Source organism: Oncorhynchus gorbuscha, linkage group LG13, assembly GCF_021184085.1.
Source record: "Oncorhynchus gorbuscha isolate QuinsamMale2020 ecotype Even-year linkage group LG13, OgorEven_v1.0, whole genome shotgun sequence".
Classification (NCBI taxonomy): Eukaryota; Metazoa; Chordata; class Actinopteri; order Salmoniformes; family Salmonidae; genus Oncorhynchus; species Oncorhynchus gorbuscha.
Window position 1 is genome coordinate 47,877,378 of NC_060185.1, and position 144,179 is coordinate 48,021,556.

The 144,179-nt window shown below is 43.3% G+C and overlaps 1 protein-coding gene across 5 annotated transcripts; it reads left to right on the forward strand.

Annotated features, from left to right (window-relative positions):
• The first annotated feature begins 2,068 nt into the window (after positions 1–2,068).
• LOC123993040 (leucine-rich repeat and fibronectin type III domain-containing protein 1-like protein) lies at positions 2,069–111,917 on the forward strand. 5 transcript variants are annotated; one of them, XM_046294781.1, is made up of 7 exons: positions 2,069–2,974; positions 52,990–53,199; positions 62,587–63,991; positions 96,788–97,464; positions 98,531–98,653; positions 99,218–99,628; positions 111,464–111,917. In XM_046294781.1, exons 3-5 carry the CDS (start codon positions 62,610–62,612, stop codon positions 98,599–98,601), a joined length of 2,130 nt encoding a protein of 709 aa, XP_046150737.1. In that variant the 5' UTR covers positions 2,069–2,974; positions 52,990–53,199; positions 62,587–62,609; the 3' UTR covers positions 98,602–98,653; positions 99,218–99,628; positions 111,464–111,917. The 5 variants fall into 5 exon arrangements, with proteins under 5 accessions (XP_046150737.1, XP_046150736.1, XP_046150735.1 ...); XM_046294780.1 differs by having other exon boundaries at positions 98,531–98,647; XM_046294779.1 differs by having other exon boundaries at positions 98,531–98,620.
• Positions 111,918–144,179: the final 32,262 nt, after the last annotated feature.

Sequence of the window (144,179 nt, forward strand, 5' to 3'; positions counted from 1 at the left end):
GTACAGAAACAATAGTGCCGTTTCTTTTTACCACTGTCTTGAGTCGGTCTGGTTATTCACCAGGAAACCTTAAAACCTTGTTCCCACGTCCTGATCCCAAGTCCAGTATTGACTTTTCCACACCTTTTTTTATCTTCAATCAATCACTCTTTCATTGCCCTCTCTGAGATAGACATCCGCTGGCGGAATATCTCTTCCATCTCTTCGTTCTTCCATTTGTGGACCTCAATCTTTCCCTCTGTCTCTTTTTCTCTCCAACGGACACCTTCCCAGTTCCCCAGTGGTAGAATGAATGACCTGCCTGGTGAGTTATCTAAAGGTCTGCTGAGTTCAACCTCTGTGTCACTGAAGGACACCTTTTTAAAACAACTATTGGCTTTTCAAAGTTGTCGGATATTCTCAACATTCCCAAAGAACAAAGTTGAACATGGTGGACTTGTGATGTATGCATGTACACTTGCTAAACAAATAGGTGTGATAACAGGTGTGATAACAAATCACAATACAATGAATGAGCCAAAATTATAGACAAGATATTTTATTCACTACAGACAATTCCTTAAAATGTGTTTGTATAAACAAAAAACCTAGTAATTCAGGAAATTTGCATCCATAAGGATGTCTGCCTCAACAACTATGTTTACACTACAATGTTTTGTTGGAATCTCCTTGAGTGTGCTGCTTTCATTCCATCCCATCCACTGACTATGCAGAAACTCCCAAAACTCATGCAGACTACTGTGTAAATCAATATGGTCAAACCTAACCTAGGCTAATTCTTTCTATATTGAGTGATTAAGAAGGGATTGATTGATTGATTGGCATAGAACCTGATTGAGTATGCTAGAGACAGTATGCCTGCTACGAGAGACAGATGGTTAAGAGTAAAGTATTTTTTCTTCCATAAATCCAACTGGGACTTGAACCCATGTCCCTCTGGTTTCTCCCAAGCAGACATGTTCTCCACAAGAGTTAACTCCCTTGGGGGAGCTTATCTAGGATGGCTACACTACTAATCCCTCTTTCTGGAGCTCATTAATATCTGCCCGCAAGTCAGATGTCCTGGCAGCCTCATCCCACTTTTAACACCAATGTAGCAAATCTAAGGAAAGGACACAAATCAAAACCTCAAGAAAGTCAATTCCATTGGAGGATTTTTGAACACACCTATGATGTAGTGCCTGTATGCTTCAACTACACTATACATTAACAAATGTATGTCTCCTGACCAACAATTTGGTCAAATTCCCTAAACCAAATAATCTGATTCATTCTACTGCCCTTGCTCGGACTCAGTGAGTGAAGTTAACCGACTTAACTCGCTACTGACTGTGGTTCCATTTCTGAATCATCATTGTATCATCGTCTGTCGATCAGTCCCTAAAAGCAGTCATCCCTAAAATGACATCAACATTGTCAGGATCCGCTCTGCCACAGAGGTAGCAAAGAGAAACGTCTCTGAGGGAGTGAGAGCTGTGATCTGATCAGACAGGATTTTCAGACCGCAAGCTGAAGCTGTCCATGTTACTACGTGAGGAAATGGTGCTGAATTTCTATGCGTCCTCGGCCAGTCCGTGATGATGAACTGGCTAGCGATATGGCGAGTTCGGGCCCTGAAATCACAGTTTTCACTGGTGCGATTGAGTCATTGTGGTATCTAGTCTTGATCAATATTAATTTAAATATAATAGCCTATATTACATTTTCAATCTGCATGTGTCCGAAAGGATACACACAGCCCCTCTCTGCACGATCCCCATCATATGGCCCTGAAAAAATAGTGGTTTGCGTGTACAACATTTCTTCAAATTAATCCTATAATTGCGCACGTTAAAATAATCCTATAAAATCTCAAACATGTAAATTGAGCACAGTAATCCACTCCATGCTGTGGGTTGGTTAATGTAGACGCTTCATCAACGCGCACGCATCATCATCCTAAATGGTGATCTTTTTTTTTCTTCTATTTGATAAGGAGTCCTCCGTTTTGTGATGAAGGCTTTAATGTCAATACGACGTATTCTTTGCTAGCAGTCAATACACTGTATCCTAAAGCAGAACACTGCGCTCGATGGCATGATTTGACAGTCATCGTTACCCTTATTTCCAATTTGTAATCCCATAAAGGCAGTACCATTTTGACAATAGAAATCGGAGGTGGAAAGAGCTTGTTGGCCGGCTGCGGATTGTAGCTGTGGAGATGTTAATACTCAGTGCACAGAGGGGCGCGATGCATGCGTAAACTGTCTCAAACCTCTCCTCAAAACGCCCCTCACTTTGCACCGGGGACCGCTGCCGGCCGCTCACTGCCTGTCAGTGCTGCACCGGACTTGCCTGGCTACCCAGACTCCTTGCTCCGGCGAAACGGTACGCCACGCCCACGGACGTTAGTTTCTTCTCCGCGAACTACAGAGCAGCGGAATAATGTAGTGTGAGCCGTCAGGTTAGCACTGGACACCACCGACTGAAACTTCTAGGTCTTCGCTCCAAGGATGTATATCTGATACGGATATTCCTGCCTCAACAAGGCTACTAACGATCGAAATTTGACCGCGGATATGCTGGACTCAGCAGATTAATTTACAATCACTGCCACTATATGGAAGGACGATTGTGTTCTGCAGAAAACATTTGGAAACAAGTATTTTCTGTCTGGGTCGAGTCATTTGACGCTAAATCGGAAGAAATGTCATACTTGGATATCCCACGCATAGATGCTACTCATTTGTGTGATAATATACGTGGGAACTAATTGCAACGCAACTGCCCTCCGCTGTGCAAGTGAGTGTTCTTTGAGCACCACGTCCAGAAATATTGGCTGGTTGTGGTGCTTCTTCACTCTGCTACTGGGGAAGCAGACCGGCGGCAAATCGATGCATTTCTTGCTCAAATCTACTCGGGCTATTTACCTCGTTGCATAGCCTACTGGAGATTGACAGACAACGGAGAGGTAACATCGGGCTCAGGAATAGAGGTAACCATCTATCATCCTGATTTCATTGTTTTCTCATATGAAAGATTTAGAAATTCGGACAAAACCGAGGAGGAGAAATGTGTTAATTGTTTCTACAGATGTGCAAGTATTGTCACATTGAGCTGTTATGTGACAGTGGAGTTCCATGCGTAAATGCATTTCATGGAAGGCTAATACGAGGTGTGGATCAGGTGTGGTTTGTTTGACGTTGTGGGGGTCTACAACAGAATGCTGTGTAATAGTCTATGGATAGGCTATTGCACCATTCAAAAGTAAAACCTCATGTCATGACTCGTTCACAGATAGATGACTACTCTAGTCTCGTCTGTCTCACCACAAACAACCACAGGAAATGTAGATATGGTTATTAGCAAGTTTGTTCCCCGATCCAGATATTTACTCGTAACATTATTTTACCCGGTCAGTCTTGATTTGTGACAAATACTGCATTCACTCTGACAGCACATCAAACTGCTTTGAGACTTTCTGAAATATGCTTCTTAAGTCCATGTCCTTTTCTAAATCGATTCGATCGTGTGTCAAGTGCACCATGGCCTATCGGAGATGGTAACCAAAAATGTGACGAGAGTATTGATGTTGAAGAATACATTTGGAAATGATGTTCAACCATGTTGGCCGAACAGGTCCTAGCCTCCGTGTTTATTTATGTTGATCCCTTTCGAAACGAAAAAAAGGGCGAGACCGTGTCTGTGAAATCGATCTTCAATCACGTTGCAATTCCACAAGACTATACAGGGTTTATGTTGGGACACTTATGTGCCTCACACAATCAATAGACACCCTGGGAGGAGGAAGTTCAGGAAATGCCTGTGCATATGAGTAATGTGATAAGTAGTGGAAGAATTTAACGTCTGGTCCAACCTTTTTTATTTTATTTTGTATTGCACACTGGTGGGCCTGTGTTTCTTTAATAATTCTAAATTACGTTTAATCATTCGCTTCCATTGGCATTGCATAACGCACGACCACTTTTAATGAATCCGTTCCACCTGAGCCAGTCGGCTGTTCGGCTAATGAATGTAGGTGAGCCTGTGCATTCGGCTTTTGGCCACGGCCGAGGTCTCTCCTCCTCATTGCCCAATCATGGCAGTGTATTTTTCCACTGATGCAGCACCTAGCTCTGTATCCCTTGTACCGTAAATCCAGCAAGGGGAATTCTGAATGTCAAGCTGCAGTGCCTGAGAATGTCTTATTTTGTACCGCAGGTAGGGGGCCACGGAGCACCAGCCACAGCTTGCAGGTCCCTCCTCACATGAGCTATAGTCCGTTATGCTTCACATAACTTTGTTCCCACAGATATAAGAACATTGTCAACGTGCTACTAAACAACCCAGGTCAGCTATTACAGGCATGTTTGTCTAGCTAGCTACAGGTAACTGCCCAAAACATGGAAACACTTGAGTAAATGAAGGATACAAAGTATGTGGAAAGCAGATGGTTCCACGGAGGTGTGGTTTCTGAGTTAATGAATCAATTAGCAGCCCATCAGGCTTTATGGTCCTGCTACACTACAGCCATTGAGAGAATGCTTCCTTTGAACGTAATGAAAGCTGCGCTACTGACCGTGTTGTGCTCGCGTTGCGTCGCGCCCAACGGCAGCGTCCAGGCTCAAGACTTGCAAGATGGTCCTTTCTCCACGGCTGACGCAGCAGTTCATTCTGCCTCGTGAATTGAAATAAGAATAAATAACGTTGATTTTGGTTGCGTTATGGCCTCGACTATAAACCACTGGTTATTTTACTAGTATTCAGTCAAGAAGCTACTAGCTAGCAGAAACTCTAGCTACCTAGCTACATTGACTATGTTCACAATGTAAACAAAATCAACTTGTATAATTAGAAGATAATTTAGTACAACCACTAGCAACCCTTTAATGAGTACTTGCGAAAAGTTGAACCAAAGCTATTGTACTTACACATAATGGATTAATATTGTACAGAACAGTAGGGTAAAATAGAATAGTCACTCTTGGCTTCTGCCCCTCTCAGCTCTCAAAACACACTCTGTGTAGCAGGTAGATCGTCGCATTGACGCGCCCGCTGATGTTAAAGCAACGGAATGCATGTAGTGTTGCTGAAGTGTTATGGTCATGTATAAAAATGCTGGGCAGGCCATTCATTTAGCTACCATGGATGACAATGCCCCCATCCACAGGGCATGAGTGGTCACTGAATGGTGTGATGACCAATTAAAGCGATGTAAACCATACCATGGCCTTCTCGGTCACCAGATCTCAACCCGATTTAACACTTATTGGAGTTATCATGTTTTATTAGTCCTATGGTATAAACGTACTTGCAGGTTACTTCTTGACAATGCAACAACAATAAGAAATAATGAAAGTTAAGACGACATTTTGGCATACGTATAATACAGGAAGGCACAATTTACACCTGTTTTGGGGAAGGGGGGATTGGGGTGAAAGTGTTTAAATTATGCAATTATAAAAGAGTCTGGTAGCAGCAGTTGTGATGTGTGTGTTTTGGACGATATATCGTATTGTTTGGACAATTTTGCAGTATTTTTGCGCTAGTTGGCTGTACCTTCACCAAAACATGGAGCACAATCTATCTTCGTTTTTAAAATAAGGAGCCAATTTGTTTTCCGCACTTTTATTTCCAGCACTGATCCTAACTTGTTTTCTCGTGGCTCTCTCTTGTCTCTCTGCAGCAGACATATGGTGAGGTGTTTTTAACATGGAATCACAATAAAAGTACAATATATCGAATCGTGAGAATCGCAATGCATATTGCATCGGCACCTAAGTATCGTGATAATATCGTATTGTGAGGTCCCTGGCAATTCCCAGCCCTATGTAGCATGTATGTATGTATGTGTGTGTGTGTGTGTGTACTATGGTATGGAGAATCAGTGCAGGTGGTCAGTTCAAGTGTTCAGCAGGCTGATGGATTGTAGTTACCAACAGTCTCAGACAGTTTCTATCAGACCTCATGCTCTGATACCGTCTGACCGATGGTAAGGGAATTAATAGCTCATGGCTGTGGTATGTGGGGCCCTTCGTGTAAATGGGTGGGAGCACGGTCCCAGTGATGATTCTGGAGCGGCGCCTGAGACCGGGTTTTCCACCAACATCAACAAAACCCCAAATTATGGAATTGTTCATGGAAGAAGGGTGTCTCATCCCTCCAATAGAGTTCCAGACACTTGTAGAATATATACCAAGTTGCATTGAAGCTTTGCTGGCTCATGGTGGCTCAACACCCTTTTAAGACACTTTATGTTGGTGTTTCCTCTATTTTGGAAGTTACATGTTGCCCTCTGCATTCTTGTATTGATCCCCTCCCTGTGTGTGTTAATGGGTAGGCTGATATTGGCTCTGGGTTGTTTAACAGCTGCCAAGGATCTGTGTGCATGTGTGGACTGTTATCTCCCTCCTTTTATCATTCTGCTGTGCCCTTGAGGTGACAAATAAGACTTGACATCGGAATATTGAGATACACTGACCTCAAATTGACAGAGTGTATGCGCTCCCGAGGCATCTCTCGAGATCTATTAGTGCTGTCTGGCGTTCTTTGTCCCGCGATGATGGATGGATATCTGACTTTCTGCAAGATTCTCTCTCTCTCCCACCGTCTAACCCTCTGTCTCTAAGACAGGTGACAGGCAGGGACAAATAAAATGACAGTGCCCTCCGCCCATGTAGGACATCATGCCGCCAGTCTGTGGCTGTCAGTGCCAGCATGGCTCTATAATAAGGCACATGGCTGCACCATCTGCTCCTGGTTTCGCTATTTAAATGTGAGAATAGGCCTGGTGGAGCATCCTGGCCTTGGAAGGGTTTGTAAGGATTGTCCTGAAATCAGTTGGATTTTCCAGAAATAAGATTTACAGCTATAATTGTTTTACTTGAAGACCTTAACATGTGTGCTTTCATGGAATACAAAATCATGTCAAGACAAAAAGGAACGGTTGAGTTTTTTTCCTGAAATGTCACAAAATGTATCTCTCTAAAATTAAGACAGTTTAACATTATTTAACTATAATCTCAGACCTACATCCAGATGAAAGGTGCGTGCATATTTCATGATGCATTTTGAAATTCATGTGTCGTGTTCTATCGCTTCTGTGTGGAAAATTTGCTCAATTGTCATTTGTGATTGCCTGCCAGAGGGTCTCATTAACGTTTTGGGGGAAAAAATGGTTAGTTCTATGTTGAGCAGAGCCTATAGGCTACAGTTACCATGTCCACCGAGGTGCTAGATTTCAGCAGTTTTGGACAAATCACCTGATCTGTTCATAATGCAGGTGTTGGTTCCTGCTAGGCAAGCGCTTCTTAAACGTGTGTTCTTCCATCCAGTCCGAATCATTTAAAGTCATGGGCTTATCAGTCTGGGTGGCATGTTTAGGGAGCCCTTCAGAGGGGTAATTAAGTTTCGACTGGTGGGAAACCCCACCTGTCTTCGCCCTAAGGACCCCCCCCCGGTGCCGGGGGAAAACCAAATCATGCCCCAAGATAGAGGCAAAAAGACAGAACTTCAGGAGTAGCTGTGTGCTAATGTAAAGTGATGTTATCCTAAAAATGTGCAAGGGGTTTTCATCACACGTTCAAGTATGTTGAGATGGATGTGTCAGACACTTATTAATACTTTTCCTGTTTTTGTGAAGAGAGCTAGGGAAGTGCTAGAGTCTCCCGTGTCTCAGCAGCAGACTGAATTAAGTCTTATCATATACAGTACCTTGATGTAGCTGGCATCTTTGACAATGCTTTAAGCCAGCTACACCATGAAACCTGGGCTTCATTATCTGCTCCCGTGCTGATTGTTTCACAATGGCTATGCTCTTACTAGCATGTGTTATTGATTCGATCCGTGCATCAGTTAAAATTAATCTAATACATTCCTTTCGGACAAGGCTTTTCCAAATGTGTGTTATGGTTGGGTCTTCCCCAAAAGAAGGCATCGCACCAAATGGGTTTCTTTGAGGACATTTATTATGCATTTCTCCCTGGGATTGAGACTGAAATGTCTACACTACAGTAGGCTGGTAATCAGCATGGTGCTTTATGATAACGACAGAAAGTCTTCCTCCCCGATGAGCACAGGGAGCGTGATTTACAGGAAGTGTGTTTTATGCGTTTATAATTATGTTCTACAAAGACTAACATCCCAGCCAGCAACCAGATCCCTTACTTAATGACACTGCTTTCCCTGTTTGTCACATATGTCAGCGCCCCAGTGCTCATAGCACCCCTCCCATGACCAGTACCACCCCTTAACCCCTCAACCCCCCTCCACTCCATCCAGTACTTAACACCACTAAGGGTATCTCTCCACAAGCACACTAAACATTTCCACTATACTGCATCACAATGGACCTTTTCCGCTGTGGATCCACAATCAGCCCAGCATGTAATTTACCAATTGATCCTTATCAAGCCCAAATAGACCACTGTGGAAGTATATTTGACTAAGCTCCCCCATCTCTCTATTACCCCCCACTGTGATGGAACAGATGTGAAGACCAGGCTTATGACTGAAGTGGGGGGGGGGGGTCTGTCACTCCTCTATCTCACTTGAGAAATCAGCCTTTTACGATGGAAGCAGATTGATACTGTGCTTGAAACCTTTTTACACCTCTGAGTCTGAAAAGGCGGGCAGCAATTGCAGTGTCAATTTCTTGGGCTCTGGTTATTGTTGGACCTGGAGCTGGGGACTGTAGCCTTCTGCATCTCATGTTGGCTGGTACCGTGGCTATGCAATAAAGGAAAGAGATTGTGGCATCTCATAGTGTATAATTTTCTAATTTCCCCCAAACTTTCCCATTCGCAAATTCTTATTCCATATATTGTACAACTATTATTATCTCGCTAAGACACATTCTTTTTAATTATGCCACTTGTCTATTTGACCTTTCTTATTCGTTTGGATGACATCAAAGCGAGAGGATTACGCGTCTATGGCACCTCACCGTTAAAATGTAACATTGTAATTGCAATCATTTGCGAGCAACCTTTAGGAAGGCTCTCGTTTGATTCCTAATTACTAGCTAAGCAAACGAGGGTCTTTCAGCTCCATTGGGTTTGCCATTTTACACTGAGGTAGAGGTTAAGTATGGGAGTAATGACTTTGTGCTACTTATAAATAGATGCTTACCTTATCTCATTAGGTTGGCTATAGAATATTAAATATCATTCACTGATGGAATATTGGGATTCAGAAAGTCCCATCCCCTGTTATTAAACAAGTCAACGTTAATTTCCTGCACCTCATTTATTTTATCTCAACAGTTCCTTCCTTTGACTTTATATCCTGGCCTGTATTCTGTCCTCTATTCTTGCCCGACCACCTCGCTCGCTTTCTCTCTTGCTCTCCCGCTCTGCTGTAACCACTGGCACAGACAGAACTAATCACTTGCCGAATCCCCTCTGGGGAACAGATCTGGCTCTGTGGGGCTACTCCTCCTCCCGGCTGCCGCATTCCGAGGTGACTCAATCCTGCTGCATCCTGCCTATCGAGCGGCCAGAATCTCAATCAGCCTGCTTCTGACCTCTGCTGTCAGGCATCTGGACTGGTGCCACTCACTGCCTAGTGAGATGGGGTATTAATGAATTGCTACTGTGCTGTGCTGGGCTGGGACAGACCTCACGGCCAGGTCTGCTTCTGTGCCGTGCACGTCCAAAGTTACATATCTCTGCCTGGACCTTTTTATATTAGTCCTAGTGGGCACAGCACTTGGCCAGCAAATCAACCATGACACACAGCAAAACCTGTGAATATCAGTGTCCTCCCATTCCCCCCCTTCCCCTCCCCCTCCCGCAGCCTAGTGCAGCCTGTCGGGTGGATTATATACAGTAAATAACAATGTTCTCTATAACCATCCACGTCCTTTCCAATCAGACGGAGAGAACAGACGGTGGGATCTATACAGACCTATCCGGGTCAGTGTCACCAGGCAATGCTGTCACATCTGGGCCCGTGTACATCCAACCAGCCGCATTAGCATTAGTGCTGCCAAGGTTAGTGTGCCAGTCGAGAGGATTCCTGAGCTAAGACTTTAGTGACACACATCAGGTTGGGATAAGGGCCGGAAAAGGAGGCAGATGGAGGCCGACGTGGTTGTGCCAGGTTCATGATCAGGATTATACAGGCAGGATCACATGCCCCAACTGACTCGCGACAAAGAGCCTTGAGCAGATTGGTCCTGATCTAAATATAAAACAAAAAACAGAGGATCTATTCATGAGCAGAGGATGAGCTGCTGCTGTGGAAATGTCCCAACAAAGAGCAGTACTTGAGGCTGCGTTCCGTACAGTACTGTCTGTATCCCGCTTAACCCCTTCCCCCACAGTGCAACGCTCCAGGACGCTCGCCTCTCTCTTTGTTCTCCCTCCGGCTTTGCATCCAAACAGCTGCAAACATAAACAAAGCACCTATGATTGACAGAGCCTTTATGGAATAAGATCTGGTTACTGAGAGGTTCTTATCGTGACAGTATTTTGACCCTGGCCCCGGTGAGAAATTACACATGCTGTGTTAGCACACACGCTGTACACTTTAGCAGCAGGCTAAACAACTACACAACCCGTTCCTCAAGCAGTGGCGGAATGCATCAGAGTTGTGGAGCGGCATTGTCCAAGTTTCCTGTTTACGTCTGTTTATGCAGATCTATGTGAGGAGGTGGATGCTGCGCTGGCACATTTCCCTGAGTCAGGGGGTCAATGTTCTCCATAGTATCTCTGCCACATCCTCACATTGCTTCAGCGCCCTGCATATGATCCCTGTAACAGCTGTGTGGCTTGGCATGTGTGTGTGGGCACAGGTTGGGTAGACCCTAGACATGCTTGAACCTGAGTGCTGTGCGGCACGTATTGAGAACAACTGTGGTGAATTATTCCATGCTAAACTACTGTACACTAGTTTACGTGGAGTGTGGTGATTCTACTGGGTGATGTAAATTGCATGTCTGTAATTAGGTCCCTCATGGGCCTTGGCTATCAGGCAGCAGATTACTTGTCTAGCTGGTTTGAGAAATACTTTGTCAGCATCTTTTTGTAGTTCAAGTCAGCTGAAATCAATAGCACTTTCTTGTTTTTTTCTTACAATTCGGTAATTGGAGAGAAGATCCAGTCCAGAGCCCTGAACTGAGTTAGGTTAGGTCAAGTTAGACCAGGGCAACAGAGGTTAGGAGGTCAGTAATGTTGTTGGAGGCCTCAGGAAGTCATGAGAGCCATCAGGCTGATCCAGAGTATTAGCCTAAGTTTTACTATATAGTTGTGTGTGTGTGTGTGTGTGTGTGTGTGTGTGTGTGTGTGTGTGTGTGTGTGTGTGTGTGTGTGTGTGTGTGTGTATATGTATGTGTGTGTGTGTGTGTATATATGTATGTATATGTGTGTGTGTGTGTATATATGTATGTATATGTGTGTATGTGTATATATAAGGATGTGTATATATATGTGTATGTATATATATATGTATATATGTATATATATGTATATATATGTTTGACTTTAATGTATTCTGTATGCAGTAAATCACAGATAGTGTCTGCTAACCAAGCACAACTCCAGGTTTCCCCCTGCGAGCTAAGGTTTGAAGAGACTCCAGGACACATTACAGGCATGGGTATATACAGCTCGGCAGTGAGTTAGGGTACTGTCAAAGTGACAAAGATCTGTTGGCAGATATCGCTCCACACATCGATATGGGTAATGGGGGTGCATGCTTCAACAGGCTCATTTTCACGTGACTTTCATGGCCAGCCTGAATGGAGAAGCCACATTCCGTCTCCTCTTGATGTGTGACAGTATGTAATATTTTATACTAGTTATGAATCCCCACTAGTTTATTTATGTGCCCCATGAAAGCTAGTGTTATTGTTATTGCAGTGTGAGATGCATTTAAAATAACATAGCATTTAACAAACTGAAAGCAAATAAATATTTTCACTCGGACTTATAAGCCATATTTGTGAAAGGCAAAATGGAATGTTCCTATCACATAAGGACCGCATTTCACACGTTTCACTTTTCAGTTTTGTTCCCTCGGCTCAAATTAGCTATGATAATGTTGATGGTTAATTTAAATAGGTACACCAAGTGCACTCTATCAGAAGAATACCATTTGAATCTCAAACCTTCACATCTCAACTGTAAAAGGTTCCCGCTGCCTCTGGGTGGCTGTCTGCCAAGGGTAATATATGTTAATGGGGACATTGTTACATATTTAATAAGGGCCTTGTTTTATTCATAGGGCCCTTAGATATGCGTTGTTCCTGAGCAATAGGAGTACTCTTTTCTACTCGTTCTTCCTAACCCATACGTACACTCTTAGGAAAAAAGTCGCAATTTCTTTCTGTTGGTTTGTGTTTCTTTGTTTGTCTTGACAACAAAAAAATATATAAAAACTCGATCACATTTAAAAAAAATAAAAAAATGTGCTATCTAGAACCTAAATGGTTCTTCAGCTGTCCCCATAGGATAACCTTTTGAAGAACCCTTTATGGTTCCAGGTATAACCCTTTTGGGTTATACAGTTATACATGGAACCCAAAAGGGTTCTACCTGGACCAAAAAGGGTTCTCCTATGGGGAGAGCCGAAGAACCCCTATAGAACCTTTTTTTAAAGAGTGTATAGTTTGTTTATTAGACCTAAAGTAGTTGAACCAACGACATCCGCTCTACTCTCGCTGGCTTAACTCGACTTAGATATAGGTCTCATGCTGTTAACCCTCATACTTGTTTTGACCTCTCTTCTTACTTCTCGTGTTTCATGGCCATAAGTGGCTGAGTTAGAGCTGAATCTGTCTGCCATTTTCACCACTTGAACTCTACTCTAAGTGCATGGTAACATATGGTCTATAGTATGCCTTCCTGAGTGTGATCAGTGTGTCCTAACTGCTGTTATGTAAGAGTATGTGTGTGTGTACATGACAGGCTCTCCCCTTGATGTATTCTGTTGCCTGGCCTCAAGTCCCTTCTCTCAGATGGGCTTGGCACTAACTCAACTGACCTGAGTGTGTGTAGCGGTCACATGACAGTCCTAGTTGTGCTGCTAGACTTGCAGAGATGTGATTCGTTCAGAGAGTGACATCTGTCTACTCTGCTCCCCAGTGAGAGAGCGGGAGAGGCCGTGGTGAGAGAGGGGAAATTACACTGTGATTTATTTCTATTTGGGGATATCTCACAGATTTTATTATTCTGTTTAGTGCCCTGCCCTTTTCACAGACATGAGAAGAAGCTTGAGAAATGGATGTTGGAAAATACACTGAGTGTACAAAACATGAAGAGCACGTTCATAATATTGAGTTGTAGGCGCCCTTTTGCCCTTAGAGCAGCCTCAATTCGTCAGGGCATGGACAAGTGTTCCACACACAGGGATGCTGGTCCATGTTGATTCCAATGTGTCCCACAGTTGTCAAATTGGCTGTATGGCCTTTGGGTGGTGGGCCATTCTTGATACACACAGGAAACTGTTGAATGTGAAAAACCCGGCAGCGTTGCAGTTTTTGACACAAACCGGGGCGCCTGGCACCTAATACCATTCCCTGTTCAAATATTTTGTCGTGCCCATTAACCCACTGAATGGCACAGATACATGATCCATGTCTCAATGCTTAAATCCTTCTTTAACTTGTCTCCTCCCCTTCATCTACACTGATGCACAAGGTCCTCTACGCCGACAATTAATCCACACATAAAATGGTCAACTGAATCGTTTCTACTCATCTCTCCTCTTTCCAGGCTTTTCATCTTTGAACTTATATAGTGATTGTTATCTACACCTTCATAGTATTACCACGACGACCGGCAAAACAGTTCGTCTTTCAATCACCCATGTGGGTATAACCAATGAGGAGATGGGAGAGGCAGGACTTGCAGCACGATCGGCACACCTATATTTGGGGAGTTTCTCCCACTCTTCTCTGTAAATCCTCTCAAGCTCTGTCAAGTTGGATGGGGAGCGTCGCTGCACAGCTATTTTCAGGTCTCTCCAGAGATGTTCAATCGGGTTCAAGTCCGTGCTCTAGCTGGGCCACTCAATGATATTCAGAGACTTGTCCAGAAGCCACTCCTGTGACGTCTTGGTTGTGTCCTGTTGGAAGGTGAACCTTTGCCCCAGTTATAAGACCAGAGAATATTATTTCTCATGGTCTGAGAGTCCTTTAGGTGCCTTTTTGCAAAATCTAAGTGGGTTAGGTTTTTAATGAGGAGTGGCTTCCATCTGGCCACTCTACCAAAAAGGCCTGATTGGTGGTGTGCTGCAGAGATGGTTGTCCTTCTGGAATGTTCTCCCATCTCAACAGAGGAACTCTGGAGCTCTGTCAGAGTGACCATCAGGTTCTTGGTCACCTCCCTGACCAAGGCCCTTCTCTACCGATTGCTCAGTTTGGCCAGACGGCCAGCTATAGGAAGAGTCTTAGTGGTTCCAAACTTCTTCCATTTAAGAATGATGGAGGCCAGTGTGTTCTTGGTGACCTTCAATGCTGAAGATATTTTTTGGTACCCTTCCCCAGATCTGTGCCTCGACACAATCCTGTCTCGGAGCTCTATGGACAATTGGTTTCACCTCATGTCTTGGTTTTTGCTCTGACATACACTGTCAACTGTGGGAACTTTTTATATAGACAGGTGTGTGCCTTTCCAAATCATGACCAATCAGTTGAATTTACCATAGGTAGACTCCAATCAAGTTGCATAAACATCTCAAGGATGATCAATGGAAACAGGATGCACCGGAGCTCAATTTTGAGTCTCGTAGCAAAAGGTCTGAATACTGATGTAAATAAGGTATTTTATTTTTAAGAAATTCGCAAAACAATCTAAAAACCTGTATTTGGCTTTGTCATTATGTGGTATTGTGTGTAGAATGATTTCAAAAAATGACATTTAATTTTAGAATAAGGCTGTAATGTAGCAAAATGTGAAAAAAGGGAAGGAAGACAAAGGTCAATATACTGAAATTGTATTTGAATTATAATTCCTGTATTTTCTTTACAAAAAAACTGTATTTATGTGTTTCAAATTTCCTTTTACAAATACACTTCCACCTTGATTGACGAGGATCTTCTCAGCCAATGTTAACATGTTATTTACAAAGCAGCTGTAGATGGTTCAGCAACTTATACGGAGCACTCCTAAGAACTGTGTACTATTAGTATTTCATGCTTCAGGTGTTCACATTATGGTAATACATTAACGTATCAATAAAATGTGTAAATTGTAATTGAACATCAAAACATTTGAATAAGGTAAATATGAGGAAGAATATAATATTATAAATCAAAACTAAAGCTGCAGAAAAGGATGCTGGGTAACATACAAATGTTTGTGCACATGCGCGTAGCTTTTAAATATATTTTGTGGACATTTTAAGTTAAATATTTTTTGGGGAAAGTATATTTTCTTGGGATATGAAAAAGTATACTCTCAGGAAGCATGTTTTTTTAGCTGTGCAGTATTACTTTAGTTCCTTGTTTCATACAAGATGTACTGTATGTTTTGGAAAGCATTTTATTCTGCATATTTGTTTTTTTTCTTTTCACTCTGTCATTTAAGTCATTATTGTGGAGTCACTACAATGTTATTGAACTCTTAACTGTTTTACGTTCACAATGGCCTCATGGTACAAAACCTGAGCAGTTTCAGTCCCGTCCTGCAGCTCAGTTCAGAAGGACGACTGGGTCTTTGATATGTTTAATACATAATCCATAGCATAATTATTAACTCGACCATGCTTGAGATATTCAATGTCTGATTTCATATTGTTACCGATCTATCAACCACTTCCCTTTTATGAGGCTTTCAAAAGGCTCCCTAGTCTTTGTAGTTTTAATCTGTTCTTGAAATTAAATACTTGACTGACGGACCTTACAGATGTTATATGGGGGACAGAGGACATGTTAGTCATTTAAAAAAAACATGTCACATATTCTGTGATTTGCTTAGCAAAATTTGACTCCTGAAGTAATTTAGGCTTGCCTAAACAAAGAAGCTGAATGCTTATGCAATGACTATACAGTGCCTTGCGAAAGTATTCGGCCCCCTTGAACTTTGCGAACTTTTGCCACATTTCAGGCTTCAAACATAAAGATATAAAACTGTTTTTTTTTGTGAAGAATCAACAACAAGTGGGACACAATCATGAAGTGGAACAACATTTATTGGATATTTCAAACTTTTTTAACAAATCCAAAACTGAAAAATTGGGCGTGCAAAATTATTCAGCCCCCTTAAGTTAATACTTTGTAGCGCCACCTTTTGCTGCGATTACAGCTGAAAGTCGCTTGGGGTATGTCTCTATCAGTTTTGCACATCGAGAAACTGATTTTTTTCCCCATTCCTCCTTGCAAAACAGCTCGAGCTCAGTGAGGTTGGATGGAGAGCATTTGAACAGCAGTTTTCAGTTCTTTCCACAGATTCTCGACTGGATTCAGGTCGGACTTTGACTTGGCCATTCTAACACCTGGATATGTTTATTTCTGAACCATTCCATTGTAGATTTAGCTTTATGTTTTGGATCATTGTCTTGTTGGAAGACAAATCTCCGTCCCAGTCTCAGGTCTTTTGCAGACTCCATCAGGTTTTCTTCCAGAATGGTCCTGTATTTGGCTCCATCCATCTTCCCATCAATTTTAACCATCTTCCCTGTCCCTGCTGAAGAAAAGCAGGCCCAAACCATGATGCTGCCAACACCATGTTTGACAGTGGGGATGGTGTGTTCAGGGTGATGAGCTGTGTTGCTTTTACGCCAAACATAACGTTTTGCATTGTTGCCATAAAGTTCAATTTTGGTTTCATCTGACCAGAGCACCTTCTTCCACATGTTTGGTGTGTCTCCCAGGTGGCTTGTGGCAAACTTTAAACAACACTTTTTATGGATATCTTTAAGAAATGGCTTTCTTCTTGCCACTCTTCCATAAAGGCCAGATTTGTGCAATATACAACTGATTGTTGTTCTATGGACAGAGTCTCCCACCTCAGCTGTAGATCTCTGCAGTTCATCATGGGCCTCTTGGCTGCATCTCTGATCAGTCTTCTCCTTGTATGAGCTGAAAGTTTAGAGGGACGGCCAGGTCTTGGTAGATTTGCAGTGGTCTGATACTCCTTCCATTTCAATATTATCGCTTGCACAGTGCTCCTTGGGATGTTGAAAGCTTGGGAAATCTTTTTTTTGCATCCAAATCCGGCTTTAAACTTCTTTACAACAGTATCTCGGACCTGCCTGGTGTGTTCCTTGTTCTTCATGATGCTCTCTGCGCTTTTAACGGACCTCTGAGACTATCACAGTACAGGTGCATTTATACGGAGACTTGATTACACACAGGTGGATTGTATTTATCATCATTAGTCATTTAGGTCAACATTGGATCAATCAGAGATCCTTACTGAACTTCTGCAGAGATTTTGCTGCACTGAAAGTAAAGGGGTTGAATAATTTTGCACGCCCAATTTTTGTTTGGATTTGTTAAAAAAGTTTGAAATATCCAATAAATGTCGTTCCACTTCATGATTGTGTCCCACTTGTTGTTGATTCTTCACAAAAAATACAGTTTTATATCTTTATGTTTGAAGCCTGAAATGTGGCAAAAGGTCGCAAAGTTCAAGGGGGCCGAATACTTTTGCAAGGCACTGTATCTAATATGTATTAGAATTTTTTTTTTTTACTTTGACATTAAAGTAAATTACAATACAATTTTAATCCCACTTGTTAACCCAATTTAAATGGGTATGAATGATTTTGCAAGGCATTGTATAGAGTTTCATGGAGAAGAAAAAGTGATCCTTCAACGTAAAAACAACTCCAAGTGTATTTTGAATGAATATTCTAAATTTAAGTACAGTTTTAAGTGGTGTTTTTAAGTTTAATGATAATGAGCATATAGTATACTTAATAAAGACTGAAAACAATTAATTTAAAGTATTTTAATAAGTGTATTGAAGTTGGATAGTTTATTTTTAGTATACTAAAAGACTGAAAAAAATCAAATCTAAAGTAAGCTTTTAACACGTGTGATGTTTTAAAAAATATATTTTAATATGCTATGACTATAAAGTTCACTTTTAATACTTATGTTAAAGTGTAATACTATTACATTTATAGTATATCAATGGGGTGGCATAGCCTAGTGGTTAGAGTGTTGGGCCAGTAACCAAAAGGTTGCTAGATCGAATCCCCGAGCTGACAAAGGTAAAATCCAGGTGGTTCTGCCCCTGAACGAGGCAGTTAACCCACTGTACCTAGGCCGTCATTGTCAATAAGAATTTGTTCTTAACTGCCTTGTTAAATACCCAGGCCTCCTTTAAGACTTGCATAATGTTTCATCTGTAGGTGCTACAAAGAAACAATTGGTTTCATATAGAGCTATACCACTTGCTCTGTAATATGTTTTTTTTAATATCAATAAAACATTAATGCATTAACTTATGAATATTGAAAAATGTAAACATTAATCTGTTTTACTTATTTAGATTTGGTCATTTTATTATATATTGTTGAACGTAATACTCTATGGGCATATGAACGTTTCAGAGTGGGATCTCTGCTAGTTTAGAGTTACGATTCAATTTGTAAGTGTCTATGCCATTTTGTAAACACTATGCCATTTTGTAAGCACCATGCCAATTTCTCTCCTATAAAACTAGCAGAGATCCCATTCTGGAACTTTGATATGCCCATAGAGTATATTATGTTTTGGCTATTTTTTTCAATATATTATTCCAAGATGGTGTTTTTCAATATTAATGTTTATATTTTTCAATAGTCTTAAATGAAAGTGCTTTTTAAAAATCAAAATACTACTTGTGTTACAGAGCAAGCAGCACAGCTTCACAGCACCTACAGATGAAACTCTTATTTCTTATTTCTTACTTGTGCTTTTAGATGCAAATGTCAAACATATGGCAATAATTCTTCCTCCAAAGAACTATTCTATGGATTATATTTAGTGAAAATCCCCCAAATCCTGGTCTTTTTTTGTCCTGGTTTCGTGATGAATCACTGGCATATAAAGGTTAATCTGTCTGATTCAACCATTTTATATGGAGACTCTGTAAAAGGGGCACTCTAACTTCTGTAACCTCTACTAATTAACACCGCATGCGTATCTACTAATGGACGCTGACATTAAAGTTTGATGTGCCAATCTACGTGGCCTTTTTTTTATTGATGCACTTGATGTGATTTTAGGGTTTAGGCTGTACTTATGATTCTGAGAACTAGAATAAGCTCTGGCTGTATCTAGTTCTGTGATGGTATGACACATTCACACGAAAAGGAAAACTCCGCTATCGTCTAGATGCTGAGATTGACAGGCGCAGGTCCAATGTTCCCGTGATATGGTGTAAGATGTTTTTTTTTTTACTGTGTGTGTATTCTTGTTTTCTTCCCTGTTTGGGTTATATTTCAGTCACACAGATCCACACCAAATATGAACGTTCATGACACAAGACACATGAGCACAGCTCCACTACATACACTTGAAGTCAGAAGTTTACATACACCTTAGCCAAATACATTTCAACTCTGTTTTTCACCATTTCTGACATTTTAATCCTAGTAAAAAATCCCTGTTTTAGGTCAATTAGATCACAACTTTAAGAATGTGAAATGTCAGAATAATAGAAGAGTGATTTATTTCAGTTTTTATATCTTTCATCACATTCCCAGTGGGTCAGACGTTTTGGTGACTTTTGGCCCCTTCCTCCTGACAGAGCTGGTGTAACTGAGTAAGGTTAGTAGGCTTGCTCGCACACGCTTTTTCAGTTCTGTCCACAACTTTACTATGGGATTTAGGTCAGGGCTTTGTAATGGCCACTCCAATACCTTGACTTTGTTGTCCTTTGGAAGTAGGCTTGGGATCAATGTCCATTTGGAAGACCCATTTGTGACCAAGCTTTAACTTCCTGACTGATGTCTTGAGATGTTGCTTCAACATATCTACATAATTTCACCCCCTCATGATGCCATCTATTTTGTGAAGTGCACCAATCCCTCCTGCAGCAAAGCACCCCCACAACATGATGCTGCCACCCCCGTGCTTCACGGTTGGGATGGTGTTCTTCAGCTTGCAAGCCTCCCCCTTTTTACTCCAAACATAACAATGGCAATTATGGCCAAACAGTTCTATTTCTGTTTCATGAGACCAGAGGACATTTCTCCAAAAAGTACAATCTTTGTCCCCATGTGCATTTGCAAACCGTAGTCTAGCTTTTTTTATGGTAGTTTTGGAGCAGTGGCTTCTTCCTTGCTAAGCGGCCTTTCATGCTATGGCGATATAGGACTCGTTTTACTGTGGATATAGATACCTTTGTACCTGTTTCCACCAGCATCTTCACAAGGTCCTTTGCTGTTGTTCGGGGATTGATTTGCACATTTTGCATCAAAGTGCGTTCATCTCTAGGAGACAGAACATGTCTCCTTCCTGAGCGGTATGATGGCCGTGTTTCTATTTGCGTACTATTGTTTGTACAAATGAACGTGGTACCTTCAGGTGTTTGTAAATTGTTCCCACAGATGAACAAGACTTCTTCAATGGTTTTTTCTGAGGTCTTGGCTGATTTCTTTTGATTTTCCCATGATGTGAAGCAAAGATGCACTGAGTTTGAAGCTAGGCCTTGAAATACATCCACAGGTACACCTCCATTAGAAGTTTCTAAAGCCATGACATTTTCTAGAATTTTCGAAGCTGTTTAAAGGCACAGTCAACTTAGTGTATGTAAACTTTCTTGTGTCATGCACAAAGTAGATGTCCTAACTGACTTGCAAAAACTATAGTTTGTTAGCAAGAAATTTGTGGAGTGGTTGAAAAATGAGTTTTAATGACTCCATCCTAAGTGTATGTAAACTTCCGACCTCGACACTCTCCTCAATGCATCCTCTTTATTGATCTGTTGATCACGACAGTGTTCTTTCTTATTGTAAGCAGGCACGAGCAGAGATCGGGCTCAACCAGTGCCTGAGCACCTGCCCTTTTGCCCAGACAGCTTGGTGGAGTTTTTAAAAATAAATAAATAACTTTAGATTTCATTTTTGTGTATTTTCATTTATGAGTCAAATTAGCTAATTTCATAATCTCTTGAATCTCAGTTATGGATCTGCGAGACCAGTAAGAGGCTAACCTAATGTAGCAGGGGAAAATAAACACTTTTTTTGGTCTTGATGAGAAAAATAAATTGTTGGATGGTTTCTTCTGCACTGTTCAACCAATCCAGTAATAGAGGCCTTGTTAATATTCCTGATGGAAACAACTCCAGAGAGAAAGCTAGCAAACGTAACGTGGAAGTCGAGTCAAACTCAAATCAAATAAAAACTTGTCAAGGGAAAATTAGGCTTTGTCACGCCCTGATCGGTTTCACCTGTCCTTGTGCTCGTCTCCACCCTGTGTCACCCATCTCCTTATTATCCCCTGTGTATTTATACCTGTGTTCTCTATCAGTTTGTTGCCAGTTTGTCTTGTTCGTTCAAGCTTACCAACGTTGTTTCTTTCAGCTCCAATTGTTTCCCAGCCTCTCTTTCCTCATCTTCCTGGTTTTGACCCTTGCCTGTCCTGACCCTGTTCCTGCCCGCCTGACCACTCTGCCTGACCCTTAGCCTGACTGTCGCCCTGTACCTTTGCTCCACCTCTGGATTACTGAACTCTGCCTGTCCCTGACCCCAAGTCCGCCTGCCATCCTGTACCTTTGCCTTACCCTAGATTTTCGACCCCTTTCTGCCTTGACCTGTATTTGCCTGTCCCTGTTGCCACAATAAACATTACAGTCTGCATCTGAGTCTTACCTTGATCTCTGATAGTACTGTCACGCCCTGATCCGTTTCATCTGTCCTTATGCTTGTCTCTACCCTCCTCCAGGTGTCACCCATCTCCCCTATTATCCCCTGTGTATTTATACCTGTGTTCTCTGTGTGTTTGTGGCCAGTTCGTACTATCAGAGATCAACAGTTGGTTCTGTGATGCGGACTACCATTCAGCCTGGGCCCCTGCTGAGACAAGCAGTCTCTTTCTATTAGTGACAGGAGCCTAGCTCTGCACATTGACACTTCTTCTCTGGTGACTTCATCATGCTTATGTACTGTAGTGAAACAACTTAACTTATCCCGAAACTGCTCTTTTCTTTTTTTTTCTGTTAATGGGCATCACCGAGTGACAGTTGAAAGAGGCTAAGAAAAACTTCAAATGAGATTTGTTGCTCTACAAAGTCTACACACTGCAAACAAAGTGTTTGACATATCTTTTCTAGGTCCTTTTGACACAGCAAACTTTGCAGAGTTCTTACATTTCTCGCTGTCACAGCGTGCCAACTGTCGTAGTCACCGTGTGATTTAAAAGGGTCCCGGGTGTTGGTGGTTGGGTGGGGGACGGGGGGGAATACTTCCATTGGCTGATCAAAGGGGAGGTGTGCGGTGACAGGGCCTCTATTAGGAACCTGATCTGTTCCTGGATCACAGGGCTAGGAATGGGCTCTGCTTCCCCAGGAGCCACATATGTGATTTGGGGCTAGCAGCTTCCATTGCAGTGAGGCTCCCAGGGAAGAGCTTCTGTGTAGGCACACTGCTGTGTGTGTTTTTTTTCTTCTCATACCCCCTCGGCAGGCTGACAATCTCTCCATTTTACTCGTACGCTGCCTGGGAGAAAGTGGATAAGTTTCACTCACTTTCATGCTGCTTTGCAAAACATCGTGGGCACACACGCCTTGGTGCAGGTAACGTGTTAACAGAGCAATGTGTTAATATTGTATGTGGCAGTACCTTTTTTATTAACCTATCTAATCCATTTATCTTGCCCTACCAAGAAAAAAAAATGGACTGTCCCCTTCCTTCCCTCTCCCCGTGTCCAGCCAAGTCAAATTCGATTTTGCGATTCAGATGCTTTTTATCTGTCCAGTTCCTCTATTACTACTTGCAGCCTAAACCACTCAAGGTCATTGGCCCCTTTTTAAAGTAGCACGGTTGGAGGAGAGCCAACAATCGCAGTAGATAGAAAACCTGTTTTCCGGTAATATTACCATTATGAGGCTTTAAAAGATGCTTTATTGCTAAAGCTTGTATCAAGACGGCCCAGCTATGTGAAAACGTTGAGGAGACTAGATGCCCGGTTAGATTTTTCACCAATAGAGGTGAGACGGAACACAACTTCACTGCGATAACAAATGAGTGGCCTTGGAAATGTGTGACCTGAGCATCACGGCGCAAATATAATAATAATATATAATAATAATAATATATGCCATTTAGCAGACGCTTTTATCCAAAGCGACTTACAGTCATGTATGCATACATTCTACGTATGGGTGGTCCCGGGGATCGAACCCACTACCCTGGCATTACAAGCGCCATGCTCTACCAACTGAGCTACAGAAGGACCACATACAGAATCCCCTGTCTAGCGTCTCACAATGAAGGCAATAAGTAGTAGATGTTCACTGTGGCGGGCGACTGTTGATGTAAGGGATAAAAAGTGTGTTCTGGGGACAGGTATCTCTGACTGCCGATCTGATGGGACAGCAGGGAAGGAAAGGCCCTCATCCCTTTCAAAGGAGAGATACTGGGATGTATTGCATACCTAAACTCACTCATTACCCCGGCAGCCCTTTGAGGCATGGCAGAGAGAGGTTGCAATACTGTACGAGTGCAACAGGAGTGTGTGATATGATATTCTAATGAATGGAGCAACAATAACATGACATGATTTCATCCCCTAGGTCAAGGAGGGCAAAGTAGGGCTCGCCGGGCACTTCAATCCGGCCCACGAGACATTTACAAACAAATACACATATATATGTATATATATGTATGTATGTATGTATGTATGTATGTATGTGTATGTATGTATGTATGTATGTATGTGTATGTATGTATGTATGTATGTATGTATGTGTGTATGTGTATATATGTGTGTGTGTGTGTGTGTGTGTGTATATGTATGTTTTTATACCCTTTTTCCAATTGGTAGTTATAGTCTTTTCCCATCGCTGTAACTCCGGTACAGACTCGGGAGAGGCAAAGTTCAAGAACCATGCATCCTCCGAAACACGACCCAGTCAAGCTGCACTGCTTCTTGACACAATGCCCACTTAACTCAGAAGCCAGCCGCACCAATGTTGTCGGAAGAAACACTGTACACCTGGCGACCGTGTCAGCGTGCATGCGCCTGGCCCGCCCGGAGACACTAGAGCGCGATGGGAGAAGGAAATCTCGGCCTGCCAAACCCTCTCCTAACCCGGACGACGCTGGGCCAATTGTGCGCTGCCTCATGGGTCTCCCAGTCACTGCCAGCTGTGACAGAGCCTGGGATCGAATCCGGGTCTGTAGTGACGCCTCAAGCACTGCGATGCAGTACCTTAGATCGCTGCACCTCTCAGGAGGCCCCTGCGAATTGATTGTAACAAACAATTGGCCCTCCGTTTAATTTGTGAATCCCGATGTGGCCCTCGAGCCAAGAAGTTTGCCCACCCCTGCCCTATGAAGCAGAAAGTGGAGGAAGTGCATTCTGGTGTCCTCTTTGACACCACACTCCCACAAGAAAGTCTTGCAGGTTCTAGTTTTGTCTTATCTTGATTATTGTCCAGTTGTGTGGTCGAGTGCTGGAAGGAAAGACCTAGTTAAGCTGCAGCTGGCCCAGAACAGAGTGGCACAGCTTGCTGTTAATTGTTATCAGAGGGCTGAAGTATGCCAGTCTCTCTTGGCTAAGACTTGAGGGGAGACTGACTACATCAGTTCTTCTTTTTGTAAGAAACATGAATGTGTTGAAAATCCCAAATTGTTTGCATAGTCAACTTACACACAGCTCTGACACACACACTTATGCCACCAGGGGTCTTTTCACAGTCCCCAAATCCAGAACAAATTCAAGAAAGCCTACAGTATTATATAGAGCCATTATTGCATGGAACTCTGTTCCGTCTCATATTGCTCAAATGAAAAGCAGACCTGGTTTCAAAAAACAGATAAAGCAACATCTCACGGTACTCCCCTATTTGACCTAGATAGTTTGTGTATGTATTGATATGTAGGCTACGTGTGCCTTTTTAAAATGACTGTAGTTCTGTTCTTGTCTATTAATGTTCAATATTATGTCATGTTTCATGTGGACCCCAGGAGGAGTAGCTGCATGTTTAGCAACAGCTAATGGAATTCATAATAAAATAGCAAAAAACAAATCATTATCGCCATGAGGAGAACCTATAAGAGCTTGAACATGAATGCAATGAAAAAACAATGTTTTAGTTTCCCATATGCTTGTTGAACCACTGGTAGGGTAGTAGCACTCAGTGGGTGGAAAAGTTTGCTCAGAGTGGCTGAGATGGTATGCCAGGCACATTCTCCAATTCAAAGGAACTCAAAGGCTGTATCTAACAGTTCTGACTCTTTGTGCTGTCATGTTGTGTGGTCTGATGGAGGTGTGGTCTGATGTCTGTGTGGTCTGATGGAGGCTGTGCATACGTAGTCTGATGTGATGTGTGGACTAGAGGTTGACATGGGAACAGGGTTTTTCGGGATTCCATCAGGAATGGGAGTGACGCTCTAGAGTCAAGTTTGGGACAGGATCGATGGTTCACAGGAATGGGCAGTACGGGTAAAGTTTTTTTTTGGGGGGGGGGTAGAAATATGAAATGCATGGAGCATTTCTGCCACACCCTGATCTGTTTCACCTGTCTTTGTGCTTGTCTCTACCCCACTACAGATGTCGCCTGTCTTCCTCATTACCCCCAGTGTATTTATACCTGTATTCTCTGCGTCTGTTACCAGTTCGTCTTGTCAGGTCTAATCTGCGTGTTTTCCCGTCTCCCTGCAATCTAAAGTTTTGTTTCCTAGTTTCCCCCGATTCTGACCATTCTGCATACCCTGAGCCTGCCTGCCATTCTGTACCTTCCTCACTCTGACCTGTTTACAAACATCTGCATGTCCTGACCACGAGCCTGCCTGCTGTTCTGTACTTTATTGACTCTGCCCTGGATTACGGACCTCTAGCCTGCCTTTGACCTGTCTTTTGCCTGCCCCCTGTTTGGGTCAATAATAATCTGTGACTCTAGCTGTCTGTATCTGGGTCTTATGCTGAGTTCTGATAGTACAAACTGGCCATGACTGAACCAGCAGACACAGACCAGCTCCACAATGCTGTCTCCCTGCAATGAGCCACCTCTTGGAAGACACGAGGAGTTACTGCAATGTCTTATGGAGGGACTCCATACCCTGGCAGAACGTCATAACCAGGCAGTGTATATTGTGGAGCTACAGACCATTTCCTAGCTTCCTGCCCATTAAAAACCCAGGCTCATCAAGAAGAGGCGAGTACTCCGGTGGGCCATACGGAGAACTTTTCCTCTCCCCTCAGTCACACCCCTTTCCATGCCATCCTGCTGTGGGGGAACCAGTCAATCTCTCCGGGTACTCATCGACTCTGGGGGCGAGTTTTTTGGACGCTACCCTGGCGTCCGAGCTGGGCATTCCCACTAAGCCCCTCTGAATTCCCATGGACTTTAGTGTGCTGGATGGGCACTCTATAGGCCGGGTCACTCACAATACCACTCCCATCAACCTACAAGTGTCAGGGAACCACAGCGAGGAAATCTAATTTATGCTGATTAAGTCTGCCTGGGAGAAGGTTGTGGTATTGGGATTCTCTTGGCTCCAGTGACACAATCCCATCATAGACGACTGCTAGAGTCACTATGGGCTGTAGCCCGTTCTGCCACCCATTGTTTGAAGTCAGTGCAGCCTGTCCCGGGATGTCTTCCTGTGGGCTCGGAAGTTGCCCCAGACCTTTCTGCCATTCCCGTGGATTACCAGGATCTCTGGGAGGTTTTTAGTAGGGCCCGGGTCACTTCACTTCCTCCGGACCGACCCTATGACTGTGGGATCCACTTTCTCCCAGGCACCACACTGTCCTGGGGACGACTGTACCCTCTGTCATGTCCGGAGACCAAGGCTATGGAGACCTACATCGAGGACTCCCTAGCGGCAGGATGTATCCATCCGTCTGCCTCCCCTGCCCGTGCATCAACTACCGGGGCATCAATGACATCACGGTGAAGAACCGCTACCCGCTACCACTCATTGCCTCGGCCTTCAAGCCACTCCAGGGGGCCACTGTTTTCTCCAAGTTGGACCTGGGCACGCCTACCATCTGGTGCGGATACAGGAAGGGGACGATTGGAAGACTGCCTTCAACACAGCCAGTGGCCACTACGAACACATGTTCATGCCATTTGGACTTAACAACGCCCCTGCTGTGTTCCAGGCCCTGGTTAACGACATTATCAGCAACATGTTCAACCGTTTCGTTTTTGTCTACCTGATGACATCTCTGCTTTCTCCCACTCAGCTCAAGAACACATGATCCACGTCTGACAGGCCCTCCAGAGCCTCCTGGAGTACCAGCTTTTTGTGAAAGCAGAGAAATGTGAATTCCATTGCTCCACCATCCACATCCTTGGTTACATCATCGCTGCAAGGAATGTACAAATGGATCCCGGGGAGGTAAGAGTGGTGGTGGATTGGCCCCAGCCTACGTCCAGAGTGCAGTTGCAATGCTTCCTGGGATTTGCCAACTTCTATCGCCGGTTTTATAAAGGGTTACAGCACCCTGGCTTCCCCCCTGTCTGCACTCACCTCTCTCAAGGTTCCGTTCACATGGTCCCAAGTTGCTGACTGGGCTTTCGGGACCTCAACCACCTCTTTACCACTGCTTCCATATTGGTTCATACTGGCCCATCCCGTCAGTCTCCCTCTTGTACTGACCAGGATCCAAGAGCATCAAGCCAGATGTGCTGTCACGCCACTATAGTCCCGCGGCTACACCCTCAGACCCCGAGACCAACCTTCCCACCTCATGTTTGGCAATGTCAATGGCAATCAGCTGGGGAATGTGGAAGCAGGTCAGTGAGGTGGAGCATTCCCAGATAACCAGATGTCCGTGCCTGACGCTGTCCACTCCTCGGCTCCCAACGGATCCTGGCCTTTGTGCGACAACACTTTAGGTGACCTACCATGGTCTCGGATGTTTCCAAGCTCGTCGCCGCCTGCACAGTCTGTGTGCAGAACAAGACTCCTCGGCAAGCTCCGGCTGGTCTTCTTTAAACACTGCCTGTCCCTCACCATCCCTGGTCTAACATATCACTGGACTTTGTCACGGGTCTTACCCGGTTTTCCAGAGCCGCCTACTTCATTCTTCTCCCCAAGCTAACCTCTGCCAAAGAGATGGACCAGCTCATGGTGCAGCACATCTTTCGGATCCATGGGCTCCCGATGGACATGGTCTCCGACCGGGAACCTCACTTCTCGTCCTGGTTCTGGAATGCGTTCTGCATGCTCATTGGGTCATCGGCCAGCCTGTCCTCCGGCATCCACCGGCAGTCCAACGGTCAGTCGGAGCAAGCCAATCAAGACCTGGAAACAACTCTTCGATGCCTTGTCTCCGACAACCCCACCACCTGGAGCCAGCAACTCAGGTGGGTTGAAAACTCCCACAACACCCTCCCATGCTCTGCCACTAGGCTCTCTCCTTCTGAGTGTTCCATGGGGTGTCAGCCCACGCTCTTCCTGGAGGAAGAGGTTGGCATATCCCCTCGGCCCAGATGTTTGTCCGTCACTGTCGCCATACCTGGAAGAGAGCCTGGTCGGCTCTTCTCAAGACCACCTCTGGGTATCGACGACAAGTGGACCGCCACCGAACCCTGGTTCCCCGGTATTGTCTCGGGCAGAGGGTATGGTTGTCCACTCGTGACCTGCACCTCCAGGTGGAGTCCCGCAAACTTTCCCCTTGCTTTATCAGCCCTTTATTTCCAAAATCATTTGTCTTTTGTTGCCCCGTACCCTCCGTATTCATCCCACTTTTCATGTGTCTAGGATTAAACCTATGTCTCACAGCCCTTTGTCTCCGGTTTACAGTAGAAGGACTGCCTTCATTGCCAAACTCACCTAATTTGTTATCAGCTGTGTGTACAGGCAACCGTCTCATGATCGCTGAGCAGCAGACAAACAGAGCAGTTACTATGGCTGCTCACACATAGAGCAGACAGACAGATGAACGGCTAACGAAGGAAGTTTTTATGATATGTGTGTAATAATTTGAACAGGGTGGGACTGCAGGCAGCCTAGCATTCAAGAGCATTGGGCCAGTAACAGAAAGGTTGCTGGTTCTAATCCCCAAGTGAACTAGGTGAACAATCATCTGTTAATTTAGGCATTTAATCTGTTAGCTAGGCATTTAACCATAAATGCTCCTGTAATTCACTCTGGATAAGAGTGTCTGCTAAATGAAACAAAAATATAACTGTTTGGCCATAATGACCATCGTTATGTTTGAATAAAAATGAGGGAGGCTTGCACCATCCCATTTGTGAAGCACAGGGGTGGCAGCATCATGCTGTGGGGTGCTTTGCTGCAGGAGGGACTGGTACACTTCACAAAGTAGATGGCATCATGGGGAGGAAAATATATGTGTATTTATTGAAGCGACATCTCACAACATCAGTCAGGAAGTTAAAGCTTGGTTGCAAATGGGTCTTCCAAATGGACAATGACCCCAAGCATACTTCCAAAGTTGTGGCAAAATGGCATAAGGAAAGCAAAGTCCAGGTATTGGAGTGGCCATCACAATGCCCTGACCTCAATCCTATTGAAATTTGTGGGCAGAACTGAAAAAGGTTTTGCGAGCAAGGAGGCTAACAAACCTGACTCAGTTATACCAGCTCTGTCAGCAGGAATGGGCCAAAATTCACCCAACTTATTGTGGGAAGCTTGTGGAAGGCTACCGGAAACATTTGACCCAAGTTAAATAATTTAAAGGCAAAAGCTACCAAATACTAATTGAGTATACGTAAACGTCTGACCCATTAGAAATGTTATGAAAGAAATAAAAGCTGAAATAAATCTCTCTACTATTATTCTGACATTTCACATTCTTAAAATAATGTTGTGACCCTAACTGACCTAAAACAGGTAATTTTTACTACGATTAAATGTCAGGAATTGTGAAACTGTGTAAAACTGAGTTTAAATGTATTTGGCTAAGGTGTATGGAAAACTCCGACTTCAACTGTAGCTGTCCCTTCATGGCAATACATTAATCCATGTCAACATCATCTATGTACATGCTGCCAACACTAAACACACATGCCTGCATACATTTACACACAGTACACAAGCTATTATACACACACATGTATGCACACTGACACGCATACACTGAGTGTGTCCAGGTGAAATCTATTATCCCTTATTGATGTCACCTGTTAAATCCACTTCAGTCTCTGTAAATGAAGGGATGGAGACAGGTTAATGAAGGATTTTTAAGCCTTGAGACAATTGAGGATTGCTTATGTGTGCCATTCAGAGGGTGAATGGGAAAGACAAACCCTGCTGGGGTTTTTACACTCAACAGTTTCCCGTGTGTCTAAAGAATGGTCCATCACCCAAAGGTCACCCAGCTAGCTAGACACAAATGTGGGATTGGAGTCGACATGACTCCAATCCCACAGCTTCCCCGTTGAACTATTTCGACACCTTGTAGAGTCCATGCCCCGACGAACTGAGGCTGTTCTGAGGGCAAAAGGGGGTGCAACTTAATATTAGGAAGATGTGCTTCTACACCTGCATTGCTTGCTGTTTGGGGCTTTAGGCTGCGTTTCTGTACTTTGACATTAGCTGATGTAAGAAGGGCTTTATAAATACATTTGATTGATTGATGTTCTTAATGTTTTGTACACTGTGTATTTATGCAAACAGACTTGTAGAGAGGACCTGCCATCAACACAACACGTGAATTGTTAACAGCTCATGGTAACACCCCAGTCGCATCAAGCTGGTTGTTACTCCCTCAGTACCACAGAGACAAGCCAAAATAGCTACCTACAGGCTACAACCTGTTGTCGAAGGCTTGAAGTATGTTAGGTTTCACATGCTTGAATGTTGAAGTGTTCCTGTTGGATACAACATCCAACCCAACAGGTAGAATACATAGCCCAGTATGGTCTTCTTTTCGCTATCTACCCTATCTTTCTATTACCCTTTTCTCTCTCTTCCAACCATTCACACCCCTACATCAGAGCAGCACTTGGACGGGAGGGGAGATGTGTTAGGAGGTAAGGGGGGACGAGGAGGGACAGAGATGGAGCAGGAACACTGCTATTGTCTCGGGAACATTGTATAATGTTCAAGGCCCTTGTCGCCATCCGGCACTTTGTGTACATCTGTCTGTCATACGTTCCTTTCATCCTTTGCATCTCCTCCTCCCCTCTTTATCCCCCCTCTTTTCGCACTGTGTCTCAGAACCAGAATACCATTAACCTTTCACTAATAGTGCTCCTCCAGAACCTGGAACACATTGTCAATCCACAGTTATTGTGTCTGAAATACATTTCCACAACACTCTGTAGTTGCTTAACTATATTCAGTGCATCGCACAAGCCTCTGTTGAAGTTGTAGCACACTGTTTCTCCAATGCTTCTGCCATGACAAATTTGGCGTGTGGAACATGCATGTGTGGACACAGAGCATTTACGTAATGAAAAAGTAACTCATTGATTCCTTTCAGGTAAGTCAATAATTTTGGATTGAAAAGGTCAAGGTAGCTTAGCCAACCCAATTAAATATAAACCAAATTTGATCACATTTACATTTTCAGAAGTTGATTGATGTATTTATAGCCTATTTATTTGTGTTCCTAACCAGGTATGAATATATGTATATAACATTACCACCTTAGCCTGGTGGTAAAGGGGACAAGGCACATTGGCTGTAGCATAGCAGCTGCGGTGGTAATCGGTATTCTACAGTTGATCGGACTGAAAAAAAATCCTCATGTTTTCATCCCATACAGCATGTCAGATCGATAATGTTTAGGTGTAGGCTGCTGCAACATTTATTTTCTGTGAGTTGCTGTGCCCTACCTTTCCAGCTTTTTCTGAGTCAGACACAAAGAAACAAAAGCCATGGATCCAATTAATAAATCATAGAGGAACAAGGACAAGGACAGCTCAGGGAGATTGCTAGTATTGTTGTTTTGCCGTGGTCTTGCCGTGGTTGCTGTCTGCATCACCACACCTTTGGTAGCAATCAAACACTTCAAATGTGATTGATCGCACCTTTTCCCACAAGCCCAGAGCTGGAGCCAGAAATATCAAAGAGAAAGAGCTCTCTACTTCGCACAACGTGGTCTCCCTTCTTTGATCAAGGGCATCTGTTGGACATGTAGTTTTAGTCAGAACTAGAAGCACAAGCATTTCGCTACACTCGCAATAACATCTGCTAAACATGTGTATGTGACCAATAACATTTATTTGAATAGATGTGAACGTATCTGGTGTAATTTCCGAGCAAAAACAAAGGTGATTAATATGCAACACTTATTTTGGGAGAATTAAAAGGTCTTTCCGTTAGAAAGTAAATGTTAGGAAATTAAATTTCTAAGGGAGATATTTATTTTGGCTTAACCAGCACTCAGTCAACATTATAAAGGGAAAACTATCAGCTTATTATACCCACCTAGGGACATGCGAGAGTTGTAATTCCACCATGGTCGGTTTTTAATGCTTAAATGAAAGGTTCACCCATTTTGAATGTTATATTGTTTTTGTGCATCTCTGTGTGACGTTTTATCGATTCCCTAGGTCATTCCTAGTGGCGATTTTAGCATGTAAATCGTGGTGGGGCAAACAAACACCCCAAAAATGGGGAGGCGTGCTAGCAAAGCCACTACAGATTGCAGACTCCTAAATTGATAGCTGTAGCATCGCCTAAACAAACTGAACTAACTAGCTACTTTACATGCTGATATTGTCTTTGGTATTATTGAGTGTAGCTACGTTTGCTAGCTAGACAGCCAGCTAGCCAGCCCATAGACAGAGAGCATTGCATTGTGGGTTTTTGACTTGAGCTGCAACATATTTCCAAAATGATTTTCCATGTTGCTACCAACCTTTTATTATAACACCAAAATGGAACATTTGTTCACAGGAAATATTGCTATCACATATTGGTGTTATTTAACATGGTCAATTAAACGATTGAGTGGTTGTTTGTGGATTTCTCCTTTAAAAGGTACAGTACATTAATAGGTTTGGAGTGAAGCCGCTAGATTTAAATACGAAGACTTATCTACCAGAGCTGTAAAAGATGGCTGCGGTTATCACGTTGCAGTTCCTCCTAGATTGCCTGTCACCTCACTGGAGGAAGATCAGGTGAGAGCTCTCATTTCCATGAGGCTCCTGTGGCTGATGGATGAGAGGGGGTGAGTAGGTAAGAGCTCCCTAGCACGGGTATCCACAGGAAAATGTTATTTACCCAACTTTTTTGTCGTGTCGGTAGGTTCCGTCGCTTTTACTTTCAATCTGTGAAGCATTGCACGTGATGCGTAATATGTCAACTATAACCAACTGAAGCACGTTTCCTCGCAATCAGCTGGAAGTGTTTGCCGTCGGGTTAGGCTCGGCCATAATGTGCAAGTGTTTGTCACGTGCGCATTGCATCAGTGTTAAAGCTGAAAAACGGAAATACATGTCTCACATTCCTACCTGTGAAAGAACCAACAATATGGACAACCAGTAAAGTATAATTCTTGTTCATCATTCTGCCTTGTAGAGCTTGTGAGAGCAAACGTTCCTGATCCAAATGCTCATTTCTGCCCGACGTAGAATTCTGTGCAATTCAACGTCAGGTCTTCAAGCTCGGGGATCAAGATGTGTATTGTAACTGTTATGGAGGGGATGCTTGGTAGGGGGTGAGTAGTGTAGGGTGCAATGGTGAGAGAGAAGAGGTTATCGCAGTGTGAGTTCAAGGCTCAGCAGTGCATGGTGTGTGAAGGTGAGACTGAACAGGAGGCTGCTACTCCTTTGCTGCTGCTACTCTTCCCCGCACATTGACACATTGACTCTGTACCGGTACCCTCTGTATATAGCCCCCTATTGTTATTTACTGCTGCTCTTTAATTATTTGTTATTCTTATCTCTTACTTTTTTTGGTGATTTTTCTTAAAACGGCATTGTTGTTTAAGGGCTTGTGAGTGAGCATTTCACTGTAAGGTTGTTGTATTCTGTTGTATTCGGCACTTGTGACAAATGCATTTTGACTTGAAGGGAGGCAAACACACACACACGCAGGCAGAGGAGAGGCTCACTCTGACTAATGATTCTCAGATCACATGTGAATCCAGCCCCTTTTGAAAAGAGCTCCAATCTCCTCTCCCATCCCCCCCATCCCTCACTCACTCTCACGTTCTGCTCCTCTATCATTGTGCCATAGAGGCATGCTGTGCAAACCGGTCTCGATGAGCATTTATGAAATCTCCCAAAAGAGATTGCCACTTTAGTCATTTTGAATAATTGATTACCATAATCACATATCGGTGATATTGCTCGGTATCAATAGATGGGTCCAGAGTACAAGAGGATAAGATCAGACTAACTATTAACAGATCCACTAACAGATTACCGATCAATAATTTACTCTGCAGCCCTCATGGTACTGAAAGGGCCAAATGACAATATACAAATGAAAGTGCTTGGAAGACATGTGAAGCAATGGATTAGGTAAGCGTATTGAAAGTTCCAGTTGGACTTCAGTCAGTAGATGGACCCAAATCTTTCTCGCCTGCCACAGATGTCATGTCTGACAAACTGTTGACAAGTGGTCCAAGAATTAGCTCAACAAGCTCAAGTCCCGGAGCAGAAAATCGATTAGAGGAGAAAACGGAAACAAAACCAATGTGTTTTCTTTTGACCCATTTATCCTCTTTTCAGGGGGAAGACAAACTGTAGGCCATTGCTACAATTGATCACAGAGAGTCGAAATAAAGTGTACCACATCTATTTTTACTTCATATCAGTCAAAATAATCAAACTCAACTTTTTTTCATCACAAAGGCACAGTTGGCCCTTGGCTGTACATCTAATACACGCAGGTGTGAGCCATGCCATAGATCCACAACATTACTGCAGGTGTCACTGTGTAAGTTGCCACAGGCTGTGTGTCAGATACATGTGCCTTAGTGATTGATTGCGTCATTACATGGCGTGGATTGATTGGCCCAGGCAGACCCATTGTGCATGTTTTCTTATTGAACATATTGCAGTAAAGGAGTTGCTGGATCATAGCAGGCACCTGATGCTAGCTAGTGAGTCAGGCAGGGGAGAATGTCTAATTAATGACCGATGTTAAAACATCTGTGCCTGCAGCCACCTGTATCTGTAAAGGGAAAACGGTAAACCTAGTAGCTCAGGAGGATCACACAGCAACTCTTTCAAAATGGTGGACAGGGTGAAACTGCAGTGCAAAACAAATGATGTACAGTACATTCACATATGGATGGTATGGGAATGGGGTGGTGAGTCAGATGGGGCAAAAGGTGAATGGAGGGATGCGGCGTGCAATATGAACTCCTGTATTCCCATTGGAATTGCTCCGTCATGGATGTCTATTGATTTCTGTAGTCTAATGCTGTATCCAGGTTGTGCAGCGATGGAGGGACTCCCAGCAGGGTGTATTTCTGTGGTGCAGCAAGGCCCCGAGGATCTGCATTAAAGGAAGCTGGTGTGAAGGAAAAGAAGACTGATGTTATTATTTAAAAAAATATATATTTTTTAAATTTGATGGATGAAACAGTCCATTGAGGATGATGTGCTGCCGCCCTGGTTTCAGGCTTGAATAAGCGAACACGGAGTCATTATACAGTAACTTGAAGAGTACTTGTCTGCTCGTTGTCTGTTTTTTTTCTTCCAATAACCTCCTATGAGGTGGACATATGGTCATGAGTAAAATATGTCTTCAACATGCAGTGTTGTGAGCTTGAGTGCACGACACATGAACTGTAATTATTTTGTTAATGATGTTAATTATTGTGCTAATCATCTATCACAGTAGACCAGTGTTTACTTGGCACCATTTATAATGTTGTGTGAATTTCAGTACTGTATCTGTTGCATGTGCACAGTGGGGTCTGAAATTATTGACACCCTTGATAAAGATGAGCAGCAATTAATGTAGAAAATAAATCATTCAAATACTGAGCTATGTTGTGTGCTCCCCCCAAAATTGGGAAATTGTATTAATATACACTAATATAATTGCTGAAAAATGTAGGGGTCAAAATTCACACCCCTGTTTACAATGCATATCAATATCTCACGTTGCGAGGAAAACTGCACGGAACCTTTTTCTTTTATGTTTTATGAGTTGAGGAACCCATTTTAGGAGGGATCTTAGCCTTTCCTCCATACAAAATCCTTACAGATCCTTGATATCCTTTGTCTCTAATTCAAACCACAGGTTTTTAAAGGGGTTGAAGTCCGGACACAATTTAGTTTTTTGCCAATTAACCTTCGTGGATTTTGATGTGTGTTTGTGATTGTCTTACTTTACTTTACTGACTTTATTGTACCCATGGGGAAATTTTGTTGCAGTGTCATGTCATTGCCAGCAGCATACCACCCTGCATCCCATTGCTGGCTTGCAGTCGGATACCAGATGCTGCTGGCAGTGGTGTTGGAGGGTCAGTAGGAGGCACTCTTTCCTCTCGTCTAAAAAATATTACAATGCCCCAGGGCAGTGATTGGGGACACTGCTCTGTGTTGGGTGCTGTATTTCAGATGAGATGTTAAACGGGTGTCCTGACTCTCTGAGGTCATATAAGATCCTATGGCACTTATTGTAAGAGTAGGGGTGTTAACCCTGGTGTCCTGGCTAAAGTCCCAATCTGGCCCTCAAACCATCATGGCCACCTAATCATCCCCTGCTTACAATTGACTCATTCATCCCTCTTCTCTCCCCTGTAACTATTCCCCAGGTTGTTGCTGTAAATGAGAATGTGTTCTCAGTCAACTTACCCGATTAAAAAAAAAAAAAACATGTTTTAAATACAAAAGTTGTATTGTCAATTTGTTTTGTAACAGTTACATGCCAATAAAAAGAGACTACCCTGCTGGCCTTACTGGGTTTATAGGAACATTAGCCCAAGCTATTTAGGAGGATTATCACACCTGGCACAAATGATTGTCTAGTTCTGTTTTTTCCTGCCAAGGGGTGCCCTATACCTGCGCCCAGAGGGGAGTAGTTCAAAGTCCGGGTACAGGGGGTGGCTTGGCTCTAAAATTATTTTGTGAGCCTTGCAGAGGACCCTGACCATAAAGATCTCATCCAGGCACCTTGCTTGCTGTGGTGATAATCCTTCTTGGCATATTTCTCTGGCTGACAGTGGAATTGACAAACCAACAATCAATACAAAAAGTTAAAATACTCTCAATGAATGATTTGTAAAACAGAGTGAGTATAGTACAATTAACATTAAAAGATCCCAGCTTTTTAAGAAGTATAGTCTCTGTTGACCCCTTTGTAGATCAAGTCTGTACATTTACTCCACTGAGGCTTATTGTCGAAGAGGTCACCCAGATATTTGTATTCGTCTACAATCTCCATGTTCTGACCTCTGATAGATGTTGCAGAGGTAGGTGGTTTATCCTTCCTGAAGTCTATGCAAATCTCTTTGGTCTTATTGGTATTGAGGACCAAGTGTGATTAATCACACCACTCTAAAATGTCATTTAGGCCGGGCCATGGTGTTCTTCATCATCCTGCAACAGGCTGATCAAGGCAGTGTCATCAGTGAACTTGTCTTGCTGGAAATGTCAGCCTCCTGGCAGAGGCAACAAGGGTTTTTTGGCTAAATACTGGGTAAAGTTCACAATGCTGTTGACCTTAACAAAGGCCCCAGGGAATTATCAGGAAAAAGCAAAAGAGACCCATAACACCAAAGATCCATCACCATATTTTACAGTAGGTACGGGGTTATTTTCTTTTCATTGGTGTGTGTGTGTGGCCAAAGAGCTCTATTTTCATCTAACCAAAAGCACCGGTGCCAATCCAAGGTCCAATGCCTTTTTTTTATAGCAAACTCCAGATGTTTACATTTGTTGGATGACATGGAAGTAGAGCTCTTTGGCTATGCACACCAGTGGTGGGATTGGCATCTCAATAAGGATGCATGAGCAGAAAAGAACCCCATACCTACTGTAAAATATGAAGGTAGATCCTTGATGTTATGGGGCTATTTTTATGTTATGGGACTACATCTAGAAAAATGTATAAGCAATGCAGATGTCATCTCTCAATATGTCATTTAGAGGAAATTCATGCCAACGTATCTTTCCTCGCTGAAAATATCTACTATCATGCAAATGAAGTGGTAAAAAAGGTGGATAAATATTATATCAGCAGAGGCCGGTCCCATAGAGGCACCACTCATCCTGGAAGCATGTGTTCCTTTGCCAAAGCATTCCCTCTCCGCTCTCACTGTAGCTTGTTTGGAAGTGAGTAGCGGAGTTGCAGACTGTCACAGGGATGGGGATCCTCCATTGAGAGCGATCACTTGACTGGAACACTCCCCCCCCATGCCCTCTCCTCATACTTCTTCACCTCCAAGAAGAAAAGTGGAGTAAAAAAAAACATTATTAGTCTTGTGCCAGGAAGGTAACGGGACAGATACATAATGCAGGAAGCCTCGAGTTTGCCGGGGAGTCTAACGATGCGGGGCTGCAGTCAGACTAGTGATATTTAAAACTAGCTGGCTGCTGAGAGAGTGAGAGCCTGGCTGCTGACAGATGAAACCTTAACGCCGGCCCATCAGATGTTCTGCATGAGCCTCAGATCACCTACTGTTAGAGATGGGGCAGCACTGTGGCTTTTATTGGGGTGGGGTCAAGAGATAAGCTTTTGATCATTTATAATTTATAAAAGGTGCAAGGAATATGTATCTCTTCACAGTGAAAGGTTTGAGAAACAAAATGCGGATCATGTCTATGCTCAGAGGTTTTTAGCGTTGCCACATCTGATATGTCTCTCGAGCAAGCTTGACCATGGGTTGAAGGTTGAACACACCAGCTAAGAACTAGCATAAGACTCACACAGCCTCAACCCCCCCCCCCCCCCTCCAGCCATTCTAGCTGATATGTGAATACATCCCTCCACAATAGCAGAATGGTTCAGTCCTTTCAAAGTAAATGCAGCCTGCAGTCATAATCGAACTCCAGGGGGTGGGGAGGGGGATTTCTGGTTGTGGATTGTTTCCTTCCCCGTCGGGGTCCCTTGGAGAAACAGGTGGTTTTCTCTCTGTCTGCGTCACTAATCCCGCTGAGAGAAATAGTCTGTCACCCCAGTCATTTTCACAAACATTCTAGAATCTTCTGCCCCTTTTGCCACTGACAGCAAGCAATTCTGTGATATTAGCTAACCTTGTTGTTTTCTAGACATCACTCTAATATTGCCACTGTCACTTGTTGTCTGCTCTTGTTGCTCACATGTTCTTATTACATACACCCATGCACATGTTTGTGTCTGTAAAAATTGCTAAATGTTCCATCTCTTAAACATATCATTGGGTAGTCAGTAACATTTTGCTGGGCTCAAAATTGCCATTGAGCATATTGTTGTGATTGAAGCCGTGGTTATATGTGGGGGTCGTAAGAAAATCATTTATTTTTGTTGTTTATTGCAGGTAGATAGGGGGGTGAAGACCCCTGTAACTGCTTCCCATTACTCTGCTGTTGGATGAGATTTTGCGAGTTATTGACAGCTTGTGGGTATAAATATTGTCTAAATTGTGTGTGGTCCCGCCTGCTCATGTCATTCCTTTTCCTGAACTGGTTAACAATTATGGCCTCAGGCAAGGTAGCAGAACTACACAGCAAAGCTGCTGAGGCATCACTACAAGTTATGTTTGTTTGTTGAATGGCATGTGCTTTAAGAAAATAAGTACAGTCCACCGTATGTGTTCAATGGGCCTATGATTCAAATTCAAGTGCCGAAATAGACTTTGACATCTACTCTCAGTCCTTTCCCGCCTCCCTCTTTTATGTAACAATGTCATCCCCAAGGAGATGGACTATAGCTATGTGTGTGCAAGGTAATTGGCCATCTCACAGGGATACTGGAGGTAGACACTTTTAGCGGAATGTATGTTGATTTAGAGCTTTTAAGATGTGACAAGGTTGGAGGGTTTTGAAAGACTGTGCAATTTCAAACGGCATATTCTGTAATAGAGGTTTAGTGAATGTACATTGTATGTGGCTCTAATGGCTGTTTTATGTATGTTCCAACACCGCAGCCCATTATCGTGTCTGCTCACGTTGTCGGTCTGTAATGATGGGGTGCCTCACCAGGGTGCCCACTCTTCTGCCCGTCAAAGTCCCTATTAGTGGAGCTGATTCTGCTGTACGTGCGGCAGTGGGCACAGAGGCAGGGAGACACAGGGGTGTTCATTAAGAAACCACCTCCGTTACACTGTCTAGAGCATACCGGACTGTTAGCTGAAGAGGTCCATCAGTCAATTTCTTTGGCTACTATACCCATTTTGCCAATTGGCCTGGACCCTTTTACTACACGGCCCCCTGCTGATCCACCACGACTGGTCTGCCGACGTAACCACACGAAGGGGCTACAACCGACTTCTTCCATTGCAACGTCCCTCTAAGGCCCTTCTGCTAGCCTGCTAGCCCCGGCCCGCTAGCTGTCTTAATCGCCGTGTCTCCAGCCCGTCCAGCTACTCATTGGACCCTATGATCACTCGGCTACGCATGCTCTCCCTAATGTCAATATGCCTTGTACATTGCTGTTTTGGTTAGTGATTATTGTCTTATTTCACTGTAGACTCCAGCCCTGCTCAATATGCCTCAGCTAACCCTCTTCTCCCACCTCCCACACATGCAGTGACCTCACCTGGTTTAATTTATGTCTCTAGAGACAACACCTCTCTCATCGTCACTCAATGCCTAGGTTTACCTCCACTGTATTCACATCCTATCATACCTTTGTCTGTGCATTATGCATTGAATCTATTCTACCGCGCCCAGAAACCTGCTCCTTTTACTCTCTGTACCGAACATACTAGACGACCAGTTCTTATAGCCCTTAGCTGTACCCTTATCCTACTCCTCCTCTGGTGATGTAAAGGTTAATCCAGGCCCTGCAGCGCCTAGCTCCACTCCCATTCCCCAGGCGATCTCATTTGTTGACTTCTGTAACTGTAAAAGTCTTGGTTTCATGCATGTTAACATTAGAAGCCTCCTCCCGAAGTTTGTTTTATTCACTAATTTAGCACACTCTGCCAACCCAGATGTCCTAGCCATGTTTGAATCCTGGCTTAGGAAGGCCACCAAAAACCCTGTAATTTCCATGCCTAACTATAACATTATCTGACAAGATAGAACTGCTAAAGGGGGCGGAGTTGCAATCTACTGCAGAGTTCTGTCTTACTATCCAGGTCTGTGCCCAAACAATTTGAGCTTCTACTTTTAAAAATCCACCTTTCCAGGAACAAGTCTCTCACCATTGCCGCTTGCTATAGGCCACCTTCTGCCCCCAGCTGTGCCCTGGACACCATATGGGAATTGATTGCCCCCCATCTATCTTCAGAGCTCGTGCTGTTAGGTGACCTAAACTGGGACATGCTTAACACCCTGGCCATCCTACAATCTAAGCTTGATGCCCTCAATCTCACACAAATAATCAATGAACCTACCAGGTACAATCCCAAATCCGTAAACTTAGGCACCCTCATTAGGTATAATCCTAACCAACCTGCCCTCCAAATACACCTCTGCTGTCTTCAACCAGGATTTCAGTGATCACAGCCTCATTGCTTGCACCTCCGGATGAAAAGCGTGTCCAAAGTAAACTGCCTGCTACTCAGGCCCAGAAGCTAGGATATGCATAGAATTTTATTTGTATAGAAAACACTAAAGTTCCCAAAACTGTTAAAATAATGTCTATGAGTTTATCAGAACTGATTTGGCAGGCTTGTATTCTGAAAAATGAGAGAGTAAAACCACTCTGAATGAGTGGACCCTACAGTGTCCCAGAGGTTCTTCATGCGCTCGTCCGAGAGCGCGCCTATCTTGTTTACCTTTTATATTGACGACGTTATTGTCCGGTTGAAATATTAGCGATTGTTTAGGCTAAAAACAACCTGAGGATTGATTATAAACATTGTTTGACATGTTTCTATGAACTATATGGATAATATTTGGATTTTTCGTCTGCCTGTTGTAACTGCATTTGAGCCTGTGGATTACCGAACAAAACGGAGGTTTTTGGATATAAACAGGAACTTTATTGAGTAAATGGGAAGATCATCAAAGGTAAGTAATTATCGCTATTTATGACTTTTGTAATTCCTTTACTTGGTTGTAAAATGTTTGTATGCTTTTGTAAGCGGGGCGCTGTCCTCAGATAATCGCTTGGTATTCTTTCGCCGTAAAGCCTTTTTGAAATCTGACAAAGCGGCTGTATTAACAAGAAGTTAATCTTTAAGCCGATGTATAACACTTGTATTTTTTATGAATGTTTATTATGACTATTTCTATCCAAATTATATGCATATCCTACCTTCTGGGCCTGAGGACCAGGCAGTTTACTTTGGGCACGCTTCTCATCCAGACATCGAAATACTACCCCCAAGCCATAAGACGTTTGAAGCATCTCCAATCCAAAATTAAATCTAGAATCGGCTTCCTATTTCACAACAAAGCATCCTTCACTCATGCTGCCAAACATACCCTCTTAAAACTGACTATCCTGGTGATCCTTGACTTTGGCGATGTCATTTACAAAATAGCCTCCAACACTCTACTCAACAAATTGGATGCAGTCTATCACAGTGCCATCCATTTTGTCACCAAAGCCCCATATATTACCCACCACTGCGACCTGTATGCTCTCGTTGGTTGGCCCTCGCTTCATAAGTCTTTGCTAGGTAAAGCCCCGCCTATCTCAGCTTACTGGTCACCATAGCAGCACCCACCCGTAGCTCGCTTTCCAGCATGTATATTTCACTGGACACCCCCAAAGACAAGTCTTCCTTTAGCCACCTTTATTTCCAGTTCTCTGCTGCCAATGACTGGAACGAATTGCCAAAGTCACTGAAGCTGGAGACTCATATCTCCCTTACTAACTTTAAGCAACAGCTGTCAGAGCAGCTCACAGAGCTCACACTGCACCTGTACATAGCCCATCTGTAAATAGCCCATCCAACTACCTCATCCCCATACTGTTATTTTTTATTATTTGCTCCATGGCACCCCAGTATCTCTACTTGCACATCTATCACTCCAGTGTTTAAATTGTAATTATTTCACCACTATGGCCTATTCATTGGCTTACCTCCCTTATCTTAAAAATGTATATTCAGTTATTAACTGTATGTTTGTTTATTCCATGTGTAAATCTGTCGTTGTTTGTGTCGCACTGCTTTGCTTTATCTTGTCCAGGTCACAGTTGTAAATGAGAACTTGTTCTCAACTAGCCTACCTGGTTAAATAAAGGTGAAATAAAAATAAACACCACGATGCCCTACCAGGTGGAGAGGATAGCTGCTCGTCACAAAATAAATAAATGGATAAATGAGGACAGGTGCAGCCGAAAGGGAGGCTGATGCGAGGGATGGAGCGGGTGAGGGAGGGCCAGGATGTCTCAAGGTCGAGCTGTTTCCTGGAATGAGAGACTTGGGGGGGGGGGGCTTTCTAAAAGAGGAACGTTGTTTTGTTGTTCCAACATTGAGATGAAGGGGGTTCAGTCCTAATCAGCCTGAGGATGCAGGCTAGCTTAAGTCTTCCACCCTGGTGCACTCGGGCTGTCTCGGAGTGGAGAGAGTGAGGCCAAGTTTCTGGCATCCAGCGGCCACAGAGCTCCCGAAAGGTCAGGAGGATTTGCTATTAAATATAGTCCAGGCTGGAGGACCTTATGCCCCGTCTGATCGAATTAAGTTAATTTAGTGAACAAAATATCACAAGATGGCAAAGCACCTCCCCAACAATTTCATGGCAGAGAAAGTCAATGAAGAAATATAGTCCTACTTCCAAGTGCCTGAAAAGATAAATGGTTTCAAGAAGTTAAAGAAAGCTAGAATTGTTCCCAATCTCTGGTCTGTATTGTACAGATCGACTGAGTTCTCTGGTAAAAGTATAACCTTAATTGATTTTGAAATTGCATCTAGTTCATTCTGCTATTACAACTTAGGATTGTCTCAACAGTAAGTTGAAAGACCGACTGAGTTCCCCAAAAACAAAAACAAAACGGCCTATTGATTATGGCACATAATCATCTGGTTAAAGAGCGACTGCCTTTTAAAAAGCAACAAATCCCTTTTAAACTGCCTATGTGGCATCAATATGAGTCAAGCAGTTATTCTATCGTCACAATTGACCACAAAGTGTAAATATGATAATTTTTGCCATAATCTCAGTCTTGTCTAAAACAGAGTTTTGAACATCCGTGAATTGATGATGTCCATTTGCCCACTGACATGGAGTGAAAAGCTGCAGAGATTGCTCTCTATACAATATCATTAACAGTGAGACAGACCTGCCAGGCAGCTCTGACTCTTTACATAAGACAACACTTCACACATTTCTTTAATTGAGAACTTTTGCACCAAACACCTTAGTTAGATGTAAAATTGTGCAACTAAAACTGAATGAAAGACAGATTTCTTGAGTTATCTTATCATTTGAGGAAATTAATAAATAGGCTTCCGCAACTACAGTGTCTCATGGAGGACAAACATCATTAACCAAATGCAGAATCGGTCAGGAAACACACCTCTACGACAAATCTTTTTTTTTCTTCTAATGAGCAACAGAAAAACACGTGCCAATAGCGGTACTCAGTGGCTCTTTTTAAGGCTGGTTTATACATGGTCTAACAACATGTCTGTAGACCATTAGAATGCGACAAGTGTCGCTGGTCAATACAAAATGTCATTTATAATCCGGTGGAATGACTGTAGACTGTCCTGCGACTGATGGTTTTCCTGTAGACTGTCCTGCGACTGATGGTTTTCCATGTCTCGGATGCATAAAAAAAAAATCAAGTTTGACCGTGTCTCAGCGTCTGTTGTCATGTTTACCAGCAACGAGTCAGTGCACACCCATAAAGAATGATTGAGGCCTCTAATGACCAGAAGGTTGTTTTAGTATGGGCAGCGCCATTGAGGGCTTCCACCATGCTTTCTCCATTTTAAAGTAGTCAAAGTTGTCAACTTAGTGGGGATATCTAAGCATTGATGCTGCCCATGCTGTCACAGTGAGCAACAGGTGCAGTAAAATACTTGTGTTTCTAACTCCAACAGTGCAGGAATACCTACCAATAATAATATACCCATAACTCAGATAAAATAAAATAAAAACAAGTTAAATAGGATGAGCCATGACTAGAAAACACTATATACTGTACATATAAAGTTGGTGAAACAGTATGCAAACATTATTAAAGTGACCAGTGTCCAATGACTCTATGAACATAGGGCAGTAGTCTCTAAGGTGCAGGGTATTGTCCCAGGTGGTAGCTGCCTGGAACAGTGACTAAGGTTCAGAGGCAGGGTACTGGGCGGAAGGCTGGCTAGTGGTGACTGTTTAACAGTCTGATTGATGGCCTGGAGATAGCTGTTTCTCTGTCTCTTGCTCCCAGCTTTGATGCACCTCTACTGTCTCCATATGCTCGACAGTAGCGAGGGGAACAGGCCCTGGCTCAGTGGTCGAGGTCCTTGATGATATGTGACAACGGGTCCTGTAGATGTTCTGGAGGGCAGGTGGTGTGCCACTGGTGTTGTGTTGGTCTGCACCACCCTTTGGAGAGCCCTGCGGTTGTGGACGGTGCAATTGCTGTACGAGGCGGTGATACAGTCTGGCAGGATGCTTTCAATGCTTGCAACACTATACGTTTGTCAAGGCCTTAGGGGCCAAGCCAAATTTCTTCAGCCTCCTGAGGTTGAAGAGGTGCTGTTGCCCCTTCTTCACCACGTTGTCTGTGTGAAGAGACCATTTCCGTTCATTATCTATCATTACCATTCGGCTAAATATGTGTATACGACCAACAACATTTGTTTTTTATTATCTTATCATTATCAGGTAATTATCATTACCTTGTAAATGATGACCTTGTTGTGATTTTATCTTCCTGTAATAATGAAGACAAATTAGCTGAAGTTAAGATGTCAGCTATGCTCTGGTCATTATTTGAACTAGCTAATGTTAGGAGATTCCCTAAAAAAACGGCACTTTGCTACAGCTGTGACTGGAAGTGACTTTTTTGTAACAGGTTAGGATAATTAGGTTAAGGTTAGGAAAGGAGATAGCGAAAAGTCACTTTCGGTCGTAGCTGTATCAAAGTGGCGTGTGTTTTTAGGGAGTGCTAGCTAGCTAGCTAACAAGCTAGAAATGAACCACAACATTGTTTAGAACGTTGCTTTTAGTTGCCTGGCATGCTACATTGACATATACTGAAGTAAAATCCAGCAAATATGTCATTTGGAGCACCATGCTGTTGATGTCATACAGCCGGTCATATTTGTGTATATACTTTTTACATAACGACAATGACAAGTTTGATGTTGGGTGGCAATAGAATGTTCATGATGTCACTGCGACAACTGTATACAGCAAAGATGGGAACTGTGTAACAGGAACAGAACTGTCTCAGCCAGACGTTCTGGATTGACTGCAGTAAGACCCAGAGACCTCTGTACTATCTAGCAGAAGAACAGAGAAACAGGCAAACGTCTCTTTCTTTTTCAACTCTCTTTTATTTTCTCTTTTACTGCACCTCCTGTGCTCACATTTTCTGTTTCTCCTTTGATCTTTGACACAATCGTCAAACTAGCAACCAGCAAAGACTGAGCCTTTCACTCAAACAGCATCATTCTTTATCCACGCCAAAATGTCTTATTATTCTGCCTGCTGTGGAGTTTTAATGAAATGGGGTTTAGATACATGGGTCTGGTGTGGGGCTAGAGCAGGAGATGAGAAAAGCAGGCAGGCAGTCCAGGCAGGCAGACAGAGAGAGGGGTTATATATAGACTAAATCATTAGTGGTGCAGTCAGAGTGAGAGGAGAGGCGATCTGGGCCTTGCTCCAGCCACTGCCGAGACAGACCGGGAATAAGCTGAGGAGAGAGACGGTCCACTGCATTGTCTGAAAAACAGTCCTGTACCTCCATAGAGGTGTCAGAAACCATCGCACACACACACATCTGGCAAATGACAGCCACAAGGAGGGAGGACATTAACTTGAAATAATCAGACCTAAAATAGACGCCAATCAGCCTAAAGTTATGCCGCTGGACGCTTGGGTTTGAAGGTGTGTCAAGACCATTTTGCATACTTGTAATGAGGAGCAAATGTGATGCCTTTGCTAAAACATTGCTAAATTGTCCCCCTGCTAGCACAGTAGATTATTATCTGTTGGCAGTAATGCCGGGAAGTGTTCCCTTGGGATTTAGCTCGGCCCACATCTGCCGGTCAGTTATCAGCTGTCTTGCATCTGTCGCCTTGGTATCAAAGCTGGGAAAAAACGTAGAGAAAAGATAAGAGTGGACCATTTGCATCGCATGTGTTCACAGGCTTTTTAGCGTGACTTATTTGAGGGTATTATAGGGAGCATTAAACCCATCAGTTTCACACCGAGTGCCTCACTCCTCAGGTTGGTCAGGGTTGTGTGACTTGGAACGCTGCTGTAATACGAGTGACTGGATTCGTATCACGCTGAGGCCATTGCTCTCCATCCCACCGATCAGCCTTCGTTTTGCTCAACACAAAGCAACATCTCTGCATCTATCTCCCTGCAGTGCTTCACAATGCTTCACCCACTGTTCTGGAATAAACCATAAGACTGGCTAGAGCCCTCTCCAATCTGCAGACCTGTATAGGGAGCCTTGATGCACTCAGAATCACAATTGTCTCACTGACTGCCATATTAGAACGAACATGGTTTATCTTTGATGTATTTAAGTGTGTACTATGCATGGACTCCAGAATAAGCTTTTCAGTAGTATTTATGTGACTGACTGATTCCTTTGTATGTTAAAATCTAGATCTATAATCCTCTCCTCATGATCAGCTGCGTGAGGTCAACTATTCAGAGTTAATATCAGCAGTCTGAGGGTTCGATTCTCGCACAGCATTGCATGTTCCTATGGATAGATTAACCTTTGAGAGTGCTGATATATTAACCTTGATTAACCAGGATCGGTGTACCCCCCGCGGGAAGGTTGAGCTAACACAGGCTAATGTGATTAGCATGAGATTGTAAGTAACAAGAACATTTCCCAAGACATAGACATATCTGATATGGGCAGAAAGCTTAAATTATTGTGAATCTAACTACACTTCAATTTACAGTAGCTATTACAGTGTAAGAATACCCTGATATTGTTTGAGGAGAGTGCACAGTTATCAACTTGAAAATGTATCAATAAACGAATTAGGCACATTTGGGCAGACTTGGTACAACATTTGAACAGAAATGCAATGGTTCTTTGGATCAGTCTAAAACTTTGCACCTACACTGTTACCATCTAGTGGCCATAATCTAAATTGCACCTAACTGGAATAATACATTATGGCCATTCTCTTGCATTTCAAAGATGATGAATGCCAAGAGAGTGCAAACGTAGAATGTATGCACACATGACTGTAAGTCGCTTTGGATAAAAGCGTCTGCTAAATGGCATTTATTATTATTATTATATTAAAGCTGTCATCATGGCAAAGGGTGGCTACTTTGAAGATTTTCAAGTATAAACGATATTTGTTTAACACTTTTTTTGGTTACTACATGATTCCATATGTGTTTTTACGTAGTTGTGATGTCTTCACTATTATTCTACAATGTAGAAAATAGTAAAATAAAGAAAAACCTCTGAATGAGTGTGTCCAAATTTTTGACTGCTACTGTATGTGCTTTATACACATACCCAGTCATGCGCTCACACACACATTTAAAATACTTTATTTGAATACACCAATCAAATTGACAAAAATAAGGATCCAATAATGCATGGCACTCAAGAGTACAGAAAGCACCTCCTTCACCAAAGAGCTAGGCTGCCCACCACAGCTAAAACAGAGCAGTACCTAGCCAGTTGCTTTGCCCTAGTTTTTGTCAGGCCTGCAATGTGGAGGCCACACACTGCAAGCCTGTGTACGTGGCCGGGACTGCCGAATATCAGCGCCACCAGCTTGCACCTACACCAGAGGCTGTCCAAGAAAACAGAAAGCAGCTTATTGGCAAAGGCCTGCTCCATATAGCCGTCAAATGAACAGCCCACTTCCAAAATGAGCACCTCCCCCTGGCCTCCTCCTCAACAACAATATCTGACGTATTTGGCACACAGGAAAACACATCATCATCAACATCGAACCAGCTTCCCCTTATGCATATGTGTGGTTGGTCAGACCACTTTTCCCACCTTGCTGGCTATCAGGTCAACAAGACGGTCATGTGTAGCAATGTAAAAATCCTTGTATGAACAGCATCCTTGTATGAACAACTTTCACAACATGGGCAATGGACTCGATTACTCTTCACTCATGTAGAATACACAATGGGTCATGGTTTGCAGGGTACCAGAGTGCTAGATTATATTTTGTTGGTAGAACTTGCAGCCTCGCTTTAACAGTAAAGGTGAGAATGTCCTTGCCAATGGCAGCATTCTAGTACATGGAATGAGAGACAGAGTGGTCAGCACAGTCCACACACACACACACACACACACACAGTCTCCCTTCCCTACTGTGCAGTATCGACCCATGCTGAAAGGCTGCAAGTTCGTAATGGAGAATTTGGAGAAAAGAGATGGTCTCGATTGGCTTAGGAAAACCAGCCCAAACCCAGAGGTGCTTCTAGAAGCTTACGCTTAGGCATGGGTGGCCAGAAATCCATCAAGGCTTTTTAACCCAGCTTAATGTGGTCTCTATTTACTCTGGATACTCGTGCCTAAGTGGATATTTTCACACTGTCTCACAGACCCATGACAGGCACGTTTACCCAACACTCTCCACCCACGCTCCTCCTCCACGTACAGTAGCTGCCAGTATTTCCTGTCTGATGTTTGTGTTGTTGTTTGGAAAATGAACATCTTTATTGTCTGATCAAAGTAACCCACCGGCATTGTTATTCCGCTGGTTGACAGGCCTCTTGAGCTGACGGTTACATCTGATGAGCGGGTGATAAATCACTCACAGCGCCACCATGACCGGTCACCGAGCCCAGATGATAAACTTGGATTAGCTAACACAACGTGTCATTGGAACACAGGAGTGATGGTTGCTGATAATGGGCCTCTGTACGCCTATATAGATATTCCATAAAAAAATATAAAAAAATCAGCCGTTTCCAGCTACAATAGTAATATACAACATTAACAATGTCTACACTGTATTTCTGATCAAATTGATGTTATTTTAAAGGACAAAAAAATTGACTTTCAAAAACAAGGACATTTCTAAGTGACCCCAAACTTTTGAACGATAGATTACGCAAACACACAGTCTAGGATATTGATTACAACTTAGTCAAATCAAACAGGTCCCTAGCGGGCCAACACAATATGACACGTGTTACACAAAATGGGGATTTCAAAAGAGAAAGAAAGAGCGAGAGTGCACGAGAGAAAAGCACACTTTGGTACATTTGAAAACTATGCTTAGTTTAACCCTGACCTTGCCCCGAACTGCCACTCTTATGGGTCAGAATATAATGATGTAATTACATTTCGACGGTCTCCGATGGGGTCTCTCCTCGTGGACCAAGTTCCTACCTCTCCTCTGATGGTGACACTTCTGTTGTTACCGGGTGTAACTCTCTGGTTGTCCACGCGATGTCAGTGTCCTTTCTCTTAGTGGTCTGTTTCCTCGCCCTTGTTCTGAAAGAGGGTCTTCTGAGGGCGGCTAATCAACCATATAGGTGGTTCCAGTGTGGGAATGAAAGCAGTGTAGATGCACGATTCCTTGGAGAGAATAACCGGGTGGTCCTGTTTGAATTCACCTTCTTAGACACAGCCACTCATCCGTAGCGTAGATTGTTAAAAGGTTCCTTTGTCTTCTTCAACCTGGTGTTGCGTTTTGGGGTTACAACTAATCGGACCTTGGCTGCAGCTCGTGGTCCCTAGTCATAATGTTAATTCTTAACTCGCATGTTTTAACCCCTCAGGTCAGAAATGGCTGTTTCCGCCTTTAGTGCAAGTTCTCTGGGCGTAACTAGTTGCGAGGCAAGGTCTGGATTTTACTCAGATCCAATTTAGTCAACTAACTTCATATTTCATCCTTACATAAACGTTCTCTTTGATCTGGACATTTTCCACAGAACGTACAGTATGCAAACATCAAGGGCATATTGTGAAAACGCTTTTCAAACTTTTAATAACAGAACAAAAACTACATTGATTTTCATATTCCATCTATCGTCATAAGTACCATTTTGGCTGACGAAACATATTGTCCCAAAGTCCATTTATTGCATGTTACTGTTCAGAGGTAGCTTCTCCATAGACCCATCGGGCGGCAAGTAGCCTAGTGGTTAGAGCCTTGGACTAGTAAGCGAAAGGTTGCAAGATCGAGTCCCCAAGCTGACAAGGTAAAAGTCTGTTGTTCTGCACCTGAACAAGGCAGTTAACCAACTGTTTCTAGGCTGTTGAAAATAAGAATTTGTTCACAACTGACTTGCCTAGTTGAATAAAGGTCAAATAAAAATCATGTATTCCATACTGAGAGGATGAAGGGATATTGTCTGCTCCCTTAAGATTTACAATACCTCTCGATCTCTCCCCCTGCTGGTGGGTGAGAGATATATCTCTGTAGGATTATGGTCCACGGTAACCTGACCCGCACAGGCCAGTCACGACACTCTGCAACTACCTAGCCTCTTGTTAGATCATGAAACCAATGAGAGCATATGGGGTTTTAATGAAAACATTTTTTTTTTATTGCAGATGCTAATGCGTGGTTGTTTAATTGTGTTCGTATTGATCAGAGAGGGAGAGAATAAATATAGAGGGAAGGTGGGAAAGATATTTGTAGATAAATACTCTGATGGAATAAAAACACAATTCCTTCCTGTCTAGTTTGAAAGCAGGCCAGTGATGTGAATAACCCCAGAGTTAACCATCAGTCTCTTTGTTTGGGTTCTGTGCGAGTGAGTGTGTCATTTTCTTCTCCCTTTTTTAAAGTAAGGACTTGACAGTGCATCAGTGTCTTATGACGCACTGTTTTTCTGCTCTGCATATGCAAATGAGGTCTGATACCCGAGGGGCATATTTCCGACAACATGTGCAAAAAGTTCGAAGCAGGAGTGCAAGGCTGCAAGTTGGGCTGATTTTGGAGTCGCTGCGGAGTTTAACTCGGCTCTCCCGCTGAGGTCAGCCGTGAAGGAACAGTTTAGCGGGAGACGTATCTGTCATGTACTCTAAGATTATACTGTAAATAGAATAGAATAAAGTTGAGAATGTTATAGTTAAGTCGAGCATATCCTATAAATTGATCAAATAAAACAGAATTGCGTACAGTCTGGTGTAGAGTGGAATCAGTTTGCTACTCCATTGTGGAATGTGTTTCGTCACACCACGTAGCTGTTCTCTGATTTTGTTTTCATTGTTGTCTATAACCTACGCTATGTTGGCGTATTTTTTTTTTCTGAAAACATATCAAGGGTTAGTGTACAAAACATTATGAACACCTGCACCTTTCTATGACGTGGACTAAGTCCATGTGAAAGCTACGATCCCTTACTGAATACACTTCAATTTGTGTAGATGACGGGGAGGAGACAGGTTAAAGAAGGATATTAAACCTTTGAGACATGGATTGTGTATGTGTGCCTTTCTGAGGGTAAATGGGCGAGACAAAATATTTAAGTGCCTTTGAACGGGGTATGGTAGTAGATGCCAGATGCACCGGTTTGTGTCAAGAACTGCAACACTGCTGAGCTTTTCTCCACTACCCGAAGGACATCCAGCCAGCTTGACACAACTGTGGGCCAGCATCCCTGTGGAATGCCTTCGAGGCTGTTCTCAATATTGGGAAGGTGTTCTTAATGTTTTGTACACTCAGTGTATATAATGCTCTCTCTCTCTCTCTCTCTCTCTCTCTCTCTCTCTCTCTCTCTCTCTCTCTCTCTCTCTCTCTCTCTCTCTCTCTCTCTCTCTCTCTCTCTCTCTCTCTCTCTCTCTCTCTCTCTCTCTCTCTCTCTCTCTCTCTCTCTCTCTCTCTCTCTCTCTCACCCCCAGGTCAATGGACATCCTCCACAAGGGACCCAGTTGTTTCCTTTAGTCCCCAGTGCCGACCTCCAGATGCTACTTAGGTAGTCCCCCTTACGCCCTGCTCAGCGGCACCCTGACCACATGTAAGCTGCACATGTCTGCCCTTCTCTGCTAGGCCAACACAGCCCACACAGTCTTCATGAGGATCACGACCCTGCCAGACCACACCAGATAGAGGTATGTATATCAGTGCAGTGTACCTCGATACAGCTCGTCTTGAACAGCACTGCCAATCCTGAGATGTTACGCAGTGTGCATAATGGACAGACTTTCTTTTGAATATTGTAGTAATGAGGCAGCAGTGGCTTGATGGTGGACAGCTGTCTTGGTCTTGGTCTTGATTTCAATGGTGTGAAGAGGCATGAAGGGGGAACGTTGACATATCCAAGACAAGAGACAGCTCCCTCACACTGTCAATCTGCTGGCCATCTGGCCCATCAATAGTGATGATTTTGATGATTTATGTCACAATCCAAATCCACGGACCTAACCCTAAACCACCAGTTGGTTTTTCGGGATCTAATTTCCCCAATAACTGAATTGATTGAATTTAAAGTAAGCCTTTTCCATTCCTGTTCATCTGAGGTTTAAGGGCTGATATTTACTTTTCACAACCGGTTGCAATGGCAGCACCTGCTACACCTTCCCTCTGGGACAGCTGTCCTTAGTGTTTAGAGGTTTAAGGTCAAAGGTCAGTGTCGTAGCCTCTCAAGTACAGGGACCTGCTGTAGCCTGTCCCCTGAGACAGCTGCCCCTGTCTGGCCTGGGGTCAAAAGTCACCCTAACACAAAGTGACAGGCATTTTAACAGGAAGTTAAACCTACCACAACACCATCACAACACCATACATAAGTAAAATCTGCTAGTCCATTAGCCCAAACTAAACTACTACTTGTAACATTGGAAAGAATACTGTAGCTGTGCCTATGTGCAGCCAGTGATTTATTTTGTGCAAGCCCATGCAGTCTTAATTCATTCTGGCACTTACAATGTTGCTTTAAAAGCCAGAAACATTGACGCTCACCCTACATTTAGCGGGGAATCGATCACTGAACTAGCTGTAACAAAGAAGAGAAATGGGGATAATGCATGAAGATAACACAGTATGCAGTCTGAGTGAGTCATTTTGTAATTTGCCTGGATAGGTCTTGCAGAATTTCTCAGCTATTCTGAGACCTTGACATTTCTGTAAAAACAAGTAACGGACCTCAGAGTGCCCCCTTTGTATTTGCATGTTGTTACGGTTTTTAATTTAAGGAAAACACTGCGGTAGAAATGCCAACAGGTCATTTGGGGGCAGGTGGTGGTGTTAAATGTGCATGAATTGATATTTATGCTTCTTTGAGTTAATGGAGAAAAACAGAGAAGAAAAACAGATTCCCTTGGAATGATTTGAATATTGATTTCGATATTGACATTACAGAGGGGGTGGCTGGTTGGGTGGCTGGGTGGTGTTTAGGATGGGTGGGTGGTTGGGTGGGTGCATGGGTGGATGCATAGGTGACTTGGTGGGTGGGTGGATTGTTTGATGTGTAGTACACGTAGGGCAGGTGATGAAGATCAGAGCGAGTAGGATAGCAGGATCCCATATGGAAAAGATATAGAAGAATTTAACAAGATTGCTTTATGTTCTACCTGGAACTTTTAAGTAAAACATATGACAGCTAGTACACTTAAAAGATTCAAAGAAGAACTCTTGTAATATCTGACTTATACGAGTGGTTAAAATGTAGACATAACAAAAATGTTGCATGTATTCTTTTTTTTAAACGTAATGTCTCGTGCATGTTTTAAAGGAGCAACCACTGTATGTAGATTTTCATGTTTGGAGTTTCCATGGTTAAGGTTAAGCAGCACCTCCTACTGGACAGTTGATTTATTTACAGCTATGCCTTTGGTCTCCCAACCAGGGTTTTAACCAAGCCCATCCCTACTTAGGTTTTATATTTGTCACTGGCTACTACCAACGTGCTACCTTCTAAGGTCTCACATACATTTGACATACACACAGTGTATGCGAGCAGGGCACACAGGAGACTGGGGTTCAATTCCCTGATGGGGAGGAATAAGTAGGCTGTCCTTGTAAATAATAATTTGTTCATAACTGACTTGCCTAGTTAAATTGAATCTGGAGTGCCTGCGCTCATAAATTCAGAGCGTTGTCAGTTTGTAAATTCAGATTGTTTTGCTCTCGGAGCACACACTGGACGTTTGGGCTGAGGAGTCGGGTTCATTTGAGTGTTCTGGCCTTTCAACGCCAGTCAAGCACCCAAGTTAATGTTGGCTAGCTTGCTAGCTACTTCCAGACACAAATGAGACCCCTCTGACCATTGTACTCTTCCTAGCAGAGCCGGTTAGAATGTTTTTGTGTTTACCAAAGGGTTGGTGACTGTAACTGTGCTGCTGGAAACAATTTAATTGCGCTTTTTTGCCGACGGTTACTGACACCGGCCATATTCAACGGGTGCCGAGAGCTCGTGAATGAATTATTCTGCGTTCTGGTACACTCAGACGAGAGTGCTCTGAAATCGGAATACTGTAGATAGCCAGAGCGAATTTAAGAAAACACCCGAATGTCCACTGAGAACGCACAATAACTACACCCCAAAAACACAGTGGCCTCTCATTCTTAACTGTAAGAAGTTTGGAACCACCAAGACTCTTCCAAGAGCTGGCCGCCTGGCTAAAGGGAGGTGACCGAGGGAGGGGAGGTGAGCAAGAACCCGATGGCCGAGCTCTAGAGTTGCTCTGTGTAGATGGGAGAACATTCCAGAAGGACAACCATCTTTGCGGCACTCCACCGATCTAAGCCTTTATGGTAGAGTAGCCAGAGAGAAGCCACTCCTCAGTAAAAGTCATAGGACAGCCCACTTGGAGTTTGCCAAAAGGCACCTAAAGACTCTCACACAATGAGAAACAAGATTCTCTGGTCTGATTGATCCAAGATTGAACTCTTTGGCCTGAATGCCAAGTGTCACGTCTGGAGGAAACCTGGCACCATTCCTACGGTGAAACATGTTGGTGCTAGCATCATTCTGTGGGGATGTTTTTCAGCGGTAGGGACTGGGAGATTAGTCAAGATTGAGGGAAAGATGAACGTAGCAACAACAGAGAGATCCATGATGAAAACCTGCTCCAGAGCACTCAGGACCTCAGACTGGGGGTGAAGGTTCACCTTTCAACATGACAATGACCCTAAGCACACAGCCAAGTCCTTGGCATGAGTGGCTTTGGGACAAGTCTGTTACTATCTTTGAGTGGCAAAGACAGAACCCGGACTTGAAAAGACTTGAACCCTATCGGACATCTCTGGCGAGACCTGAACATAGTTGTGCAGCAACGCTCCCTATCCAACCTGACAGAGCTTGAGAGGATCTGCACAGAAGAATGGGAGAAACTCCCCAAATTCAGGTGTTCCAAGCTTGTAGCGTCATACCCAAGAACACTCGGCTGTAATTGCTGCCAAAGGTGTTTCAGCAACATACTGAGTAAAGGGTCTGAAAACATATGTAAATGTGATATTTCTGATTGATGAGGACATACATTTTTTACACAAAAATTAGAATAAGGCTGTAACCTAACAAAATGTGGAAAAAGTCTAGGTGTCTTTGGCTTTGTAAGTCAACACATATACAAATACACCACTGATATAAGGCAACACATACAAATTCTTACCAGATTATTATTAGATGTTTTACAAATCATCTTCTTCTGCCATATAAAAATCTTATTTGATTTTTAAAATTATTTTTCATATGGGATCTTATGTTGGAGATTATGATGGACGGATATGGGAGTTGAGCGCAAAGGTGATAGAGGATGAGAGATATGAAGGAATGTACTGTAGATGAGGGACATGTATAGATGGGTTCAGTGGGGCAGTGGGAGGAGGGTCTTGGAGACATGGACGAGTCTAGGCAGATATATCCAGAGAGGGAGTGTGTCTTCGCCCAGGGTAATTCACTGGGAGTTGCTGTGAAATGGAGCAAGTCTGCTGAAGCTGACAGAGATTATTCAAACATTTTCCGGGGAGTTGTGACAGAAGAGAGTGGTTTTGAAATCAGACTCAATCCATAATGTACTTGGTCCCATCACAGACTGCAAAGTTTTCCCTTGGGCACCCATGCAGCACAAATATAATCAAAGAAAACATAGGCAAAAACCGAAGGATATTTGCTACTGCGGGACAGTGGAGAAGTCATAAATTCTCTATGCATTTTGTAGGTTTAGAAAATACTAGTCAAATAGCATCGGTTTACTTATGGTAGAGCCATGGAATCCCTGATTTCAGCTCGATTTGCATAGGAAAGTTTGATGAAGCATACTCAAGTGGATTTTATAACGCTCTGAGGCTGAAGGACTAGATATTTGTCACATGATGGGGGGGATAGGAAGTAGGCAAAATGACAGGAAAATGCCTACTTTTTATTCCAGCGTCACACGGATAAAATTCCCAGTTCAGCCGCAGATCAATTTGAAGTGTTTGCTTGATTTCCATGTACGGTAGTTGTAATACCTCGATGGTTTAGAGCATGGTTCTGGCAACAGCAGGGTTTTGTGTTTGATTCCCACATGGCCTAATACTGTGTCTTACTCTTTGACAGCTTTGTGAAGTGTCTGCTAAATGACCATATTTTTGGGATAGCATAGCATCATAGGCTATACACCATATGCCACATACCACCATATTCACTGTTATTTTTTTGATCCTCACTTTATGCAAGCTACAGTATTTTATCTGAGAGAACCATACAGTAATGCAGTGCTGTGAGAGTCAGATAACGACTTCAAAGACTTGTGTCTTTAAAGGAACTGTGCGATTTGAGGAAGGATCTGACCATTCAAAACCATTGAATATGTCTCACTATCTTTCATCCAAAGTCATAACAGTAATAGTGTAACAGATGAAACAGCACACAGATTGACAATTATAACCTAATCAGCAGTCTGAAAAGTATGCTAGTTATGCAAAAATCGGCATGATTGAAATGTGCAAATTTAACCATGTCTGATTCAATGTAAAACAAAAACAATATTTTTTTCCATTTCACAATTCTACTACTTTCCTCTAGTTTGTCAGCTATGTGTGATGCTGATGCTGGCACATTGAGATGGAGTTGATAACCGCAACGTAATTCGCCAAGAGGGGATAAATGAACGGAACAATCACAACAAAATAAAGCAGCATATATCTTTAAACAGTTCATCTTATCTCTTCAAATAGAGGAGCCCTAGAGGGACAGCTGCATGCAGTGATCATGAATGGAGCTCAGTTAGCACTGCTGACTACCAAGTAGGGCCCCCGCCTAGCCTCTTCCAGCTAAAAGGGGCTTTCAAAGGGAACCCGGCTTCCCAGTGTCACCGCGGTAAAGTCCACAGCCGACAGAATGTTTTCTTGGTGTTTTGATTTCACATTCATTTAAGGCTTGCTGTGATGACTCTGCAGGAAATATACACACCCATAAATGATGATCAGTTCTGTTAGGTTGCGGTTGTAGGATGCTTTAGAGGTATTGTGAGAGAATCATTCATGTGTTCGAGGCTGTAGCCCCATTAGACGCACTGAATCCCCTGTGTGGCTTAGATCTCGGTAGTGATCCCGGCCAACGTGGAGATGTGTGGCGAGGGGTCCGTCGTCTTTGAGCTACAATGCTGATTTTAGGGTTTCACCGCAAACCATTTGATCTCTAAAGGCTCCGGTCAAAGCTTGTTCTTTGAAGGCTTACTGGGTTTATGGGACGGTAAGTTTACTGAACCCGGAGGATGTTTGCCTTGCAATAATCAAGTAATGTTGTACTCTAACTTAACCACTGGAACACACTGAAAATGGCTCCAAAATGCCCTCTGGGAAAGTCTTCAGTGTCTAGCATCATACAACACCCAGTTAATGTGAAGTGGGTGTGGTTATTCCTTTTATTTGATGAGCACAGATGGCGGGATTTTTTTTTGCCCTGTTTTCCCATTAAAACTGCATAATTGATGTCACATAGCAAAGTTCATGATTAAAGGGATACTTTGGGATTTTAGCAGTGAGGCCCTTCGTCTACTAGCATTAGCACAATTACTGGAAGTCTATGGGATATCTACTCGCATGCTGTAAATGTACTATATTGGGATAGATTGGTATGTTGCCCCTCAGTGTTTGTGTGTCTCATGATATAACTCAGTAGCTGAGGCAGTGTTTCAAATGATTGATTCTCTGCGGTCTCCCACCTTCTGAGCACCGCCGCAGTCCATCTCAATCCTCGCAGACCCAAGCACAAACAACACAAGTCTCCAAATGTACAATATACTGGCTTTTGAAACCCAATCTCCTTCTCCTAGAACCTGGTCTGCCTGTTCATCTGCGGTTGCTATGAGACAAACACCTTGGAGTATTCCTTGAGGGTCACCCTGACCAATAATAGAGATGCATGGCTCGGCGTCTTGTTGAAGCACTATGTTTTCTCTCTTTCCTGTCCATCCCTTTATCCGAGGAAGAGAGTGGTGGTGCGTAATGGGGTGTGTAAGACAGGCCTTTGGTCCATGGCCCTAATGGATAAGCTCCAGAGCAGAGCCGCCTTCGGAACAAGCGCACAAACTGGAATCGTCTATTTACCCCAAAACAATTTACAGAATATCAGCGTCATACCATCAGGTAGGGGGAAAAAACGCTGCGGTGATATTTAACTCATTACTTGCCACAGAAAACGATAACACGAGTGCACATCCGTCAAAACGTGTCAGCCAGACGCGCAGGATGTGGTGCCACGTTGCCATGATAAATGAACGTTTCATGCGACATGATTAATATCACGCAGCGATACGATTGTCATGGCAATTAAGTTATTGGCAAGATGAGACGACAAACATCTGCATGTGCCAGATCTTCTCAGTCCGTTTGTGTGATGGGCCCTCCTGAGAAGGAGAAAGAATCACGCTGATATATTCCTGTATCGGTCCTCTTTGTAAGGTTATTGGTGTACTACTGTACTATGTTCTACCAGGCTCCTTTCATCTTGCCTCATGTTTCACATTATACTGTAGAAGCTTGGTAATTTATATGATTAAAAACGAATGATGCTCATGTTTTAACTACTTGGTATTTACACACGCCTGTAGTCTGTCTTGTACTATCAAGACCAGAATACATTAGTGCTCTTGTACAACTCTTCAGCATTAAAGTGAAAACATACTGACAGTAAGCAGAAGCCCGATTCCCTGAATAACAGAATGACAAGCGATCCCATTTTCTGTTTATCCTAGAGCGGAGGAAACGGCAGCCATCAAGTGTCGCCCAGACTGTCTTTACTCCATGCGTAGTGAACCGTCCTGGGTCTTGCTCCTATTCTCTTCTCCCTCAGCCCAATCCCTTAGACGGCGGGGCATCAGATCTCATTGACTGGGACCTCCCTGGGCCCCTGGGGCATTGCAGGCCGTTCCACTCCACAGCCGACAGCCTAATCCATCTCCATTGTGGGGAGGCATAGGAGTCGGAGAATTGAGTCTGAGCAGAGCAGAGTGGACACTCATCCTGTAAATAATCTCTGGGATGTGGACTGTTTCCAGTGTCCACACCAAGATTCCCCAGAGAGCTGATGGCTGCTTGGCATTTCAGGCTCTCTACCTTGGAGAGTTCTGCCCATATACTGTAACGATGTTTCCCGCTACAGCTGACAGGGCTGTGGTTTTAGTAAACATGATATAAGAGGAGCTGGAGATCAGGCCCTCATTCTTTGGGCAGACTGTTTACCTTTAGACGATGGCAGATGGTGTTGTCTTACAACAACTTAGCCTGGGTGAGATGGGGAGAGTGTGAGTGTGAGAGAGAAATTTAACTGCATCCATGTTATTTTGTCGTTTACCTGCATTTCCTCTTATCAAGTTGAAAGTGGCCTGACTGCCATTAGTTCAACAACGGAGCAGCATGCTCCTTGTTAGTCTTTATTTGTATGTACTGTATTCCCAGCGAAACGGCAATTTACAGTTGCTAATGGCTGTTGGCATGTCTTTAAAAGGACCATTTTTTTCTGTTGTCTGGCAGTACAGTTAATTCCTTTTTAATTATAAGGAGCCAGCAGGCAGGTAAGCGTTTTTCAGAGCATCCATCATGCTGCCCTTTTTCATCCATTACGGTATGTACGGTATGCAGGCCTAAATGTCTCACACAGTGATTTGACCTTGAGAGTAACCGCACCAGTGCATACTGCACCTCCATTCAAAAGATCAAATGTGTTGCAGAAAACAAAAAACAACAACAACAACAACAACAACAACAACAAGTCTTCCAACGTGGCTCTACTTTTGTTCGGTATCCATCATAGCGTTAGCCCCGTAATCCAAGGTACAGCTGGGAAATGTGTTGGTGAAATGAGATGCATATATGGGCAGCTGCTCTGTGTCTGTTGACGCTGCATGGCTGATGGCCACTTCGTCGCGCGAGAGAAGCCATACAATAACCTCATACTTCTCCATTCCAATACCGTTCCCTGGTTTGATTAAATTCACAGCACAGACAGGAAACAAAAGGCCTATTTAATGGCCTATGACAAATCCCATGCAGATCCTGGTGTATTAAGTTGTAAAGCTGAAAACGGCAACGGCGGAAGTGCTATCATCATTACAGATGGAGCGTGTGTGTTTAAGGTACTTCGGCATGAACAAGGAATCACCACGATAAAAATATTAAAGTACCGTTTCATGGATATGCTTCATAGGAGAAAGAGAGAGAGAGGATATCTATATATCTCGACCATAGTCAGTTCATAGCACTTCAAATATGTCCCGCTACCTCAGATAATTTTCTATTTGTAATAAGACCAGCAATCTTTATTTAAAGAAAAAACAGTATCTGCCATACCTGGAAGGAGGGTAGATATGAGACACTGTGTTTCTGTGTTTGCGTGTGTGTTTTTTTATAGAGCATATAAAATAAAATGTGTTCGTAAGTGTGTGGGTGGATGACTGCGTGCTTTTGCTACAATTGTATATGCATTGCCAGTTGGCGTCTTCTATATGGATACATTTCTGTTTTCACTCATATTGGAGATGTATGTAGCTATTTAAAATACTGGCTTTTAGAGAATCCACAGAAGGTAGACCCACTGTGATAAACCCCTTATTAAACTGTGCAGCCAACTAACTTGGTCCAGGGATTGCATGTTGAGTTAAATGATTTGCTAAGCTATAATTACACAAACCTACTATTTGTCCGTATTAGCACGACACGTGTATAATTCCCTAACATCTTAAAGAAGTTCCTATGAGGAGGAAAATAAGATACAAGCTGTTAAGAAAATTGGCTCTCTTGAAACATCACCTCAACCATATGCCTCTGTGCTAAACATTTAATTTGAGGTATTGCGCATTCATTTAAATGCATTCACATACATTTACTGGCTTTAATCACCTGAATGTACTTCAAACACTGCTGTTTTGCATCCTGATCATGGCTGATAGAGACATTTAATCTCAGTTTGACCACTGTGATCGCTAAACACATAGATATACATCTTGACTCACCTAGTGAATTCCCCACCTGGTTGTCTCACATCCTGACCAGTGCCTCTCTCCTTTGCCTTGCAGTTTCCCAGAAAGCCGGAGGGAGGATGGACCGGCTGATCTTCTCCTTGTTGATGCTGGCCGTCACCACCAGGGGGCAGCTGTGCCCCAAGCGCTGCATGTGCCAGAACCTATCCCCGTCACTGGCCATCCTCTGCGCTAAGACGGGCCTACTCTTCGTGCCCACCGTCATCGACCGGCGCACCGTGGAGCTGCGGCTCACTGAGAACTATATCACAGCCATAAGGAGGCGGGACTTTGCCAACATGACTAGTTTGATCCATCTGACGTTGTCCCGCAACACCATAAGCCAGATCATGCCTTACACCTTCGAGGACCTCAAGCGGCTGCGAGCGCTGCACCTGGACAGCAACCGGCTGAGTGTGATCAGAGATGACCACTTTCGGGGGCTCACCAACCTTAGGCACCTGATCTTGGCCAACAACCAGCTGCACAATATCTCTCCACACGCCTTTGACGACTTCACAGGAACCCTGGAAGACCTGGACCTGTCCTACAACAACCTGGTGGACATCCCCTGGGAGACGATAGGCCGTCTAACCAACGTCAACACCCTTAACATGGACCATAACCTTATAGAGCACGTGCCCCAAGGGATCTTCACCAACCTGCACAAGCTGGCTCGTCTGGACATGACGTCCAATAAGCTTAAGAAGATCCCACCGGATCCACTTTTTCTGCGCATCCCTGTCTACGCGAAAGCCAAAGGATCTCCTCAGTCGTCATTGGTGATGAGCTTTGGTGGAAACCCACTCCACTGTAACTGTGAGCTGCTGTGGTTGAGGAGGCTGACCAGAGAAGATGACCTGGAGACCTGCGCCTCTCCTCCAGACCTCACAGCCAAGTACTTCTGGACCATCCCTGAGGAGGAGTTCATCTGTGAACCTCCGGTCATGACCAGGAAGTCTGCCAAGACCTTCACCATGGAGGGCCAGCCGACCAGTCTGAAGTGCAAGGCCAACGGAGACCCGGACCCCGAGATTCACTGGATTTCCCCCGAGGGCCGCCTGATCTCCAACACGTCACGGACTGTCACCTTCAGCAACGGCAGCCTGGACATCAACATCACCTCCCTGAAGGACTCTGGAACCTTCACCTGCATTGCCTCCAACGCGGCGGGGGAGTCCACGGGCCAGGTGGAGCTGGTGGTCAACCTCCTCCCCCACCTGGCCAACAGCACCAACCGGCTACGGGAGCCCGACCCTGGTCCTTCAGACATCCTCACATCAGCCAAGTCCACCTCAACCACAGGCAACGACACACGGAGGAACCAGGAGGGAAGGGTGCTGATGGCGGAGCTGACAGCTAGCTCAGTGCTGATCAAATGGCCATATCAGAACCACGTCCCTGGGATCAGGATGTACCAGGTCCAGTACAACAGTTCCCTGGATGACACGCTCATCTACAGGTGAGGAGGGATAGGGATGTAAACATGGGTGAAGGGGAAATAGTCTCTTGGTTAGATTGAGTTAATAACTGTTTTTTTTTTTGTATTAATGACCTACTCAAGGTTTTATGATTAAATACCATTTTGACTCGCAGATGTACAATTGCAAAATGTCTATCAGTAGCAATCATAAGAACACCAGAAACATTTCATCTTGTACAAATGTAAGTCATTCCAATGAGATGATAATTAGGTGGTAATTACTCACCGTTTATTTGCGAGAGATAAACAGGGACACTTTTTCATTTGCTCTGAGAAAATGTTTCCTCTCTTCTCTTGTTATTCATTATTTCTCTCCTTTGTTGTAGTTCCAAGGTAATACTTTTTTGTTTTGATGCTTCAGTCATTGCACACGTCAGGTGCAACATCAATTTATATCAATTTGTAGAGTTTGTATCGCTCTGATGGATCGTTCTGTTCCACTCATTACTTCTTTTGGTCCTCAAAAAGTATTGGTTTTCATTCAAGTCTCCTCACGTCTTCTTACAGGGCCTGGCCCAGGGCTGTGTGCAGGCAACGTTCTTTTTTTCCTTCTTCTCTGATCAATGACAGCAGTCACCCTTGGGAGAAAATTGATGTAGGATCTAATTTAGGGGCGTCCACGCCGAGATTCTTGGTGGCAACTCTTAGTGACCGAAGATAGGCAGGCCTGTCCCACTGTGGAAAATGCACAGCCACAGTGAGAGAAAGAGAGAACTTTTCCATCTTTGTTTCAAGGGAAACGTATTCCCCAAGCGGTGTCTGTTACCACGGGGAGTTGGACGGATGATTTTGAATGCTGAACACGTAGAGGAGCATTGTGCATAGAGAGGCACAGTTTGGATTGTGGATAGTTTTAGAGCAGGTACACAGTTTATAGACTGATGCTTCTGTGCTCTGATGCACTCTGTCTCAGCGGATAGTGTGGGGTGCCTAAACGAATGAACACGGCAGCTAATTAACGGAGTGGACAGGAGAGATGTTACTGTAGGTGAATTTATCTAGTACTAAGGACTTAAACCTGGCTCCCTGATTCTTGTTCCTCATTGACTAGTTGACTGATTTGTTTATTTGGGATGGGCAAGCAGTGAGCACACACATGCACTCACACACACACACCAACACACACCAACACACACACACACACAGTTATGTAAACCTAGCATATTACAGTATGTATCTTTCACTTGTCTACACACCCACTGAAGGGTATGAGCACATAGTACACTCAAAGGCATTCAATACACTAATACAAACACACACCCACACAAACAAAGCAAGTACAGTACATTTCTTAAACAACTCATCATAAAAAAAAAACATATTTCTTTGTTTTAGATGAATCAGAGGTTTTGTTCGACTCTAGGGCAGCAAAGCTTGCTGAAATTCAGCCTCTGTCTTCCATATTGATTTGGAAGAAGAGAGGAATGTGCATAAGGGACATGTTTCAGGGGCGAGGAGCTCAAGCTAGCAACAACACCCCGAAGCTGTAATTTATAGACATTTTTCAAAAGCTGTGCAGAGGAATGGCGTAACAGCCACTGCCAGGTCCCAGTACACAACACGCCGCAGCCCCAAAATTATTACGAGCGAATCAGTATAATGCCCACAGGAACTAGGTCGACCAAACGAATGGGCCAGCCTGCCAGCTCGCTACGCATTAAGGCTATGGAAATGTCTGCCGGTACCCTTCTGCTGATTTGGCCCTTTGCAAATTAGCTGCTATGTTCACTTTGCTCTGTTCCAGCTCCTACTCAAAATGTGTCCTTGATCATATTAGCCATTTCTGTATAAAAAAAATAAACATGTCATTTCGGCTTGATAGTCCTTCCCTTCATGTCCGTGGATCTGAAATGACTTGACAAATGCATTTCATACAGTGTAAATCAATGCTCTCTATCACATTAACAGACAGAAAAAAAGACTATTAAAAGGAAGCCATCTGACAGTATTGGGACATGGCCCCAACCATTCCCTGATGTAGGAAGTGATTGATAGTTTATATCAGAAGCACCCGGGGCCGGCTGTGAGGACCATTGGGTTCCACTGTATATTTGCTGGCACAGTCACTTGGGCGGTACCCATCGATGGCATTGCTAGTGGATCCATGCGGGGTGTCACCAGCGAACAATGGGACCCAGCTGGTCTTATGCAGTAGTCACTCTTCCTCAACGCCTCAGTCCCTCTCTGGGGTGGGGCCCCGGTGAATAGAGGCCCCGCCACAATAGAATGGCACCGTCGCACACACGCACACTCCTTTCATGCCCTGCTTTCTAAATCACCTCGGCATGAGGTTCTATTAGGGATGGGCGGAAGCGCACTGGAGGGGGGGAGAAAGGAAGAAGTGAGGAGAGAAAGAATGAGGGAACAGAGATTTTGTCGCTGTGATATCACGACTATCAGCTGAACCATATTACTAAGGGATGGACGTTTGTTCGGCCGTTTGAAATCGAGGAGCAGGCTCGGAATGTGTAAGTGCTTCTACTACATCTTCTACAGCTATATAGTATTCACAGTTGAATAGACTGCTAATCCACTTGTGTGCAAGTGGACTCATGTGAGAGGGAGGAAGGAAGGCAGGAAGGCATTTACTGTTTGCCCACTCATACCATTGGTTATTTGAATACTTTGTGATGACCAATGAGCTCACCGATCTACTTGCTTGACAGACTTGGGTCTGTTTACACTTGAGTGATTATTAGTATACATGGCACATTCATTCACCTATTTATTTGGAGCCTTTGTTGGCTCTTCTGAGCTGGCGTGGGTTTTTTGGGAGAGACCAAGCCATCGCATTGGGCACACACTGGTTCAATCATCGTTGTTTCCGCGTCATTTCAATGAAATGGCCAACATGGAATAGATGTTGAATTGACGTCTTTGCCCAGCGGGATCATTGGTATGCAACTATTTGCCCACTTGATGTGTACCTGCGATATCTCTCAGATAGTCCTTATAAGGACTATATATAGTCCGAAACAAATGAAAACACTGAACATTAGGGATTCTTCTGAACAAAGGCTTGGCAAAGTATGATGCGTGGAGCAAAATGGAGCATTGCGTAAGTGAATTCCCCAAATTATGGTTTTGACAAGACTCGGTTGCCAACAAGTTCATCGTAATTTCCTTTTGGTGCTGGACTTGAAGGCCCCCTGCAAAGAGGGCGCAACAACATGTTCACAGCATTGCCTTGTGAGAAATAGAAAAAATAGAATCAAACAGAAGAGCATGACATTGCTGTACACAGCTTCTCCTGAGCAATGAGTTATACCATCAACGTAATTGTCTCGCTGTGCATGATGGTGCAGCATATCGCCTGTACAGAGATGGCTAGATAGACAAAAGGCTAAATATGTAGGTTTTGGCTGAGGGAACAAGCCAGTCTGCCTTGTTCTTTTTTTAACCTGCATGTTACAATGCCGTCCTCTGTGTTGGAACTAACCACCTAACTTTAAGGCCAAAAGGATGACTCATCCAGTCCACATAGTATGTAAGATCGGATCTCGCATGGAGATCTCGATTAGGGAATCGAGAAAGACAATGTTGTTGCCTGTCTTTCGATGGCCTATTTCGACAAAGAATGGCAACATAATGTTTTGTTATCAGAGGCCCACAACTGTAACATAAGCGATAAGGCAAATGCGCCTTGTATAAATCGACTGTCGAAGATTGAGTCAAAACACAAAAAAAAATCTCTGTTATTAATCTCTAAAATGGTTGGTTTTAAGGCTTGCCAATACAAATGGAACCAGGCGTCGAGTTGAGAAGGTTGGTGTGTGGGACAGATGGTTATCCCAACCTGTTCTTCCTCATCTACCTGCCCACGTCAACACTTTCTTCAAAGTTATATGCCGTGATGCCATTTAAGTTATGTACAGCAGGAAAAAGGTGGGGATTCTGATAGGCTGCCATCACGTGTGATATCTAATTTGCATGAATACAGAGTGCTGAAGCTTTCAACTGGTGTTTGTGATATCGCACATGATATGCTCAGCTGCACATTACCATGTGCACTACACTTATACACTTATACTCAGAGACACAGGCGTACAAGTGTGCAGACTCTCTCACTCACCCACTCACTCACTCACAGCTCTACTAACTACCATGCAACGTCTGACTCTAAATCTCTAAGCTTAGCCTTTTTCTTTTAAGTGTTCCTTCTTCTTCGTGGCTCCCATTTTCTATGACTGGCCTCTTAGAATCCGGTGATGTTCCCCCTTTTCCAGGTTTATCCATCTTAGTGGATTCTCCTCACGTATGCCTCTGTTGGAAAGGGCAGCAAGGGGCCGATTGGCTTTATCCCCTACCAGAAGCACCAGACATGAACCCATCTGGTTGTCTCATCTCCGCCCCCCGAAAATCTCAGTTCCCTAAATGTATTCATGCATGCTACTCCGGCATGCATATCAATCAAATCAACTTACTTACTTGACTATCATTATGCTGGAAAATAAATAGTAGACACCTCTCTGAAAAGATATTATAGCAAGTTAGACGACTAGACTGCTGAGGATCAAGTGTTTAAAATCAACAGGAAATGAGCTGGAAATATGGACCGATTCCCTTGAATTTTGATGTGGGTGATAGGGGATTATTTTCAATTTGAAGCCAGACCTTTATCTCATGTGATAATATGAACTTGGCCAAGACCATGCATGAAGACGAGGAGGTACAGCATGTCATTAGGCTCCATGTAGTCGTTCTGGAAGCTGCACTTCATCAGAGGTGATTGGCAGATGGTTAATGTGTGAACCCGGGGATATAGCATGGAGAAGAGACTAGCCTAGATAGATAGTCTTCCCCTCCAGGCTAGTGACCCCCCCCCTCCCCTCCCCCATCGTGAATGATTGATGGGATGAGAGGACGTCTCCTTGCTGGAAGACTGCAGGGTATGTACTATGTGGACGGATGACCCATAACCCTAAAACCGCACACTGGTATTCTTGTTTCAGCTCTGGTATGATCCTGAACTTTAAGTTTATAGAAGGAATGTTGTGTCATTCTTAGGGCTGCAAAGGGAGGATATGTTTATGGAAAGATTTGAGGTTTACCAGTAAACTACCAGCATTTTTTGTATCTTTCAAAGATTTTATGTAATATATCACAAGACATCTAGCGGGCCTTTTTGGGTACGTAAGATTATTACATCACTGGACATCTGTGCATTCTTATCGCATGTAAAATATGTAAAATCATGAAATAAAAAAATGTAATAAACGCTCTAAAATATTATCAAAAAAACATAAAACCATGAACTTTGCGAATACCGTTGGGGTTTAATATGAGGGTTTCAGCATAAAATATCCTTTATTACAAGCTTATTTATGTATTTTACTATGTCAATATGTATCTGTTGTAAATATGTATTTGTTGTCAATGTTTTGGCATCAAACTTATGGCAGTTTGTCAATAGTTGGGCGAGTTGCAGGGGGAATTAAAAATAATGTCATTGTTGATTAGATGCTTTTTTAATCCTCCTGTTGTGTTTGTTTCATGTTAATTAATTCTGTGTTTCCGGTCCAAATTGACCTCTCCATTATAGCTGATTTATAAATCCATAATAGTATATATATTATCACCTAATGTTGCGTTAGCTCTTTTTATCAACTTAAGTTCTTGTGAACATTACTATTATTACTAGTTTTGAACTTCTATTTGCTATTTATGGCCTGTAGGCCTCATTGACCTGAGGTCTTACAACTCGTTTTTGAGTTTATAAAAAAGCATAATGTATGGAATATTTTGACTATAACAAATACTCAGATGAAACTGTCAGTTTCCTGGCCTCTCTCCTCCTCACCGCTGATATGATCAAGAGCCTCACATATATTATATCGTTTTGTCATTGTGCTGCCACAGAATGAATTTTGAGCAAGGCCTCAAAAAAGCTTTATAAACCAGGGCTGTGAGAAAAGTTATATATATATATATTATTGAAACAATGTTGCGATTGTTTGTGAGAATGCCAACAGGTGTGGTTCCCGTGGGGGAGAGATTCTATTGGGGAAAGGTTCCCATGGGCGTTGCCATGGACGCCAAGAAGGGGTGTGTGTGTGTGTGTGTGTGTGTGTGTGTGTGTGTGTGTGTGTGTGTGTGTGTGTGTGTGTGTGTGTGTGTGTGTGTGTGTGTGTGTGTGTGTGTGTGTGTGTGTGTGTGTGTGTGTGTGCACTCAAACACACATGCATGTGGGGGTCTGGGAGAGGAAGTCTCCATCTGATTAATGGGCATGTGCCTGAACTCAATTTTATACACTAATTGTAGTCTCACCCATTCATTTCTAATGACCAGTCATTTTTAACCAGGAACACCACAGGTGTACAAAAGCTAAATAAATCACCCATAATGTAATGAAAATCATCTAAATGTATTTTATGTGTTCAGATGCCCTGTGTGGACAAAGTCACGGAACCTTATGACAATCAGATTACAGAGAGCAAACTTCGGTCCAATTCGACCGGAACACAACAGGAGTTTTAAATAAATTAGGCTATTTCCTTTTGAACCATATGGTCTATCTACTAGAAACTCATGGACAATTATGTACACAAAGTTATAGAACTAAAAATTGCCAAAATTACTGAAGATATCGGGTAACTTTGGTAAATTACTTGTAGCTTTGTAACCCTAGTCATGGTATGTTTTATCGATCAATGGGAGAATGTGTAAGCAGTGTGTTTCTCCCTAACCCTTCTACTGAGCCTGAGTCTTGCCAGTTGTTAGTTCACTTACGGCTCATGCCTTCCTTATTTACTCTGTAATTCTCTACTAATATGTGTGTACACACACATGGCATTACGCACTTAACTAATCATTAGGCCATTGTCCTCTAATTCAATGATTCACTTAGTATTAACTAATTGGATTACACCCCCTAACATCAACTGGGCATTCACACAAGTAGCAAATACCTGCTTCAATGACTGCCAATTATACTCAACCCATGAAAAATAATGGATGTTATCAAGTGCTACAGTTCAAAAGAGTCACTTCGCTCTAGCAAGTTACATGGGCGCGAGTGAGGCCCTTTTGTACTGCACAGTCACCACAGTACTTTTTTCAATTCTCTCCTCCTCTGGTCCAAATCTAGCTGTGCTCAGCGAAAGGCCCGGTCACCTCCCCAGACCCATACTGATGTGCTGGTCCTTGGCATCTTGCTCAGAGTTTTCATCACCCTCCCCAAGCCCCAGGTCATTTTTTAATTATCGGCGTCGACATGCCGCCCCCCCCCCCCCCCCCCAATTTCCTCCATCCCCGAGTGTGTTTAGATTAATTAAGCAGACAGACATGCAACAGCCGTAGCGATAACAAGGGAGGGAGGGAGGCGCTGGCCCAGTTAGTGATTTTAATCACCGACAACAGGTCACTCTTTTTATAAAGGAGTGAAGGCAGCAGAATGTGACAGAGATGCTGTTGAGTTACCTATTGATGGATATCATAACGGAGGTGACTACGTCATTGAATGAGGAGGATGGATCGAGTCGATGCACCGGAAATGATGGGTAAAAGGCCAATGCGTTTGTCATTACCGTGTGGTAATAGGAACACTGTTCCGTGTCTCCATGAACAGTCCATCATCTGAACACATATCAAATTCACACACATGCACAAACGCACGCATGCACACACACACACCCAGTCACATGCTTTGTCTCTCTCTTTCTTGCTCTCTCTCACAACCACACACACACAGACAGACACGCAGAACCCATCCAATTATCCTCCATGCGATTTTCAAACAATGTACTTTGTATCATAGATTAATACTATTAACAAATTAGAATCTCTATTTGATGCACCATGAACAACAGCATCCAATAGAGATTCTAATTTGCTTGGAAGAACTGCAACTCATTTGGCTATTTACATCAAACTAAGCATGACATTAATTTGGTTAGCAGGAATGTTATGAGAAGCAGTAGTAAAGTATGCTCCTGCTCTTTTAAGTGCAAATCCATCACAGAAACAGTTTACTAATTTCTTTGGAAACACTCAAGCCTGCACTGTGAAGTAAAACAAACCCCCCCCCGAAAAAACTTTTCAACTGATTTTGTCTACTCGTCTTCTCCCAAAACATGTCTCACAATGATTTTAGGAAGTTTTCCAAGCAGATTTAATTCCTGAAGTACTCAATTATAGTAAGGCAATTTAAGCTAATGACCGCTGATAGTAGATCAATTCCTATAGGCTCTTGGGGTGTTTCCGGGTGCTTTGGGGTGCCTCTTCTCAAAGCCCGAGCCCCCTTAGTGATAGTGGGCAACTGGGATTTATCTGAAATGCATTAAGGTGTTCTGAACCCCCCCCCCTTCTTCAACTCAAAGCCATTTGAAGTTATCGGGCAGATTTGAGGAAGCGTGGCAAGTGCCATATTTATCCTCCATTTATCAAATCTATCGATCCGCAACACGTCCACAGAGAAACGTATACTGTCATTGTGTTCTACGTGTCCGAGCGGCTCCTACTGTAGGTTTTGCTTTTCATTGCGGGTTGAATCTGTCGTTTTACAGTTATGTCTCAGCGTATTTTATGTTTGGAAACAATGAGAGAGAAACGGTCTCCATCTTGGGGCTCTGCTAAAAATGTATGGGCACAGTTTGAGATGGCTGGATATCATGCAAGTAATAAGACTCTGAGTGGTGGCAGGAGTGTGTACCATGGGTTGAGGGCAGCCTAGCAGGGAGTATCTCTGCCATGTGTTAACTGATGGGCCACTTATATAGCCTAAGCCAGATGGCCATCAGTGTAAGTGGGCTGAACTAGCCCTGTCTGCCACCTGAGGACCCGATAGAGGGAAGCAGGTGCTCTGGATAATTGTGTGTGTGTGTGTGTGTGGGTGTGAGGGGATGGGTGTGTGTGTGTGTTCCTGTGAGAGAATGTGTATGGGGCACACAACAAAGACCTTCTGTGACACACACACACACACACACACACACACACACACACACACACACACACACACACACACACACACACACACACACACACACACACACACACACACACACACACACACACACACACACACACACACACACACACACACACCAGACATTGGGGAAGAGTAGAACTGTATTAACTGCCAGAACTACTAGACCCAGTGTGACTCAGGTGCTGCAAAGACCAGGTCCTGACTTCAACCAAGGGTGGTCACATGGCCCCTGTCATGTTTCCAGTTAGATGTTTCTGTGGCTTCTTGCCCCCTAGTGGTCAGATATTTTCCTTCCTATAATTGACTCATGTCATGTGACAAGGTTAGAGGCCTTTTGGAGGGGGTGAGATGACACGATGGCATAATGGTGCTACTAAATTCAGAGGTTTGTCACTTGACTGCAATCCAAGTTATCTTACCTTTAGGTCTTCTTGCTCTCCTGAGAATCTTGAGGCTCTTGAAATGGAGTTGGTCAGCAGTGGTGAGCGCTTTGAGGAAGAATTGGGCCTACCTGCGGGGACAGTCGCAGTGGAGACTTCTAATGTTTGCCCTGAGAATCCTACCAGAGATTATTTTGGACCGGTTGGAGTGAGAGTTCTGGAACGAGTGCATTCCTGCTTTTAAGCCGACCCATATGTTGTGTCAAGCTGGGTAAAGGACAAACTGGGAATGGTTACATCTGTGAAAGTGTCGGGAAATGTAATTGTTTCGATTATTATATATTCTTTTAGTATCTACCGCTTAGAGGAAGCGGGCGCTTTGAGTCACGCTGCTCGGGGCTCAACCTGTGCCGTGTTTTGCTCTCCAGGGCAAAGCACCGCTCAAATAAGTCATCAGTGGGGTAGCGTTGAGTGTTGAGGTGGATCAAATTAAATGGATTATTCCTAGTGTTTGTGAGCCCGCCGTTTGGTGAGACGTAAACCCAATGGCAAGAAGGCATAGTCAAGAGGGTTGGGATGGAGAAACTACTGTGTGCCACTGCCAACTGTGGGGGAGAACAAAATGTGCAATCCGCACTCCAACCTGTGGAAGGCAGCAATACGCAACACAGCGTTTATTCTGCCAGAAAGGCAAAGGAAGAAGAAGTAGAACACAAGGTTAGAGGTCAATCAAGTACAAGATGGTGCAAGAATATGCACATTACATGTGTTGATTGACATGGTGATGGACCAATAGTATTAGAGAAGGTGAAAAAACGTACCCCTCTGACACGGTACGGTACTTCGTGACGTCTCACGATGTAACTTACAGCATAATGTAACTCAGTGTGTGCCGTACATCCTCTTTCCACCAGGGGTAGCACTTCTCTCGGAGTTTAAAAACAAGAAATGATCAATGGTTAGTGTAAAGTTAATTACTCATGAGTTCATCAATAGTTCATTCAATCGATAGTAAATATATCACTGCGAGTCATCATGACTCTCAAAAGTTGCGACAGCCGCAGTTTACTTGTGAAGATAACTTTAGCGCCACCCTAAAAACTCTATTCAAATTTAACACATTATATAAGCTCTTTATGGTGTTTTATAAACATTTTAGAGGTGATACGTTTGACAAGTCAGGTGAAAAAAGTTTCCCCACACAACATCACATCACTCAGTAGCTCAGAAGGCAATGGAGCTCCATTACCTTCTTCAGTCATGGGCAGCATGAAGGTCTCGTCATTGATTTTGCTTGATTGTGCTTTACAGTGGTATTCATAATAACAGTTAACCTGGAAGTATTACATGTTTGGGGCGCTAAAATAAGGTCATATGTATAGAACACTTCGATGTGTGGAAGTTTGCTAGTTATCATTAAGTCATTGGACAAAGGCCTTTTCTGTGGGCGGGGGGGCGGGGGGGGGGGGGGGGGTTTAAATCTTGGTCAGAACGTTAACATGCGTCACTTGCGGTACGGTTTTGGAAGTATAAGGACCTTCTCTTTCATATCATACAAAGAAAAGATAAAGGTTAAATGAATACACAACTTTATAGGGTTAGTTAATGTTCTCACACGGCCATGTCTCCATGTTACAGCGCTTGTTTGCGGAAGACAGACGGAAGACGGAGGGACCACCTGTGCTAATTAGCTGTCTAGCGGGCTCCGAACACTTGTGTGCAATGGAAGAAGGCCGCCAGAAACATGTTCAAATTCTGCTGGCTTCAACTGTGATGAGAAGTTTGAAACAGTGTTAAGCATGCGCATATTTTGCACTTGTGATTTTTTTTTTTTGATGTGACATGAAAGTAAAGAGCTTTCTGTTTCTAGAACCGCATCGCAATTGAGAATCGATTTGTGTTTAGATGGAGTTTTAGCTGCCAGAGCCAGTCTATCTCTGAAAATAAGGAGTAAAGGTAGGCTCCTTAAAGAGTACATCTCAGCTGTTAGACTCCATATACTGCATTGTATGATGGCTCTTTCTTTTGCGTCGTGACTTTGGAGTTTGAGTTATGTATTGCTCTGTATTTACACATGAAGTTCTTAATTCTCACTCATATTTGATGGAGTATTTTTAGTTTCCTCCTGAATCATTAAAGTGGACTGCGATAATCTTGACTCCAGTACTATGATAAGGCATTTTCAGTCATACCATACTGTAACGTGAAAAGGACAGAACAGACAAGTTCTGCCCATAGCAATTACTGTACACCATGCCAACTATTCAAGGTTAAAGCTAGACATTCCCCCAGCCTGCTCACTGTGCCCTCAGGGGGCTCCTGGTACATTTTATTTTTCATATGGTTTGGTAAAGTCCGGAGGTTTTTACGTTTCTGGAGTTGTGTTTCATCCTGTCCTCTCTGGCATAATGTGTAGACATGTACCATGTTCACCATCTATGTCCCTGTTAATTGACGATACCACTTCAGACCTATCTGTCAGACGGCGACGTATTTGGCTGGCGCGATTAACAGCGGCCAAGGAGAGGATAGCCTCGCGCTGGCAAGGCTCCTCATTCTTTAAAACAGGCAGCAGTGGCTGCTATCATTCCTGGACATTGTAAACACGGAAATGTCTGTCGCACGTACGCATGGGCCGAGTGAAAGAAACAGTACTGCTCTTTCATCAGCGTATGACTGTATAAAAAGATAGCTATTGTGAACTACTGGTCCTGTGGATGGGGGGGGGGGGGGGGGGGTGGTAACTGTTGTTCCATCTTGTCACCTCTTTGTCCACGTGCACCTTCCTAAAAACAAAATCATTTGATCACAGAAAGAACAGACACATGAGTGGTGTATGCAATGGTAACTGCATGGCAAGCAGAAAGTGAGTACACGGAGATTAGCCATGAAGTGATGTTAGTTATATATTAAGAGAATATTTGCGATGCTTTAATGGCGCTGTGCATCACCTAATTCGGGATCTGATGTGTTTACACAGCTTAATGGCATGCAAACAAAGTGTCCTCCCTGTATCGTGAGGCGAGGATCGCTAAATGCATTGTCAGCAGAGTCTCTTGCATGCAGTGTGGTGCATGCAGACTCTAATTGCATGAAATGTGCCCTCTTACCATGACCGCCTACAGCGGTTGCCGAGAGGAAAGATGCATTACTTTTATACCCTCTGTTATTCTTAATCTCTCATCCCGCCGGTATGTACTGTATTCTCCATTTTTATCAGCCACCACACAATTAGCACTTACACAAATGTCCCCCTCTTCCAGTGGAATAAAATCAGGAGAGAACACTGTCGAGCGCTACTGCATTCATCACTAGCCATTACTAATATGTCACGCTGTGGTGGAGTACAATCCATTAGAGACAAGGAGCTCTACAATAACGTTTTTTTTACAAAGGTATAATTAGTTGTTCATTTGAATGAAAAACGAGAGATCATGTTATTTTGCTTTTACTCTCGCGGCGGGTGAATATGCATTAGACAATATAGGAGGGTGCACGCGGATGACGACGGATCTGATGAAAACAACTTTATTAATGGAGTTTTCATATGGCGGTGGCGGTCATGACGACTGTGATGATGGTAATTATTCGGCTATTGACGGTGACGACCAGAAGCATATGACATTGATGACAGGCTTGACAGTAGTGACTGGTATCAGTAATGACATTATTGGCCCCTATAATTAGGATGGTGATGACGGCCGTGACAATTATCCCAAGGGGTTACCAGCCAACTCTCTCCGACTTGCTGGCAAACCATTCAGTGATTCTCCCCTCTATCGATAACCTGTCTGTCCGTTGGCCGGTGATGCGTCTCTCCGCCCTCTGCAACATGCTTGGAAGAGCTTGCATCACACCACATGAGCGAGGGAGTACAGTCAACCCTTATCAGCGAGCCCGCAGAACCACCGCAATCTCAGTCCATAGATTTTTCACGAGGAGGGAAGGCAAGACTGACACTGGCAGATGGGCAGCACCACACATCCAACCGCACATCTCACCCAGATAACCCGAATTTTAAGATTAGCACGAGCGCAATGTAAATCCTTGCCTTTGCCAGAGTCCCCTACTGTAACCAATGTGTGCTTTTGTCTTTAACTTTGTGTGCCGTTGTCATCACAATCCAATCCGTGTAGCCCTGTCTCCCGGTCTACTGTGCCAGTGTGCTCCATGCCCGGGTGTTCCACGTGTTTGTCACTGAGGGGGCTTCTTTAATTCCCTCAAATGAGTCTGGCTGCCTCTGTGAAGATACGAGGCTCGTGGAGTTGACGCCACACTCTCTGCAGCTAAAAGGATCTCGCATCCTCCACAGGGGGTCTTATTATCCCTTCCTCTTCCATAAAGACAAGGAATTAGCCCGCCCCCAACACTGGGATGAGGGAACGCAGCAGTGCGGGAATATAAATAGCTCCTAATGCTGAGCACTGATATCAAAATTCCATTCATCCTACCTTTTGATTCGTACCCAATTCGTTTTAGCGAGATCCCCGACGGTTGGGTTTGTTTTTCGTGAGAGAGAGTGAGTGACTGACAGTTTCTCATGTGGTGATAAAACGCTGAATGGCAGAGAGGCTGCTGGGTAAATGGAAATGTTTTGCTGTTATTGGTGGTAGACTCGGGGATCTCAAGGCTGTTGCATATGTTTCACTGGTCTCTGATGTTTATCTCTTGCTGGTTGGTTGCTTTGCAACAGCATGAAAATGGTCAAGTTCGTTTTGCATGGCCCGGTGCCCCGGGTAGGGAGCGTTTCTATTGGTCCTAAAGTGAAATCTTCACCCACCTGGAGCACCGAGCCATGCAAAACAAACTCCACCACTGGTTCAAAGGCTACATGCGAATGGGCCTTCCAATGGATCCCTATATATATCTCTGGTGCTTTTATCTTCTGGTGCATACTAAAAGAATGCATAGTTGGTACTTCATCTGCACTGGGAAGGGGACACACAGCGATTATGAGGGTAGTACAGATGCCACATTAAAATCCGGTTATACCTTGGATAGATATTTACTGCAGTGTTTCCCGGTTTGACAGTTTGTGTTTTAAGACATAAGCAGCATCTATGTGTTTTACAGATGAGGTGAATGTTTTATTGTCGATGTCACAGGGATAGTAAAAGGAGAGACCTCTGGGTATTCATCTGAAGTCTTTTATCCACTCGGTGCGAGATGGCTCCAGTACACAGAAAAATAAGACAGACAAGGGCTCTGTCTTTAAGATGCACTGTGGGGTAGTCGGGGAGAGGAAGGGGTGGTGTGGAGAGAAATGGCAGCATCCTGAATAGCCTGTAGAGAGAATGACAAAATAGCTGTTTAGGCTCATATACAATAACATTCTCACACTTACCGTCTGCATGGCCAGAGGACTCTGACACACCACTCTGAGCCGGACTGACAGAACCAGGTTGCAGGGCAAAGGTCATCGTGCAACCATTTTGTGTTGAGGGCTGCGAAAATTAAATATTCACACGGATTCATTTTCTAACCAGTCCTATTTATTCCTATTTACCTAAAGCGCATATTGTCGAGCTTGAAGCGCCCTGTTGTCGACCCCTATTTAGTATCGCTCATCATATGATGCAGCTCTGAAGCGCTCACTCTGATTAGCATGGTGGGGAAACCTAGCATGGTTTACAGTGCTTCCTCTCCACCAGGTAGAGGGCACCGAGGTTAGCTCATGAATAAATGATGAAATAATTGCTGTCTGTTTGAGAGGCTGGTCATGCCTGTCCTACTCTCCCCTTGCCACAGTTCTCTCTGCTTGGCTAAGGCGCCGGCTCAGGCAGAGAGGCCTTGGGCGTGTTCTGTGCTGGTTAATTTCTCGTGGACAGATTTCTCGTGGACGTTTAAAAGGCTAGAATCTGTCAAGACCCATGTAGAATTATGTGATTATGAGCAGCTGTAGTTATATGTACCTATATTTGTGGTGTGGTTTTCATATAAGCCCTTTTTTGGCTTCCAACCTCACCTGCACACCATTTTTAAAATCTGTACTGTTTTGTCTTTCACTTATTTTCTTTGGTGTGAATAAATAAAACCTAAAACCTAGTTCCTGGTTTTGTGTTTTATTCATAGATTTTTTGGGATGGATATGGATTAGGCAAAGGCCGTGCTTAAACTAGGGAGATGATTACAAGCTCTGTGCGCAGTAGTTGTTGTACCTGTGTGGGAACACTGACGACGGACCGTTCGTTCTACATTTATATTTTCATTAAATGCCACGTTTCACATTAACACCCCCAAAACAATCATGTGTAGTGCATATATGTATCAATATGATATGTCACTTTGTTTTATTCAAGATTGGAAATTTGAGATAAAAACGACGCGGCTGTGCCGATGAACCGCTCTGGAACACTGCACCAGGTGGCTGTATCCCGAGTGGGTTGCTTTTTGACAATAAAGGTACCAGACTGTCTACAGACATAATGGTTTTTAACCTAGAAGAAGACCCACGTGACAGGACTAGGCACGAAGGAGTCGATCAGGATTGGCAAGAAGAATGTGGCGTTGTCCTGAAAGCATGGTAAGCCAACGTTAAGGAGTAAGTGTGAGGCTAGCTACAGTAGCTATCTTATTGGTTAGAAAGCTAGCTAGTTAACGTGTTAGATTTTACAGGCAGACTGTCAGTTTAACACATAACTAGCTAGATAATGAACTAAACTGCAATTATTGTAAACCTTTATCTTGCTAACTACGGTAGATATATCTGGAAGATGTATAGCTAGAAGGATTGTGGCATGTGTCAGAAGCAATTAATGTTGACCAGCTACCTCACGCTAGCTAGATACCGTTAGCCATCTATGTCCTACAGATGTAACTCAGAGGTGTAACGTAAACTCACTCACTTTTGTACATCGCCTTGGTCCGTACAATTGACCTTATTTTTGTGCCCAAAAAACGTACCACTTCCATCAACTGTAATATCAATACCAATGTAAAGCACAATTTCTCCCCTTTCGAAACAAAATTAATGACGAGACCTTCATGATGCCCATCTCTGCATAATTCAAGAAGGCAATGAGCTTCGTCGGGTCTTTTTAAAAATGTTGGGAGGGGAGAGAAGGCTACAAAGTGATTTTGAAAGGGGGAAATATGTTGTGTGAAGAAACATGTTTTTTCAACTAATCAACTTTAAAATGTAAATTAAACATAGTTTATGTAATGTCTCATCACATACCTGTTTGAAGGTTTGTGTCGAATTTGAAGAGGGATTTAGGGCTGCGCTAACGTTAGCCTCACAAGTGAGCTGCAGCTGTTCCGGCTTTTGAGTGTCATGATGGCTCGCAGTAATGTTGTGCAAAAAAATGCAATTGGCACCCTAGTCATGAAATATTAGTTTAATATTAGCAATAATTCTATTAATTTTGACAAATCATTAATAATTAAGCTTTCTTACAAGTGTATATGGTTAAGTATGATTTTAATCTGCGAGAGAACGGCTACCCCTGGTGGAAAGAGGCTGTACGGCACAAAATGAGTTGCAAATGCGAAGTGACACGTCACGATGTAACGTACAGCGTCAGAGGGGTCAGTTTTTTCATCTTTTCTCCAATCCTGTTAGTCCATTACCATGTCAATCAACTCTGAATCGAAACGTAGTTCACACCCCGGATTTTGATGCCAACACAGTCCCATTCGTTTTCATTGCAGCCTCATTTGAATGCCGCGGTTATGCATATTTGTACGGAATGGGGTGAGATTTACTTTAGCCTACTTAAGCAATAGAGTAGATACTTAGAGTTAATAGGGTTGTCACTTAGCTAGGCCATATTTGAGTCAGTTTGGTTGCAAAATTGGGTCTCAAATCAGTTATTAAAGTTAACAGCTAGCTACAGTAAAATAAGGAGTCAAGGTAGCAATTGTTAGTGATATGAGACGTGGTGACATAATATATTTCACTTGGATGGTGTATTGTTTTATTTTTTTATTAGCTCTATTGTTGTTATTTACATACATGAATGAGGAAATAGGCAAACTGATACATGAATCCTAGATGCCACCAAGGCACATATGTATATGCATCCAGGTTGAGGCTTGCTTCCAGCAGGAACATGGAGTACAAGGACCTCTAGAGCCTTCCAACAAAGGACCTGCAATCTCTCCAGAGCGCAGAGAAGTAAGCTCGACTCGTAATAGTATACTTGATGCCCTCTGTTCATCATCTCCTTTACTATGGCAGTCTGCCTATGTGATCAGGGCCACTGGTTGGATTGGATTTAATGTATTCACTCAAACTCATTCTCTCGCCTCCCCTGTAAAAGTCTCACAGATTTGTGTAAAAACTAACTTGTGTGTCCATCCCTCTGTCCCCAGGTGAGTCTTCTGGGCTATGGAACTCTAGAACAGCAGATCACAAAAAAACTGCCACCCTGTTGTCAGCTATCCACAGATGCTTCCTTTAAGAAGGGATTGACCAAATGCGATAAAGTTTTGTATAAGCAATTCATTTTCACTTTTCAAATTGTTAGATTAAAAACAATAACTTGTTCGTAGCATGTTTGCCACATTGGTCTTTCTTTTTTTAAACTCCTGTGTTAACTTCAAGATCAAGGTAGCACTTAGAGTTTCTGATTCAAAAGGTCAAATACCTTTTAATTTGTGTGTATCAGACACGCCACACACGCGTGTCAACTAAAATATACTGTATATCCCAGTCAAGATTGAAGAATGGGTCAAATGGACTAAGTGAATATAAGTCGATGCTTTTCCCCATAGTTCTTTGTATGAATTTGAGAGGACAGAATGGCTGTGAGAGAGAGCCTGTTGCTGTCCTCCCAGGTAAGGCCCTGGCTTCCGGTAGCACTGAGAATAAGCCAAAACTGAAGTCAGTACTGCTATTCTAAGATGCTTTGTGAATATGGGCCCTGGTCTGTCTGTAGCATCCTGCTTTCTGTGACCCAACTCCCTCGCCACCTGAAATGCAACGACAACATTAATAAGAATTAGCCTAGTCAGTCAGCAACTTAGCTGATTAACGAAACATTAAGATAAATGTGCACATATCTATTTCGGAAAGAAGTGTGTTCAATAGGAAACCGATTTTAGCAGGTGCGTAATTTCTTCATGGCGCGCCCAAACACAGATTTCTAAAACTGTTATTTCTTATTTGTATTTGAAGTTACAAGCCTGAAACCTTGAACATAGACTGCTGACACCCCGTGGAAGCCATAGGAATTGCATCCAGGGATCATTTACAATATGACCTTTCTCTTGCATTTCTAAGAGGATGGTCTCTCAAATCTTTTTACTTTTATTATTTTAACATTTCTACAAACTTCAAAGTGTTTTCTTTCCAATGGTACCAATTATATGCATATCCTGGCCTCAGGGCCTGAGCAACACGTAGTTTACTTTGGGCATGTCATTCAGGCGGAAATGGAGAAAAAAGGGGCCTAGCCCTAAGATGTTTTAATGGCATTTTTCTCAACTTCATCAATCAGATGGATAGCGAGCAAATATATTTGTTTTTCCTTGCATCTACAGTAAAGCTATCTGATACAGTGGGCCAGTTGATAGTAATGTAGAATGAACGATACAGCTAGCTAACTGCAATGCCAATGGCTAGCCAGAGTTAATCTGAAATGTATACTTACCGGTGAACAACAGTGCACACTTCGTCCACTGCCAGTCCTATCAACCGCTTGCTGAACATGGTTGTTTGAAGACATTTTCTCCATACATCGCTTGGTGTATGTTGCTAGTTTGCGAGCATGCAAAATCGTCCTCTTTGCCAGTCAAACATTTTATGCACAACTGTTGCACTGGTTTAACCTGATGGGTAAGGTGTTCTGCTAGCGGAACCCCACGACAACATTCCGCTGAAAAGACAAAAATTTATTTTTTTTAAATATGTAACTTTCACACATTAACAAGTCCAATACAGCAAATGAAAGATACACATCTTGTTAATCTACCCATGGTGTCAGATTTCAAAAATGATTTACAGCGAAAGCACAACATATAATTATGTTAGCTCATAGCCAAGTCAAAAAAACACCATTTGTCCAGCCAAAGATAGCCATCACAAAAAGCAGAAATATAGATACAATTAATCACTAACCTTTGATGAACTTCATCAGATGACACTCATAAGACATCATGTTACACAATACATGGATGTTTTTGTTCGATAATGTATATATTTATATCCAAAAATCCCAGTTTACATTGGCGCGTTACGTGCAGTAATGTTTTGATTCCAAAACAGCCATTGATTTTGCAGAAATACTTATAATAAACATTGATAAAAGATGCAAGTCTTATTTACAGAATTAAAGATAGACTTATCCTCTATGCAACCACTGTCAGATTTTTAAAAAACTTTATGGAAAAAGCATAATCTGAGAACGGTGCCATCTTGAATTCAACATTTGTTCAAAAAAACACTATAAATATTCACTTTCCTTTGATGATCTTCATCAGAAGGAACTCCCAGGAATCATAAAACACGGGACGAGATGTTAAAAACTGTCCATTGTGCCAATAGATGGAATGCACTCGCATGAGATTTGCCGTGATGTTGACAGAGTGGCATGGGAGGTTTATTTCTTAGACTGGGGTAAGATGTCAATTTTTGGGACACATCCTCAGTAGTGTGCCTTCGAATCAGTGGGTGTTTCGGCCTTTAATCACTAAACACCCTCATCAAAGGTGGCCAGCTAAAGGGTGATCAAGCCTTAGCTTGTGTCCCATGCCCAATTAAGATGTCCCACAGGACTGTGCAAGGCAGGGGCGTCCTCTTCTCTGAGCCAGCCATACAGCTGACCGCATACCTCATATGCCCTCCTCAAGTTGGAGGGATCTGAATTGAGTTCTCAGGTGGGGGTGAGGGGTCATGAAGTTATAGCCCAGCAAGGGTCCTTCCGTTTGATCCAGATCCACTGGCTACCTCTTTCAGCTGCTTGAGAAACTGCTCTGACGGTCTGCCGCAGAGCCTGTCCATGGATTCCAAGTTCTTTCAGCAACCTGATGATGGAAGAAGCCACGAATCCTCTGCATCCCACTTCAACTGGCCAGACTTTTGCATTCCAGCCACGCTGAGTTGCGTCTGCTGCCAACTCTGTGTAACGCAGTTTCTTACGTTCGTAGGCCTCTTCAACAGAGTTTTCCCACGGGACTGTGAGCTCTATGATGTACACAGCCTTTCGTGAAGGGGACCAGAGTACCATGTCTGGCCTAAGGTTGGTAGAAGCAATCTCAGGTGGAAAAATGAGTTGCTGGCCAATATCGACAAGCATCTTCCAGTCCCGGGCCATAGCTAGGTGTCCAGTTTCTGGCTTTGTAGGAGGATACTTGGGCCTTTTCTGTCCCTCCCGGATGAATGTTGTTGTTTTGACGGGATTGCTTGTTTTTGGAGGTAATGAATTGGTTGCACTCCTCTTGGTCTCAAGTGCTGCAGCCAGGCTCTTGAGGACCTGATTGTGCCTCCAGGTGTAGCGGCCTTGTGAGAGGCTGGTCTTGCAACCTGTCATTATATGCCTGAGAGTTGCTGGAGCTGGGCAGAGGGGGCAGGTCGAGTCCTCGCCATACCATTGATGTAGATTTTTTGGTGATGGAAGCACATCATAAACAGCTCTTATGATGAAGCTGATGTTGCTTGCCTCCATTTGCCAAAGCTCACTCCAGTTGATCTTTCTCCTCTCCAGGCCTTCCCACCGCGTCCATTGCCCTTGTTTAGCAAGAGAGACAGCCTTTGCACTTCTTGCAGTCTCCTCCTGTCTTCGCACCTCCTCGACCACCAGCTTCCTGCATTCAGATGTTGTTGCCTTATGGAATGTTGGTTTGCTTGCTGCCAGGCCAAAGCCTCCTCTTCCATGCTGGATATTCCCCACAATGTCTTGGTGTCTCAGGGCTGATGTTGCTTGCTGCACAGCATTGGATGATGTCCATTTCCGTCCAGTTTGTAGGGGAGGTGCAGCCTTGCTAATGGTCTGGTCTTTGGAGTCCTTCAATGTCATCTGAAGTCTTACTTTAGAGCACTTGTACTCCTCCGTTAGACTTGTAAGAGGTAGTTCAAGGACCCCTTTGCCATAGAGGCCGATGTTACTCAGGCATCGTGGGACACCCAGCCATTTCTTCACGTATGAGGTAATGGTTCGCTCCATCTTCTCCACTGTTGTTATTGGGACCTCATAGACGGTGAGTGGCCACATTACCCGGGGAGAAGTCCAAACTGTAGGCACCAGAGCTTGAGCCTCCCAGGCAGTAGGGTCTTGTTGATGTTCTCAAGACCGTCGGCGATGTCCTGCCTTACTTGCTGCACTTGATCTTTATCCCGGAGGCTTTCGTTGTACCATCTACCCAGGCTCTTGATGGGTTGCTCAGACACCGTTGGTATCGGGTCATCTCCAATGCAGAACCTCACATCTTTAAGCTGTCCCTTGACTATGGAGATGCTTCGAGATTTGCTTGGCTTGATTTTCATCCGTGCCCACTTGATGTTATCCTGCAGTTTTGCAAGTAGCCGCCTGGTGCATGCTGCAGTGGTGGTCAGTGTAGTCATGTCATCCATGTATGCTCGGATAGGTGGGAGACGGAGCCCTTCCTTAGTTCTCTCACCACCGACCACCCATCTCGATGCCCTGATGATGACTTCCATGGCCATAGTGAAGGCCAGAGGAGAAATTGTACAGCCTGCCATTATGCCTACTTCCAAGCGCTGCCATGTTGTTGTGAAGTCAGGTGTTGTGAAACACAATTGCAGGTCTTGGAAATAGGCCTTTACCAGTGTAGTGATGGGTTCTGGTACGTGGAAAATGTTGAAGGATTCCCAGAGGAGTTCATGGGGAACTGAGCCAAAGGCATTGGCCAAGTCGAGGAAGATGACATAGAGGTCTCTCTTGTCCTTCTTAGCTGTTTGGATCTGGTGCCAAATCATACTAGTATGTTCCAGGCAACCAGAGAAACCAGGAATGCCTGCTTTCTGTACAGATGTATCAATGTACTTGTTCCTTTCCAGATAAGTGGACAGCCTCTGTGCTATTATACTGAAAAAGATCTTCCCTTCGACGTTGAGAAGGGAGATTGGTCGGAATTGACTGATGTCTGTCGCATCCTTCTCTTTCGGGATTAGCACACCACCAGCCCTTCGCCATGCCTTTGGTATTATTTCCTTCTGCCACACTATCCTCATGAGCCTCCAAAGAAAGCGTAGAACATCCGGGCGTTCTTGTAGAGCTTGTATGGTACTCCATTAGGCCCAGGAGCCGAGGCCGCTCTTGCTCTTCGGACAACGTTCTCTACTTCCCTCCATTTTGGAGGGTCAGTGTCCAGATTGAATTCTGGTGGTTGAATAGGTGGGATGTCATGTGGGATGATTATCTGCTCATGCCTTTTCATGTCCTGGTGGACCTTTTCCAGATGTTCTTCCAGTTCAGGCTTTGTAGTTTTTAGGATTCCGCACTTTTCCTTTGCGAAGAGATCTTTGACAAACTTAAAGGGGTTTTTATAGAACCGTGTTCTTGAGTGTTCCTTCTTCCTACGAAGTTTCCTTAAGTTTTCCGCTCTTCGCAAGGTTGCCAGCCGACATTTAATGTCTGCTTGGAGTAGCATGAGACCTTCTCTCTCTGCATCAGAGGCCTTCTTCCACTGCTTCCTCAGCTGCCTTCTCTCTCTGACAAGTATCTTGATCTCCTGCTGTCTCCTAGATTTGGCTGGTGCGGGAGGTGTCTTGCCACTTCTCCTTTCGTTTACGCCAAAGCGCTCTTCTCCGTAGTGGTAGATAATGTCTCCCATCCTTTCAAGCTTTTTCTCTGCTTTTCCTACCTGTTGTTCCAAGATTTTTGTCAGGTCGTTGTTGATTGTTTCCCACTCTCTCTTTTCAACGGCTTTGGGCCACTTCACACTCGGTCTGTGCCCTTTGATCTTTTCCTCTTTTAGAGGTCTCTGTGGTTGGGTGAGTTCATCCACCGGCATTTCTGTGCTTGTGTTATCCTCCTCAGTTACAGGGGTGCTGATGCTCTGCGAACTTTGGTTTGCGTCCCGTCGCTGTGCTTCATTCGACTGATTTGACTGGCTGCTTCGTAAGAAGTACTGGTCAATGCGAGGTCCCTGTCTCTGCTTCTCTAACAAGCACCTTTTCCTCCCTTGATGGATCCTTAACCCCCTTGCCGATGTTACTCTCTCCCAACCACAGCTGCACACCTGAAGTGTGTGTCCTGCTGCTGTTATGGTTGTCTCATGTGCTGTGTTCCTACTCGTAGTCGTTTCCGTTCCTGGGTCCGTAACCGTGTGATCAGTCGTTGAGCCATCTTGCGCCCCAGCTCTCGCAGGCTCTAGGGGTATGTTCCTTTGTTGACTTTCAGTAGCACTTAGCGGGTGTCTCCAACATACTGAAACAGCGTCGGAGACTGCCAACATGGGTAGCTAACCCATGACAGCCCCAGTGGGGTCTATTCCCTCCGGTCAGCTGTCTCTCCAAGCTGTCACACAGACTTTCCTATGTTGTCAGCTATCCTTTCACAGCAGTCACTGGACTGGTCCAGATAATCAGAATCATAAAACACGGGACGAGATGTTAAAAACTGTCCATTGTGCCAATAGATGGAATGCACTCGCATGAGATTTGCCGTGATGTTGACAGAGTGGCATGGGAGGTTTATTTCTTAGACTGGGGTAAGATGTCAATTTTTGGGACACATCCTCAGTAGTGTGCCTTCGAATCAGTGGGTGTTTCGGCCTTTAATCACTAAACACCCTCATCAAAGGTGGCCAGCTAAAGGGTGATCAAGCCTTAGCTTGTGTCCCATGCCCAATTAAGATGTCCCACAGGACTGTGCAAGGCAGGGGCGTCCCAGTTCGACAATAAATGACTGATTTGTTCCATAAAGTTCCATAAAGGCCATCATTCAGCCGCTTGTTGTTAGTGTGTTCAACCCAGTAATCCATCTTCATGAGCCGCGAGCATTTTCTCCATGACAAAAACTCAAAAAGTTATGTTACAGGTCGTAGAAACAAGTCAAATGATGTATGCAATCCATCTTTAGGATGTTTTTAACATTAATCATTAGTAAGATTCCAACCAGAGAATTTCATTGTCTGAAGAAAAGCATTGGAACAAGAGAGTATGATCTCGTGACCACGCGTCATGAGACCGAAGCTCTCTACCAGACCACTCACTAAAAGAGGTCTCATGAGCTCCTCCTTTATAGTAGAATCGTAAAATTAGGATCTAAAGATGGAGACATCTAGTGGAAGCCCTAGGAAGTGCAAGCACATTCATAAATATCAGGGATTTGAATAGGCATTGTTTTGAAAATTGACTTCTCACTTCCTGTTTGGATTTCTTCTCAGGGTTTTGCCTGCCATATGAGTTCTGTTATACTCACATACATCATTCAAACAGTTTTAGAAACTTCAGAGTGTTTTCTTTCCAATACTAACAATAATATGCATATATTAGCATCTGGAACAGAGTAGGAGGCAGTTCACTCTGAGCACGCTATTCATCCAAAAGTGAAAATGCTGCCCCCTATCCCAAGAGAGTTTAAATGATGGACACGGATAAGATTCAAAATATATGTGTTGAAAACATTCAGTACTCACTCAATCATCCACTACTGCTTGGCGCCTGTCCACCCGGATCATAAATACAGGTAAAATTAGCATAAGGGAGGGGCTTGGCCGAGAGTTTCCTTTTGCGAGGGAAGAGACTTCGCTTCTTTCCTTCACACAACGGAAATCACAATTTCACAGCACATTCCCCCCCAGAGGTTTAACAGGAAGTGATAACTTTTATTTCTGGGTAACCAAGATTATGTGCTGGCTAACTGTCTCTTCTGCCTGCTCCTCACCGCAGTGGGGGCCAACCAACATCAATAATGCATCAGACCCCTGCTTACAGGTGAAGGGAGAGCTTGGCAGGCAGGAGTGGGCACTTCCCTTTCTGCAGATATTTTATCCATGACCAGCTTCCTCACCACAGATAAGGCCCTTTTAGTCAAACACACAACATTATGGACAGAATTCTGTCTGTGCTAAGGATCAGGAGGGTAGAAGCCTAGTTCAGAAGGGAAACGGAGAGAAGGTATAGGCTCTGCTACACACAGACTGATTGTCCCTGCCTGTGCTCTTTGTTCTGGGGCCCGGTAGCAGCGTTTCCCTGATGTTCTGAGAGGAATGAATAATGGGGCGTGGCATGGAGTCTCTGTGGCAACCAGTCCTGTCGGCACAATACAGCCACTTTCACACACTTAGAGAAGCTGACAGGCAGTTGTGTGTGTGTGTGTGTGTGTGTGTGTGTGTGTGTGTGTGTGTGTGTGTGTGTGTGTGTGTGTGTGTGTGTGTGTGTGTGTGTGTGTGTGTGTGTGTGTGTGTGTGTGTGTGTGTGTGTGTGTGTGTGTGTGTGTGTGTGTGTGTGTGTGTGTGTGTGTGTGTGTGTGTGTGTGTGTGTTCATCCGCACGTGCATCGTTGTGTGCTTGTGTAGAGATATCTGTGTAACCTTGAGAGCAGCGGCACTAATAGTATTTCAATTTTTACTATTGTATCAATCAACTTCTATTTGAATCATTGACTCATCAGTATTAAATGGATGTTTGTAACTCATTTAAAATGCAGTGGAAATGCAGCCTGATGCGTGGAGATTTAAGAAGGGATTAGTGTTTGTCTGTTGGTCCTAATCTGTCCCCAAACAGAGCTTCTCAATGACCCCGAACTGGCTAAGGAAATACCAGGGGGAAATAACTTCAGCCCCATGAATCAAAATGTAAATCCTCAAACTCAAACTTTTTATGAAGAATCTTGTCTTTCTCTAATTGAGTTCACCTCTGGCTTGTCTATCCTCCCAACCTGGTATAATGAATCCTGTCAAGCACATTTATTTTACAAAGAGCATTACATATTTCCCATCTGAATTCCATTCTGGGGCCGCCTGACGCGTACCTGATAGGAATGGGACAACACAAGAGAGTCAGAGGAATTGACTGTCACTTATCCTTAACCTTCCTTTTGTAAAAGCCCATTTGGGGAAACTGGTAGCACAGCCTTGGGAGAGTGTGTGTGTGTGTGTGTGTGTGTGTGTGTGTGTGTGTGTGTGTGTGTGTGTGTGTGTGTGTGTGTGTGTGTGTGTGTGTGTGTGTGTGTGTGTGTGTGTGTGTGTGTGTGTGTGTGTGTGTGTGTGTGTGTGTGTGTGTGTGTGTGTGTGTGTGTGTGTGTGTGTGTGTGTGTGTGTGTGTGTATGTATGTATGTATGTATGTATGTATGTATGTATGTATGTATGTATGTATGTATGTATGTATGTATGTATGTATGTATGTATATGTGTATATATATATATACACATACACACTATATACACACACATACACACTCTCCCAAGGCTGTGCTACCAGTTTCCCCAAATGGGCTTTTACAAAAGGAAGGTTAAGCATAGGAGGGCGTAGGGAGAGTGGTAGTGCATGCAACTTTGAATCATTGCACACACACACACACACACACACACACACACACACACACACACACACACACACACACACACACACACACACACACACACACACACACACACACACACACACACACACACACACACACATATATATATATATAAAGTTGCATGCACTTCCACTCTCCCTACGGCCTCAGTCAATGGGGGCTGGTTAGTAACCTATTCAGGTGTGCCTGAGACGACAGCTAGCTCTGATAATTGTATAAATAAATGAGCATGGTGTGTAAGCATACATACCTCACTAGCGATACGCCTTTAATTCCCACTGCTTCCCCGATATGCCATCATCCATGATGCAATTTTTTAGGTCAGTGTTTCTCCGCCAGACTGCATGCCAATCATTCAGGAAATTATACAGTGCATCCCTACAGATGGGATTATGTGGGAAGGAAATGTCGGTTTTTGTCATATTTTTGTTTTCATACTTATTCCTCTTGAGAAAACATGGAGGCTGATTTTAGTAAGAGCTACCACCAATATTAAATAAGTGTATGTCACAGGAAGAAAGACTGCACCTGTAGCACAAATTAATTTTCACCCCAGACCAAGTACAATATATACATACGATACCAGTCAAAGGTTTGAACACTTCCAACTCATTCAAGGGTTATTTTGACTGTTTTCTACATTGAAAATTAATAGTGAAAACATCAAAACTATGAAATAACACATATGGAATCATGTAGTAACCAAAACAAGTGATTTAAATTCTTCAAAGTAGCCACCCTTTGCCTTGATGACAGCATTGCTCTGCAATGGCATTCTCTCAACCAGCTTCACCTGGAATGCTTTTCCAGCAGTCTTGAAGGAGTTCCCACATATGCCGAGCACTTTTTGGCTGCTTTTCCTTCACTCTGCGGCCCAACTCATCCCAAATCTCAATTGGGTTGAATTTGGGTGATTGTGGAGGCCATGTCATCTGATGCAGCACTCCATCACTGTTATTCTTGGTCAAATAGCCTTTACACTGCCTGAAAGTCTGTTGGGTCATTGTCCTGTAGAAAAACAAATTATAGTCCCACTAAGTCCAAACCAGATGGGATGGCGTATCGCTGTGATAGCCATGCTGGTTGAGTGCCTTGAATTCTAAATAAATCACAGACAGTGTCACCAGCAAAGTGCCCCCACACCATCACACGTCCTCCTCCATGCTTCACGGTGGGAACTACACATGTGGAGATCATTCATTCACTTACTCTGCGTCTCACAAAGACACGGCGGTTGGAAACAAAAATCGTACATTTGGACTCATCAGACCTAAGGACAGATTTCCACCGGTCTAATGTCCGTTGCTCGCGTTTCATTGCACAAACAAGTCTCTTCTTATTATTGGTGTCCTTTAGTAGTGGTTTCTTTGCAGAATTTCAACCTTGAAGGCCTGATTCACGCAGTCTCCTCTGAACAGTTGATGTTGAGATATGTCTGTTACTTGAACTCTGTGAAGCATTTATTTGGGCTGCAATTTCTGATGCTGGTAACTCTAATTAACTTATCCTCTGCAGCAGAGGTAACTCTGGGTTTTCCTTTCCTGTGGCGGTCGTCATGAGAGGCAGTTTCATCATAGCGATTGATGTTGTTTGCGACTGCACTTGAATAAACTTTCAAACTTTCAAAGTCCGGGTTGATTGACCTTCATGTCTTAAGGTAATGATGGCCTGTCATTTCTCTTTGCTTATTTGAGCTGTTCTTGCCATAATATGGACTTGGTCATGAAGCTGAGAGAATGCCAAGAGTGTGCAAAGCTGTCATCAAGGGAAAAGGGTAGCAACTTTGAAAAATCTCAAATATAAAATATATTTTAGTTACTACATGATTCTATATGTGTTATTTAATAGTTGTGATGTATTCACTAATATTCTACAATGTATAACACAGTAAAAATAAGGAAAAACCCTTGAATGAGTAGGTGTGTCCAAACTTTTGACTGGTACTGGTAATTTATACATTCTCTTTCATATCTCCTGTCTTAGGGGATCAAGACCTCTCTTACTATAGGCCAATGTTGTATACTGTATGTTGTTTAGAGTATGCATATGTGGTGCATTTAAATCATTATATTAGGAAATAGTTTTTTAACACCTACCAAATAAGGGTTTATCAATATTAGGGGTCCAACGATGCATTTTGCATTAGTTATTTACCAAGAAGCAGCATTTCATTTGCATTCCATTTCATGCTTCATTCGTCTCATCAGGCTCTTCACTTCGAGATTTCAATCAGCCTGGATTTTTAAAAATAAATAGCAGTTTAATTTCTCTGCCCTAAATGTCCCACAAAGAGAATAATTTGCTTCCCTATTCACAATCGGCACCAGGCTTCATTGTGGAGTAATTCAATTTGGGGTAACTGCCGCAATGATGTTTCATGAATCAGGAATCCAATAGGCATCTCTCCAATTGTAACGGCGTTCGTCTGTTGAAGGAAGAGAGTCGGACCGAAATGCAGCGTGTTTGTTAATCATGATCTTTAATAAATGAAAACGAAACGATACATGAAATAACTCATAAATACAAAAACAACAAACGGAACGAAAACCTATTACAGCCTATCTGGTGAACACTACACAGAGACAGGAACAATCACCCACGAAATACAAAGCGAAACTCAGGCTACCTAAATACTGGGGTGGCAGCGTAGCCTAGTGGTTAAAGCGTTGGACTAGTAACCGCAAGGTTGTGAGTTCAAACCCCCGAGCTGACAAGGTACAAATCTGTCGTTCTGCCCCTGAACAGGCAGTAAACCCACTGTTCCCAGGCCGTCATTGAAAATAAGAATGTGTTCTTAACTGACTTGCCTGGTTAAATAAAGGTAAAAAAAAAATACAATTCCCAATCAGAGACGAGAATCACCTGACTCTGATTGAGAATCGCCTCAGGCAGCCAAGCCTATACAAAACCCCTAATCAGCCGCGATCCCAAATACTACACACCCCAATACAAAAAACAACATATGTCACATCCTGGCCTAACCAAACATATAACAACAACACAAAATACAATGACCAAGGCGTGACACCAATACCTTTTTTTTCTACTCCTTTTTGTAACTATGTTCATGTGTTTTACACCTAAAGTGTCTAATAGGCTATTCCAGAGCTGCCACGTCCATGATAAATCCCGCAATAAACCAAAGCACAAAAACACCAGATAAAGGGCCTCTACACAGCCCAGATCAAGGCGACTTTGTTCAGCATTGTGCCATGAGGATTCTAAAGGCAGTCTGGATGTCATCCCTATACAGAGAGAGAGAGAGACGGAATGAAGCAGACTCTGGGCTTCCAGTCAAAATGACAGGCAAACGTGAGGCAAATAAGAGGACTTCAGAGCGGCTAGTCATAGAGCACCTCCTCCTCCCTGCCACACTTTAATAGGATCCAGGATTGAGATCTTCTTTTTCCCCCTACAGACCATAACATTAACTATTAAAGGAGAGAAGAAGAGAAAGGGGGACAGACAGAGAGACAGAGAGAGAGATGGAGAAAGAGAGAGAAAAAATGGTCTTTGCTGACTCGTGGAGTAATTAGAAGACTTTTCCGTGATCCTAGTTGGATTAGGATAATTCTTCCTCAAACAGGTGCTCTCGTTTTAGTAGTCGATAGGTTGGAGGAGTTCCCGAGCCAAACGGCCACCTCGGGATCCGCAATTAATAAACAAATGTCTTCTAGCACTGTCTTTCACATTTTTAATAGGAATACACTCAACCAATTTCCTGCCAATGTAAGTGTGATAGTGATTCAAACACAAGAACATTGATACTAGAACATCGACCAAGATAAATGGAAGAACGTTATATCAGCTAAAAACCTATTTAAATTCCTATATTCTCCAATTCCCGTTAAGTCCTTTTGTGTTACATGTGAAAGAGGAATTCCCTTGGACTCAGACATCTGATATTAGTGTAGCCAAGACTGTCTGTAAGAGCATTAGCTACAATGACTCTTAAAAAATTGGGGTTAAGACCAAGGCTTAGGTTGGTTGATTGTCTGAATAGAGAATGTGGATTTGAACCTTTCTTAACCTTGTAGTTGACACGTCACTTCTCTAGCTGGTGCTGGATTGGGAACAGCCTCTAGAAGAAGAAGCAAAGATAATCTGGGTGAATAAAGATTAGGAAGAGGTTGCAGTGGCAGCAATAACATTTCTGGCTGGATGTCAGGGTTACGATTATTGTTGCTTTTCCCATGTACTTAATTTTGTCAATTCACATAAGTGAATTAATTTTCTTGTATGCAATAGATTTTTTTGTAAGTGCAAACAACTCAGAGAATATTTCCTATTGAATTATGTCTGGTTTGCACAACAGCTTCCTCTGCTAGTAGAACATGTATTTGACAAAAGAAAATTAGATTTACAAAAAAAATTCTGTCCTTAGTGTAAATGTTAAACCTCCAGCCAGAAAAGTCAGAATATTTCCTGGTTTATATTGAATACGGGTTCTAATGATCTCCGGCTCAAGCTGGAGGCACCTTGTGATTTAACACTGTACTGAGCAATGCACATTCTCAGTCACTGTGTCTCGGTGGAGGACATTTCGGGATGGACAGCTCAGTACTGTAGTAACAAGGTCCTAGCCTAAGTCACCCGTTCTTTCAACCCTGTCAACAATGTCTTCTCCATGTCTTCAAAAATAATGGTTAACATTAAATGATTAATTTATTTGAACAAGTCCAGGGGAGTTTTCTTAACTTATATTAAGTGTTCTACCCCAAGCAAGGCGGCTTAATGAGATGACACTGGGCATTGTTTACCAACTCAGCTTTTAGAGCTGTTGAAGTGAATTTAAATGTCAAGACTTGTTAGCCAGATAACGATACACACATAATGAAAATGGGAGATTTGGAAGCTTTTGGGAGTTATGCGAATGGAGACTGACATTTAATCACAGCTCAAGATGTCGCTGGCATCACATTTAATGACCGTCGTCCTCTCCTTTTTCCCCGTAATGAAAGAGTTCCGGACGTATGCGGAAAATCCACTACTCACTTATACTGTCAGAAATCACACGCGTGACCACACACTATCAAAGTGCCTTTCAGTGGTCTATACTACAGTGTTGCCCGACTTTGTTTTCTGTTACAACAGTCTGCATATTGTTGTCATTGCAAAGGTCGGATTCACCAGAATATTATCAAGGGGGAACGGTGTCTGCCAACGACTGCATAGTTTTATTGTCTCCTCGTTCATATCTTCTTTCCTGACCTTGTCCATGATAGTGCCGCACAGCTGCAGGAATGGGTCAAGATCATTGGCATAATCTAGAAAAGTGGAGCGATCCTGAAAAATGACCTGACAAGTGGAGTCCAATCGTACACAGTAGTTTCAGTTTAGTGCCGAAAGGGGTGATTTCAGAATGAAAAGGTATGTCACCAAAAGGAAAATGAGATTTATTGTGTTGGAGCAACATACAGTACCTCCCGATGTTGATAGGCTCTACAGTGCTTCTGAAGCCTACATGCACCCTATTATCTGCTAGTGTTGGCACCTATTGGTCACATGCTTTACTCCTTGGATGGACATTGACCTCAACATGCTCTTCCTCTACAAACTCATTGGACCAGGGTTAAGATGATTGACTGTGGATGTGAGTCAAAGCTTCGGAGAATCCACAAGGGACCCTTACACTGATTACTTTCATCCATAATATATTCCATGTTACACATTTCTGGTAAATCCATTTTATGGCCCTTGAATATTGATTTTGAGGTTTGTCATTCTGATTGTCCCACTAGTAAGCCCGAATGGGCTATTCCAGTTTGATCGCACCACTCATCTCAAACCAAGGGTTGTACCATAACTCTATTATAACACTGTGGAACAATTTTAAAAGATAAAAAGTATGTCTTAGCAAGTAACTATCCATATTGATTCACATAGCCCTATAGACAAGTCCAGTATCTACACTACCTTTTGTTACTCAGAAATAATCATATTTTGAATATATGTCCCACCTACAGAGTATTTGTTCCTGTACATATGTCGTGCCAGTCATCAATCCTAAAACATGTTCCTCTCTCGAAATCAATAGAATGATCCCGTCCACCAGTCAGGACTTCCTGGTTCGTGACCTGGTGTCAGGGCGTGAGTACGACCTGTGTGTCCTGGCGGTCTACGACGACGGCATCACCTCGTTGACGGCCACGCGGCAGGTGGGCTGTGTCCAGTTCATCACGGAGACCGAGTACAGCCAGTGCCAGGCCCTCCACAGCCAGTTCTTGGGCGGCACCATGATCATCATTATCGGTGGCATCATCGTGGCCTCCGTGCTCGTCTTCATCATCATCCTCATGATCCGCTACAAGGTCTACAGCCACCAGGGCATGGACACAGGTAAGGTGGGCACCATGGACAACATCTGTGCCCAGACCAATGGAGGACAGGCTGGGGGACAGGTGTCCCACTCTGGGTCTAAAGTTACAGAGAGCCAGGAGGAGCAACAGGCTCATGCCTTAGCTGGGGTGGGAGGGGGGCCAGGGACAGGGGGAGGAGGGGGTGTGAGTGGAGCGGCATCACCTAATGCCACCCAAAAGGACTCTAACACCATGGCGCTGGTGGTTGACTGTGAGAATGCGGTGCAGATCTCAGACATGACTGCTGGGGACCTGCTGTCGCCTAGTAAGAGGCGTCACTCCAGGACTGCCATTGAGATGAAGAGGAGAGCTTCGCTCACACCCAAAGAGGCCACCAATGTGAATGCGGGGGGAAGTAAGTACTTGAGCGATAGAGACAGATACAAATGGTTGCGAATGGGGTTAATGAGAGAGAATGGCAGTGAATGACCCCATTTTTTTTACCATTTTCAATGTGGTATCTCTATAACATCTGGCTTGTAATTCATTTTTATTCCTTCTGTGACCTAGAGTAGGTATCGGCAGCTAGAGCTCTGCCACTGAACATGAGTCCATTGCCTATCCCGACCCACAACACCTCATTGCAGCACATGAAACGCCAATTCAGAGACATGTAATCGCTAAGAACAGTGCTATTCTACTGACACAAAGGGCCACAGACAAATATATTTTGAACAGCCTCTCCAGAGTGAGAAACTTGGATACATTGTTCCAATCGGATAATTGCACTTTCTGAATGAGTGACCATGGATTTCCAGAGCCTTGGCCTTGTAAATCACTAAATCAATATGGTGAATTAAAGCAGGGTCAGGGAGAGACAGGCCCTCTCTTTCAATAGCGTCAATCACTCAGTGCAGCTGCAAAATACATTTTGGTTGAAATTAAGGGACATAATGGACCAAAGTGATCAATCTAGACTGAGGATAATTTGTCAATGAAAACGGTTGAGTTTGGCTGCCCTTGAACCTACCAAAACCTTTGCAGCCAACCACATTCTCACAGTCATTGCTGTGTAATGCACACTTTGCACTGCAATGCAGATAATGAATTCCCTAGTGGTGCTGCAGTGAACAATCACTCTATACATGTACATTCCGCAATCATAATTTACTTTCACCAGTAGAATCATATGCGACACACAACCAGTAAGTGCAAGGCTACCATGAGATCGGAGTCACTTTGCCCGGATCCCATATCAGATCTGTGCCAAAAACCTGTGTAGCTCCCGTGTGGGACAAAACGGTGCCAATTTGGTACAGATGACACCGGGCCATGAATCACATTCCCACGGCCATGTCCGCAGGCTCCCGAAGTGCTGTGTCCCTGAGACGAAGGCTGAGGGATGCACTGCGCCGTGTCCAGCCTGGCTGTCACTAACTCTACCCGCCTCATCTCTCACCTCTATTTGTCTCTTCCACCAGACACGCCGGCGCCCGCGGCTGCCGACGACGACAAGAGGGCTCACAGAGACTGGAGCGACTTTAAAATTTGATGACTCCTTCTGCTTCTCGGTGAGAAGCAGCCATCAACCTCCAAGAGTAATGGTGCCCTTCTTTCCCTGTTCCTTCTTTCCCTGTTCCTCTCCATTAATCTACTTGAGAGAAGAAGATAAGAGAGGGTGGGGTCTTTAGTGTAAGACAGATGAATAGATACAAACTGAGACAGAGAGATGGCTGTGTGAGAGAGAAAATATCACTTAGTCAGAGCTAACATATTACTAGCCACGTTACTGCCAGAGACCTCCCTCAGGAGTCTGTTCCCACACATATGCCATATTCAGCGAGACTAATTGCAGAGGACACACCCTTAACACTCAGTGCTGCACTTTGATAGCAGCAGACATCCAAACAACATAATGCAAAAGCATGAATTACAATTACTTACATTTTCATCCTACACCAATACGCTGCAGCAGCAATACAAAATCGATCATAGCACTGTGGCAATTACAAACAAACACACAATCTGATCCACCAACCAGTCAAAATCATCATTATAAAGTCAAAAATTACCATTCAAACAATTGCACATTTTTTCATGATCAGTTGTGATTATTGTCATGCATTCAAACTCGATCAGTAACCATTGCTCATGTTTATGTTTTTCAGAATATTCCAGGGTTCCAGGAAACAAGGAGATTAGATGATAAATCAGGAACATTTTTAGGACTTCTGTCAGACTTCCTCCTTGCGACCCCGGAGTTCACACTGTATCCATGGACCCTTCCATGAAAACACACCTAGATGGATTTAATAAGGACTCAATTCACCATCATAATCTATTGGAGTGGAACTAGACGGTGGCTTTTGAAACGTATTGCCTTGTATCCCTTTGTGGCTGACTGTCTGTGTATCCGCTGGCATTACCACAGCACTACTACTGTTCCTGGACCTGTACTTGGACCAGGACTTGCCAATACCTGGACCTGTTCATGCACCTGGATCTATTCCTGGACCTGCTCATACTGTACCTTATTTGACCTGACTGTCTTCAGGCTCAGGATGGGGACCCAGCCTAAGGTGAGTGTACACAGGATCATGTACTCTATGTGGGTTGACCAGGAAACACTCCCTGGTCGGGTCACAAGGTCAGAAGACCACCCAGGACTTACTCATGATTTAACCAAGTTGACCATATATTTCAATCAAGCCAGCCACTCCCTTTGGTATTTTTCCTGTTTGTTGCTTTTACAACCTTGGAATTAAAATAGATTTTCTTGGAGGTTTGTAATCATTTGATTACACAACATGCCTACCACTTTGAAAATGAAAAAAATATGTTTTAACGTGAAACAAACAAGAAATGAGACGACAAAATGAATTTAAATGGTGCTCTGTGGAATGTTCAAAGTTTTGGATATTGTTTTTATAACCCAACCCTGATCTGTACTTCTGTTTGGAGAGCTCCTAGGTCTTCATGGTGCCGTTTGCTTGGTGGTGCCCCTTGCTATGTGGTGTTGCAGACTCTAGGGCCTTTCAGAACAGGTGTATATATACTGAGATCATGTGACAGACCATGTAACACTTAGATTGCACACAGGTGGACTTTTTTCAAACTAATTATGTGACTCCTGAATATAAGGGGCTTCATAGCAAAGGGGGTGAATACATATGCACGCACCACTTTTCCATTCTTTTTTATTTATTTTCTGTATGTCCATTACGTGAAATCCAAATAAAAATCCATTTAAATTACAGGTTGTAACGCAACAAAATAGGAAAAACGCCAAGGGGGATGAATACTTTTGCAAGTCACTGTAGCTCTGAGATGAAGGAGAGTGATGAAAAATGAAACTAAAATCAGAAAGCTAATTTAGGGTTGCGTGTGAGAGTGTGTTCTGTGTTGTATTTAGCCAACCATGTTTGAAGATCCAGACAGTTCCAGTCTGATTAGCTTGCAGTTACAGACAGGAGAAGGGGGGGTGTTTGAGTATAAAGTGGTTATTCTGGAGGAGGAAAACCACTCCAACCCAATCTTTCTCCCAGAGTCCTCTCATGTTTGCCCCCCGTCTCCTCCCTGCCCCTTCCACTGGTTCCTCTGGCTTAACTAAGAACCTGGCTAAACGGACGGGAGATAATTATGGGTAGACAGGCAATTAAGGAGTCAAATCTTGTAAGCGATCAGCGCAATTAGGTCCTGAACACACTGATGGAGGAACACAGTGGGAGAGGATCCTAAACGCATCACTACATCTGTCTGGAGCTAATCCTACTTTCTCTTTCAACTCTTTTTAAAAATGTATTCATCTATTAGGATGGCCATTGGCCGATGGCGAGTTAGTTGTACTGGGGTCCGACACATAACTAAACAGACTAAATACTTTACAATTGACATACGTGTGCGTGTGCATCTATCAGTTACACATACATGTCAGTACATACATACAACAAGTAGGTTACATGGGGAAGAGGCGTAGTGCCATCAGGTGTTGCTTTATTTGTTTTTTGAAACCAGGTTTGCCGTTCACTTGCGCTATATAAGATGGAAAAGAGTTCTATGCACTCATGGCTCTGTATAATGCTGTACTTTTCCTTGAATTTGTTCTGAACCTGGGGCTTGTGAATAGACCCCTGGTGGCATGTTTGGACACACCTACTCATTCAAGGGGTTTTCAGCATATGTGTGAACTCCTTCAAGACTGTTGGAAAAGCATTCCAGGAGACGACCTCATGAAGCTGGTGGAGAGAATGCCAAGAGTGTGCAAAGCTGTCATCAAGGCAAAGGGTGGCTACTTTGAAGAATCTCAAATATATTTTGATTTGTTAACCACTTATTTGGTTACTGCATGATTCCATGTGTTATTTCATAGTTTTGATGTCTTCACTATTATTTTTCAATGTAGAAAATAGTCAAAATAAGGAAAATTTGAATGAGTAGGTGTGTCCAACATTTTGACTGGAACTGTATATACATATCTACCTCAATTGCATTTACCCCTGCACTTCGACTTGTTACTGGTAACTTTTGACTGGTACTGTACAGTCGTGGCCAAAAGTTGAGAATGACACAAATATTAATTTTAACAAAGTCTGTTGCTTCAGTTTGTATGATGGCAATTTACATATACTACAGAATGTTATGAAGAGTGATCAGATGAATTGCAATTAATTGCAAATTCCCTCTTTGTCATGCACATGAACTGAATCCCCAAAAAACATTTCCACTGTATTTCAGCCCTGCCACAACAGGATGAGCTGACATCATGTCGGTGATTCTCTCGTTAACACAGGTGTGAGTGTTGACGAGGACAAGGCTGAAGATCAATCTGTCATGCTGATTGAGTTCGAATAACACACTGGATGCTTCAAAAGGAGGGTGGTGTTGGAATCATTGTTCCTCTGTCAGCCATGGTTACCTGCAAGGAAACACGTGCCGTCATCATTGCTTTGCACGAAAAGGGCTTCCAGTATTGCTGCCAGTAAGATTGCACCTAAATCAACCATTTATCGGATCATCAAGAACTTCAAGGAGAGCGGTTCAATTGTTGTGAAGAAGGCTTTAGGGCACCCAAGAAAGCCCATCAAGCGCCAGTACCGTCTCCTAAAGTTGATTCAGCTGCGGGATCGGGGCACCACCAGTACAGAGCTTGCTCACGATTGGCAGCAGGCAGATGTGAGTGCATCTGCACACACAGTGAGGCGAAGACTTTTGGAGGATGGCCTGGTGTCAAGAAGGGCAGCAAAGAAGCCACTTCTCTCCAGGAAAAACATCAGGGACAAACTGATATTCTGCAAAAGGTACAGGGATTGGACTGCTGAGGACTGGGGTAAAGTCATTTTCTCTGATGAATCCCCTTTCCGATTGTTTGGGGCATCCGGAAAAAAGCTTGTCCGGAGGAGACAAGGTGAGCGTTACCATCAGTCCTGTGTCATGCAACCAGTAAAGCACCCTGAGACCATTCATGTGTGGGGTTGCTTCTCAGCCAAGGGAGTGGGCTCACTCACAATTTTGCCTAAGAACACAGCCATGAATAAAGAATGGTTCCAACACATCCTCCGAGAGCAACTTCTCCCAACCATCCAGGAACAATGATGAACAATGCCTTTTCCAGCATGATGGAGCACCTTGCCTTATAAGGGAACTCGGGGAACAAAACATTGATATTTTGGGCCCATGGCCAGGAAACTCCCCAGACCTTAATCCCATTGAGAACTTGTGGTCAATGCTCAAGAGGCGGGTGGACAAACAAAAACCCACAAATTCTGACAAATTCCAAGCATTGATTATGCAAGAATGGGCTGCCATCAGTCAGGATGTGGCCCAGAAGTTAACTTCTTGCGTCGAGCAATCCCGTATCCGGGAGCGTAATCATAGCCTCAAGCTCATTACCATAACGCAACGTTAACTATTCATGAAAATCGCAAATGAAATTATAAGAAATATATTCACTCACAAGCTTAGCCTTTTGTTAACAACCCTGTCATCTCAGATTTTCTAAATATGCTTTTCAACCACAGCTACACAAGCATTTGTGTAAGAGTATTGATAGCTAGCATAGCATTAAGCCTAGCATTCAGCAGGCAACATTTTCACAAAAACAAGAAAAGCATTCAAATAAAATAATTTACTTTTGAAGAACTTCGGATGTTTTCAATGAAGAGACTCAGTTAGATAGCAAATGTTCAGTTTTTCCAAAAATATTATTTGTGTAGGAGAAATCGCTCCGTTTTGTTCATCACGTTTGGCTAAGAAAAAACCCCGAAAATTCAGTCATTATAACGCCAAACTTTTTTCCAAATGAACTCCATAATATCGACAGAAACATGGCAAATGTTGTTTAGAATCAATCCTCAAGGTGTTTTTCACATATCTATTCGATGATAAATCATTCGTGGCAGTTGGGTTTCTCCTTTGAAGGAAATGGAAAAATACATGCAGCTGGAGATTACGCAATAATTTCGACGGAGGACACCAAGCGGGCACCTGGTAAATGTAGTCTCTTATGGTCAATCTTCCAATAATATGCCTACAAATACGTCACAATGCTGCAGACACCTTGGAGAAACAACAGAAAGTGTGTAGGCTCATTCCTGGCGCATTCACAGCCATATAAGGAGACATTGGAACACAGCGCCTTCAAAATCTGGGGCATTTCCTGTTTGAAATGGAATCTTGGTTTCACCTGTAGCATCAGTTCTGTGGTACTCACAGATAATATCTTTGCAATTTTGGAAACGTCAGAGTGTTTTCTTTCCAAAGCTGTCAATTATATGCATAGTCGAGTATCTTTTCGTGACAAAATATCTTGTTTAAAACAGGAATGTTTTTTTATCCAAAAATTAAAAGAGCACCCGCTATATCGAAGAAGTTAATTGACAGCATGCCAGGGTGGATTGCAGAGGTCTTGAAAAAGAAGGGTCAACACTGCAAATATTGACACTTTGCATCAACTTCATGTAATTGTCAATAAAGGCCTTTGACACGTATGAAATGTTTGTAATTATACTTCAGTATTCCATAGTAACATCCGACAAAAATTTTGTAAAGACACTGAAGCAACAAACTGTGTGGGTATTAATATTTCTGTAATTCTCAAAACTTTTGGCCACGACCATACGTTTTCTCAACAACCAACAACAACTTTACAAAGTTCAAACTTGTAATTATTTTCTTTCATTATTAGTACAACGGCTCACTGTTAGTTGTTGGCATATCCTGTCTAAATTTTCCCACTTTGACAATAAAGTAATCATTCAAATAACCGGCAACATCAAATGGTTTTGTGATGAATAAGCCATCTGATTCAATTAACGTTTTTAGCTTTTCTGCCCCCCCCCCCCCCCCCCGCACAAAAAAAAAAAGTATTTTTTTTTACATCATTGATCTTGACTTCATAATACAGTTTCTTCTTTCTATTGAGTTTAGTCATGTAATGTATTAACGTATTAATTTGCAGTAAGTCAGCCAGTCAGAGGTGCAGCCAGACTTATTAGCCACTCCTTTCCCCCCCCCCATCTCTTTCAACCATACAGTTTGTCAACTCCTCATCAAACAAGTGCATGTTTATTAATAATTGGAAGAAGCAAATTAGACCTACAAATATGTTTAACCTCATCCACATAAGAGTGACAGCAAAACATTCTGTATGTTTTTATACACTATTTTAGACCCAACTGTTGAAACCTTGGCTTTCCTGGATATAGCCACTATATTGTGATCATTGCATTCAATGGGTACGGATACAGCTTTAGAATGAAGTTCTACAGTATTCGTAAAAATGTGATCAAGACATGTTGATGATCTTGTTCCTGTAGTGTTTGTAAACACAGCACTGGTTACAGTGAGAAGCTTCCTCTTGAGCGGACAGCTTGATGAAAACCATCCAATATTCAGGTCCCCAAGAAAGTAGGCCTCTCTGTTTACGTCACATACACTACCAATAGTTTCACACATATTATTTAGATATAGACTGTTAGCACTTAGTGGCCTTTAGCAACACACCAAAAGAAAATGCTTTAGATGTTCCAGGTGAACCTGCAACCACAACACTTCAATAACACTTGATATGGCATTGAATGTATACAGCAACACCTCCCCCATAAGCATTCCTGTCTTACACCTGCATTGTTTGCTGTTTGGGGTTTTAGGCTGGGTTTCTGTACAGCAGCATTCCTATATAAATAAATTTGATTTGATTTGATTTGATTTGTTCCATAGGTGTTATTCTTGTATTGCTACTGCTGTATCATCAAATGAATTATCTAAGTGAGTCTCAGAAATGGCTAATATATTAACATTATCTGATGTTAGCAAGTTATTGATTTAATGAACCTTATTTCTAAGGCTACATATACTAAAATTGTCTATTTTCCGGCACTTTCCTGGGTAACTTATCAGAGATAGACATAATATGCTAAAAAAAAGAAACATTCAGCAGTCCATCAATAAGTTGGTGTATGTACTGTAAGTGTGTGTGTGCTGCGGGGTTGAAGCTACGAACCCGAGGTTTGGCTCTCTCATCCCTTCCAGGCATTTGGGAGGGAGGGTGGACAATGAGCCTGTCATAGCAGATGTAAGCAATGTCCCCACACAGTCTGGAAGCTTTCATGGTTGGGATAAGTTCTTTCCTCTTCTGGCGCACAGCTACAGCATTGTTCTTGTTGAGGAAGATACGTTCCTCTCAAGTTCTTGACTCTTTCCAGAAAAGCTGCCTTGTCCTTGAACTTCACGAACTTGACCACTATCGGCCTGAGCCTGTCACCTGGACCTCAATCTTCCCGTGGTCCATATTCAGTTTCTCCGAGAATTTCGCTCACATTGTCCTTAGACTCCGTCCAGGTCTCATGTGGAGATGCTGCATTTCTGTCCATAACCATGTTTTTACGCCTTGATTGTCCCTCGAGTTAATCTGATTTCTCTGTCATTGTTATCATGATTCACACACAGAACTGACGTCATCTTGCCTTTCTCCTGTTTAAACTCACTGAGCTGACCCTGGGAGAACTGCAAACTGTTCTTCAGATCCTGGACCTCTCTGATCAAGTCGTCCATTATTGTATTAGTTGACTCCACCAGTGTTTGGACAAAACACTTGAAGCTATTTTGTTGTTGTTGTGAAAACAGCTTGTAGCACTATATTTGTTTGTATTTGTTATTTTTCAAAATAAGAGCCTGAAACTATGTCTAAGGACTATTGACACCTTAGGGAAGCCCTAGAAAAGGAATCTGGTTGATATCCCTTTAAATGGTGGATAGGCATGCATAGGAACAGAAGGGTTTTAAAATAAGAGGCACTTCCTGATTGGATTTTCCTCATGTTTTCACCTGCAATATCAGTTCTGTTATACTTACAGACAATATTTTTACAGTTTTGGAAACTTTAGAGTGTTTTTTATCCTGATCTGTCAATTATATGCATATTCTAGCATCTGATCCTGAGAAATAGGCCGTTTACTTTGGGAATATTATTTTTCCAAACATAAAAATAGTGCCTCCTAGCTTCAGGAGGTTAAAAGATCCTTCACCTGTGATAGAAAGACACCGCTGTCCTCAACAGCACTCCTGCCAGTTTTGGTCTTTGTCATGGTAGCAACGTAGGTTATGCTGTTGCTCCTTACAGTTCCAGAAGGGCAGGTTGCAGGTAAGATTGAAAACAACAACTAACAGCAGCGATCTAGACAGCCACAAGCCTGGCTTTACCGTAGCATGTTTAGTAAACCAACCAGTAGAGTTCCATGCTGGCTGTGTTCATTAGGCTAAATGTTGTGCTTTTTTGTGTTTGACTGTGCTGACTTGAAACATTTTGTTTACTTAAGTCAATAAATACGTTTCTTGAAGGACATGCATGTGGTTTGTCATTTCCGGGACGCCTTACGAGGTCATACTTAATTATTCACACAGGACAGTGCTTTCTAGAGATTTAGCCAGTCATCTTGTCATAGATTAGGTCTATGTTGTCTTAGATCACTGCAGTGGTCATAGTATACCATTGTACAGCCAAACACGGATGAATCCCATTAACGTTTGATCCCACAACTCATTTGAAGTTGATTTCTTTCCCTCGCTCACCATGTGTTCAGACAGGCCTGTGTCTCTGTGATGGCACTTCTACAGTTTGTACAACAAGGTGATTACACAGTGATCTGGCCCTATCGTGTGATGGAGAGGAGGGATGTCGCAGTGAAAGGGCCTCTGCTATTACATATCGGCTTCCTGAAACAAAGCAAGGGAGGTATGCATAATTGATAATAGCAGCTAGTTCTTGCCACAGATGTTAACCTTGCCATCAATTCCCCTGTGAAGTCTTTATTTTACCTGCTAACATCTGAGAGCATAGAGGCGTGTCGAGAAGGGAGGGAAAATGAGCAGGACAGTTCTGGAGCGTCGCTGTATGTCCTAACAAATAGTTTCATCATACTCTCACTCTGATGGCTTTAGCCTTTGATAGTTGAGAGTAAACTCACCTGTACTATATTATATCAGCAAACTAATGTTGTGCCTGTCTGTTTAATAAAATGTCAGTGGCGGGTGGACAGGTGCTTTTGTTTGTATTCTGTGTTGGATATTAATGTGGGGAGGGTTGAGATGTAGTGGTGTGTGAAATCAGGGGACCCCATTGCTCTTAGCCCTCACCGTTCCCCGAGTGGACAGGGACAAATGGAAAGGCTCAGTCGGACGTCAGCGCCAAGGCCTGGGCCATGAAATCACTATTGATCAACCCATATCTCACCATCAAGCAGGAGTTTGAGAAATTGGACTGGTTTAAGGTTAGACTTGAAAGAGATGAGATGAGGCGAAGATGGATGTGTGTTCAAAGAGCCTGGTATCGTAAATATTCTGCCTCCCAAAATGACATGAGGATTGGCAAACAGAACCACTGTAAAAGGATCGTAACCGTGCTGCTGGTGTAATTTCATAGTTAGTGTTTGGCTATTCAAGCAAGGGAGATGTGGAGACAATCTGTAGGATACGTGTGCGGGCTGTGTGTGTTTTCCAACATACCTGTGTGTTTGCTTTTTGTGAGAAGACCATCTTACAAAACAAAGACCACACAAACAAAAAGCAGATGATGCTTTACATATCACAACCACTGCCAAATGTAATTAATTACTGCTGTACCAAGAGGCCGGCAAATGTCAGCAGAGGAATTTATTTATTTATTTTGCTAATTTTGCAGCTTTCTTTATTGCCATTGCTGTGTGTTTGCTTTGATCGAGGCCGTAGTTTCTGCCTTGTGTGTGTATGTGAGGCACTGGGCCTCGGGACGCACTGCAGCTCAATTTAAACTCGGCACTAATTCCAAACAATGGCGAAGGCATTGATTCTGTTTCTTTTTGTCACACAGCCCGTCTGCGGCCAGAAAAATATGTTTGTATACCGAGTGGCAATTCCATTCTTGTCTCTTTGCGTTTGTATTGAGCGAGAACAGAATTGAGTTAGGGGTTTTTCTGCCTCGCCTTAAAGTCGTATATTCTAGCTACGTGTTCTCTGATCCTTATTGCTCTGGAGACAACAACAAAAAAATGATCACGACAACAATCGAAATTCCTCACGGATTGACATCACAACCAGATTGCTATCAACCATTTTGCTAAAATAGGCCTTGGAGAAAATCAATGACATGCTGTATGGCTTGATGGCGCCCATCTTCCAATCCTCCCACACTTAGCGTTATGTTTTGTCAAGTTTCCAGCCTCGTTTCTCTGGCAATTAGAGTATAGCTATGTGGCAAGTCATTGCTCCATGCTGATGACGCAGCGATGAGCATGTTACCCAATGTATCAGCAGCGGCATGGCGCCTGATGATCACAGGTCCCTGGCATCAATAAACAGGTTGTTTTGAGTGAGATCACAGAGGTCTCCCCCACTAATGGAAGTCAAGAACAGCGGGCTAAATGGTCTGTGCTGAACTGTCTGGAAGCTCAACCATGGCATCACTATGCAGACATTATGCAAACAAGTTCTCTGTTGTTTGTTGGGAGACAGAATGATGTTCGACTCAGATATCATGGGGCAGAAGCGAGGCGGCAGGGGACATTAGGTTGTAGGCTCTATTTGTTTTCATTTTGTCACTTTATCATGTTCTTCTGAGCAGGGCAAATGTAGAGGAGGCTACTGAGATTCACAATACCAGAGTTATGGTTTTATTAAACAGACTTTGCCGGTTCTGACGACTAAGAGGCATACCTAAAAACCAAGGGCAAAATACTGTTGATGTTATCACTCGCCCTCGACGCAGACAATGTGAAACAGCAATAACAACATCCCGTGTAAAAAGGTGAGATGATGAAAGTTGGTATGGAGAATAAATTAAGGTCTCCCCCTGAACAGTTTATGGGTTGGCCGGCAGAGGATCGCAGTGGATGCCGTTCGGAGAGAGATTTGTGTGGCAGACACACTGAGGTGATTCATATCAGACGATAATTGGGCGATTGCCACGGGGGCGGTGTTCACTCCAGAGTTCAGCCGGTCCCAATTGATTTCTGCTGCTCAGGCCACATTTAATTGCATAATCAATACGTGCTGATGAGAAACAAAGTGTGATGATGGGAATCATAATCAGGGTTGCAAAATAAGAGTCGGACAATGTGTATTGCACTGACCCCTCCGTGGAATACACTTTCTCAGGACAGGAGAGCCGCCATGCCATGACCCCGGGACAGCAATGCTGGTCCAATATCCTTTATCCTGGATGGTGAAGAAGATCATATTTTTAGCTCAATAGTGCATGCTCAGCACAATGAAGCATGCTTTGATTGTAAATAGCTGTAGATGAAGCTATTTCACATACAATCGCTGTCAATAGCGTAACTGGAGATAGTGTGTCATGCAACACCATGAATGATTTGGAGCAAGTAATCTATAGTATGATGCTATAATTCAGTGTACAAATAGGTCTCCTGTGCTCAGTTTGATACGTCGACTTTTAAAGTGGTTAAGGAAGTACAGGAATATATTTCTGCACTTTTGCTGAATCCAAGCGCTTCATACTATGTGGTTGTGCTTTAAGAGAGACTTTCCTGCTGTGCCAACAAGAGAGTAGTACAGATAGGCAGGTTTTGCTTTGTGTAGACGCTAGCTGAATTTATCAATGCTCCCACGCTGGGAGGGAGAGGCAGAGAACGCCCAAGGTCACTAAGGTCCTGGAGCGGATCACATCACACTTAAAGCCATACATTTTTCACAGGATAAAACCTGCTATAGACTAGTCCTGAACGTGAACGTGAATATGAATGTAGAATGTATTTTGTTCAAGTCACGTGTTACAGTACACTTTGTTTTAAATCTTTTTCTGCCTTGTGAAGTCAGCGTAAAGTGCCTGAAAACACTTTCATGCATTTTGTTTTTGCATAAACATCATGCTAGTACATTCAGCCAACTGAGAAGCAAAAAAAACGTACCCTCTCAACTCCTTCACTTTATAGGCCTCAGTCCACTCAGGGATTTCAGCTTCAAATATGTTAGCCCGACACAAGGGATCAGCATCTCCAAAATGGCATCCATCATTGTAGCTATTGCTCTTGCACCTCTTCCGCCTCTTCTCCTCTCCAATACAAGCCAGCTAGTCAGCTATATCCAGGTGCCATACGTGTCCACCAGAGATCCTATATCCAGCACCATTTTTCAAAGTGCCTAGTTCCATATGTAGATGTAAGCCGAAGTATTATATTTTAAAATGTCTGCCAGGCTTGTGTTCAGCTCACCACCTGCCATGCATCCAGAGCCATGATATTCCCAACCCGCGGGAGGCTTAGTCAGACTACCGTGAGGGCTGGGCTTGTCTGAGCTGACCGGCTTAGCTCCTATCACTCTTCTGTGGACAGTGCGTGAGACATTGAGGATGAGTCTAAGGCCAAGGAGTCCCAAATGTAATCTTGCACTATACTGGAAAAGCATCTGTTCACTTCAATGGCTGTTTAATGGCACTGGGTTGTTGTTTTATAATCCTGTTTCGTTTCATGGCCACGTAGGCAGGCCCGCCACGGTTTGGCCAGTGCTGTTAGGGAGGCTGCCAGTCATTTACATTTGTATCAAACAGCAGTAGAGCACAACACGGATCCAAACAGAGGGCATTGTCCAAGCTCGGTGGTCGTATGGCTGCCAGTGTTTGTGAAGCTTCCTGTGTTTGTATTAGACACACAGGTTATTCAACTGATGTACTTTAGTCTATTGTCATCATGGAAATGTTTGAATGCCTTAGTATGGCAGGGATTCAATGACTCGAACACTGGTCAAGGAGAAACAGTGTCATCACCATACTTCAGGGGCTATAATGTTGGCTGATCTTCATGAGGCCCTTTCAATGATCAACCTGGATTAAGTGGACGTGTATGTGTGGTCAATCGTAAACTAATGAAAGGGCAAAATAGTACATATTCCTGACTGATTCCGCTGTCTCTCTCTTCTCTCTGCAGGTCTGGGCCGAGTTTACCCCATCTGGACTCCGAGGACAGAAGGATATAAAGGAGGAAGAACTAACAGGGACTAAGCAAACTGAACCGCATGTCTGTGCATCACCACCACCTCTTCGTCACCATGGTCTTCATCACCCTGTGTTGCTTTTTTTTTCTTCTTTCTCACCTTTGAGCCGAAACCAGTGAGAACGGAATCAAAACAGGTAGACTCAGACAAAAAGCTCAGAGCTGGGGACTCACCTTCTTCTGTGTTCTCCGTCACCTTTTAGTTGGCTTTATCTTTTGTATCTGTACATAACGCAATTCCAAATCTTATAGTTTTGTACATGTAATTTTTATGGTGTGTGAAATTTTTCTAATAAAATTAAAAAAAAGTGGATTAATTCCCTAGAGACTAACAGGCCTGTTTGTGGCTGATGATTTACTGTCTGTTCCACCTGCCTCTCTCCTCTTGTAATTCCCCCGATACAAACCTAGTACTGTACACCCACACCCTCTCCTCTTGTAATTCCCCCGATACAAACCTAGTACTGTACACCCACACCCTCTCCTCTTGTATTCCCCCGATACAAACCTAGTACTGTACACCCACACCCTCTCCTCTTGTATTCCCCCGATACAAACCTAGTACTGTACACCCACACCCTCTCCTCTTGTATTCCCCCGATACAAACCTAGTACTGTACACCCACACCCTCTCCCCGCCTTTCCTATCTCTGCTTCATGGCACCGCAAAGCCAATAACATGTGTTACCGGATGGTTGTCGCACAATGGCAGTCAATCCAGATTACTTTAGAGGGAGAAAGGGATCCCAGAGGTAAAAAATAAATTAGGTTTGAATCATCCCATAGCATCCAGCCCTTTATATATATTACCCCACCAGTTCTACAGCCTTCTCCATATAGACACATTCAGCATCAGGGTTAGCCTCTCGTCCCCCACCTAGTAGGCTTTAAATTCTGCCAACTCAATTCCACTGACTTCTTTTTTATGTTTTTCCCCCTGACCCTCAAAGCTGACATGAATTTAAACACTGCAATTTGCACAGAATCTCGTGGTGGTTTTCACCATCTGGTGCAGTGTATCTGATCCAGGTCAGGCATTTAACCAACAGAATGCTTTGCGTGAGTTGGATGTCTTATTGAAAGTGCTAAAAGGCTGCCTTTCGTGGCTGTTTATAGCTACCCTAAAGTCCTCCTAAAGGCTTGCTGGGTGATGTGTGCCATGAGAGTAATGACTGTCTTGTGCTAAATCATCATTTTTGCTGTTATTACATACATCACAAAATTGAGTAATCATCACTATTTCCTCATGGCAAGAGATCGAATGATTGCACTGTCATTAATACAGTGGAACATTGAGGTGCAGAGAGAGGGGGTTGCCCAGAAGAAATTAAATGTTATCAGTCACTCTGGGAGTTAAAGTGAGTTTGAAAATGTCTCCCCTTTATATGTATTCCAGTCAGGAAACCCTATTTTGGAATTTCTCATACACCCTATATTTTCCCATCCCCCCCAGACAGTACTGGTTTCTAGTCGATGGAATGTGAGACAGAAGTGATGGTAAAAGGCCATGTCTAATGGATTTCTTGAGGAATTAATTTTGTGGCTCGATAACAGTACTTTTGTAATGTTCACTTCTGCAAATGTGGGCCAATGGTCATAGAGGAAATCTGCACTTATCAGCTAACTAGAGACGTCTGTCTGTGAAACGGTAAATTCCCATTCTTGAAAGTGATGTTACACTCGGTAGCATACCTACAGTTGAACACTCCCCAAATGTCATGTTAACAAACTATAGTTTTGGCTTATAGTAAGTCATTTTTCCAACAATTGCTTCCAGACAGATTATTTAACTTATAATTCACTGTATCACAATTCCAGTTTACATACACTAAGTTGACTGTGCCTTTAAGCAGCTTGGAAAATTGCAGAAAATGATGTCATGTCTTAAGAAGCTTCTGATAGGCTAAATTACATAATTTGAGTAAATTGGAGGTGTACCTGTGGATGTATTTCAAGGCCTACCTTCAAACTCAGTGCCTCTTTGCTTGACATCATGGGTAAATCGAAGGAAATCAGCCAATACCTCTGAAAATAGTTGTAGACCTCCACAAGTCTGGTTCATCCTTGGGAGCAATTTCCAAACACCTGAAGGTACCACATTCATCTGTACAAACAATAGTACGCAAGTATAAACACCTTGGGACCACTCAGCCATCATACAGCTAAGGAAGGAGACGCGTTCTGTCTCCTAGAGATGAACATACTTTGGTGCGAAATAAAACTGAAAAAGTGTGTGCGAGCAAGGAGGCCTACAAACCTGACTCAGTTACACCAGCTCTGTCATTAGGAATGGGCCAAAATTCACCAAACTTATTGTGGGAAGCTTGTGGAAGGCTACCCGAAACGTTTGACCCAAGTTAAACTATTTAAGGGCAATGCTACCAAATACTAATTGAGTGTATGTAAAATGCTGAACCACTGGGAATGTGATGAAAGAAATAAAAGCTGAAATAAATCACTCTACTATTATTCGGACATTTCATATTCTTAAAATAAAGTGGTGATCCTAACTGACAGTGAATATTTATAGGATTTAATGTCAGGAATTGTGAAAAACTGAGTTTAAATGTATTTGGCTAAGATGTATGTAAACGTCCGACTTCAACTGTAGTGAAAGTAATAGACTGGCTCTACTCAACATTGGTGCTGACTGCGTGAGCTAGATATTTATGTTGTACTATAAGTCATTCTTTATACAGTTTGGGAAAACAAATGGTTCCTTAAAACCCCTTGACACATATATTACCAGTCAAAAGTTTGGACACACCTACTCATTCAAGGGTTTTTATTTATTTCTTTACTATTTTCTACATTCTACGAGTAATAGTGAAGACATCAAATCTATGAAATAACACATATGGTAAAATATAGTTAACAAAAAGTGTTAAAAAAAACAAAATATATTGTATATTTGAGAATCTTTAAAGAAGCCACCCTTTGCCTTGATGACAGATTTGCACGCTCTTGGCATTCTCTCAACCAGCTTCATGAGAGAGTCAACTGTTCAAAGGAGACTGCGTGAATCAGGACTTGGTCAAATTGCTGCAAAGAAACCACAAGTAAAAGACACCGATAAGAAGAAGAGACTTGCTTAGGCCAAGAAACATGGGCAATGGACCGGTGGAAATCTGTCCTTAGGTCTGATGAGTCCAAAATTGAGATTGTTGGTTCCAACCACTGAGTCTTTGTGAGACAGAGTAGGTGAACGGATGATCTCTGCATGTGTAGTTCCCACTGTGAATCATGGAGGAGGAGGTGTGATGGTGTGGGGGTGCTTTGCTGGAGACACTGTGATTTATTTAGAATTCAAAGCACACTTAACCAGCATGGCTACCACAGCATTCTGCAGCGATACTCCATCCCATCTGGTTTGCGCTTAGTGGGACTATCATTTGTTTTCAACAGGACAATGACCCAAAACACACATCCAGGCTGTGTAAAGGTTATTTGACAAGGAAGGAAAGTGATGGGAGTGCTGCCTCAGATGACCTGGCTTCCACAATCACCCAACATCAAACCAATTGAGATGGTTTGCTGTGAGTTGGACAACAGAGTGAAGGGAAAGCAGCCAAAAAGTGCTCAGCACATTTGGGTACTCCTTCAAGAACTTTGGAAAAGCATTTCAGGTGAAGCTGGTTGAGAGAATGCCATCAAGGCAAAGGGTGGCTACTTTGAAAAATCTCAAATATAAAATATATTGTTTTGTTTAACACTTTTTTGCTTACTACATGATTCCATTTGTGTTATTTCATAGTTTTGATGTCTTCAATATTATTCTGAAATGTGGAAAATATAAAAAATAAAGAAAAACCCTTGAATGAGTAGGTGTTTCCAAACTTTTGACTGGTACCGTACGAACACGCAGGTGTGATCGTTCTATGGTGGTCCCTGCAGCGTACGCTTGAACCAGTGTGATTAAAACACTTTTGAACATCCATTTACAAATGATGCAAGAGTCAGTGTTTGAGCTGGCCACACAGTTCTCATTTTACACAAACACAGTTTTTACAACGTTATGTCCACAATGTGAGCAGTTTTTGTTTGGATGCAATATTCAGTCATTCACAGAAGTAGCTACAGCACATCACAATATTCATCCAAACTGGAAAATGTAGGCTGCATTAGTTGTAGCGCTAACTGAAGAAAGAGTGACCACACAAGTGGTCATTTTTATCTAACTCTCGGCTGGCAGAAACCATATGAATTATGTAATAGCAATTACTTTGTACAATTTCTAACGTCACGGGTGACCTCACCAATGAGGTGAACCATCCCTTCAGCTCATTTTGTTATAACATCTTTGGTCTGACAGACATTTACGTAACAACAAGAATGCATTGTATGATGTCAACAAACATGACACCAAGTATAGTCGGCAATTAGTTTATCATTAGCTCATTATAATCAGTACAACTTCCACTAAAGTATTTTACATTTGTCCATTACAATCTATGAAAGAATTGGAATGCATGATTTCTGACCAGTACTGGAAATGTGAATTAAACAGTAAATGTAGTTATTTTTTATCTTTATTTAACTAGGCAAGTCAGTTAAGAACAAATTCTTATTTTTAATGACGGCCTAGGAACAGTGGGTTAACCGCCTGTTCAGGGGCAGAATGACAGATTTGTACCTTGTCAGCTCGGGGATATGAACCTCTCGGTTACTAGTCCAACACTCTAACCACTAGGCTACCCTGCCGCCCCAAATACATTATGCTCCATACATACAGTGCCTTCGGAAAGTATTCAGAAACCTTTTTTTTGTTGTTAATGTTGGAAACAGCTGATTTTAAAGGAATATCTACATAGGCGTACAGAGGCCCATTATCAGCAACCATCCATCCCTCCTGTGTTCTAATGGCATGTGGTGTTAGCTAATCCAAGTTTATAATTTTAAAAGGCTAACTGATCATTAGAAAACCCTTTTGCAATTATGTTAGCACAGCTGAAAACTGTTGTACTGATTAAAGAAGCAATAAAACTGTCCTTCTTTCGACGAGTTGAGTATCTGGAGCATCAGCATTTGTGGGTTCGATTCTTGCTCCAAAGCCAAAGCAATTTGATGTTATTATAATGGACTAATGGACAACATTTTGCTTTTCTTTCAAAAACAAGGACATTTCTTAGTGACCCCAAACATTTGAACTGTAGTGTAAGTATTCAGACCTTTTACTCAGTACTTTGTTGAAGCACCTTTGGAAGCGATTACAGCCTCAAGTCTTCTTGGGGATGACACAAGCTTGGCTCACCTGTATTTGGGAGTTTCTCCCATTTTTCCCAGCAGATCCTCTCAAGCTCTGTCAGGTTGCTGCACAGCTATTTTCAGGTCTCTCCAGATATGTTTGATCCTGTTGAAGTTCGGGCTTTGGCTGGGCCACTCAAAGACATTAAGAGACTTGTCCCGAAGCCATTCCTGTGTTGTCTTAGCTGTGTGCTTAGGGTTGTTGTCCTTCACACCATTCTGAGGTCCTGAGCGCACCAGAGCAGGTTTTCATCTAGGATCTCTATGTACTATACTCTGTTCATCTTTGCCTTGATCCTGACTAGTCTCCCAGTCCCTGCCGCTGAAAAACATCCCACAGCATGATGCTGCCACCACCATGCTTCACCGTAGGGAATGTGCCAGGTTTCCTCCAGAATTGATTGTTGACATTCAGGTGAAAGAGTTCAATCTTGGTTTCATCAGACCAGAGAATCTTGTTTCTCATGGTCTGAGTCTTTAGGTGCTTTTTGGCAAACACCAAGCAGGATGTTATGTGCCTTTTACTAAGGAGTGGCTTCCGTCTGGCCACTCTACCATAATGGCCGAATTGGTGCTGCAGAGTGTTGCAGAGAGGGTTGTCCTTCTGGAAGGTTGTCCCATCTCCACAGAGGATCTCTAGAGCTCTGTCAGAGTGACCATAGTGGTCTTTGTCACCTGCCTAACCAAGGCCCTTCTCCCCCGATTGCTCAGTTTGGCCAGTCGGCTAGTTCTGGGATGGATCTTGGTGGTTCCAAACTTAAGGAGGCCACTGTGTTCTTGCGGACCTTCAATGCTGCAGACATTTTTTCGTACCCTTCCCAAGATTTGTGCCTCGACACAATCCTGTCTCATAGCTTGGTTTTTGCTCTGACATGCACTGTCAACTGTGGGACCTTATATAGACAGGTGTGTGCCTTTCCAAATCCTGTCCAATCAATGAAATGTATGGCAGGTGGACTCCAAGTTGTAGAAACATCTCACGGATTATCCATGCACCTGAGCTCAATGTCGACTCTCATATCAAAGGGTCTGAATACTTACGTAAATAAGGTATTTATGTTTTACATTTTTAATACATTTTCAAACATTTCAAAAAAATATATATTTGGTCATTATGGGTTATGGTGTACAGATTGCTAAGGATTTTTATTTATTTAATACATTTTAGAATATGGCTGTGACCTAACAAAATGTGTGTCACGATCGTCGTATGGAGTAGACCAAAGCGCAGCCTGGTTAGAATACATTCTTCTTTATTGTAGGAAGAACACGAAGAACACTTAAAAACAACAAAACGATTAAGACGAACGTGACCGCTATAGAAACACTGTGCTAACATGCAACATAACAGACAATAACCCACAAAATACCCAAAGAAGATGGCTGCCTAAATATGGTTCCCAATCAGAGACAACGATAACACCTACCTCTAATTGAGGACCAATCTAGGCAACCATAGACCTACATAAACACCTAGATGGAAACAACCTCATAAATCTACAAAACCCCTAGACAGTACAAAAACCCTAGAAGAGACAAAACACACATACCAACCTCGTCACACCCTGACCTAACCAAAATATATAAAGAAAACAAAGAATACTCAGGTCAGGGCGTGTGAAAAAAGTCAAGTGGTGTGAGTACTTTTCCGAAGGCACTGTACATACATGCACACATACATACATATGGTGTGCTACACTAGAAATGACAACACGATATAGAGAAACTATAATGATACTGTAAAAAGGCACTTACATTGATAGGAACGGACAAAGTTATTATTAGTAGTGAAGGCAATGTGGGAGCCAGCCGGAAAATGTGCCAGGGAAGAAAACGTTTGTTCTTGGGCTCTCATCAAAGAGAGAAGTTTGTCCTGCTTCGTAAGGCCTCAAACATAAATTGTCCGCAACAGTGAAATGGCATACTCCTGTGAATTAATAAGGAGGTGGAACAACATCTCAATTCAAACATGCTGTGGGATGTTTTTCAGCGGCAGGGACTGGGAGACTAGTCAGGATCAAGGCAAAGATGAACAGAGTAAAGTACATAAAGTTTAAACATAGCCTGTACTGTAGATAATTAGTAGGCAGCGTGCCATGGTTTGAGGGCAGTGTGAGTGAACTGCCCTGTTGCGTAACAATCACATTTTGGAACAGTGAGAGCATTCTGACATCACGCACATAAAAAAATCTAACTGGGGCGACCGTTAGAGATATTTGGACTCAATAGTGAAAAGGTTCATGACTGTCTTCAAGTTAAACCTTTATCACATTGTCACCAAATTCACTGCTCACACAACATCCCCCAAAGATTTTTCAAAACAAGTTATTTCCTGGATTCCTTCTCAGTTTAACTGGGCCTTGAAGGTAGAGTGGATTGGTTGGCATAAAAATGGGCCATGTGATTTCCACACAGTTAAACCTCCTTGTTAAGGACCTTGGCAAACCTCTGAAACACTATCAGCCTCTCTCGAGTCCCATTTTAAGAGATTGTTTCATTTTATTTCTAATGGAAAAAGTCTATTAAGTGTTCAAGGATGTTAGATGCTGTAAATCCGGAGTTGAAGAATGAGGTTCTTTGTGAAATGAACCAATTGTTGAGAAATTGTCAACGGTGAGAAGGTCGATGTTTAGTGTATTGTATCAAAAAAGCAGTGAGAGTTACAATATTCTGAGAAGCCAAATGAAGAACAGGCCTGTTAAGGTCAGACATCACAGGCTGAAATGATATGTGTGCATCTATAACTGAACAAAAAATGAAAACGCAACATGTGAAGTGTTGGTCCCATGTTCCATGAGCTGAAATAAAAGATCCCACAAAATGTTCCATACGCAAAATAAAGCTTACTTCTCTAAAATGTTTAGCATAACTTTGTTCACATCCCTGTTAGTGAGCATTTCTCCTTTGCCAAGATAATCCATCCACCTGACAGGTGTGGCATATCAAGAAGCTGATTAAGCAGCATGATCATTACATTGTGCTGGGGACAATAAAAGGCCACTCTAAAATGTGCCATTTTATCACACAACACAATACCACGGGTGTCTCAAGTTTTGTGGAAGCGTGCAAGTGCCATGCTTAATGCAGGAATGTTCACCAGAGCTGTTGCCAGAGAATGCAATGTTCATTTCTCTACTATAAGCCATCTCCAATACCGTTTTAGAGAAAATGGCAGTACGTCCAACCGGCCTAACAATTGCAGACCATGTGTAACCACGCCATCCTAGGATCTCCATATTCGACTTCTTCACCTGCGGGATCAGCTGATGGGGAATTTCTGTTGTGTGGAAAAACTCATTCTGAATGAATCAGCCTGGCTCCCAAGTTGGTGGGCCTTTGCCGAGTCATGTGAAATCCATAGATTAGGGCCTAAATGTATTTATTATTTATTTTATTACACCTTTATTTAACCAGGTACGCAAGTTGAGAACAAGTTCTCATTTACAATTGCGACCTGGCCAAGATAAAGCAAAGCAGTTCGACACATACAACAACACAGATTTACACATGGAGTAAAATAAACATACAGTCAATATACGATGTGAGCAAATGAGGTGAGATAAGGGAGGTAAAGGCAAAGAAAAGGCCATGGTGTCGAAGTAAATACAATATAGCAAGTAAAACACTGGAATGGTAGATTTGCAGTGGAAGAATGTGCGAAGTAGAATAGAAATAGAAATAATGGGGTGCAAAGGAGCAAAACAAACACATAAATAAATACAATGGGGTAGTTGTTTGGGCTAAATTATATTTATTTTACCTTTATTTAACCAGGCAAGTCAGAACCTCTTGATTCTACCCATCCCGGATCCGGGATCGTGAATACACCCTCAGGCTCATTACCATAACACAACGTTAACGATTTCTAAAAATCGCAAATTAAATTAAATAAATATACCTGCTCTCAAGCTTAGCCTTTTCTTAACAACACTGTCATCTCAGATTTTCAAAATATGCTTTTGAACCATAGAAAATCAAGCATTTGTGTAAGAGTTTTGATAGCTATTGTAACATTTAGCGTAGCATTTAGCACGCAACATTTTCACAAAAACCAGAAAAGCAATCAAATAAAATAATTTACTTTTGAAGAACTTTGAATGTTTTCAATGAGGAGACTCTCAGTTACATAGCAAATGTCCCGTTTTTCCTGAAAGATTCTTTGTGTAGGACAAATCGCTCCGTTTTTTTACATCACATTTGGCTACCGAAACGAACCGAAAATTCAGTCACCAAAACGTCAAACTTTTTTCCAAATTAACTCCATAATATCGACCGAAACATGGCAAACGTTGTTTAGAATCAATCCTCAAGGTGTTTTTTCACATATCTCTTCATTGATATGCCGTTTGTGGAAGCCTGCTTTCGTCTCAGAATCCCATGGAAAAATACCAGCAGCTGAGTTTTGCGCACCAATTTCTACGCAGGACACCGGGCGGACACCTGGCAAATGTAGTCTCTTATGGTCAATCTTCCAATGATATGCCTACAAATACGTCACAATGCTGCAGACACCTTGGGGAAACGATAGATAGGGCAGGCTCATTCCTGTCGCATTCACAGCCATATAAGGAGACAATGAAAAACAGAGCCTCAAAAATCCTGCTCATTTCCTGGTTGCAGTTTCATCTTGGTTTCGTCTGAAGCTTCTGTTCTAGGGCACTCACAGATAATATCTTTGCTTTGTGTTTTCTTTCCAAAGCTATCAATTATATGCATAGTCGAGCATCTTTTTGTGACGAAATATTGCGCTTAAAACGGGCACGTCTTTTTATCCAAAAATGAAATAGCACACCCAACAAATTCTTATTTTCAATGACAGCCTAGGAACGGTGGGTTAATAACTGCCTGTTCAGGGGCAGAACGACAGATTTGTACCTTTTCAGCTCAGGGGTTTGAACTTGCAACCTTCCGATTACTAATCCAACGCTCTAACCACTAAGCTACCTTGCCACCCCAGATGGACTATGTACAGGTGCAGTAATCTGTGAGCTGCTCTGATAGCTGATGCTTAAAGCTAATGAGGGAGATAAGTGTTTCCAGTCATTGGCAGCAGAGAACTGGAAGGAGTGGCGGCCAAAAGGAAGAATTGGTTTTGGGGGTGACCAGAGAGATATACCTGCTGGAACGCGTGCTACAGGTGGGTGCTGCTACGGTGACCAGCGAGCTGAGATAAGGGGGAACTTTACCTAGCAGGGTCTTGTAGATGACCTGGAGCCAGTGGGTTTAGCGACGAGTATGAAGCGAGGGCCAGCAAACGAGAGCATACAGGTTGCAGTGGTGGGAAGTATATGGGGCTTTGGTGACAAAACGGATGGCACTGTGATAGACTGCATCCAATTTATTGAGTAGGGTATTGGAGGCTACATTGTAAATGACATCGCCGAAGTCGAGGATCGGTAGGATGGTCAGTTTTACGAGGATATGTTTGGCAGTATGAGTGAAGGATGCTTTGTTGCGAAATAGGAAGCCAATTCTAGATTTAACTTTGGATTGATTTTTGATGTGAGTCTGGAAGGAGAGTTTACAGTCTAACCAGACAACTAGGTATTTGTAGTTGTCCACATATTCTATGTCAGAACTGTCCAGAGTAGTGATGCTGGATGGGTGGGCAGGTGCAGGCAGCGATCGATTGAAGAGCATGCATTTGGTTTTACTTGTATTTAAGAGCAGTTGGAGGCCATGGAAGGAGAGTTGTAAGGCATTGAAGCTTGTCTGGAGGGTTGTTAAAACTGTCCAAGGAAGGGCCAGAAGTATACAGAATGGTGTCGTCTGCATAGAGGTGGATCAGAGACTCACCAGCAGCAAGAGCGACATCATTGATGTATACAGAGAAGAGAGTTGGCCCAAGAATTGAACTCTGAGCCACTGCCAGAGGTCCGGACAACAGTCCCTCTGATTTGACACACTGAACTCTAGCAGAGAAGTAGTTGGTGAACTAGGCGAGGCAATCATTTGAGAAACCAAGGATATCGAGTGTGCCGATGAGGATGTGGTGATTGACAGAGTCGATCACCACATCCTCAGCCAGGTCAATGAATACGGCAGCACAGTATTATTTCTTATCGATGTAGGTTAAGATATCGTTTAGGACCTTGAGCGTGGCTGAGGTGCACCCAAGACCAGGTCTGAAACCAGATTGCATAGCGGAGAAGGTGCGGTGTGATTCTAAATGGTCGGTAATCTGTTTGTTGACTTGGCCTTCGAAGACCATTTAAATGGACTGATTTCCTTATATGAAATGTAACTCAGTAAAATCTTTGGAACTGTTCAATTTTGCGTTTATATTTTTGTTCAGTGTACGTACAGTGCTTTCAGAATGTATTCACACCGCTTGACGCTTTCCACATTTTGCTGTGGTACACCCTGAATTAAAAAATGTACTAAATTGAGATTTTGTAAAACTGGCCTACACAAAACAAATTGATAAAAAATTAAAAGCTAAAATATCTTGAAGAATTCAACCCCTTTGTTATGACAAGCCTAAAAAAAGTTCAGGAGTAAAAATGTGCTTAACCAGTCACATAAGTTGCATGGACTCTCTGTGTGCAGTAATAGTGTTTACCGGGATTTATGAATGACTACTTTATCTCTGTACTCAACAGTCGAGCAGTGAATTTCAAACACAGATTCAACCACAAAGACCAGGGAGGTTTTCCAATGTCTCTCAAATAACGGCATCTATTGGTAGATGGGTAACAAATAATTAAGCAGATACTGAATATCCCTTCCAGCATTAAATCAAATGTCATTTATCACATACGCCGAATACAACAGGTGTAGACCATACTGTGAAATGCTTAGGTACAAGCCATTAACAAACAATGCAGTGCAATAAATAGAGTTAAGAAAAGATGTACTAAATAAACTAGTCAAATATATATATACTGCTCAAAAAAATAAAGGGAACACTAAAATAACACATCCTAGATCTGAATGAATGAAATAATCTTATTAAATACTTTTTTCTTTACATAGTTGAATGTGCTGACAACAAAATAACACAAAAATGATCAATGGATATCAAATGTATCAACCCATGGAGGTCTGGATTTGGAGTCACACTCAAAATTAAAGTGGAAAACCACACTACAGGATGATCCAACTTTGATGTAATGTCCTTAAAACAAGTCAAAATGAGGCTCAGTAGTGTGTGAGGCCTCCACGTGCCTGTATGACCTCCCTACCACGCCTGGGGTTGCTCCTGATGAGGTGGCGGATAGTCTCCTGAGGGATCTCCTCCCAGACCTGGACTAAAGCAACCGCCAACTCCTGGACAGTCTTGTGGTGCAACGTGGCGTTGGTGGATGGAGCAAGACATGATGTCCCAGGTGTGCTCAATTGGATTCAGGTCTGGAGAACGGGCGGGCCAGTTCATAGCATCAATACCTTCCTCTTGCAGGAACAGCTGACACACTCCAGCCACATGAGGTCTAGCATTGTCTTGCATTAGGAGGAATCCAGGGCCAACTGCACCAGCATATGGTCTAACAAGGGGTCTGAGAATCTCATCTCGTTACCTAATGGCAGTCAGGCTACCTCTGGCGAGCACATGTGCGGCCCCCCCAAAAAATGCCACCCCACACCATGACAGACCCACTGCCAAACCGGGAATGCTGGAGGATGTTGCAGGCAGCAGAACGTTCTCCACAGTGTTTCCAGACTGTCACATGTGCTCAGTGTGAACCTGCTTTTACCTGTGAAGAGCACAGGGCGCCAGTGGCGAATATGCCAATCTTGGTGTTCTCTGGCAAATGCCAAACGTCCTGCACAGTGTTGGGCTGTAAGCACAACCCCCACCTGTGGACGTCGGGCCCTCATACCACCCTCATGGAGTCTGTTTCTGACCGTTTGAGCAGACACATGCACATTTGTGGCCTGCTGGAGGTCATTTTGCAGGGCTCTGGCAGTGCTCCTCCTGCTCCTCCTTGAACAAAGTCAGAGGTGGTGGTCCTGCTGCTGGGTTGTTGCCCTCCTATGGCCTCCTCCACATCTCCTGATGTACTGGCCTGTCTCCTGGTAGCGCCTCCATGCTCTGGACACTACGCTGACAAACACAGCAAACCTTGCTACAGCTCGCATTGATATCCCATCCTGGATGAGCTGCACTACCTGAGCCACTTGTGTGGGTTGTAGACTCAGTCTCATGCTACCACTAGAGTGAAAGCACCGCCAGCATTCAAAAGTGACCAAAACATCAGCCAGGAAGCATAGGAACTGAGAAGTGGTCTATGGTCACCACCTGCAGAACCACTCCTTTATTGGGGGTGTCTTGCTAATTGCCTATAATTCCTACCTGTTGTCAATTCCATTTGCACAACAGCATATGACATTTATTGTCAATCAGTGTTGCTTCCTAAGTGGACAGTTTGATTTCACAGAAGTGTGATTGACTTGGCGTTACATTGTGTTGTTTAAGTGTTCCCTTTGTTTTTTTGAGCAGTGTATACACACACACACACACACACACACACACACACACACACACACACACACACACACACACACACACACACACACACACACACACACACACACACACACACACACACACACACACACACACACACACACACACAGGGGGTACAGGTACCAAGTCATAGTGACGGGGAACAGGTTCATTTATACACGTAGGTAGGGGTGAATTGACTAGGCATAGATAATAAACCGTGAGAAACAGTAGATGAAACAGATCAGGGTGTGACACTAAATTCAAATATTGTGTTTCGATGTGTGAGAAAAACAAACTATTCAATTAATTTTGAAATCAGGCTGTAACACAAAAATGTGGAATAAGTTAAGGGGTATGAATACTTCCCGAAGGCACTGTATCAATTTTGTGATTTGCTAGTAAACATAACATGTCAAAACTTGATGAAAATGTATATATTCTTTAGTGTATCATACTACCGTCATGAACATTTCATTGAATATGAACCACTTTAAAATAGACATCATTCATTTCAGAATCCATTTCACAGAGAATTTTACAAACTGGACTATATACAAACTAGACTTTCCCAGAGGGAATTGTTGATATGTTTATTCTTGGAAAAATGCACCACAAATCCATTTTCCGTGCATTTCTTTCGTATTTTACAGATAGAAAGATGAAAAAAGTATTTATCTGGAGCTACTCTGTTCAAGTCTAGTCCTGGAGTGTCTTAGCATAATGAAACCAAAATATTTAGGCTTACTTTATCCAGTGTCCAGAAAAACACATTTGCACGATATGCAAATGTGTGCATATTTAATGGGATGTGCTTACTTAGCAAATATTTATACAAAACGTGTTTTATTTGTTTACATTCAACAGGTTCAAGTTGATTGTGATATGATTAAGGTTAAAAATGATTACCCTATGAAGGTGTGAAGCCCACAAGATCACCCCTTTACGTGCCCACCTTCCAGCCCAAACTCTAAACTAATCTGAAAGTGCAAGAAACTCCATCTTGTGGATGGATCTTCAAGAAGAGGGAAATTATGAATAATTGCTCTTCATGAAGTGTGTCACGCCCTGACCTTAGAGATCCTGTTTATGTCTCTATTTTGGTTTGGTCAGGGTGTGAGTTGGGGTGGGTATCACGGACAGCTGTCTATCGTTGTCTCTGATTGAGAACCATACTTAGGTAGCCCTTTTTCCCACCTGTCTTTGTGGGAAGTTGACTTTGTTTATGGCACATAGCTTTTAGCTTCACGGTTTATTTTGTAGTGTTTATTGTTTTGTTCAGCATCTTTTCTATTAAAAAGAATACGTACGCTCGCCACGCAGCACCTTGGTCCAGTTCTTTCAACGGCCGTGACATAACTTCCCACCACCAAAGGACCAAGCAGCGTGGTCAGGAGGAGAGGACACGACGGAAACCTGACAGGCAGCCCCAAAATAGGCAGATGACGTGGCAGATGACGTGGGCATCAGTGCTGAGGGGTGAGTCCGAGACTGAGGAGGAATTCTTGGACCGTTTGAGCGAGGAGTGGAGAGGGACGAAAGAGTTTGGAGTGGTTGGAGTCTGGAGCAAGACAGTCGCTTTGAGGAGTATGTGACTCTTCAGGCACCATGCTTTGCGGTTACACGTACTGTGTCCCCGGTACGTATCCACAGCCCAGTGCATCCTGTGCCAGCGCCCCACAGTTGCCAGGCTAGGGTAAGCATCCAGCCAGGATGGTTTGTGCCAGCTCTGCGCTCCAGACCTCCGGTGTATCTCCACGGCCCAGTATATCCTGTGCCAGCTCCACGCACCCGGTCTACTGTACGTCTGCCCAGCCCGGTAAGCCCTGTGCCTGCTCCCAGAACCAGGCTGCCCATACGTCTCCTCCCTCCAGTGATGATCAATGGCACGAAGCCTCCAGTAATGATCAATGGCACGAAGCCTCCAGTGATGATCCATGGCACAAAGCCTCCAGTGAGGAGTCATGGCACAAAGCCACCAGTGACGGTCTCCAGTCTAGAGCCCCCAGCGACGGCCTCCCGTCCGGGGCAACTAGCGACGGTCTTCAGTCCGGGGCAACCAGCGACGGTGCCCAGTCCAGGGCCCACAACGAGGGTCCCCAGTCCGGTGAGGTCACAGTGGAAGTGCAGAGATTTTAATTGCTCTGGTGAGTCTTTTAAAAGGTGAACACATCAATATTTACCATCAATCTAGGGATTCCGTGGATGAACAGCAGGACGTTACTGTTAATGAGGAGGAGGAGTTCCTTAATGGGGAGGACGGCCTAATGCAGGCCTTATGCGAGCCTTTTCACTTGATTGTCTTTTTAATTCTGCACAGTGAGCACTCTGCCTGACCTCTTTCTAAAGGCATAGAGTGTGTGTAGCCCTACTCCTCCACCTTCCACCCCAGGGACTCCCACCTGTGTGAAGCAACCTGGCAGCGAGGAGGGAAGGACAGAGCAAGGGAGAGAGGCAGACACCACCCACCATTTTCCCCCCCCTCTCTTCTCCTCCATGCAAAGGGCCAGTGGGACAGAGCCAAGCAAAATGGCTATCAAAGTCAACAAACCCCGCATGCTGATTGACTGAGCTGACGCCAAGGAGCATGCCATTGGAGAGCTGTGCTGGGGGCAGCAGCAGAGGGATGGGGGGGATTTAGAAATCCATCCTGGGAGACAGAACTGGACGAGTGGAGTGTTTGATCAGCCTTTGGCTGGATTTCTCTTGTTGTTGTTCCACTCAAGCCAGCAGAGAAAATCAAATGGTGGGTATGTTTATCAGGCCACCTCCCTGCTGACTATTCCCCACAAAATGAGAGAGGGAGGGGGAAGAAAGCAAAAATGGGGAGAGAGGAGGGCAAGGGCAGTAAAGACTGATTGGGGAGAGGAGAAGAACAGCATACAGTAGATAGGAGTTCGAGAGAGTAAGAAATTATGAAGGGGAATGGGAGAAAAGGGAGACATACAGAGGAGTGATTTGAGAGAGAGAGAGAGAGAGAGAGAGAGAGAGAGAGAGAGAGAGAGAGAGAGAGAGAGAGAGAGAGAGAGAGAGAGAGAGAGAGAGAGAGAGAGAGAGAGAGAGAGAGAGAGAGGCAAAGGGGGAAGGGAGGCTCCAAAGGAAGGAGAGTGGAAACCACAGAATGAGAGGAGATCTGCTACACACACCATGGTGAATCAAGGAAAATAGGTTTTTATTCTCTCTTTCGTTTCCACTAAGCACCCCGTGGAGGCCCATTCATGTAATAGAAGACACATTTTCCCCCACTGTGAAATGCTAACATTGAAAGAAATGTGACCAGGCAAAAAAAGGAGTTTGTCTGAGGTTCTAATTCCCTCTCTCTGCTTTCTGCTTTCCCTTGTGCAGGGAATGGTTGAGTCAGCTGCTGAGTACGCATGTAAATACATCCTTATTAAATTAATTGATTGTACAAAATGGGTCTCTTCATATGTCTGTAAATTAGGGCCCAGACTCTGAACAGGCTTAGGCCATAGTGCAGTCTGAACCCTAAATGAGATGTAGAGCTCCCCTCTTCAAAGAGCATCTGACTCTTCAAAGTAAGATGTATTCATTTGGGCTTTTCCCCTGCACAATAACGTGTTTTTCTGTCTCAAGTTGGTAATATATTACAGTAATATAGCTGGATGAAAGCTATGGAAGCTAGAATTCAAAACAATGGCCCAATAACAGCATTATCTAGATGAAAGAAGCAATATTTCAAATATTGTCTTTGATTTTGAAATATATTTTTTTTAAAGCAGCATTTTTCTCACTGTTAAGCCATCTCATGAGAAACTGAACCTGTGTCATGCATCAGTGACTCAAGGGATCGAAATGACAGTGAAATGAAACATTTCCCGGGACTTGTGTGTGCGCAAATGTGCGTGCATGTGACGGTGAGTGTTTACTTGCTTGCACTTGACAGTGATTGTACGTACGTACGTGTGTGTGTGTGTGTGTGTGTGTGTGTGTGTGTGTGTGTGTGTGTGTGTGTGTGTGTGTGTGTGTGTGTGTGTGTGTGTGTGTGTGTGTGTGTGTGTGTGTGTGTGTGTGTGTGTGTGTGTGTGTGTGTGTGTATGTGTGTGTGTGGTGTGTGTGTGAGAGATAACGTGCTTGCATGCGAACACACACTTTGATTTATGTTAAGTCGGTACCCGTCAGTCTACCAGCCCACCGACTTGTGACCTTCTCTCGCTCTCTGCCTGTAGGGACTGCATTTAAAGGACAAGAGACAGGTCCTGTTAGCCTCACTGTGATACGTGCCCCACAGCACTCCATCAAAGACGCTGCTCTTTTTCACTTGGTGCCATTACCAAACAAACCCTGGACCACACTGTACGTCAATAGAATATGTATCATCCCTGAACCAAGTCAGTAATGTAAGAAGCACTTCCTTTAGTAAACACACAGGCAGGCGGCCATCGGGTTGGTTGAGGGTATAGACTGGCAGGCTAATGCACCGCAACCTTGGGTCCTGCATTATGAAATCGATAGACCACCTATGGGGTTATGCCAAGTTAATGTGTCTTCTCTGAGGTTTGGCTATGCTCGCTGCTCACTCGATGGCTGTTAAAAGGACCGTACTGTATGAATGGGATCTCATAAACTTCTTTCTAATGGACGAGCCAGAGTAATGAAAGCAGACCCATTCCGAGTTACAGTCAATGACTCCGATCAGACACAATGATAATCATCACATCTCGCCTTTTTGAGAATTGTATTATTCACTGCTCATAATGGAAGGCTTTTGTGGGTATGAAATGTAATATCTGTCATTGATAGTACTAAAAATAGTTTCATGCTTGGCGGATCTATGTATTAATGTACATAATCTGTCCTAGATCAATTAGATTTTTAAAAATGATTTATATGGATATGATGCAGTAGGAGAGTGTGTGGGGTTCAGATTGTACAACCACACTATCTTCCATGCTTTTATTAAAGCGTAATCCACCTGTTCTTAAACTTTAATGATACTTTCTTCTTTTCAGAGGTTTTTCCCTCAGAGGGAACAATATATATATATGTCCTCTTATTCAACAGAACACACACACACACACACACACACACACACACACACACACACACACACACACACACACACACACACACACACACACACACACACACACACTCACGCACACACACTCACGCACACACACTCACGCACACGCACACGCACACGCACACGCACACACACACACACACACACACTCACAATGACCATGAAGGTAGTCGCTCTGGATAAGAGCGTCTGCTAAATGACTTAAATGTAAATGTAAATGTAAGGAAAACACACAGGGTCGTGAGGCCCCCTTATGCAGACAGACGGCAGCATTAACTATGGTGAATGAGGGGAGGGAGGTCATTTTATTCCTTAACAGAGACATGGTAACCTTCACGATTGGTGCGCGACAAAGACCCACCACCACCGGAGACTATATCTCTCAGTCTGGCTTGTGTCTCATCCCTGTGCCTGAGCACACATAAGGCAGCAGGAGTGTAAGGGCGGGGCTGGGTAAGCTAATCCGGGTGCTGCGATAGGAGCAGATTGCTCTGGGAGTTAATTGTGCGTCTGTGAGTTATGCAAACATCCCAAGTGAAGGCAGGCAGGGCAGCTTACTGATGCATCAAGGGCGAAGCACAAACAACACAGGCAGATGGATGCCCCAACACACTACTGCTGAGAGGAGGCTTCTAGAATCTGGTTGAAATCTATGGTAAGTCCAATGAGATACCTTGTAAAGGGCACTCATAAAGATGGCTTCACTTGCCAGTCTTTCACCATCTGCTATGCGTATTGTTAGAAGCCTTATGGCTGTTGTACCAGGCTCGAGAGAAGCAGTTTGCTTGTTTCTATCATGAAATAAACGCTTACAAGGAGAAAAGAAGGGATGGTTCCATTTTGACAAGGCTGTATCTGTGTAATCCGATCACTCTCAACCCCTGCACTTGATTCCCATTACTTCTTTGGATCCCATCAGATCATCTCGGCCTGATCGGCAAACCTGCGCCCTGTGTGTTCGTGTGTTGCTAAGTAGATTTCAACAATTTCCTAAAAGCCCCGAAGTCACTTGATTCGCAAAATGGTGTGCACAAAGAGCTTTCTCACACATAAGCAAATGATGCGACACATCAATAACCACATGTGTATGGCGGCCATTGTCTTTCGAAACAAGCAACTGCTTGTCCTCCTGTACGTTAGCCACATGCATTAGCTCCTTACCTGATGATGGAGATAAATAGGACAATAATGATCATAACAAGGAGGTGCATGTGTCAGACATTAGATCATCTGAAAGGGAAGTAACCTCATGAGCAGAAAGCCTAATTTACTACACACACACACACACACACACACACACACACACACACACACACACACACACACACACACACACACACACACACACACACACACACACACACACACACACACACACACACACACACACACACACACACACACACAACATGGACAAAGTAAAAGGGTACTGTAAAAAAAGTCCACCCAAAACCTACACACCGGTTGCCATGCCAACAAAGCTGTTCAGCGAGGAACAAGAGAGCTGGGATAGAACAGGAGTCCCTGTGGACCCTGGCTATCATTTTCTGCCAGGTTTATCCCTATGATTAGAGGTGGTTAACGCGCTAACACCGCTGTCGCCTGTCGCTACGCTAGATCCCGCGCCACCTCATTGTGAGCAGCTAACTCCCCTGGACTTCGTCAGTGGGCTCATTACCTAGAGTAAAAGCAATCCGGAGCTTGAGGACTCCATTTCAGAGCCCCCGCCACCAACCGTCCCCAGGGGATCTGGGTGGAGGACCTGACGACGATAATCAGTTGTTGTTTTATGTCATCATGTCACCCATTTTAGGACCGCTATGCCTACCAAAGTAATGGGGGATGTAGATAATGTATGTAATAACTGTGTTAGTTACATACATTAAAAGGGTTGTTGAGTACAAAGGTTTATGTGAAATAGTCTGATAGAACATAGTTCTGTATTCGATTATCTTGTAGTGACTTAAGCCTAGAATGTAGGCTTTGAAACCAATGATAAAGACCGTCACAAACCCAGTATAACCCAGTTTGAGGAAAAGGCTAGTCATTGATGAACTTGATGATATGGAACATGATCTGGAAAAGGGTTGATACCAAATGATGTACCACATATTCATGGGTAAAAATGTCAAGATTGTCACAGCTCTACTTCCCATTTTAACAAATTACAGAGAAAACAGTTGTCAAATCAAATCAAAATGTATTAGTCACATGCGCCGAATACAACAGGTGTAGACCTTACAGTGAAATGCTTACTTGCAAGCCCTTAAACAACAATGCAGTTAAAAATATATACACTGCTCAAAAAAATAAAGGGAAGACTTAAACAACACAAACTGTCCACTTAGGAAGCAACACTGATTGACAATACATTTCACATGCTGTTGTGCAAATGGAATAGACAACAGGTGGAAATTATAGGAATTTAGCAAGACATCCCCAATAAAGGAGTGGTTCTGCGGGTGGGGACCACAGACCACTTCTCAGTTCCTATGCTTCCTGGCTGATGTTTTGGTCACTTTTGAATGCTGGTGGTGCTTTAACTCTAGTGGTAGCATGAGTCTACAACCCACACAAGTGGCTCGGGTAGTGCAGCTCATCCAGGATGGCACATCAATGCGAGATGTGGCAAGAAGGTTTGTTGTGTCTGTCAGCGTAGTGTCCAGAGCATGGAGGCTTTACCAGGAGACAGGCCAGTACATCAGGAGATGTGGAGGAGGCCGTAGGAGGGCAACAACCCAGCAGCAGGACCGCTACCTCCGCCTTTGTGCAAGGAGGAGCAGGAGGAGCACTGCCAGATGACCTCCAGCAGGCCACACATGTGCATGTGTCTGCTCAAATGGTCATAAACAGACTCCATGAGGGTGGAATGAGGGCCCGGCATCCACAGGTGGGGGTTGTGCTTACAGCCCAACACCGTGCAGGACGTTTGGCATTTGCCAGAGAACACCAAGATTGGCAAATTCGCCACTGGCGCCCTGTGCTCTTCACAGATGAAAGCAGGATCACACTGAGCACATGTGACAGACGTGACAGAGTCTGGATGCGCCGTGTAGAACGTTCTGCTGCCTGCAACATCCTCCAGCATGACCGGTTTGGTGGTGGGTCAGTCATGGTGTGGGGTGGCATTTCTTTGGGGGGCCACACAGCCCTCCATGTGCTCGCCAGAGGTAGCCTGACTGCCATTAGGTACCGAGATGAGCTCCTCAGACCCCTTGTGAGACCATATGCTGGTGCGGTTGGCCCTGGGTTCCTACTAATGCAAGACAATCAAAATCAAAATGTGTCTGGAGTGTGTCAGCAGTTCCTGCAAGAGGAAGGCATTGATGCTATGGACTGGCCCGCCCGTTCCCCAGACCTGTATCCAATTGAACACATCTGGGACATCATGTCTCGCTCCATCCACCAACGCCACATTGCACCACAGACTGTCCAGGAGTTGGCGGATGCTTTAGTCCAGGTCTGGGAGGAGATCCCTCAGGAGACCATCCGCCACCTCATCAGGAGCATGCCCAGGCGTTGTAGGGAGGTCATACAGGCACTTCGAGGCCACACACACTACTGAGCCTCATTTTGACTTGTTTTAAGGACATTACATCAAAGTTGGATCAGCCTGTAGTGTGGTTTTCCACTTTAATTTTGAGTGTGACTCCAAATCCAGACCTCCATGGGTTGATACATTTGATTGCCATTGATAATTTGTGTGATTTTGTTGTCAGCACATTCAACTATGTAAAGAACAAAGTATTTAATAAGATTATTTCATTCATTCAGATCTAGGATGTGTTATTTTAGTGTTCCCTTTATTTTTTTGAGCAGTATATATATTTGACTTGAGTTTATTTAGTAAATATTTTCTTAACTCTATTTCTTGAACTGCCTTGTTTGTTAATGGCTAGTACCTAAGCATTTCACAATATGGTCTACACCTGTTGTATTCGGCGCATGTGATAAATGACATTTGATTTGATGCTGGAAGGGATATTCAGTGTCTGCTTAATTATTTGTTACCCATCTACCAATAGATGAAGTTATTTGAGAGAAAATGTAAAAAACTATGTAAAAAAGTATTTAATAAGAATATTTCATTCATTCAGATCCAGGATGTGTTATTTTAGTGTTCACTTTATTTTTTGGAGCAGTATATATATGGATAAGAAATCAGGATGACCACTGTTGTGTCACCGACCAAATGAATGATTGTGTTGGAGTCGTGCCTGTCGTGCCTGGCCGTGCAATCATGAGGTGAGGTTCAGCGTGGTGGATGTGTTGTTACCTACCCTTACCACCTGGGGGTGGCCCGTCAGGAAGTCCGGGATCCAGTTGCAGAGGAAGGTGTTGAGTCCCAGGGTCCTTAGCTTATTGATGAGCTTTGAGGGCACTATGGTGTTGAACGCAGAGCTGTAGTCAATGAATAGCATTCTCACATAGATGTTCCTTTTGTCCAGTTGGGAAAGAGCAGTTTGGAGTGCAATAGAGATGGCATCATCTGTGGATCTGTTGGGGTGGTATGCAAATTAGAGTGGGCTAGGATTTCTGGGATAATGGTGTTGCTGTGAGCCATGACCAGCCTTTCAAAGCACTTCATGGCTACAGACGTGAGTGCTACGTGTCGGTAGTCATTTAGGCAGGTTACTTTAGTGTTCTTGGGCACAGGCACTATGTTGGACTGCTTAAAACATGTTGGTATTACAGACTCGGACAGGGAGAGGTTGAAAATGTTTGTGAAAACACTTGCCAGTTGATCAGTGCATGCTCTGAGTACACACCCTGGGAATCCGTCTGGCCCTGCGGCCTTGTGAATGTTGAACAGTTTAAAGGTCATACTCACATCGGCTGTGGAAAGTGTGATCACACAGTCTTCCGGAACAGCTGATGCTCTCATGCATGTTTCAGTGCAATTTGCCTCGAAGCGAGCATAGAAGTAGTTTAGCTCGTCTGGTAGGCTCGTGTCACTGGGCAGCTCTCGGCTGTGGTTCCCTTTGTAGTCTGTAATGGTTTGCAAGCCATGCCTCATCCGACGAGTGTCAGAGCCTGTGTAGTACGATTCGATCTTAGTCCTGTATTGATGGTTCGTCAGAGGGCAAAGCAGGATATCTTACAAGCTTCCGGGTTAGAGTCCCGCTCCTTGAAAAAGGCAGCTCTAACCTTTAGCTCATTGCGGGTGTTGCCTGTAATCCATGGCTTCTGGTTGGGGTATCTATGTATGGTCAATGTGGGGATGACGTCATCAATGCACTTATTGATGAAGCCAATGACTGATGTGATGTACTCCTCAATGCCATCGGAGGAATCCCAGAACATATTCCAGTCTGTGCTAGCAAAACAGTCCTGTAGCTTAGCATCTGCTTCATCTGACCACTTTTTTATTGATCTAGTGCTTCCTTCTTTAGTGTTTGCTTGTAAGCAGGAATCAGGAGGATAGAATTATGGTCAGATTTGCCAAATGGAGGGCGAGGGAGAGCTTTGCATGAGGGTGTGTGTGGATTAAAGGTAATTCAGAGTTTTTCCCTCTGGTTGCACATTTAACCCTCCTGTTGTGTTCCGGTTCGAATTTCACTGATTTACAAGTTTTCTCTCTGAAAAATGTAGTTAATTTAATCTGATTGTCAAAAGATTCCATGACTTTGCCCACACAGGGCATCTGAAAACACAAAATACATTTGGATGATTTTCATTATATTTTGGGTGCTTTATTTAACTTTTGTACAGCTGTTGAGTTCCCGGTCAAAAACAACCGGTCGTTAGAAATGAATGGGTGAGACTGCAATTAGTGTATATAATTGAGTTAAGGCACATGCCCATTAATCAGATGGACACACTTCCTCTCCTAGACCCCCACATGCATTTGAACACACACACACACACACACACCACACACACACACCTCACTCCCCTTCTTGGCTTCCATGGCAACCTTTCCCCAATAGAATCATTCCCCCACGGGAACCACACCTGTTGGCATTCTCATAAACAATTGCAACATTGTTTCAATAATATATAGAACTTTTCTCGCAGCTCTGGTATATAAAGCTTTTTTGAGGCCTTGCTCACAATTCATTCTATGGCAGCACAATGACCAGACTATATACTGTATGTGAGGCTATTGATCATATCTTTGATCATTACAGTGGTGAGGAGAGAGGCCAGGAAACTGACAGTGAGGATTCTTTTCTCGCAGCTCTAGTACATAATTCCCCATTAACAAGTTGTATGTGTTCAGGTCAATGAGGCCTACAGGCCATGAATAGCAAATGTTCACAAGAACTTGAGTTGATAATATATATGTTATTATGGATTTATAATCGTCTATAATGGCGTGGTCATTTTGGACCGGGAACACAGAAATAATTAACATGAAACGAACACAACAGGAGAGGTTATCATGCTGATTAAAATTTGGTAAATTAAGTTTCCCTGCATTAAAGTCCCCGGCTACTAGGAGCGCCGCCTCTGGGTGAGTGTTTTCGTGTTTGCTTATGGTAGAATACAGCTCATTGAATGCCGTCTTAGTGCCAGTCTCTGACTGTGGTAGTATTTAAACAGCTTTGATAAATACAGATGAAAACTCTCTAGGTATATAGTGTGGTCTACCGCTTATCATGAGATACTCTACCTCAGGCGAGCAGTGGCTTGAGACTTCCTTATATCGTGCACCAGCTGATATTTACAAAAATGTTTAGACCGCATCCCCTTGTCTTACCAGATTGCTGTTCTATCCTGCCGGTACAGCGTATAACCAGCCAGCTGTATGTTGATAGTGTCGTCGCTCAGCCACGACTCCGTGAAGCATAAGATATTACTGTTTTGAATGTCCCGTTGGTAGTATAATCTTGCGTGTATGTCAATTATTTTATTCTCCAACGATTTGCAGAATAGAAAAAAGTGGGGGTTTACTCGTTCGCCTACAAATTCTCAGAAGGCAGCCCGCCCTTTGGCCCCTTTTTCTCTGCCTCCTCTTCACGCAAATCACTGGGATCTGGGCCTGTTCCATAGAAAGCAGTATATCGTTCAGGTCAGGCTCGTCAGACTCGTTAAAGGAAAAAAGGATTCTGCCAGTCCGTGGTGAGTAATCGCAGTCCTGATATTCGGAAGTTATTTCCGGTCATAAGAGACAGTAGCAACAACATTATGTACAAAATACAAGAAAATCTATTGAATGAACAAAACAAAAAACACAATCGGTTGGGGACACGTAAAACATCTGCCTACTTCTACAGGCGCCATTATTATCCATCCATTATTCATCACTATCTCCTATAGTGTCACACCCTGATCTGTTTCACCTATGTGCTTGTATCCACCCCCTTCCAGGTGTCGCCCGTTTGATCCATTATCCCTTGTGTGTTTATACCTGTGTTCTCTGTCTGTAGCCAGTTCGTCTTGTCTTGTCAAGCCTACCAGCGTTTTTCCCTTACTCCTGTTTAGTCCTTGTTTTTCTGGTTTTGACTATTCTGCCTGCCCTGAACCTGACTGCCGTTCTGTACCTTGTGACACTGCCCTGGATTACTGACCTCTGCCTTCCCTGAGCCTGCCTGCGTTCGGTACATTCCGGACTCTGCTCTGGATTACTGACCTCTTCCTTCCCTTGACCTGTCATTTGCCTGCCCCCTGTTTTTGGAATAAATGTTTGTTTCTTCGAACTGTCTGCCTCTGGGTCTTATCCTGAGGTCTGATAGTACTAACTGGCCATGACTGACCCAGCAGACTCGGACGAGCTCCGCAACGCCATCTCCTCCCAAGGAGCCACCATTGAGACTTACAAGATTTACTTTGAGGTCATCTGGATGGATTGCAGAATGCCATGACTGTGCTTTGAATACATTTCTGGAGCAACTCTGCGGATTATCTGTGAGGCAGCCAGCCATGTCAGTAGCCTTCCAGCCTCCCAGTAACACCGCTGTCAGCAGTGCGTCTCTCCAGGCAACCCCGGCTTCCCGAGAACCCCACTTACCACCCCCCGGAACGCTTCGCTGGAGGGTCAGGAACCTGTCGGGCATTTCTCTCCCAGTGTTCCCTCATGATGGTGTATCTCATAACGCTAATGCCCGGGAGGGCTCTCACCTGGGATACTGCGGTGTGGGAACAACAATCTACCGCGTGTTTCAGACTGAAAGAGTTGTGGCTGAGGTGAAAGGTTTTCAATTCTCCATTGTCCAGGAGAGAGGCTTCCCGGAAGTTACTCCAGCTTCTCCAACATTCCCATTTCCGCACGTTGACTGCCGAGAGTGCCTGGAACCCGGAATCCCTGTTCGACACATTCCTTCATGGATTATCGGAGGAGGTTAAGGACGAGCTAGCAGCACGGGAGCTGCCTACAAATCTAGATTCACTCATCACATTGACCATCTGTAACGACGTTCGTCTGTTGTAAGAAGGAGAGTCAGACCGAAATGCAGCGTGTAGGTTACTCATGACTTTAATGAAAGAACGCGGTACATGAAATAACTGAAATAAGAAAACAACAAACGAAACGTGAAACTAATTACAGCCTATCTGGTGACTACAACACAGAGACAGGAACAAACACCCACAAAATACAACGCAAACTCAGGCTAGCTAAATACGGTTCCCAATCAGAGACAACGACAAGCACCTGACTGATTGAGAATCGCCTCAGGCAGCCAAGCCTAACTAGACACACCCCTAATCAGCCGCAATCCCAAATAATACAAACCCCAATACGAATACAACATATAAACCCATGTCACACCCTGGCCTACCCAAACATATAACAAAAACACAAAATACAATGACCAAGGCGTGACACCATCCAGATTGATGGGCGGCTATGGGAACGTATGAGGGATAGGTCAAACGCTTACGCAGACTTACGCAGAGTTGTCCGTATACATCCACATTATTATTTGTCAAGGATTAAACCTATGTCTCACAACCTTTTGTCTCCTGTTTGCCCCATTTTCCTCTGCGTATTTATACCCATGTTCTCTGTTTGTCTGTTGACAGTTTGTCTTGTCTCATCAAGCCTACCAGCGTTTTTCCTGTATTCCTGTTTTCTGCCTACCCTGACCCTGAGCCTGCCTGCCATTCTGTACCTTGTGACATTGCTCTGGATTACCAACCTCTGCCTGCCCTTGACCTGTCGTTTGCCTTGCCCCCTGTTTTTGTAATAAACTTTTGTTACTTCTTATGTTGAGGTCTGATATATAGCATTTTGATTCACTAACTTTAGCACAACTTCATTACAAGCAAAGAACCAGAAAAAAAGTGATCAAAACACTTCGTTTAATTTAAAATCCTGGGGCGTTTATCAAGTAGTTCTTGTACACTTGTTTTGCTACAAAAATGGCATACAATCTGCAAAATATGTAAAGATATTCCTTTGATCATAATTTAAGGTTCTTCTGGAATTTTACAGGAGAATTCAGTGAATCAACAAAGGCTCTACAGATGGTTACCCTGCTGTTTCTGCAGCATCATTACGGTAGAACATTTTACCTTTCAACAATAAGGAGGTCGTATATTAGTTGTATCCCATGTCATGTTACAAATACACAGAGGATTTTGAATTGAGTGGAAATGTGAGGGAGCCAGATAGCAGAAAGGAGTTATGGAGTGGACACATCCTCAGTTGGTATGGCGCTTGTACGCCAGATTGATGACCACCCATACATAGAATGTATGCACACTTGTCTGTAAGTTTTTTGGGACATATATTATTATTATTATTATTATATATTAAGATTGAACAAGGTTGGGATAACAAAATGTAAAACATATGGGGTCTGTAAAATGTATATAGGTTCAGAACTTTTGTGAAATAGCACAATGACTCCACAAATTTCTTGTTACCAAAGTATAGTTTTGGCAAGTCAGTTAGGACATCTACTTTGAGCATGACACAAGTCATTTTTCCAACAATTGTTTACAGACAGATTATTTCACTGTATCACAATTGGAGTGGGTCAGAAGTTTACATGCACTAAGTTGACTGTGCCTTCAAACAGCTTGGAAAATGTCATGGCTTTAGAAGCTTCTAATAGGCTAATTGACATCATTTGAGTCAATTGGAGGTGTACCTGTGGATGTATTTCAAGGCCTACCTTCAAACTCAGTGCCTCTTTGCTTGATGGGAAAATCAAAAGAAATCAGCCAAGACCTCCACAAGTCTGGTTCATCCTTGGGAGCAATTTCCAAATGCCTAAAGGTACCACGTTCATCTGTACAAACAATAGTACGCAAGTATAAACACCATGGGACCAAGCAGCCGTCATAACACTCAGGAAGGAGACGCCTTCTGTCTCCTAGAGAGTAACGTACTTTCAATCCCAGAACAACAGTGAAGCATCATGTTGTGGGGGTGCTTTGCTGCAGGAGGGACTGGTGCACTTCACAAAATAGAGGGCATCATTAGGAGGTAAATTATGTGGATATATTGCAGCAACATCTCAAGACTTCAGTCAGGAAGTTATGCTTGGTCGCAAATGGACAATGACCCCAAACATACTTCCAAAGTTATGGCAAAATGGCTTAAGGACAACAAAGTCATGGTATTGGGAGTGGCCATCACAAAGCCCTGACCTCAATCCCATAGAACAGTTGTGGGCAGAACTGAAAAAGCATGTGCGAGAAAGGAGACCTACAAACCTGACTCAGTTACACCATCTCTGTCAGGAGGAATGGGCCAAAATTCACCCAACTTATTGTGGGAAGCGTGTGGAAGGCTACCCGAGACATTTGACCCAAGTTAAACAATTTAAAGGCAATGCTACCAAATACCAATTGAGTGTATGTAAACTTTTGACCAACTGGGAATGTGATGAAATCACTCTCTCTACTATTATTCTGACATTTCACATTCTTAAAATATAAGTGGTGATCCTAACTGACCTAAGACAGTGACATGTTTTGCTAGGATTAAATGTCAGGATTGTGAACAAACTGAGTTTAAATGTATTTTGCTAAGGTGTATGTAAACTTCCGACTTCAACTGTATATATGAGATGTATTTACACAAAAAATATATGGGGAATTAGAAATGACGCAGACAATTACATTGATGGAAGCAACAATCTATCCACAGTATTAAAGCTGATCCACCCCCCCATTAAATAAAGTAAAATCTGATGTTGTTTAACCAAGCATCAAGAGAAAGCTGAGCTTTTTGTATAGCTCAATGAAATACCTTCTCAGTTAATAAGGATATGCAGAGGGAGACTATAAATAACAATTGGCTGGAAATGCCAGGGTCTTTATGTTCACATAATACGACAAAGGTATCAGTCAATCCTCAACGAGGATTGTAAGACAGTACATCGAGTGCTGTGACTGCAACAGTATGTCACTTTCAGTTTCTAATTCTATTGCGGCTCTGTGTGGGAGTGGGAGCATGTGTTTGGGTCACAGCTTGTACAGTGGGGCAAAAAAGTATTTAGTCAGCCACCAATTGTGCAAGTTCTCCCACTTAAAAAAAGATGAGAGAGGCCTGTAATTTTCATCATAGGTATACTTCAACTATGACAGACAAGATTAGGAAATAAATCCAGAAAATCACAGTGTAGGATTTTTAATGAATTTATTTGCAAATTATGGTGGAAAATAAGTATTTGGTCAATAACAAAAGTTTATCTCAATACTATGTTATATAACCTTTGTTGGCAATGACAGAGGTCACAAAGTTTTCACACACTGTTGCTGGTATTTTGGTCCATTCCTCCATGCAGATCTCCTCTAGAGCAGTGATGTTTTGGGGCTGTTGCTGGGCAACACGGACTTTCAACTCCCTCCAAAGATTTTCTATGTTGTTGAGATCTGGAGACTGGCTAGGCCACTCCAGGACCTTGAAATGCTTCTTACGAAGCCACTCCTTCGTTGCCCGGGCGGTGTGTTTGGGATCATTGTCATGCAGAAAGACCCAGCCACGTTTCATCTTCAATGCCCTTGTTGATTGAAGGAGGTTTTCACTCAAAATCTCACGATATATGGCCCCATTCTTTCCTTTACACGGATCAGTCGTCCTGGTACCTTTGCAGAATAACAGCCCCAAAGCATGATGTTTCCACCCCCATGCTTCACAGTAGGTATGGTGTTCTTTGGATGCATCTCAGAATTCTTTGTCCTCCAAACATATTTTGGTTTCATCTGACTGTATGACATTCTCCCAATCTTCTTCTGGATCATCCAAATGCTCTCTAGCAAACTTCAGACGGGCCTGGACATGTACTGGCTTAAGCAGGGGGACACATCTGGCACTGCAGGATTTGAGTCCCTGGCGGCGTAGTGTGTTACTGATGCTAGGCTTTGTTACTTTGGTCCCAGCTCTCTGCAGGTCATTCACTAGGTCCCCCCGTGTGGTTCTGGGATTTTTGTTCACCGTTCTTGTGATCATTTTGACCCCACGGGGTGAGATCTTGCGTGGAGCCCCAGATCGAGGGAGATTATCAGTGGTCTTGTATGTCTTCCATTTCCTAATAATTGCTCCCACAGTTGATTTCTTCAAACCAAGCTGCTTACCTATTGCAGATTCAGTCTTCCCAGCCTGGTGCAGGTCTACACTTTTGTTTCTGGTGTCCTTTGACAGCTCTTTGGTCTTGGCCATAGTGGAGTTTGGAGTGTGACTGTTTGAGGTTTTGGACAGGTGTCTTTTATACTGATAACAAGTTCAAACAGGTGCCATTAATACAGGTAACGAGTGGAGGACAGAGGAGCCTCTTAAAGAAGAAGTTACAGGTCTGTGAGAGCCAGAAATCTTGCTTGTTTGTAGGTGACCAAATACTTTTTTTCCACCATAATTTGCAAATACATTTATTAAAAATCCTACAATGTGATTTTGGGGATTTCTTTCCTAATTTTGTCTGTCATAGTTGAAGTGTACCTATAATGAAAATTACAGGCCTCTCTCATCTTTTTAAGTGGGAGAACTTGCACAATTGGTGGCTGACTAAATACTTTTTTGCCCCACTGTAGGTGTGATACTCACAACAATAGTGGATTGTCTCATTTCCCTTTGGGCATTCAGTCCATAAATATGTATGTTATGCTCTGGGACATTCTCTAAAAGGCTTAGTGGAACCTTCCCTTATTCTAAAGTGAATGAAAATGAGGGCATTTTTAAATCAGACTGCATGTGATATTCGATACAAGGAATGTATCTGTCATCAACCTCCCAAACGTTTTAAAACTCAAATGATTGTGATTGACGTCTGAGATGTCTTCTAGAGCCATTCTAGTTTTGACTGCAGGTCTTTCATAATATTAAGTGCCATGGAATTGATTGACAGTATGCACAATGGTTTAGCTTGTGTGCAATAGGATCGCATCTGGACATGGGGGTTGTGATAGTTCCCTTCATATTATTTGTATCTACAGAGTGGATGTGGGTTGATGCCTGGCTTATTTGGACAATGTAAATTGATATCTGCATTTGTTGTTTGCTTTATTATAAACAGTGATTTGAGGGGTGTCTGTGTGTTACTCTTAACCGTGGCATAACGAGCACTTCCTGAGAATGGTTTTCTCAGTAGCTCTTACCACACATGAACCTACTTTAAGATGATGCATTCTGAAATCAGACTAGCATCAATGAGAGCATGCCCATGAATGTTAGTGTCAGTTTTTCAAATCACCAACTGAACGAAATTAGATGCTAAACTGAGACAAGCAGGACGCCCTGCAATCTCATAACCTCCATGTGAATAATAAACCAGTCATAGAAAGACTCAAACTCAGTTTGGCGCACGAACTGACTTATTCCGTTTGAGCCAAAAACATTTAGTGAAGGTTCTGCTTCGAATTCACATTGAACCTCAGACTACGGTCATCTTTGAATTGTATCAATGTATGTTTTATGACCAGATAAAACTTGTTTAACTATTCCCTTCCACATGAATCACGAACCTAAATGTTGTTTAGGTATTACCCCAAACAATCTATTGACGAGATGGATTCCATTTTAG

Excerpts from the sequence above, each read along its gene's own strand:
- LOC123993040 (XM_046294781.1), top strand. The coding sequence starts at position 62,610 with ATGGACCGGCTGATCTTCTCCTTGTTGATGCTGGCCGTCACCACCAGG. Across the intron at positions 63,992-96,787 it reads GATGACACGCTCATCTACAG|AATGATCCCGTCCACCAGTC; the intron begins GTGAGGAGGGAT and ends CGAAATCAATAG. Across the intron at positions 97,465-98,530 it reads CAATGTGAATGCGGGGGGAA|ACACGCCGGCGCCCGCGGCT; the intron begins GTAAGTACTTGA and ends CTCTTCCACCAG.